This window comes from Hippopotamus amphibius, chromosome 10 (genome assembly GCF_030028045.1).
Source record: "Hippopotamus amphibius kiboko isolate mHipAmp2 chromosome 10, mHipAmp2.hap2, whole genome shotgun sequence".
Classification (NCBI taxonomy): domain Eukaryota; kingdom Metazoa; phylum Chordata; class Mammalia; order Artiodactyla; family Hippopotamidae; genus Hippopotamus; species Hippopotamus amphibius.
In genome coordinates this window covers 78,328,850-78,469,869 of record NC_080195.1, presented here as the reverse complement: position 1 = coordinate 78,469,869, position 141,020 = coordinate 78,328,850, and the positions used below count along the sequence as shown (strand labels likewise).

At 37.2% G+C, this 141,020-nt stretch overlaps 1 protein-coding gene, 1 long non-coding RNA gene and 2 pseudogenes across 6 annotated transcripts; 1 reads left to right on the top strand and 3 right to left on the bottom strand.

Moving 5' to 3' along the window:
- Positions 1-12,748: 12,748 nt before the first annotated feature.
- On the bottom strand, positions 12,749-14,275 carry LOC130830490 (eukaryotic translation initiation factor 3 subunit E-like; annotated as a pseudogene).
- Positions 14,276-65,939: 51,664 nt separating this feature from the next.
- LOC130829859 (uncharacterized) lies at positions 65,940-70,081 on the bottom strand (annotated as a pseudogene).
- On the bottom strand, positions 67,974-115,623 carry VGLL3 (vestigial like family member 3). Of its 5 annotated transcripts, none has more exons than XM_057696553.1 (4): positions 115,099-115,621; positions 103,124-103,409; positions 94,116-94,646; positions 67,974-74,190 (listed from the first exon to the last, which is right to left on the bottom strand). In XM_057696553.1, exons 1-4 carry the CDS (start codon positions 115,222-115,224, stop codon positions 74,147-74,149), a joined length of 987 nt encoding a protein of 328 aa, XP_057552536.1. In that variant the 5' UTR covers positions 115,225-115,621; the 3' UTR covers positions 67,974-74,146. The 5 variants fall into 5 exon arrangements, with proteins under 5 accessions (XP_057552536.1, XP_057552537.1, XP_057552540.1 ...); XM_057696554.1 differs by having other exon boundaries at positions 103,124-103,406; XM_057696557.1 differs by having other exon boundaries at positions 103,124-103,241.
- Positions 115,624-115,961: 338 nt separating this feature from the next.
- Positions 115,962-126,042, top strand: LOC130829936 (uncharacterized). Its single transcript, XR_009047677.1, has 3 exons — positions 115,962-116,050; positions 116,499-116,634; positions 126,021-126,042. It is a non-coding gene; the product is annotated as an uncharacterized LOC130829936 (long non-coding RNA).
- The last annotated feature ends 14,978 nt before the right edge of the window (positions 126,043-141,020 follow it).

The window sequence follows — 141,020 nt, the reverse complement described above, 5'->3', positions numbered from 1 at the left end:
AGATTTTGTATCATTTTTACTATCATTACTCTAAATTCTTTTTCAGGCATTCTTCCTATTTCCTCCTCATTTATTTGGTCTTGTGGGTTTTTTTCCTGCTCCTTTGCCTGCATGGTGTTTCTTTGTTTTCTCATGGTTGTCCAAACTTTTGGGGTTGCTTGTCCTGGTGATAGAGGTGTTTATAGAAGACTGTCCAAGCCTCAGACTAATGTCCAAGTATTGGATTAAACAAATATTAAGTCTAGGAAACACATACATGTATAAGACACACAATTACTGAATCCGTTAGGACATAAGGCTCTAGAAAGACCTAACAGAACCCCAGGGTGCTATCAGATATTCAAAGAGAAACCCAACAGAAATTGACAACTGAAACAGAACAAATCAGAGACAAAAGCAAAAGCAAACAAACAAACAAATAACACCTTACACATACAAACATTAATCCAGGGAGATTTTGTAAGCTAGGATCAAATATAGAAAAGAGCTTGTGTACCACCAGAGAGAATGGAGATTCTCAGAATGTAATTAGACAACTGTACTAAGAACTAAGATAAAGACAAAAACCTAATATTAAATAGCAAGGCGGTGCATCATCTGGAGAATAGAGCAAGGAGTCTGAGCAGATTGATAGTGTTGCTTATAAGTATGTTAAGATAAAATAAACAAAATGACTGGAAGAAAGGGGAACAGAAGAGCGTAGTGTGGTTGGAAATATGCAAATAAAAAGAAAGGAATAGAAATGTATAAAAGATAGGGTTGAAAGGAAAGTATGAGAGATATGTTGTCCATACTACCAAAAACTTAGCTAGATATAGAAGTATATAAAAAGGCAAAAAAAAAAAAAAAAAAGAATAAAAAAAATCATTAAAAAATTATGTTATAAAACTTGTAGATCCCTTAGAGCTAAGATTGTATTTAATAAAGAAAAAAGAAAAGAGAGAAAAAGAAAAAAAAAATCCAGAACTGATCCCAGAATGGACCAGTTCAATAGGAATTGATACTAATAATTCTGTTTCCTTTGAGTCTCAACTGTAAGTGTCCTTCTCCTTGCCTTGGGTTTTTTTGCATTATTCTGTGGCCAGCAGAGGTTCCTTTATTGTTCGTCTGTAAGCGTCGGTGTGTGGGGAGGGAGAGAGTACAATAGTGGCTCCTTCTCCTGGGAGTAGTGAGCAGTGGCACACTATTGTTTCAGTTGGGCTTGGAGGTGCCTGTTGCAGAGGGACGCTGGTGACTCAGGCGTAAAAAAGAAAGTCTTAGAGTTGGGCCTCTCTCGGGGATTTTTTTGTTGTTGCTGTTGTTGTTGTTTTTTTTTTTCTCTCAGCAGCTTCCCTGCTGCTGGCGTTGCAAAGGGTTTTAATCTAGCCCTGCCCAAGTGCCTGAGGGTGCTTGCTATCCCTGAGCACCTTAGGTGGCCCGCAGGGCGCCTCTCCACTGCCTGTTGCAGAGGCACCGAAAGAGAGAGAGAGGCTATGCCTGCGGCTCCTCCCCCCCGCCCGTGAGCCTGCGACCTCCAGCCGCCATCATGGCCGGGCAGCTCTCAGGGGCAGGCAATCCTTGCCACAAACCTCTTCCCTCCTGTCCTCTCGGTCCGTCACCTTACTGGCAACACTGTTTCTCACCCTGAACCAGCTCTCCGGTTCCCACGCTCCTGCTCCCGGACCTTCTGTTCAGCTGTGGATTGACGTCTCGGTCCGGGAACGCTGAGCTGCGGTGCGGACACTCCGTATGTTTCTCACTCCCTCCCATCTGCCACAGCTCCACTGCTTCACCCTCTTTGAGCCCTCGTAGATGCCTCCCTACTGGTTATGCCGGGCTCCTTGCGGTCCTTTCTGGTGTCCGAGGCCATCTGCTGGTGTTCACTGGTTCTCTGTGGGAATTATTGCATCCTTCGGTGCATTCCCAATGCATCTGTGGAGAGGGATGCAATCCACGTCCCTCTACTTCGCTGCCATCTTTTCTCTCCCTGTAATAGTCTTTAATTTTTCTGATATGAGTATTGCTACTCCAGCTTTCTTTTGACTTCCATTTGCATGAAATATCTTTTTCCATCCCTTTACTTTCAGTCTATATGTGTCCCTTGGTCTGAAGTGGGTTTCTTGTAGGCAGCATATAGAAGGGTCTTGTTTTTGTATCCATTCAGCCAGTCTGTGTCTTTTGGTTGGAGCATTTAATCTATTTATGTTTAAGGTGATTATTGACATCTGTGTTCCTATTACCATTTTCTTCATTGTTTTGGGTTTGTTTTTGTAGGTCTTTTTCTTCTCTTGTGTTTCCTACTTAGAATAGTTCCTTTAGCACTTGTTGTAAGGCTGGTTTGGTGGTGCTGAATTCTCTTAATTTTTGCTTGTCTGTAAAGCTTTTGATTTCTCCATCGAATCTGCATGAGATTCTTGCTGGGTAGAGTATTCTTGGCTGTAGGTTTTTCTCTTTCAGGACTTTCAGTATATCCTGCCATTCCCTTCTGGCCTGCAGAGTTTCTGCAGAATGATCAGCTCTTATCCTTATGGGTTTTCCCTTATTTGTTATTTGTTGCTTTTCTCTTGCTGCTTTTAATATTTTTTCTTTGTGTTTAATTTTCATTAGTTTGATTAAGATGTGCCTCGGTGTATTTCTCCTTGGGTTTATTCTGTATAGGGCTCTCTGTGCTTCTCGGAGTTGATTAATTATTTCCATTCCCATGTTGGGGAAATTTTCCACTATAATCTCTTCAAATATTTTCTCAGACCCTTTCTTTTTTTCTTCTTCTTCTGGGATGCCTGTGATTCAAATGTTGGTGTGCTTAATGTTGTCACCAAGGTCTCTGAGGCTGTCTTCCATTCTTTTTATTCTTTTTTCTCTTTCCTGCTCTGTGGCAGTTATTTCCCCCATTCTCTCTTCCAACTCACTTATTTGTTCTTCTGCCTCAGTTATTCTGCTGTTTATACCATCTAGAGTATTTTTAATTTTGGTTATTTTGTTGTCCATTACTGTTTGTTTGCCCTTTAGTTCTTCTGAGTCCTTATTAACTGTTTCTAGTATTTTCTCTATTTTGTTATTGAGATTTCGTATCATCTTTACTATCATTACTCTGAATTCTTTTTCAGGGAATTTTCCTCTTTCCTCTTCATTTTTTTGTTCTTGTGTGTTTTTTTTCCTGCTCCTTTGCCTGCATGGTGTTTCTTTGTTTTCTCATTTTGTCTAATTTATAGGATTTGCTGTCTCCTTTCCCTATGCTGCCTAGTGGTAATTCCTATTGTTTCTTCCCTCTGCCCCCTGTGGTGGTGTTTGTCCAGCGTCTTGAGTAGGCTTCCTGGTGGGGAGGTCTTGTGTCTGCTTTCTGGTGTGTGGCTCTGTGTCTTTTCTCTCTGGTGAGCAGGGCCATGTGAGGTGGTGTGTTTTAGGGTATCTCTGAGGTTAATATGGCTTTAGGTAGTCTGTGTGCTATTGGGTGGCTTTGTGTTCCTGTCTTATTTGTAGTTTGGTGTGAGGTGTCCAGCATTGGCAGTTGCAGACAGTCGGATGAAGCTGAATCTTAGACTCTGATACAGGGCTCTGTGAGAGCTTTCTGCAGTTAATCTTCCCTGTATCTGAGGACTTCCTAGTAGTCTAGCATCCTGGATTCAGTGCTCCCTCTGCAGAACCTCCTACTTGACTTCTGATGGAGTAGTCCAGACTTCAGAGGTTGCTTGTCCTGGCAATAAAGGAGTTTAAAGAAGACTATCCCAGGCGCAGACTAATGGTAGAGTGTTGAGCCAAACAAATACTAAGTCAAGGAAACACATACCTGTATAGGACACACAAATACTGAATCCAATAGAACATAAGGCATTAGAAAGTCTTGACAGAAGAACCCCAGCATGCCATCAGATAATCAAAGATAAAACTAACAGAAATTAAAAATAAAAACAAAAAACACAAAACACACACACAAACACAAATCCAGGGAGATTTTGAAAGCTAGGATTAAATATAGTAAAGAGTGAGAGTACCACCAGACAGACTGAAGATTCTCAGAATGAAATCAGAGAATTATACTTAGAATTGAGATAAAGACAAAACCTAATAATAACAACCAAAGCAGTGTGTCACCTGGAGAATAAAGCAAGGAAACACAGCTGAGCGATAATATTGGTTATAAGTGTATTAAGATAATAGAAACTAAAAAAAGGATAGAAGACAGGGCAACAGAAGAGCATAGTGTGACTGGAATATGAATAGAAAAAGAAAAGAGAGAAAAAAATAGAATGCATAAAAGATAGAAAGGAAAGAGGGTAGAAGAGATAAAGTTAGCACTACAAAAAACTTAGCTAGAAATAGAAATATGCAAAAAGTCTAAAAATAAAAATAGAAGAAATAGAATAAAAGAATAAAAAAATATGTTATAACACATGTAGATCCCTTAGGACTAAGATCATAATTAATTAAAAACACACATACAGACACAAAAACACATATCCAGGGAGATTTTGAAAGCTAAGATCAAATATAATAGAGAGCAAGAGTACACTCAGACAGACTGAAGTTTCCTCAGACAAAATCAGACAATTATTGTTAGAACTAAGATAAAAACCAAACCTAATAATAAAAACCAAAGCAGTGTGTCATCTGGAGAATAAAGCAAGGGAACAGAGCCAAGCAATAATATTGGTTATAAGTATATTAAGATAAAATAAACTAAAAAAGAATAGAAGGCAGGGCAACAGAAGAGCCTAGTGTGACTGGAAATATGAAAAGAAAAAGAGAGAAACAGAAAGATAGAGATGAAAAGAAGGTAGGAGAGGTATAGTCAGCAGTACAGAAAACTTAGCTAGAAATAGAAATATATAAAAAGGCTGAAAATAAAAATAGAATAAAAAATGGAATAAAAAATATGTTATAAAATGTGTAGATCCCTTAGCACTAAGATCGTAATTAATAATAAAAAAAAAACCCGCTAGAACTGACCCCAGAATGGACCAGATCAATAGCATTAATAATAATATTTCTGTTTCCTTGGGGTCTCAGCTGTAAATGTCCTTCTACCCACCTTGGGATTTTTTGTATTACTCTGTAACCAGCAGAGCTTCCTTTATTGTTCATGTGTAAGCCCCTGTGTGTCAGGAGAGAGAGGGTACAATAGTTGCTCCTTCCCCTGGGGGTGATTGAGCAGTGGCGCCCTGCCCGGGTCATGGCAGTTTGGGCAGCTCAGGCCAAGAGAGAGAGACTACAACCATGGCTTCTCCCCCCTGCTATGATTCCCCTGGGTCACCCTGCCTGGGTCACGGCAGCTCAGTTGGCCGTGGAGGTGCCTGCTGCAGAGGGATGCCAGTGGCTCAGTTGTAAACAGAATGTCTCCAGGGCTGGGCCACTCTGCTGGCTTTTGGCTTTCAGCTGCAGGCACTCTAGGCCAGCCCTGCCCAAGGGCCTTTTTATCCCCGAGTGCATTAGCCAGGCCCACAGGGGCCCTACCTTTGTCCTTCATAGGCACTGAGAGAGAGGCTACACCTGTGGCTCCTCCCCCCTGCTTGTGAGTCAGCAGTATCAAGCCACTGCCATGGCCGCCCAGCTTTCTGCAGTAGGCACTCTCCACTGTGGATTTCTTCCCTCCTGTCCCCTCAGTCCATCTCCCTGCTACCAACAATGTTTCTCACCCTGAACCAGTTCTCCGGTTCCCACGTTCCAGCTCCCAGACACCCTGTTCAGCTGTGAAAGGATGTCTCAGTCCAGACACGCTAAGCCATGGTGCAGACCCTTCATGTGATTCTCACTCTTTCCCGTTTGCCACAGCTCAGCTGCTTCACCCTCTTTGAACAGTCCCAAATGCCTCCCTTCTGACCCAGGGAGATTCCCCATTGGAGAAGGGGTTTCCCTGTCAGATAAGAGATGTTTCCCTGAATTTGGCAATCTCCTCTCTGTTTCAGATCCCCCTGCCCCAGGGTGTGGGACCCATCCCTTTCCTTTCTTCTCCACCTCTTTCTTCTTCTTTTTTTTCCCCTCTGTCCTACCCAGTTATGTCGGGACATTTGCAGTCCTTTCTGGTGTCCGAAGTCAGTTGCTGGTGTTCAGCTGGTTCTCTGTCAGAATTGTTGCATCTCTTGGTGTATTCCTGATGCATCTGTGGAGAGGGATGCATTCCATGTCCTTCTATTTCACTGCCATCTTTTGTTCTCTATTATATTTTAAAATATAATTTTCCCTTTAAGTTTAGCTTGTTCTGAGGAGTTTCTAGAGGGAAAAAAAATGAGTTAAATTACGTCCTAGAATTTCTTTTTCCTAAATTAATGTTCTACCCTCAGTGACCTCATGAAGATATTCCAGAAAGGCTGGGGTGGTGGGGGCGGGGTGCATCTTTAAAAGTTAGAAGTATTTCATGTATTTTGGTGTTCAATCACATGGACTTTTAAGTGACAAACATTGTTAAGGAAACATAAAAATCTGACATCAAAACAGTAATTGCTTTTCATATATTTACAACTGATCATAGGACTTAAGTGAATTTTGATCTATGGATATATCAAAGATATAGTATTAGATATATAGCAAAATTTACTTTAGAAAATTTCGAAGATGATTTTATTTGATTGATTGATTGATGTGGACCATTTTTTAAAGCCTTTATTGAATTTGTTACAATATTGCTTCTGGCTTTTTTTTAATACATTTATTTATTTATTTATTTATTTATTTATTTATTTATTTACTGGGTCTTTGTTGCTGTACACGGGCTTTCTCTAGTTGCAGTGTGCAGGGGCTACTCTTCATTTTGGTATGGAGGCTTCTCATTGCAGTGGCTTCTCTTGTTGTGGAGCACAGGCTCCAGGCGTGTTGGCTTCAGTAGCTGTGGCTCACAGGCTGTAGAGCTCAGGCTCAGTAGTTGTGGCACACGGGCTTAGTTGCTCTGAGGCATGTGGGATCTTCCCAGACCAGGGCTCAAACCCATGTCCCCTGCATTGGCAGGTGGATTCTTAACCACTGCACCACCAGGGAAGTATGGAAGACAAAGTTTTAACCACTGGACCACCGGGGAAGTCCTTCCAAGATGATTTTAAAATCATCTTAAAAATTAGCTTTTATAGATCATGGATATATTTCTTAAATATAATGATAGAAATAGCAAGATAACATTTTTCAAATTGTCTGTTCCTTATAACTTGTTAAATGAAGACTTTCTTGTAGAATTAAAAAAATTAACACATCAGCAAAATATGTTAGCTAACTTCTAGTGTGTGTGAAATGACTAGCACATTTTACTTAAATTGCTATTACATAGTGTGATTTTTCTGCTCTGACTACCTAAGGTTTAGACTCACTAAAGTATAAATTCAAGAAGTTTCAATTAAGAAAAATAATAACTAGGCCCCCAAGTAGGTCCTCCTTATGATCTCTTCAATGGTGAACAGTTTTTTTTCCCCCCAGATTGTTTAGCTTTAGCATTTGGTCAGTGAATCAGTAAATATAGAAGTTATAACTTCTATGGATATCATAAAAGATATGATGTTTGGTGTGGATATAAAAGAGCAGGAGTTTTTGAGACATTATCTTAACCAACGTTTTGTAAGAACATCAGAAATTCCCTGAGGCTGGGACCATATGTTTTTCATCTTGAGTCTAACACATTTTCTGACACATAGTAGGCAGTTAAAAATACTTGTTGAATGGAAAAATGACTGGATGGCTGAATGTACTAAACTGTTCCTGCTTAGCATTTAGAGGTTATTTTTAAAACTGTTAGAGTGAGGAATATACACATTGAGAACAGCAGAAAAATATTTTCCTTTCACAAATCTCCAAGGATTTTTGATAGGTATGTTAGTTCCCCAGTGTGCCAGAAGCTTTAGTCACTGTTCTCTTTTTAATACAAGCACCATGGAAGTCTTTGGTTAAATCTCAAAGAACTTAAGTTTTTCTTCCAATTGTTCTTTTTGCAGAAATGTTAATTTACACGTTGAATTTTCCATTTTTTACATATCATTAATAATTTTATGCATGATGCCTGATAGTTATAAGCAATTTTTCTAAAAACAGTTTTGCCTATTAAATATCATTTAACCATTATTTTATTTTACATAACCTTCACAACTCTAAGATGTAAGTATTATAATTATCATTCCTATTAACCTAGGCCTAGAGTTGCTAAGAAATTTGTCCTAGTTTATTCCACTAATAACAGGGCCAGACTTGTCAGATTTGAAATTGTTACTATGGTCTTTGACAAGGCTATTTTTGCTGGCATTGTAGTATGTGTATATACCATTTTCATTGCTTTAATATTTTTTTTAAAATAATTGGTTCCCAAGTTATGTATAATTAATTTAGAGCCCTTGCTTAAGCAAATTCCTTCCTTTAAGCCTAGAATCAAAAGTACACGGCTGGAAATGTTAATTTTTCAGAGTATTTTATACAAATAATATATTTTTACTATTTGAAAATCTATAGTATTTTCTTCTACATTTCCACATTCTTAAGGGTATATACCCAGGGACATAAAAGTTTGAAGAATCAAAACAAATTTTATTTTTAAGCACCAGATTTGTTTTTCATGTGGTAAGTGCTTTGATTTGTTTTGTTTTTCTGCTGCCCCAAAATGCTTACATAGTCCTGCCTGGGTATAGGTCTAGTTGTTTATAATATTCTAGTGTTCTTCAGGTAAAGAAAAGTTTCTTTTTTTTTTAATATTGTTCTTTTACTAACGTAAGTCAATATATCACTAAAAACTCTGCAAGAAAGACTGAATTAAGGAATAAATTGAAACCATTATTGTCTAGAAATGAGTAGAAAACACATGTATTTAAATCACCAAAAAAAGTGCTCATATTACTTCTTCAGTTGGACAATTCAGATATGACTACTGATGGAACAGACTCTCTGAAAGCTGTAATTTTATTCCTATTATGTCATTTGGATGCTCTTAGCTGCTTGTGTATCAGAGAGCCACATCATGACCGTAGAACAGACTGTTTCTTGTCAAAAGAGCAGCACTATAACGTATTCTCCATAAAAAGAGAGGCAAAGTACTGTCATGTTTGCATTTTCATTATTCTTATAGTTGCTTCTGTTTTCCAAGTTGAACATTCATCAGGGTGATTATTATATCCAAAGCAACAAAAATTACTGTACAAATCAAGGTATTTTTATTATTGTAGAAATGTAACAAGTGATTCAGGGGCTTAATACAAAACTCCAATTCTATTATAAAACTCTTAGTATCCATATTTTTGCTTTAGACTGTCTGGATGGACAAATAAATTGACCACTTTAATCAATATGTCACATTTGTAAGTCAATAAACTTCATAAATTTATATGAAAGGATTCCTTGATTGTTTATACAGATAATCAATCCCTTAGTCCATCTACATATTTATGAAGTAAATTAGAAAATAAATGAATGAACTAAGCACACCTGAGCTGTTTGTGAGAAAAGCCAAATCAATGAGGCATTGAGATCATAGTGAGAGACCATGGATGCCCATTTGAATATTATGGGTACTAAGAGAGAAAATCTTTTCCTTATTTTAATTACTGATGTTCATTGGCATAATTTGAAGACTATTGATTTAGGAGTCAGAGGCCTGGATGCTGGTTGGTTCTGCCATGCACTCCTTTGTGACCTGTTGCTATTTATTTAACCACAGTAGATCCCAATTTCCTCATGGAGATGATCACAACTTTCTCCGGCTCATAACTTTGCAGTGACTATCAAAAGATACAAGATACTACACAGAAAATAAAAACATCATAAAAACTGTAAAGAGCCTAATAATAGATTTTTCTTATTAACATAAAATCAAAAATTATCTGCAATTTGCCTCATTTAGATGGAATTCTAACCCCCAGTAGCCTGTTTCTTCTTAAAACCTTCTGAATTTTCCATGTCTACCTCAAGAATAGCAAATGGGAATTTTCCATGATGAGTTTACAGATCATAGAGATGAACAAGGCAAGTGAGCACCTGTCATTAGATCAGATGACTAAACGAAAGCCATTATTTCAGATTGCCTTAGGTCTCATGTACTCAAACCAACGTCAATAGTCTTGTGTATGTGTGTGTTATGTGCAAGAGCTTGTTTGTGCTTGTGTGAATTTTTGTCTTTATAATAAATATATATTACCCTTTCAATAAAATATACAAATTTTCAACTTCTGAATAATTCACTGCATGTTAGAACTATTCTAAGCCAATACTCTATGTCTTAGAGGAAACCTCTCACACAAAGAAAGTGGACTTATGTTTCCCATAAGACAGCAGAGCTGGAAGACATTATACAGAAGAAATGACTAGTTTGTCCAAAAGGGCCCATATTAAAAAGACACACATTTTATATTATCTGCAGAAATGATGAATGCTACTTCTTGTATATGGTATCAGATGACAATAAGATGAAGCATATCTGATAGCTACAATATTGAGTCCAATTAGACAAAATGAGACAGCAGCGCCTCATGGACAGCACACATCTGTTGTTACAATGTGAAGTACTCCGTGGAGTTTGAGAATTACCCAGGAAAGTGTAAGGAAATTTCATACACTCTGACTTTGTCTCCAGTTGATATTTCAGCTGCAGAGGCACCATAAAACTGTTTTGATGCTAGAGTAACAACACTCCACTGAAAAACCTAAATATCATTAAATGAATGTTATCATTTCTAGAAAGAAAGAAAATGTATATTCAAGACAGAAATAACTTTGTTTTCCAAGTAGTTAACTAAAAGAATATATACTATTTCTTTTGTTGAAAAAGTAGATTCAGTTTTAAAATATAGAAATAAAATTCAGCAATACAAATGGCAAGAAACTAATTTACAATCACCTCATAGATATGTACCCTTTTTATTAAGAAACTAAAGAATGACAATGTTTAAGTTGTGCTGGGCTTCAGCAGCTGTGATTGTATTATTATAATCAGCTATCTAATTATGTTGGAATGGTGCAAATTTTTTTCGTGTTTAACAGCTCAGTGGTCAAGATACCCAAAACTAGCACAACTAGAGATTTGAAAATGAAAGTAACTTAGCCTAAAACTTTTTACAACAAAATATATATAGTTTTACAAACCAATGTAAAACTAACTTTAGTATTAATCTGTTGTTCAGTTTCAAATACACCTCTACTTTCCTATTGGAGAGTTGTGACTAAAAATAAATCAATGACCCTTTCTTTAATCAGTACATTTAATCCAAGAAACTGTTCATTTACAGTGTCTAGTTTTAAAATAAATCACAATGCAATGAACAAATGTGATAACTGAGTACTGAAACTATATTCCAAAATCTCTGATATATTTTTTTCTCTGATGTTAGGAATGATGAAATAAAACGTAAATATATGTAAGAAATATACAAAAAGATGTTTTAGTATTTTCTTCTGTAAAATTGGCAAATAATGTTTACTATGAAGCCAACAAGGGTGTTTGGTATGATCTCTATCATATATTGTTTTTCAACATACTTTCAAGTTTCCCTAAGCTACACATGCTGTTTGGGAGAGAAACATATGCAAATTTAGTAGCATAATTGGAAATGAATGGGTCATCATGTGTGGTTGTAATATAGAGTATTTGAGAAGTAAAGCAAGTAAAGCATCATGGCTTAGATCTGTTGCTCTCAAACTTTAGTGCACATCAGAATCACTCAGTAGTGATTCCTGAGTAGGCCCAAGAATTTTTATTTCTAACAAGTGACCAGGTGGTGTTAATACTTATGAATCAGGGAGCATACTCTGAGAACTACTAGTTTAGATGCATTTAAGTTGCTCATTTATTTCTGAATTAAAGTTAATTAGAGAATGTAAAAAATTTAATTGTTTATAATTAGTAGAACAAGATGTTCAATTTTGGCCTAATGTTAAAATCCTATGAGTGAAAGGGTAATTGAATATAAGCTTAAAGGGACTACTGAGAACAGATTTATTACAATGGAGTCTGCAGTTCATATGAGTGTATAACAGAGTGCCTGTTTGGAGCCCTAAAGATGAAAGCACTGTTGATATTGGCATAAGACCAAGACACCCCTAAGAGCAATAATTAAAGCAACAATTAGTGCCTTGGTTGTAGTAACATCAACAATACACCCCAGATGGAGACTAGAGCAGCAAACAACACCATGTGACATAAGTTAAAGGAGATGCTGTATAAGAAGAGTTTTTGAGATCTCTATTTGAAGAGCAACCACAAATGGTCATGAATTGGTACATAGCTCAAGGGTGTGCAGCTGAAGTGGACAGGGGGAGTTAAGTCCACCTCCAATCCTTGCACCCCGATACCTGACATTGAGGCAGGGGTGCAGTTTTATTTGGACAAAATCATTTGTCCAAATGATACATCTTTTTCTTTTTTTTTTTTTATTATTTTTTTTGGGGTACACCAGGTTCAATCATCTGTTTTTATACACATATCCCCGTATTCCCTCCCTTCCTTGACTCCTCCCCCTCGAGTCCCCCCCACCCTCCCCGCCCCAGTCCTCTAAGGCATCTTCCGTCCTCGAGTTGGACTCCCTTTGTTATACAACAACTTCCCACTGACTATTTTACAGTTGGTAGTATATATATGTCTGTGCTACTCTCTCGCTTCGTCTCACCACTTCAGTAGTCTGTTTGATTCTATTTTATTTTATTTTATTTTATTTTATTTTATTTTTTATTTTATTTTTTAATGAAACACAGCCAATTTTATTCAAATTCTCCAAAATTTGTACTCAATATGTTAATTGTTTCTAAAATATTTCACCTTTATATGATGGTTTTATTTCACCTTTCTCTTATTTTTTCATTTTTTTTCCTGTACAGTTCTTCAATAGAAGCCAGAGTCCTGAGTTACACAGTTAGGAGCCTCTGACCTACCATTCTGATTAAGTTTCTTCTCAACATTCATGGCCAACATATGGATTTTAAATGAAAGGATTTTGGTCTTTTCAATCACTTGCTGATAGGGTGAGACTGCATTGTTACCTATAACCACATGACCTAATTTAGAATCAACCTTGGCATCCGGTCTTGTATTTCTAATTAAATTTACAATCCACCTTTCAGCTTCTTCTAGAGTCATGTTCAGTTTACCTGTCAACATGTTAATACTTATACACTGATGGATGTGACAAAAAGTCTCAAATATGAAGAAAGAGGCATTTTCAACAAAATCCTCAAGGCAAGCCACCAAGAAGATATCATTCACTAGCACTGATTCACATTCCCTTACCTTTTTCAGAGCCCCATAGAAGTCAAAGTTAACATAATAGCATTCAACAAACTCTGTAATTGGTTTTTTTTTTTTTTTTTTTTTTTGGCTGCATTGGGTCTTCATTGCTGCACACAGGCTTTCTCTAGTTGTGGCGAGTGGCGGCCACTCTTAGTTGTGATGTGTGGGCTTCTCATCATGGTGGCTTCCCTTGTTGCAGAGCACAGGCTCTAGGCACGCGGGCTTCAGTAGTTGTGGCTCACGGGCTCTAGAGCACAGGTTCAGTAGTTTGGTGCACAAGTTTAGTTGCTCTATGGCATGTGGGATCTTCCCAGACCGGGGATTGAGCCCTTGTCCCCTGCATTGGCAGGCAGATTCTTAACCACTGCACCACCAGGCAAGTCCCTGTAACTGGATCTTTATATGCGTAAGATTTCTGTTGAATATCTTTGACCAGATCTTTTAGCACCTGCCAGCATTTTTGAACATCTTTGTTTGTTATGACTGCTTTGGTCAAACAGTGGAGAATATGTGGACACATAGCCTGAATTACATTGATACTGCGGCTGGTAGAGGAAAAGATCAATAATGTTATTGCGCCATTTGGGGTGATTGAATAAAACAGAGACCAATGAATGAGCCATGTTTGCTGCTGAAGAGACTGAAGTGGAGAACTCACAGAATTATTACCTATGGTCTCTTTTAGCCATGTAAGGTCTTCCATGGCTGCATCCCAATTCCACATTAAGATTTCAGAGGCCAGTTTTCACCAGAGTGAACTCAAACATTTCTATCCGTTGCTGGAAACAACACTGTAAGAAGTAAAGATATTCTGTTGCTCCAGAGTAATTTCCACATTCATACTGGAATTTTGCATACTGAGAGTGTCTCTAAATATTCCTGCCTAAAACCATGCTTGTTTGCTAGGTAGTCAAACCGCATCCAACCATCCCTGGTTGACTACATTTGCCTTGCAGTTTCTGGATCTTCAAATGTCTTCACAATTCCTTCTGCTTCTGCCTGAAACTGTTTCAGTTGTGCAACAATGGTGGTTCTTTTTTCTCTCAAAGCATGAGGGATATGATCAGAATAAAGGTTTTTGTATACATCCATAGCAAAGTGTACCATGTTGGTATCACTAAGATTCAATTTCCCTTGTAATAATTCTTTTTCATTATATATCTCCTTTACAGAGAGAAACTCAAGCAATGGAAAGACTAGATGTCGATCCAAAACGTGTGTAATGAGAGTAGTCAAGTTGTACTCCCCATTTTGCTGAAGAAAAGGAGTGTAGGAGTCTATTTTCTAAGTTTAAACCCAGTAAGCCAAATAATTTAGGCCAATTTGTTAGTTCCTGAAAAATTCAAGGCAAGCAACCACAATTCTACTGGTACTATAGAATTATAGTTGGTCACATGACCTTAAGTAAGTGGTCTAACTTTTCTAGTTCCCTAAAACATGAATTGAAATAGTTGGAATATGTAATCTTAAATGCTCTTTCATCTCTGAAGTCTCATAATCCTATGTTTAAAATAAAGGAAGAGAGTATATGAATAGAAAAAGATCATGAGCATTGACACCAGGCAGATCTGGGTTCAAATCCACATTCAGAATACTTCCTTGCTGAATGGCTTTGGATGAATCACTTAATCTCTCTGAGTTTCAGCTGACTCATTTGCAAAACAGAGAAAATAATTCTTGCTTCATAAGAACAAGTAAAACTGAAGAATAATGAGTTCTGATATATTCAGTATTTTCTTAAAATCATTGAAGAAAAGAATTCTCCCATTATTTTTCTGTCCTTGGTAAGATAAAAAAACCACATAGAATGAAAAATCACATCTACCTCCATATCAAATCTCCCCTCTCCCAATACTGCAAAGTTTCAGTACCATAGTTAAAATTTTTTAAAAAGACTGTAAAGAAGGAAGGAAGAGATAAAAAGACACAGAGAAAACAAAAGAAGAAGGGCTGTGGGGAAAGAAAGAAATATCTTTTAATTCCAGAAGAGAACTCTTTCTCCTTAACCCAAAAATGACTGTTAAATCATGACAGTACAAAGATATACAGAACATATGAAAAATTACATACTAAAAAATTAAATTGTCAATAGCTATACATGAAAGTTATGACTACAAAAGGAATAAAACAGTATAAGAAATATTTAACAGGTAAATACTATTTAAAATAGTTTTGGAAGTCCTAGCCAGAGCAATTAGGCAAGAAAAATAAAGACATCTAAATTGGAAAGGAAGAAGTAAAACTGTCATTCTTTGCAGATGACATAATATTATATGTAGAAAACCCTAAAGTCTTCACCAAAAAACTGTTAAAATTAATAAATGAATTCAGTTAAGTTGTAGGGTACAAAATCAATATAAAAATTTGCTGTGTTTCTATATACTAACAACAAATTATCAGAAAGAGAAATTAAGAAAAGAATTCCAGTTATAATTGCATCAAAAAGAATAAAATACCCAGGAATAAATTTAACCAAGGTGAAAAATCTGTATTCTGAAAACTATAAGACATTGATGAAAGAAATTAAAGAAGTCACAAATAAATGGAAAGATATTCCATGCTTATGGATTGGAAGAATTAATATTATTAAAATGTTCATACTACCCAAAGCAATATACAGATTCAATGCAATTCCTATCAAAATTCCAATGGCATTTTTTCACAGAAAAAAAAAATCCTAAAATTCGTATGGAGCCACAAAAGACCCCAAGCAGAAGGAGAAAGAACAACAAAGCTGGAAGCATCATACTCCCTGATTTCAAACTATACTGTAAAGCTATAGTCATTGAAACAATATGGAATTGGCCTAAAAACAGAGACATACATCAATGGAACAAATAGATGGTCCCCAAATAAACACACATATATGGTCAATTAACTTATGACAAAGGAGCCAAGAATATACAATGGGGAAAGGACAGTCTCCTCAATAAATGGTGTTGGAAAAACTGGACAGCAACATGCAAAATAATGAAACTGGACCACTATCTTACACAATATACAAAAATTAACTCAAGTGGACTAAAGACTTGAATGTGACACCTGAAACCAGAAAAGTCCTAGAAGAAAACATAGGAGGTAAGTTCCTTGGCATAGTCTTTGTTATTTATTTATTTTGTGGGAGGATTTGAAACCAAAAGCAACAACAAAAGTGGGACTATGTTAAATTAAAAAGCTTCTATATCACAAAGGACACCATCAACAAAATGAAAAGTCAACCTACTGAATGGGAGAAAATATTTTCAAATCATATATCTAATGAGGGGTTAATATCCAAAATATATAAAGAACTCATACAACTCATTAAAAAAACAATTCAATTGAAAAATGCGCACAGGGCCTGAATAGACATTTGTCCAAAGAAGACATATAGATGGCCTACAGGTACATTAAAAGTTGCTCAGCCTCATTAATCATCAGGGAAATGCAAATCAAAACCACAACATCACCTCACACGTTAGAATAGTATTATCAAAAAGACAAGAGATAAAAAATGCTGGCAAGCATGTGGAGAAAAAGGAACCCTTATGCACTGTTGGTGGGAATATAAATTGGTGCAGTCACTATAGAGCATGTAAGTTCCTCAAAAAATTAAAAATAGAACTACCGTATGATCTAGCAATTTTGCTTCTGGGTATTTACCCAAAGAAAGCAGAAACACTAACTCAAAAAGATATATGCACCCCCATGTTCATTGCAGCATTATGTACAATATCCAAGATACAGAAACAATCTAATTGTCCATCAATGAATGAATGGATAAAGAAAATGTAGTGTATATTTGTATACATTGGACTATTATTCAGAAAAAAAAGAAAAGAATAAAATCTGTGACAACATAGGTGTACCCTGAGCGCATTATACTAAGTGAAATAAGTCAGACAAAAATGACAAATACTGTATCGTCTCACTTATATGTAGAAACTAAAATGAAAAATAAAAAAGAAGCTCGTAGATACACAGAATAGCAGATTGGTGGTTGCAAATGGATAAAAGGAGTCGAAAGGTACAAACTTCCACTTATGAAATAAGTCATGGAGATGTAACATACAGCATGGTAACTATAGTTAATAATACTGTATTGCATATTTGAAAGCTGCTAAGAGAGTAGATCTTAAAGTTCTTATCACAAGAAAAAAATTCTGAAGCTGTATATGGTAATAGATTTCCTCCAGTTACGGTTGTGATTATTTCTCAGTATACACAAATATCAAATCATCATGCTGTATACCTGAAACTAATATCATGTTGTATGCCAATTATATCTTATAAAATAAATTGTCAACAGATGTATACGAAAAGTATGACCGCAAAAAATGTATCGAAGCGCTATGAGAAATATTTAACAGGTATTTATAAAAGAAAAGATCAGTCATTAATATTGCAAATTCTCAAGAGTGTCTTTAAAGGATGATAAGTAATATACCATTTTATAGAAATCCTGGAAACAGTGTTGCCATAGAGGCTCAGACTAAATTTTCTTTGAATCTTGATTCCAACACTGTGCTCCAATAATGTGATTTTGGTCCACAGCCTTGATACCAACATCTATCAAATGTGGATTACACTACCTACTTCTCTAATGAATCTGTTGCTTACTAGCCTGGTAGTCATATATCAAAATCAATTTAAATACTCCCAGTCAGTTTCTGATCTATCTCTAAATTTTATCTCTTCTGAGCATTAAATGAGATAATGCATTTAAATCACTAGCACATAGTAGTCATTCAATAAATATCAATAAATAAGTAATATAAAGGATTAGCATAGACATTCCAGTAACACACAGTTAAAGATATTTAGATGTAGATATCATCATTTCAATTGTGTTAACACCCTAGGATTTTTAGCTCTGTCAAATTAATCTAAAATATTTATGTTTTCTTCAAAAACTGATAAAGGTTAAATGAAGATGAATTAATTTTCTACAGGTTCTATTAATTTTCATGGGACAAAGGACATGGAATCCTAAGATTCATATTTTCCACAGAAGTCCAGTCGTAGCACTACCATATCTGAATGTTGGTCAATGTATCCAAACATCTGAACATAATAACACAAGCAGTACTTGTCTAAAACACAAATATGTCCACTATCTAAGTGTAGGCCCTGAACATTGTTTTTCAGAAATCCCAAACTCTGATAATGTCTCAACAAATGTCCTTTAATCTTCTTAGTATCTGAAATTCCAAAATTTAATGCTTAAGTTTAAAGCTATCATCCCTTCTATCATATTCAAATGCTCCTGAAAAACATATTTTTTAATGGTAATCATTGGCCCTTCATACTTATTCTCATTTACAATTATGATTTTGACCAACTACTTCCTCTGACACAGCCAGTCTCATAATCCAGGTGACTTTTCCACTCCTCTTTGGCTTTGTACTTAGAATCCAATGTAAGCCCATTTGAGATGATTAAACGGCAGTGATACTGCTCACAGTATGAACTAAATGTCTTTATTCTTGTTTTATTATCATATTTTATAAGTAAATATGCAGCTATATTTTACAGATCTTGAAAAATGCAAGTCAAAGAAAATCAGTATCATCTTTCACTCAGAGATATCCTATGTAAATAGCATCAAAGAACTCATACCCGGCTATTTTCATATATCAGAAGTATTTTCTCTGATGATTAAGTATTTTTATAAGTAACTATTCTAATGAGTGTGTAATATGCATTCACACATTTGTGCTACAGTTGTTTTCAGCAGCCCGGATTGCTGATGCTAATTTTTCCATATGACAATAAATATTTTTATAAGGAAACATGTGAGAATTTATTGCTTTAAAATAGCTTCCTAGGAGGGGAATTCCTGATCCAAAGTTAATAAATCATCTACTTTTGCTAAGTACTTTATTTTGCCTTCCAGGAAGATTGTGGAAGTGAACTTTAAATAAGATCACTGTTTAAAATCCTTCCAGTAACATTTACTTTTAGTTTAATGAAAATATAACTAACTCATGTTCATTGCCGAAATTTTGGGAAATATGAAAAGTTCTACTGAGAAATTTTACCAATCACAATGAATAGTTGTCCTTGCTCTTACCAGAGCTTTTCTGTCTATATTACATATATACTTTTTAAAGGACAATATAGAATGTACAATATTGAGCTCTGCTTTCTTTTTCTCTTTACATTGTATCAAAAACAGTTTCTAATGTTCAATTCTCTTTTTTTCTTCCCTATCCCAATAGTCACCACTGTCTACACTCTTGCCTTAATCAGAAACTCAGAGGAATCGCTGAAGACACAAGTTGCTCTTTTTTGCCATCACGCATGCTCCTCTAGAATAACTCCTGTGAGCTTCAGCTTCCCTCCAGCCATATTTCCACCGTTTCTTTCACTTGTGATACTGTAGGTACCCCCTACCAGATCTTTCTACCTCCAATCCAGACATCTTGCATCCCATACTCCATGATGCTAGAGAATCTTCTTTCTAATATCAAGACAAAACCCTGTCAGCCCAAGGATTACAATGATTCATTTAAGATAAAACCCTGGTTTTTCAGTGTAACATTGTTCCCATTCACTTCTTTAGCTTCTTTTATCTCTTGATGTTGTCCCAGTTATAACTTGCCCTCAGGAAATGCCAATCCACTTGTTCTGCCCTGAGTGTTGCTCTCTGTGAGTATGCAAATTCCCTATTAAAGCCTCCTGTAGGGACTCTGGAGACACTATTCCTATATTTAAGTTCTGATGTGCTGTTGACCTTGGGCAATTCAGTTAATTTTCCACACTTCATACAAGTTTCCTCACTTGTAAAATTAGTTACTAACACTGCTTACTCATGGGATAGTGAGGAGGATGGAATGAGTTCATATTTGTAAGGTGCTTGGAACAGTAACCTACACAAGTAAGTGCTATGTTATGTGTCTGTTAAATTGAGGCTTTCGTGTTGCCTGTTATAATGCTTAGCTTGCACATCCTGCTTATCTTTGAAATTATTCCAAAAGCGTTTCTGAAACTAGATTGAGATGCCTGCCTCTACTTTTTGAGCTTTGTCCTATCACTCTGCATACAGTGTTGAAACTGTCTACATTTGTGACTCCCAAAATGGTCAGTTGTCTGACAAAAGAGGTTGTCTTTCCTCACTTCATTGCCAGAATCTAGCACAAAACCTAAGGAAGGCCCTACTGGTTGTGGGCCATCAGTATCTGTTTTGCGAAAGAACTGGCAATTTTGATTAAGGTCTTGTTCACTACTTGTTCTTTTCATGTGCACTATGTTTTCAAGACTTTAGTTAAATTTTTAAAAAATAGTTTAAGGAGCAAACCTTACAATAGATTACAAGCATGAAATTTAATTTTAAAAAGAGTCAGAATCCACTTTTATCTGGTATTTAACAGTAGTATTTTCATGGAGGAAACAAGTAGTATATGCCACATAATACTTTAAAAATTAACAGCCCACCAGTCTTATCTATTAAGTTTAAAAGCTGTAGCAGCCAGAACTAAGCATGGTAAGAAGACATGAAAGGAAAAAAAAAACATAGACCCTACTTTTAAAGGTGCTTGGAGTGCTCTTGAGTTTCAGAGCATACATCCACAAGATTATTTAAGAATACTTAGAAGATCTGTGACAGGCTATAATTCAGAGAATACGCAAATTAGAACAATGTAGTACCCATAGGTATAGAGAATACACAAATGGAACCAATAAGACAGAATATTTCACCTCAACAATGAAATATTTCAGATGTGATTTTTAAATCAGATTATAAAGTCAGACAATTGTACAAGGATTTGAAGAGAGGTTAAAAATAACTATGAGAGATGAATAGTGCACTTAGTCAAGACAGTAGAAATAAGACAGATGAACTGAAAAGAAGATTTTTGGAGAATGTAAAGCAGTTGGTTAATTCTTTCTGCCTGCCATGTTATCAGAAAATGAAATAGGTGAGTATGCAACAAAGCCTGGAAGTCTCTTTCCACACAAGCCTTTAAGGAAGAGTAAGATAAAACCACTTTATAATGAAGATATTGTAAATGTATAGATATTCTTGTAATACCACTAATGTTATTATGAAGTTTATAACAACAACAATAATAGTAATTACTAACATAGTAACAGTGTTACAAAGGATGATACTGATGAAGATTACCACTATATTAACAGACTAGGGAAAGCAAGATGTAAGGACAAATATATAGATACTCTAGATTATGGTATTTACATACTTGAAAAACTGAATACCTGAGTGTCTACCATGAACTATACCAAAGAACATGCTATGACTTTCCTAATAAAAAGAAAGAGCTTCAAAGGCAAACAAATAATTTCCAAAGTCTTTTGGTCTCCAAGTCACTCTTACACAAGAGGAATTTGATGAGTTAAGCGTAAATGCATAAGAAACATGTGGATTACATTTTCTTTAAAAATACACAAGGGTTTAAAAATTAAGGAGAAAAAGTGTTTGGCACAATGCATTTTTCATGAAGCCAAACCAAAAAACATTCGAGACAGTTTTAGATTGTGGTATGACTTTCAATGTTGTTGTGTTTGTCTATTAACCTAAAAATAAACACTATTCTTTAGCAGGAGAACTGAAGCCATAAAATATACACCAAGGTATGGATGTGAACGAATAATTTCTTAAGGATTTTACTGAGGTTTTTTTTTCACCATCTCCCATCCAGAGAAGTTCAAGCAAATGCCCGCCATATGTGTCATCCTCTGTGTCTATGCCACTATTTCTTCATAATGTTTTTGGTTCATGTATTAGAGGAGATGACATCCGAATATGTGTTAAAAAAAAATGTTAACCTTCCCCTAGTGGTAAGATTGACTTAACCTCAACTTGGACTCTTCAAGTAGTTCAAACTTACTCTCAACTTGAGTCATTTTTTAATACTTTTGCCTGTGCTTTATTCAAATTACTGCCGATATATTTGTTGGAAAAACTTTCTAAGATGATACCTTTTTCCTGTAAATTGGCAAGAATTCTAATGAAACTTGAAGAGCTGGGTTATTATGAGATTTACTGGTGGGTAAGTCAAGACTGTGGAACACTCATTATGACAGGCAATGTCCACCTTGATAGCCTGCAACAAGTGGAGAGAACAATGAAGTGAAAACACCAAAAACATTTGGTATTTTTAATTTTGTTGTTTACTGCTGTCTCACCTAGTGTTTCTATTCAAACATGCATGACATTTCAGTGGTTTGGAATCATTGCTTTCTTGAATTATTGATATTGTGATGATTATTTTGCTATTCCTCCAATTCTCCCAATCACCATGCATTGCCTTCATCAACGTTATCTCCTTTATGCCAAGCACAAAGTTTTGTCAGTTACTTATCTGTACCTTTCCTCAAAGTCATTCTTTCTTTTTTTCTTTCCATTGCCAGCTTGCCAAAGGAAGCCCTCATCTCTCTACCTCTAACCTGCAGTTACAAAAAAGGAAAAAGTCATCAGTTTCTCTTCCCCTTCACGTATTGAACTTATAGCCTGATGACAGCAACTTGGGGTTGAGGCACTAACTCTGCATTTCTGGGCTGCTTTGCTGATACTGTTTATTCTACCACTTTTCTACTTAATAATCTTTGAAAACACCTTATTGCTCAAAAGCTAAAATCCTAGCCCAGAATGCTAGAAAGCAGTATTTACTCAATAAATATTTGTTGAAAGAATGAACGTATTCCTCTCATTTACAGCTGTCTAAAATCTATCTCCAAACCACCTCTACTACTTTTTGAAACACATGAACTCTGTGGTACGCAGAATGGCTCTCCAAAGATATCTATTCCCTAATCATTGGAACCTATGGATATATTATGCTACATAGTAAAAGAAACTGTGCAGATATAAACTAAGTTTCCAGACTTTAAAACAGGGGGTATAATATGGATAATAGAGGTGTGTTCAATATAATCACATGGGTACTTAAAAGTAGAGAATCTTTTCCAAATGGAGGCAGAAAAAATGTGGCAGAAGGGAAAGCAAGATATATGTGGCAGAGGAAAAATTAGAGAGATTGCAAGCATGAGCCAATTTGATGTGCCCTTGTTGACTCTGAGATGCAGGGACCCACAGGGAAGAACCTAAGAGCCACTAGGAGCTAATGATAGCCCCCAGCAGACAGCCAGCAAGGGAATGTGGACCTCAGTCCTACAGTCACAAGGGACTGAATTCTTCCAAAAGCTTGAATGATTTTGGAAGCAGATTCTCCCAGGGCCTTTTGATAAGAGCCCAGTTGAACAACATCTTTATTCCAGCACAGAGAAGAAAAATAGCAGAGTAATTAGCCAAGCCAACAGAACTGTAAGATAATAAATTTGTGCTGTTTTAGGCTAAGTTTTTGTAATTTGTTACAGAAGCAATAGAAAACTAATACACCTTCAAATAAGTTGTCCTTGAGTTATACCCATGTGTGTCATTTCCTCTACCTCTGATTGGCACACTACTTATTTATGACAATAACACTTCTTTTATATCAATTCCCAATGCATTCTAACCCACAGAAACTTCTTTAAAAAAAAATTGCACTGGGTCCCTCACAGCAAAATATTTTAATTAGTTAAGGTTTGTAAAAGAAAATACTTAGGAGAATCTCTTTGTTTTAATTAAAAGAACAATATACATTTTGGATCATTTTGCTATATATGGCTTTCTCATTTGATTTATGACTATGGGCATTTAAGAAAAAAAAATTAAGCCAGTGCTTAGCAAACCTAAAAATGCATATATAGTACCTAGAGATCCTATTAAAATGTAGATTCTAATTCGGTAGGTCTGGAGTAGGATTGGAGATTCTTCATTTTTTGTGAGCTTTAATTATATTCTGTTGCTTACTTTTTTGTATGACCTTGGACAAATTATTTCAGACTCTGAACCTAAATTTTTCATCTTTAAAATAGATAAAGTAAAAATTTGATTACGAATATAAGGGAAATGCTGCTGTTTGTGCCCCATGATACATTCCCTCGGCCCACTGTAATCTAAGCTGCATTTTTCCTTTTTTTTTTTAAGGACTTTTATTAAGATATAATTGATATACAATAAACTGCATATATTTAAAGTGTACAGTTTGATTTTTTTTTCTTATTAGTAATATATATAGAAAATCCTAAAGATGCCACCAGAAAACTACTTGAGCTAATCAATGGATTTGGTAAAGTTGCAGGTTACAAGATTAACACACAGAAATCTCTTGCATACCTATAGGCTAAGAACGAAAGATCAAAAAGAGAAATTAAGGAAACAATCCCATTCACCATCGCAACAAAGAGAATAAAATACCTAGGAATAAACCTAAGGAGGTTTAAGGAGGAAAAAACCTGTACTCAGAAAACTATGACACTGATGAAAGAAATCAAAGACGACACAAACAGATGGACACACATACCATGTTCTTGGATTGGAAGAATCAACATTGTGAAAATTTCTATACTACTCAAAGCAATCTACAGATTCAATACAATCCCTATCAAATTACCAATGGCATTTTTTATAGAACTAATCTATGACAGAGGAGGTAACGATATACAATGGAGAAAAGACAGTCTCTTCAATAAGTGGTGCTGGGAAAACTGGACAGCTACATGTAAAACAATGAAATTAGAACACTCCCTAACACCATACACAAAAATAAGCTCAGAATGGATTAACGACCTAAATGTAAGGGCAGACACTATAAAACTCCTAGAGGAAAACATAGGAAGAATACTCTTTGACATAAATCACAACAAGATCTTTTTTGACCCATCTCCTAGAGTAATGGAAATAAAAACAAAAATAAATAAGTGGGACCTAATGAAACTTCAAAGCTTCTGCCCAACAAAGGACACTACAAGCAAGATGAAAAGACAACCCTCAGAATGGGAGAAAATATTTGCAAACAAATCAACAGACAAACGATTAATCTCCAAAATATATAAACAGTTCATGCAGCTCAATATCAAAAAAACCCCAAACAATCAAAAAATGGGCAGAAGACCTAAATAGGCATTTCTCCAAATAAGACATACAGATGGCAAAGAGGCACATGAAAAGCTGCTCAACATCACTAATTATTAGAGAAATGCAAATCAAAACTACAATGAGGTATCTATCACCTTACACCAGTTAGAATGGGCATCATCAGAAAATCTACAAACAATAAATGCTGGAAAGGGTGTGGAGAAAAGGGAACCCTCTTGCACTGTTGGTGGGAATGTAAATTGATACAGCCACTATGGAGAAGAGTACGGAGGTTCCTTAAAAAACAAAAAATGGAATTACCATATGACCCAGCAATCCCACTACTGGGCATATACCCAGAGAGAACCATAATTCAAAAAGACACATGCACCCCAGTGTTCATTGCAGCACAGTTTACAATAGCCAGGTCATGGAAGCAACCTGATGAATGTCCATCAACAGATGAATGGATAAAGAAGATGTGGTACACATATACAATGGAATATTACTCACCCATAAAAAGGAACAAAATTGGGACATTCGTAGATACATGGATGGACCTAGAGACAGTCATACAGAGTGAAGTAAGTCAGAAAGAGGAAAACAAATATCATTTTGTAATGCATATATGCAGAATCTAGAAAAACGGTACAGATCAACCAGTTTGCAAGGTAGAAATAGAGACACGGATGTAGAGAACAAACATATGGACACGTACATTACTAATAAGAAAAAATATTAAATTGTATACTTCATATGCAGTTTATTTCATGTCAATTATATCTCAATAAAAGTCCTTAGAATTAAAAAAATGGTAACGTATATGTGGCAATCCCAATCTCCCAATTCATCCCACCCCATAAACTGCATTTTTCATAAACAGAGCTCATCATACTTATCATATCCCACATGAAACGCCAGTCATATTTCTCTACATTTCTGTTACAGAAACTCAGACAGTATCAGCAAAACAGCTCAGAAATGCAGGAAGTTAATGCCCTTGGATGAATCCATCAATCAATGGAAATAGGGGTTAGTGCTCAAGGTCCAGACTCTGGTTCTTCATTCAACAAACACATTCAACACAGTTCTTTAGAGAGACTGAAGCTTACAGTGGGATTAAGTGCCAGTTGTTCTCAGTGAGAACAAATAGTTTCCCTTCCTATGTTACTTTCCTCATCTCTTCATTTCTGTTTCTGGGTATCACCTTCCAAATAAGCTACATTTTAATAAGTCCGTGTCTTAAGTTCTGCTTTTGGCACCATGATCACTAATACTTTCACCTGTTTTAGAATGGGATGAGGAGTAGGAGAGAGAGAAAACACTGGCTTATGGAGTAACTCGAATATTGAACTGTATGGGGACAGTGGTAATTTTAAAGGCCATGGATTTAGTTGAATTTTTAATTTGTCTTTGTGTTTGTTTATTTATTTATATTGGAAACCATGAAGAAAGAGAATGACAGCCTGAAGTTATCCACCTATTAACTCAGGGAATGCTGGAAAAGCCAAAAGGTTTTCATGGAAATTTTTCAAAACTTTCATTTCCTACAGCTAGAGGTAAACTTTGCTGAATTTAATAGTAAAGGTAGAAAAAGTGCAAAGGAGACAATGTTTGGCCTCAGTGGGTCTTCTATGCTAAAATTATGGTGAATATACAGAATAAGCACGAGCCTGACGTCTGGAACGGTGATACTTGGTGTACCCAAGAAGAAATGCATTAGTGAGGAGAACATTAGCATCTTGGAGAAGTTCAGCGTGGCTGACAGAATTATCAGGAGGAGATGATGCCATGAGAGGGAGAGGCCCCTCTTGTCAATGAAGATGACAGGGTTCTGGAATAGGAAAGACCAGATGGTAGCACATAGCCATCAGGAGCAAAGTCAATAGAATTACTGTAAAGCACAGCAATACTAATATGATACACAAGGGGTCCTTAACTTACAGGGTTTTATGATGATTATAAGACACTGTGATATGTCTAGGAGTAAAATAAATGAGCAGCCAACAAGGGTGATGCTTGATATGAATAAAAAAACCTTAAGAGATAGTAGACCAAAGTTTCTATTACCATCTGTAATGAAAATCACTCTTCCTTGCCCAGTGTCCAGATCTGAGCTAACCTCATACATAGGGCCTAGTGACCAAAAGGAAGATAAATTTTCTTGAGGAAAGACTCTGTCATGCCACCAAAAGCATGTATAATAAATGTTTCACCAATCTCTCCTTGAAAGAACCTATGACCTTAAAGTAACTGCATATTGAAGAATACCCAAGATCTATCATGAGGTGTTGAAAACTGAGCCTTCCTTGACATTGAAATTGAAGTGCCCCTAATTCCTAATATATTACTGCAAGGCAGTAAGTGGATTTCTGGCCTAAATCTATCTTGCAATGGATCCAATTATTTCACGGACTTACCCTGCGTTATTTTCTAAAACCCTGAGTTTTTAATCAGGTAATAAATATTTAGAAGCTGTTGGAAACCTTACATTACGTTTCTGATCTGGAGAATAAGAGATAATAAGGGTAAAATATCAAGAGCAAACTTGAGGTTATGTTACTCTCCCTACTTCTCCAGTCACAGTAGTGAATTAGATGTAATGCTACATCCAAGGTGGAAGCATGAGATCACGGGATCATAGAAAATCTGACAGAATGTAAGAATAACCTCATAAAAGGTCAGCCAAAATGCCAGCATGGGGAAGACATCTTCTGTGATTAGGACACGACCTTCTCCGATGCAATATTCATATTTAATTGACAGGTATTATATGATGCCTGTACCCAGTACTAGAATACCCAGGTGTGGGAATCAAATGTTGAAAGGAGAATTAACCACTGTCATGACGCCTCTCAATGACCCATTGGGGACTTTGTGCTGCTCTTCCCTGCAACTTTAAATTCTGCAGGATTCAAGATCTTTAACACTGGCAGGGAAGTGTTTCTTCTAAGGGATACTCTAAGGAGTCTGCCAATCTGAAAGCTTCAACTTTTTCCTAGTTATTCTGGGCCCCTCATACCTGTAGATCAGCAGGTAATTAAAGGAGTTAGTAAACTGGCAGCATTGTTAACTGTGATTATCATGAGTTTCTGTGGTCACTGCTACATCATGGAGGCATGGAGGACTATTTGAGGGCCTGAGAGCGATCGCTGTGTTATCTGCTGGCATTTCTATGCTCAATAATAACAGAAAGAGGCATTTTCAGCAATAATGGCTTGAAAAGGGGCAAGGCAAACAAACACTCAGACACTTAAGGGATAAAGATCTGTGTTTCTCTCAGGCAAGCAACTTATATGTCAACTGGAAATCTGGCCGAGTGTGAGAAGACTCTAGAATGGGTGCTAGGGCAGGGAGATGATGAATGCCAGTTAGAGACTTGGGACCCACGCTGTAGCAGGAACTTGCTAATCTAAACCTGTTTTCAATCCTTTTTTCTTAAGAGGTGGTGGCCAGACACACCTTTGAAGTTATTAAAAAGTTGAACATCATGTGAGGCAGTGACATTTCTGAGCAGCAAAAAGACGACTTGGGGGTTCTGTGTTAAGTTACTCTAAGCGAACCTACAATGTTAGCTGCAGTTGCGGAGTGCTCCCTGCCATGCACTCTGGCACCATCTCACCTCATGTGCCTGCGGCTCTGCTCTTCTGCTTGATAGTTTTTGCAGAAGTTACAGGAAGCTTGCTCACCCTGCATACAGGGCAGCTTGGAAGGGTGAGATAACTAATGCCCGTAGGGCACGACCCTCAGCAATGATGGACAGATGTGATGGTGAAGGACCCAGCTCTCTCTCCTTCAGAGAAACAATTCTAAGTGTCCCCAGCAGGACTGAGCCCAAGCTGCCCTCAGTGGTAATCTACTCTTTATTGACATCTAGTCCTGCCATGCCTCATTCAGCTTACTCTATTATACAGTCTGTCTACTTTCATTACTTTACAATAGTTATATGAACAAATGCAGTATGCCTAGGTCCCTTCTTCTCAGGATAGCTGGTTAAAACTCTACGAGAAATGCCTGTCCCTTGCAATATCTCATCATCCTCCCAGCCGCATCTATCTGAATCTAATGTGTTTTTTTTAATGTATGAATCTAGCATAGTCAAACCTGGAGTAAAACTTTTAAGAGGAAGGCAGAGTTTAAACTTTGGGAATTATAAAATTCCAGATTCAAGGTGACTCCTAATGGATTCCATTTAAAACAGAATCACTTATCTGAAGAAAATGAACTTGAATAAAATTATAAGTAGGTGAGAGTATGAGTAGGCATGCTACAGTTAATTGATAGGAAGCATAGTCATTTTATGAGACTAGATATGCCCAGTGAATACATATGAATAGTTAGAACCTTTTATAAAACTTCTGAAGAAATCACATTTTTATATATTATTTCTGCATGTATTAGATTCAAAGACTTCAAGAGAAATCCTAGAATCACAGAATGTTAAACAGGAAGGACCTTGGAAACCTTCCAATTCTGTCCACTGCCTTTCTGTTGTCCTTTTTGCCCAGGAAAATCAATGTAGCATTAAGGTTAAACACAGACTCTGGAGCCAAATAAGCTTGATTCCAGTCCTTGCTGTGACCAAGTTAGTTTCTCACCCCTGTAATAGGGATGATAATAGGAGTAATTACAGGGCTATGGGAGAACTGAGTGACTTGATACATAGGAGATCGTAGAACAATTTGTCACACACTAACGACACAGTAAGATTTATTATTTTTTTGTTTTGTTTTCCTTCCTTCAACAACTGTTTATTGAGCACCTACTATATGCTGTCACTGACCAGGTGCTAGAAGTATAAAGATGACTGTCATGGTCTCTGCTTTCAAGATGCTGAGAAACTGGGAAGAAATGACTACAGGATGGTGCAGGACAGTGCAACAGGATAAATGAACATATTTCCCTGGAGCAGTCTTTTCATATGAGATGATATTTTAACTAGCTATGGAAGGTTAAGTAAGAGCATTCTGGGAAGTTGTTGCTGTTGCTGCTGCTGCTGATAATAAATAGTAGTTAATAACACAATCTTTAATTAGTGGGTAACGTTCACTGGGTCCTCACGATAGGCCAGATAATTTGTAAAATCAATATGTATTATTTTGCTTAATCTTCATGAGTTTGGTTTCTTTCTTTTTGTTTGTTTGTTTCTTTATTGAAGTATAGTTGATTTACAATGTTGTGTTAGTTTCAGGTGTACAGCAATGTGATTCAGTTTATGTGTATATATATAATTTATATATATATATATATGTATATATATATATACACTTTTTCAGATCCTTTTCCGGATCCTTTTCCACTATGCATTATTACAAGATATTGACTATAGTTCCCTGTGCCATGGAGTAAGACCTTGTTGTTTATCTATTTGACATGCTGTAGTGTGTATTTGTTAGTCCCAAGCTCCTCATTTACCCTGCCCCTTCCCCTCTGGTAGCCATAAGTTTGTTTCCTATGTTGGACCTAGAGATTATCATACTAAGTGAAGTAAGTAGGAGAATGACAAATATTATACGATACCATTTATATGTAGAATCTTAAAAAATGAAACAAATGAAATTATATACAAAATAGAAAGAGTTTCATTTTTATCTCTAGCCTTGAATTTAGGAACCTGAATGCCGAGAGACATTCTGACATTTTCCCAAGGTCACTGGGAGAGTTAATGGCAGAGCGGCAGAGCTGCAGAGTGAGCAGGGGCAGAGACAAACAGTGGAGAGCACGCTTAATTATGAAAAACAAAGCTTGATGGTGAAGGAGAAAAAATTCAGAGTGGCTTGAGTTCTGAGTGTTCAAGGTGTTAAAGATGGTGGAAAATGGTGAAGAATATTGAATATTTTGCTAAAAGCTGGAACGTAACACAGAAGGACCCAGTAGGAAAGGAGAAGTCTGTGGAAGTTTATGAGGAGAAGAACAAGAGCAACGCTACCATTTACCAAGATATTTATATCCATGCATCTCACTTAATTCTTTCAACAACCTGTGATTTATGTAATAGTATTCTTGTTTGGGGAAAAAAAAAAAAGGAAGCATATATTTAGAGAGGTCAATTATTTTCCTAAGGATTTAAGGAAGACAACTCTGGAAACAGTATACTTGAGTCACATCTTAATTGGAGGGAGGGTCAGAGGGAGGAAATTGTAAAGTCAAGTGTGTCTGTGGTTTCTGGAGTTAGAAATGTGGCACTGAGTTAGAAATGATACCATTAAATGAGATTTACTGGAGAGTGTGAGGGGTAATAATTTCCCCTGATGACAAGCCTTATTAAAAAGAACAGAGTGGCTTCCTAGGTGGCGCAGTGGTTGAGAATCCGCCTGCCAATGCAGGGGACACGGGTTTGATCCCTGCTCCAGGAAGATCCCACATGCCTTGGAGCAACTAAGCCCGTGAGCCACAACTATTGAGCCCACGTGCTGCAACTACTGAAGCCCACACACCTAGAGCCCATGCTCTGCAACAAGAGAAGCCATGGCAATGAGGAGCCTGCACACCACAACGAAAAGTAGCCCCCACTCACCTCAACTAAAAAAGAAAGCCCTTACGCAGCAAAAAAAAAAAAGACCCAACACAGCCAATAAAATAAATAAGTAAATGAATTAATTAATTAAAAAAAAAGGAACAGAGCAAGTTTGGGATTGACAAGTACATACATATTTAAAATAGATAACTAACAAGGACCTACTGTATAGCACAGGGAACATTGCTTAATATTCTGTAATAACCTAAAAGAGGAAAGAATTTGAAAAACAATAGATAGATGTATATGTATAGCTGAATCGCTTTGCTGTACACCTGAAACTAATACATTATTAATCAACTATATACCAATATGAAACACAAAAACAGAGTATAGGTATCCCCTGCTTTTTGAAAGTTCACTTTACACCACTTCACTTTTATGAAAGACCTACCTTAGTACCTGTTTTCACTAACTGAAAGAAGTCCAAAGAGGATTTTGGCATTTATGGAAAAAGGCAAAAAACAGAATTAGCATGCAGTGTTTGTTCTGCAGCGAGCCGATATAGAGGCAGCGTGCACCCAGAGCAGTGAGGGTGGCCCCACATAGCTCCTTCCCTGAGAACTACATTCAGCATCTTAGCATCAAGCCAACAAGGCTTTGAACTGTGTCTCTGAGCATTTGTGCTTTATCTCGTTTTGTTTTATGCATCCATTGGCAAAATGTATCCTAAGGTAATTGCTGCTTCGCTTTACACCATTTCAGTTTATGAAAGGTTTCACAAACTCCCTACTTTGAAAAAGTGAGGCAAACCTGTACTCTTGGGTATTTCATAATGGTTCCTTTTCCCCCTCCCACTGTGGGAATACTGAGGGGATTTTTCTCAGATATTTACTGTGAGAATCTGATCAAGCTCTTGAAAGTAAATCTCACAATATTGTGGGGGCACCCCTATGAGGGAGTCCCTCTAGAATTTTTTAACTCTCAAATCTGTCCACACGAAGCCTCCAGAAATGTATCAACCACATTTTAGGTTTTTCTACCCAGCACTGATTCCTGCAGCAGTTTCTGCTGGTGAGTCTCTGTTCCTATAAGCCAAGACTCCCTGTATTTGCTTTACTGTCTCTTCAGTCTTGAGGGCAGCAGTTTGCCTTGTGGACATTCAGCTCTCAGGATGAGTTGTTGATTTTTCAGTTGTCCAGCTTTTTACTTGTTGTTGGAACTGAGTGGTGACTTCCAATCTTCTTTCACGCAGAACTGGAAACCAGAAGTCCACCCATGCTCTTTTGCAGTGTGCCAGCAGGCCTCAGAGAGAGAAGATTTACAATATTTGTGCATGCATGCTTGTGGAAGAGAGAACAAACGACATCACAATAGCAAAGCATTATTCAGGCTCTTCAAAATGAGAATGTAATTTGAATATATTACAGCAAGAGAGCCCTCTTGCTGGGAATTGGAATCCCTCCCCTTTCTGCAGGAGATCTCTGGCCATCCATGAGCATAAAGAGAGAGAAACCCCAGGGCAGTAGCTCCAGAGACTTGCAGTAGAGTCAATGCGGCCCTCATTGGCCATTCATAACCTTTCACAGACTCAGCACCAAACTGAAGTGCTGAGGGTAGAGAAAAAGGGATCCCAGGATTTGTTTGGAGAGAAATGTGTATTCGAAATACATACACTAATAACATCTGATAGAAATGTGATTACAAAATATCTGATACGGTTATGACTAGAACCACTTTACATAAACCTTCTATGGAAGAAATACGCTGCAAAAATCTGTATTGGGCATTTCAGATGGAGAAAAATGCCAAAAGAATGTGTATATTTCTTAGGGGGTCAGATAATGGGAGGCAATACGTAGTTAAACAAGAGTAGACTGAAGAATTACTGGTTAGTGGGAATTCAGGTTACTTCGTTTTGTTCTTAAAAATATTTCCAGGAATTGCAAATAGTGTTGAAACCTTTAAACGTCTCCACTGAAAGCCAAGTGTTTATAAAATGTTTGGACCATTTCAACTGCTACAGATTTTGCAACTATGCTGTCAGCCATCCGGGATGTTTTTCAAACTCCCTGGGCAATAAGTAGTAAGAGTAGGTATGAAAAAGAACAAGCTTGTGAAACAATGTAAGATTTTCCTTCCTGTTTCCTAAACAAGCATTTATTTAACTACTATAAGGAAAAGAAATACTCTTACTTGAATGTGTGAAGAATCGTCTCAACAGTGCTTGCTTTTGAAATTTAGACTTTGGCTATAGATAGACACCTAGAAAAGGGGTTACTTCTAAAGAGACTCTAAAGAGAACCTCAACCTTAAATTAAAGTGAGGATGCCCTTATAAATTGTGAGAATCTAAGATCTCATGGAGGATAGTGGACAGTGAAAGAGTTCAAATTTAGGCTTCCAAGGGTGCAATAGAAAGGCAAAACGCATGTAATAGTCATAAATGCCTATATTATGATAGAGGATTTTATACGCTATCTTATTTCAAGTAATTCTTTAACCTATGTATGAAATGAAATTTATCGTCCAGCTTTGAGATGATAAAAACAAAACTCAGTAAGGATTGTGGCAGATTCAATATTCAGTAAAAATCAGAGCCTGGGTTCAAATCCACCTCTGCCTTGCAGAAGATTTTTCAACTATTCTATGCTTCCTGATGTGACCAAACCCATATTTTTTTAATGAATTCTTCAAATATATGAGGCAAAAAGCTCAAGTAACAAAGAAATATTGAAAACTGATATAATTGTGAGGGTATAGTATACTTTTTACAAGATTTTATGTTTTAATAATATTCATTAATCTTGTCTCCAAGACCATCCAGCTTCCTCATTACATTATTGGCCCCACGATGTTCATTTTCTTCTTGAACAAGTTTTTCTCAAAACTCATTGACTTTCTGTTTTAATTCTGTTTCCCTTGGTTTCTACACTGTTACTTATCTGTTACCCAGAAATTTATATTCTTTAGTTTCCTGAATCTAGTGGATTCAGGGTTCTTCAATTCCTTATTTTCATTTTTCTCAGATTCAGGCTTTATTTTGCCAGAGTACACATCTATGCATTTCTTTAAGGAAGGATTTACAGGTAGTAGACTACCTAAGTTTTTACATTGCCAAAATGCCTTTGTTTCTCACCTTGATTAGTAGTTTTCCTGTGGATAGATATCAATTTTTAAAAACCATTTATCCTAGACATCCATTCAAAGGAATGTTCCATCATCTTCTACCCAATTATGCTTGTGAGAAATATGATGCCCTTCTTTTAATTGATCCCTTGTTATGTGGCTGTTTAGTTTAGAATAGCTTTACCTTTTGTTTTAAATCCTCTTACCAACTTTTAAGATCATCTCTTTTCTAAATTTTGTGATATATCTAGCTGTTGGTTTGTTTGTTTTTTCCCACTGAATGTTGTTTTGTACTAGAGGGACTCATTCAATCTTGAATGCACTGTTCTCTTTTTTTGCCCTTAGGAAATTCCACTCTATTTTCCATTTGATTGCTTCATTCTCTCTCTATTAATTTCCCACTGCTTCTGTAACAAATTACCACAAACTTAGTGGCTTAAAACAACACAAAGTTATTACCTGTAGTTCTGGAGATCAGAAGTCCTAAAATTAGGGTGTCAACAGAGCTGCATTTGTTCTAGATGCTCTAAAATGAATCCATTTCCTTCTCTTCTTCAGCTTCCAGAAGCTACACGCCTTCCTTGGCTCATGGCTCCTTCTTCAAATCATTCAAACTTCTGCTACTGTCATTACTTTCTCTGACTCTGACCTTCTGACCTTCCTCTTATAAAGACACTTGTGACTACATTGGGCCCACCTGAATAACTCAGGATATTCCTTCCATTTTAAGATCCTTAATTTAATCACATTTGCAAATTCTCTTTAGCTATGTAAGGTAACAGTTCTGGGAACTGAGTCACAGACATTTTTAGGAACCATTATTTTATCTACCACACCCTCTACTTTCTTCATTCTGCATTTCTGGAATTCCTATCTCATAGATGTTGTTCTTCCCAGGAAAACTATCTATATCTCTAATACTGATTTCTTACTTTTTCATCTCTTCTTCTTCTTGTGTATATTCCAGTAATTTCCTAAATTTTTTTCTTCAAGTCTATTTTTAACATTTTATGTTGGTGATTGTGGTGTTTTTATACATAGCAGTTTATTTTTGTTTTATGGAATTTTCTTCTTTACTGGCTTTAAACGGGCTCCCTTCATCTGATTTATCTTTCAAGTAATTCCATCTGAATTTCATTATTCAGAAATTAACTAAATATTTGTTCTGGTGATAGCTTCACTTTATTCAGCTCTCTTTTTTTTTTTTTTTTGTCATTTGTATTGTCATTTCACTGAATTTTCAGGGAGGAAATGAAGTAAATATGTGTTACAACTTGAACTGGAAGTTCTATAAGCCTGGATTTTAGTTTAGCATTGCTTTACAAATAGTAAAAGATCTTCTGTGATTGATGCAGGAAATAAGAAAACCTAAAGAAAAGCATCTCTAGGAAGAGAAATAGTGGCAACTGGAAAGGCAGATGAGTGGCAATGATGGGCAACAAAATGTAAAAAAAATATTTAAAAAAGTTGTGAGAGAGGCATCCTAGTAGGCAATGGACTGAAATCTGAAATGTTTGAAAGAAAATAATTACACTTCAGATGAAAGTTAAACTGACCTTCTATACGAGGATGGTAGAATGAGAAATAAACACAAGGCAACACATTAAGTGTTGGGCTGCACCCCACAGGCCTACAAGGCCTGTGCTCGCCCAGGTTCAAGACCTAAGAAAGAGTCTGGAGTCATCAAAAGAGACAACAATGGTTTAATGGATGGGGGAGCTTACGCGTCTGAAGCAAGCCCCTGGAGCAACACCCCATTGTGTGCAGCACAAAGCAGGCAGGCTGGGGTGGGGGTGCTGGGGTTAGAGTCCCAGCTATAGGGGAATTGACTGAGGTCAAGTGGGCTCATTAGTTACCAGGAGACCAGCAGAGGGGCCGCCCTTCACTGCCTCTTTGATAAGAACAATCACTAGCTGGGACCTGGGGCAAGGATGCAGCAAGTTGAGTCCTGTGAGTAGGATAAAGGTGAGGCAGGCACTGGTTGGGCAGGGGTCGCACAGAGAGCAAGAAAGCTGCAATCTTTAGTGGCCGGACCATACGTTAAGCAATAGAGACTCTCTGAATCTAACTGTCAAATGAGAAAATAAATTTAGAATGAGATTATATGGGAGTTGCAATGGTCAATATTTAGGCTTTTAATATTTTCAAGTGTTGAAAAATATTTAAAGATATAAATTTTAATCCAAATAAATTGGCTTGAGTTATGCAATAGTTCAAGTGCTGTGGTAAACATTCAACAAAATACCAAAATGTGCTGCATGAATTTAGTGGGTATTTTCACCATCTGATAGGCATGAGACGTGTGGTGTTTCTACAAGCGTTGTGGGTATGAAATTTGTTAGACTGGGGGTGTGACTCGACTTTCCCTCAGCCCTCTGTTCCACTGTGTGAGTCAACCAAGCGGCACTAACTGCACACGAACTCCAGGGCATTGTTACTGACAACACATAGCAACTCCAGCTTGAGGGAACCACTACAGAACGGACCTCCTGTCAGCATCAGAATCACAACAGGGATGTGGAGGAAACTATGACTTCCTGGATTGTTCTTGGGCGAGCAAGAATGCCAGCACCCAGCCTGCTGATGGCCAAGGACCTGACAATAGTACCAAGCAAGGACTCTAAGGATGTATTAAAATGTATTCATGCAGAGGTACCCTCATTCAGGAACAGAAAGAAACCACTGAATTACAAATGTACTAGTTGCCTGCCTTTATCAACTGCTCTCAAAGTCCAGTCTGTTCTATTCAGATTACCAACTATAAACTTAGAATCTGTCCCATCCTTGCCCAATCCTTGTCACAAAACTACTTGAAATATCCAATGACACGTGAGGTGGTTTCGTGGGGTGGTTATGGACCTTCCCCTTGGATCCGTACTCTCTGGGTTTGAATCCCATTTCCTCCACTCCCCAGCCAAGCGTGAGCTTGAACCTGTTGCTTAAATTCTCTATGCTTCTGTTTCTCCTTCCGAACAACCAGAATAATAACAGTACATGCCTCCTAAGGTTATTGTAAGAATGAAGAGAGTCAATATACACAAAACCCTCAAAAGAGCACCAAAACAAATAGGCACTAAAAGAATGCAAATTTGATTATCTGCAGTTTCCTGTTTCCCCTCCTTCCAGGAATAAATGAAGGGCTAATAAATCATTGTATCAATATATTGATATGAATAACTCTCACATTAATAATTACTTTTTAAAAATTTTAGTAGTTATGAGGCTGACTGACCCTCAAAGTACTTCCACAATAGTCTTGGACAGTCAACATCATTGCAAACTCATTCTCAACTCAAATGGCCCCATGGAAAAAGTCCAAACATACTTAGCCCCTGTGCCATAGTTTCATTAGTACAGAAGTTGATCTGGACCATTAGTATATTTGAGGCCAACCACGTATTTTCTTTCCCTAACCTCTTTCCTTCCTCTTTGGGTTCCAATCTTCTTTCTGCCTACATTTCCAGTAGTGACCCTTGTTTTAATTTTCAAAGTTGTAAGGGTTAAACTACTTTCTCATTCTTGCTCTGAGAACAGCATCGTGTTCCACCCTCTTTCTGGAAAAGGGCTCTGCCCTTGAATAAAAGGCAAATGAATACTACTGAGTCATGATAAATGGTGAAACTTAAGCCCACAGGACTTTATCTTTGAATGTATTTTTACCCTGACATCTTGAAAATATTATATGATGCAATTATCTCCACAAGACTTTTTAAAAATATTTCCCCATCCCAAATGTACCATTCGCAATTTACCATCATCACCATCATCCTTTCATGAACTCCTACTGAGTAAGGTGCTTCAAAGATATTGTTAACACTGAGAAGTGTATCACAGCATCTTGGACATGGGGAGGTTAAGAGTCTGTCTGGGGAAATTGTATGAGTGCCAAAAGATTATGAATTCGGGTAAAATTTACTGTGTGGCTTATAATTGCAGCAGGTAATAAAAGCTACATTCAGAATAAAGAATGGGTCTGAAGAATCTTAAAAGAAGAGTAAGATTGAGACAAGAAAAGTGAGTGTATCAGAGCATCTTCAAAAGGAGGTATGTATTGAGCACACATTGTGGAATCTGAAAGGCATGTGGCACATCTGAGAAACAATATAGTAGGATGATATGGCCACTGCAAGAAATTTAATATGGAATCACTCTTCCATCTAGTAAAAACTATAGAGTCCATAAGAGAAAGGAAAAGAGCCCAAACATCAACAAAAACACAGTATGGATGATGGCTATTAGGCAAATATTCCTCTTGCTGTAAACTAGTATTTCTCTTGAATGTTTTTCTCCTTTTCCATTCTTTTTAATGGGGACCTAATGTTCCAAGAATCCATTGGACTTTGGCAAGCTATATGAGACACCAAGCAAGAGCATGTTCAATTTGCTTACATGAAAAAAATAAATAGAAAATAAAAAAACATACACAAGTTAGAATGATTGTCACCTGAAGAATCTAGAAACTGTGAAGAGCCTGGGTGGTGTACCCAACGTGAAATGGGTGTTAGTGTCTCCAGAAGATCCTTGCTTCTGCTGCACAGGCCAACTTTGTTCTCTTTTGTGAAATGGCCAAGCTTTGTGGTATCCTAGGTTCCTTATTCTTTTTCTCTTTCTCTTCAAAGGTTAAAACAAACAGGAGAGATCAGATGATGATCATAACAGGAAGAATGTGGGTGTGGGAGGTGTGAGAAATCAGTGCCTGGGGCCTGAGTTGGTTCTCCCTTGAATAACTGGAAATCATGTTGTGGCCGGATGACCAGAAAGTACACCAAAGACTTTAAGTAAAATCTACAGGCCAGGCCCATAGAAACAGTATCCTGCAAAGATGAATCCAATCATCACTTATTCACGTCTGCCAAAACAATCAGCCAGGAGAAGAACATCCCTCTCCCCCAAGGCCCTGCTTCTTTCTCCCAGGATGTAGTATTGCCTGTTAGGACCATTGGGACAGCCTCAAACACATCCTGACAGCTGCAGATGATTTTGGTAACAACCCTAATTCCACTTTCCCTTCCATCTGTCTGCAGATGGTTTAAATTTGACCCCTCAGGAAAAAAAAAAAAAGTATCCTACCAAGAAGCAATTACTATGCTTGTAGATTTCCCATCCAAGAAAAAAAAAAAAAAATGACAGGATTGTGATTTGCAGGAATCTTGTAATTGTAGATTATGTTGGGAGTTTGACACTCATTCTGGGCATGGAGGTTTTGACACTGTTTGGGGCTGGATTGCTAATATTTCGTGTAGATTTATTCAAACTGTCAATCATAACAACATAGAAAATAATCAGAAATGTCAGCCAGAATGCTGAAGGAAGTCAGTCCTTTCAAAACTATTAGTGTTGCTTTTATTTTTCTTTTTCAAAATATCTTTCAACTACAACAGGATGATAAAACACCAGAATGTTTCTGTTTATTATGTGCCATCTGGATTTCCTTTATTAATTATAGAATTCTCCTTTCTACAATATTTTTCTTCTAAAAATTGCAAAACAATTTAAAGGTATTATTTTATTATTCACTATACTTTTAGGAGATTATCTCAGCGTGAATAACATAACAGAGATAATTTAGGAGAAATAAAAATGTAAATAAAGCCGTAGAATATTTCAAAGAATTATAGAACCTTAGAATCTCCACAGCCTTAAAGTTCTGTGGTCCAAGCCTCTCCTTTGCTAAGTGGGGAACTCAGGTGCAGGAAGGGTTGACATGCCCTGAGCCACTCCTTTTGTTTGCCATCGAGCCAGAAGGAGACGCCAGCTCTCCTGATACCTGATTCCATACTCCTTCCACTAAATTTCTCCTGAGATGTACTTTTGATACATAAGTCATTTTTTAAAAATGTCAATTTTTCAGACAAATGGATAAAGATATAGTACATACATACAATGGAATACTATTCACCATCAAAAAGAATGAAATAATGCCATTTGTAGCAATGTGGATGCAACTAGAGATTATCATACTAAGTGAGGTAAATCAGAAAGATAAATACCATGTGATAGTACTTCAATATGGAATCTAAAAGATGGCACAAATGAACCTATCTACAAAACAGAAGCTGACTCATACACATAGAGATTAGACTTGTGGTTGCCCAGGAGCGGGGAGGGAGAGGAATGAACTGGGAGTTTGGGGTTGGTATATTCAAACTATTACATTTAGAATGGATAAATAACAAGGTCCTAATGTATAGCACAGGGAACTGTATTCTATATCCTGGATAAACCATAACAGAAAAGAATATAAAAAAAAAGTATATATGTGTATAACCGAGTCACTTTGCTATTCAACAGAGATTGGCACATTGTAAATCATCTATACTGCAATAAAATGTCAGTTTTTTGTAATTATTTCATTAATCTGTGAATAAAAATCTCTGAAATAAAAGGAATTTCATTTTTAACATAGTAAAGCAATATTTCAGGGTACTTGGTTTTTGAGCTGTGTTGTAGAGCCTATCAAGAAAAGACATGGTCCCTTATGTCAAGAAGCATATCATTCCTGGGGAATCAAGGTCTAGGCACGTGACACTATAATTAAGACTGCAAGGCTGTATACGAGAGAAAATGAATGCCACGGTAGACACAGGAGAAAATAGGGCTGGTCCCTGGCTTTCAACAGGTGCTCTGTGAGTGCTTGTTGAGTTGCATTGAGTGTTTTCACTTGGAGAGCAGCGTCTCTCTGGAAAGAGGAGGGGATAAGTCAACATTGTCAGTAAAAATTCTGTAGGCTTGGGCTTAATCATGAATATATTAAAAACATTTAAATGTAAAATGAGTCTGGAAAGACACTTGAGTGTTATGCATTTATTCTAAAAACTTTGTGTTAAAAGTACAGATTACATTAATAAGTGAGAAAAAAATTCTTCCTTTAAATAATTTTCTAAGTATTTTATCAGTAGCTTTCTGATCTGATGGTGATTTTATGTGTTGAGTAGGCCATTACGCTCAGATATTTGATCAAACACTAGTCTGGATATTGCTGTGAAGGTAGTTTTTAGGTAAGTTTAACATTCAAATCAGTAGACTTTGAGTAAAGCAGATTAGCCTCTGAATATGGGTGGGTCTCATGAAATCAGCTGAAATAAATTTCTTGCATTAAGCAATTGAGGTTGGATGACTGTAATCACAGCCTAACTCTCCTCTCCTTTCTAAAATAAAAATAGGTCTTTAGAGAAAAAAGAATGACATCCCCAAAAGAAGAGAAAATTCTGCCTGAGGTCTGCAACACTAGCTTTTCCCTGAGGTCTCCCACCTGCCAGCCTACTCTGCTGTTTTTGGACTTGCACAATGAATGAATAAATGAGTGAATGAATGAATGAATAAAGTAAAATACAAACACATACAAATCCTATTGCTGTTTCTCTGGTGAACCATGACTAACAGTTCACCATCAGCTTATAAATCTAATAAAGTATCACAAAAATTGACTGCTCAAAGGAAGATTCATCTCAATGCTTTGACAGAAAGCACAAAAGTGAGATGGAGATCAATAGAGAACTATCACAGCAACCATGTGATTATTGCCTTGAACTGTGGTGGTTGGAATATTCTTTTGCAGAGGGAAAACTGCTAAGCTCTATCATAAAGGCACATAGTCTGGGCTCTAGACTCAGAGATAAATTGTACCTTGCCTCAGTATTTATTGGCTGTATGTGTTGAGTAAGGCATATAAGCTCCCTGAATCACAGGCTTATCATTTTAAAAGTGTAATTGGTTTTAAAACTTACGTATAATAATAATAAATAACTATGTTCCTATCCATAGGAAAAATACAGTATTTTAATTTTTACTGGATATCTTCCAAATGTGAAAGGATATTTGATTTTTGGAAACCTTTGGAGAAATTGTTTCATTTCAATAGGATGACCGTTATTGAAGAAATACTTGCATGGTTGGCTTTATAGACTTCCTGGGGTCAAATGAGAATTAATATCTTAATATATGTTCAGCTTTTTGCTCAGAAATTAACATAAGTAAAGGTAGTCAATGTGTTTGTTATTGTTCATGGCTGCAGCCGAGAAAATGTTCACCAAACATTTCTCTCCCACATTTCTGTGTTCCTGTAGCTTGATAGGATCATGTGAATAGTTTGAGCTAAACATAAACAGAAGAAGGAATATGTTTAATTTCTAAAATGAATCTGTAAAAAGAGAGTAGAAGCTGAAAAGACTTAGTGTTCTAGATGTTGCAACTTCAAGATGTAAAGAAAGACTTCCTTAATCTGGGTTCTAGAGCAACTAAATGGAGTAGAGGTCCCGTGTCAACCTCTACAGTGAGTGTGAAATAAATGTTTCTTGCATGAAGCCTCTGAGCTTTGATAATTGTAAACTCAGCTTCATTTTTTTTTCCTGTTTGAAAAAAAACGATGCACCCTGCTTACCTTCAATAAGAATAATCAGTGACATTACCAAATAATCAGAGGCTCCTGGGACATATTGTAATGCTAGACCTTTGTCAATAAGCTTTATCATATTTAATATCATGAACTGTCAGTCACATATTTTCTCATTGAAAGTATAAATCATTTTTAAACTCCAAAAAGTAAATTTCTCTAAAAGTTTAGAGGAGAGTATATTAGACCTAAGGGAATATTCAGAATTACATTAATTCCTTATACTTTCTAGAAATTATAATATTGATCTATATTTCTAATAACAGTCATTCTAGATTTTAGTTTAAAAATGCATTTCAAGGAATTTGACTTTGGTCTGCCATAATCCAGCTGGTCACAGCTAGTTGTTTTCAACAAAATTTATCTGCATTAATAATAACACTGGGAATGAGGATCTAAAACATTGTTTATAGTCAAAAAATGTTCAATTAAATACCTGAAATGTTCTTTTCATAAAATTTTTCATACAATCTCAACTTTCTCTACAAAGGTACTGGAACAAGTAAAGTAACAAAGAATGATGTGAAAAAAAACTTTTGATACAAATAATACCAAAATTATTTTCAAATAAGACCTATAAAGAGGTTCCATGAATAAAATATGTATGACACATTAGATTCCACATATTGGGGAAAAAAATAGCAAACAGGTTTTAAATACAAAAATCAAAAGCTGGGATGATTTGTGCAGGCAATATATGTGATTAGCTCTAGGTAAAGTGCATTCATTAATTAGGTGACAATTTGGAGATACTACCTGCAGAAATAATAATAACAGTTTGCATGTGCATAGCATTTTAGCATTTCCAAAGTATGAGAAATATATTCCCACTATACCAACTTTAATGACAGTTTTTATCATGAATCGATGTTGAAATTTGCCAAACACTTTTTCTGTGTCTATTGAGATATAATATGATTTTTACCTTCCTCATATTAATACAGTGAATCACATTGATGATCTGCTAACATTGAACCATCCTTACATCCTTGATATAAATTGCACTTCATTATGATATATGATCTTTTTATATATTCCTGAAATTGGTTTGCTAATATTTTGTTGAATATTGTTAGATTTATGTTCATAGACATATTGGCCTATAATTTCTTTCTGATTTTGGTACAGGGTAATCATGGCCTCATAAAATGAATTTTGGAGTGTTTCATCCTCTTAAAATGTTTTGGAACAGTTTGAGAAGGATAGGTTTTAGCTCTTCTTTACATGTTTGGTAGAATTCCTCTGTGAAGTTGTTTATTTCCTGGACTTCATTGTGAGAGTTTTATTGCTGGGAGTTTTAAAATTACAAATTCAATTTCACTATAGTGATCAGTCTGTTCAGACTGTCTATCTCTTCAAGTTTTAGTCTTGGAAGATTATATGTTTCTAGAAATTTGTCCATTTCTTCTGAATTGCCCAATTCATTGGCATATAACTGTGTAATATTCTCATGACTTTTTTGTATCTCTTTGATATCAAATTTTATATCTCCTCTTGCATCTGTTAATTTGTTTATTTGGGTCCTCTCCTTTTTTCCCTTGATGAACCTGGCTAAAGGTTTATCAACTTTGACTATGTTTTCAAAAAACAGCTTCTACAGGTTAGAATGGGCATCATCAGAAAATCTACAAACAATAAATGCTGGAGATGGTGTGGAGAAAAGGGAACCCTCTTGCACTGTTGGTGGGAATGCAAATAGATACAGCCACTATGGAGAACAGTATGGAGGTTCCTTAAAAAACTAAAAATAGAATTACCATAAGACCCAGCAATCACACTACTGGGCATATATCAAGCAACCTAAATATCCGTCAACAGATGAATGGATAAAGAAGATGTGATACACATATACAATGGAATATTACTTGGCCATAAAAAGGAATGAAATTGGGACATTTGTAGAGACATGGATGGACCTAGAGACTGTCATACAGAGTGAAGTAAGTCAGAAAGAGAAAAACAAATATCATATAGTAACGCATATATGTGGAATGTAGAAAAATGGTACAGATCAACTGGTTTCCAAGGCAGAAATAGAGACACAGATGAGGGGAAAAACATATGGACACCAAGGGGGGAAAGCGGGGGGGGGGAGGGAGAGTTGGGGTGGGGTGAATTGGGAGATTGGGATTGCCATATATATATTACTAAGAAAAAATATAAAATTGTACACTTTAAATATATGCAGTTTATTGCATGTCAATTATATTTCAATAAAAGTTCTGAAAAAGAAAAAACAGCACCTGGTTTCATTGATTTTTACTATTGTGTTTTGGTCTCTATTTCATTTATTTTCTCTTTGATCTTTATTATTTCCTTCTGCTGACTTTGGACTTTTTTTTTTCCTTTTTCTAATTCCTTTAGATGGTTGGTTAGTTTGTATATTTAAGATTTTTCTTTTTTCTTGAGGTAGGCCTGTATTGCTATAAAGTTCCCTCTTAGAACTGCTTTTGCTGCATCCTATAGATTTTGGTTTGTTGTGTTTCTATTTTCATTTATGATTTCCTCTTTGATTTCTTCATTGGCTCATTTGTTTCTTAGTAGCATGTTGTTGAGAGATATGTACTTTACTGACATTTTGTTAATTGTGTTCTGGATATTGTTATAATTCTTCTCTCTTTCTTCTCTACATCAGTTACCTTATAGTTTGATGATTTTCTTTAGTGTCAATAGGGGGTTCCTTTATCTTTATTTTTGTATGTCTAGTATAGGTTTTTAGTTAGTTTGTGGTTACCATAATATATTTATATACACTTTAAATATATGCAGTTTATTGTATGTCAATTATATCTCAATAAAAGTTCTAAAAAAAAACCCCAGCTCCTGATTTCATTGATCTTTACTATTGTATTGATCTTTACTATATGTATCAGTTTATTTTAAACTTATAGTCACCTAAGTTAAAAACACTGCAGTTATGGGGCTTCCCTGGTGGCACAGTGGTTAAGAATCTGCCTGCCAATGCAGGGGACATGGGTTTGATCCCTGGTCTGGGAAGATCCCACATGCCACAGAGAAACTAAGCCCATGTGCCACAACTACTGATGCCTGCACTCTAGAGCCTGTGAGCCGCATTATTGAGCCTGCACACCACAACTACTGAAGCCGGCATGTGTAGAGCTCATGCTGCACAACAAGCTACCACAATGAGAAGCCTGCACACTGCAACAAAGTTTAGCCCCTGCTTGCCACAACTACAGAAAGCCAGCATGCAGCAATGAAGACCCAATGCAGTCAATAAATAATAAGTAAATAAATTTTTTAAAACAACAACAAAACACTGCAGTTATACTCCCCAACTCATGTTTTATGTTTGGGGTGTCATATTTTACATCTTTTTATTTTGTGTATCTCAACAACTTATTGTAGTTACAGTTGATTTTATTACCCTTTGTACTAGCTTAAGTGGCTGATCCACTGTGTTTACTGTATATTTGCCTTTACCAGTGAAATTTTTTCTTTCATATATTTTCTTATTTCTAGTAATTTCCTTTTCTTTTCTGCTACATGAAGGCCTTTTAACATTTCTTGTAAAGCAAGTTCAGTGTGATGAGCTCCTTTAGTTTTTGCCTGTCTGGGAAACCCTTTATCTCTCCTTCAATTCTGAATGATAACCTTGCTAGGTACAGTATTGTTGGTTGTTAATATTTTTTTTTTCCTTTAGGACTTTAAATATATCATGCAGCATCTTCTGGCCTGCAACGATTGTGCTGAAAATCAGCTGATAGGTTTATAGGTGTTCCCTTGTATATGACTAGTTGTTTTTTTCTAGCTGTCTTTGAATTCTCTCTTTATCTTGAATTTTGAAATTTTAATTATAATTTGTCTTGGTGTGAATCTTTTGGTTCATTGTGTTTGGGAGACTTTGTGTTTCCTAGACCTGGATATTTGCTTTCCTCTCCAGGTTAGGAAATTTTCAGCTATTATTTCTTTGAATAAATTTTCTGACCCTTTTTTTGTCTTTCTTGTCATTTTGGGATCCATATAATGCAGATGTTGTCCCATAGGTCCCTTAAACTATTCTTATTTTAAAAAATTTTTTTTCTATCCTGATTGGGTAATTTCCACTATTCTCACAGCCAGATCACTGATCCATTCTTCTGTATCATCTAGTCTGCTGTTAAGTCCCTCTGCTGAATTTATTTCAGTGTTTATATTCTTCAGCTCTGACTAGTTCTTCCTCATGTTTTATTTTTGTTGAAGTTCTCACTGTGTTCCCTTGTTCCTCTCTTAAATTCAGTGAGCATCTATTTTAACCATTATCTGCTCTATATCTGGTAAATTTTTTTATCTCCATCACATTAGGTATTTTTCCTGGGGGTTTTATTTTGTTCTTTCACTTGGAATATACTCCTCTGCCTCATCATTTTGTTTGACTTTCTGTGTTTGTTTGCATGAGTTGGACAAAACAAGTCCTCTCTCAATCTTGAAGGCATGTCTTATGTTGGAGTGTCCCCTCTGCAGACTGTGTGTACCAGGCAGTTTTGGTGGGTCAGCTAGAGGTGAAGCAGGCACATGCAGGCCACGGAGTCCCAGGGCACACTGTGATGGGGCTGCCACAGCCGGACAGCTGGTGCTGGAGTGGGCATGAGCAGGGAGCACAGGACATTACAAACTGGTACTGCCTTGGGGGGATGGCTATAGCTTGTGTGGGCGAGGATTCTGGGAGTACACTGGCACTGCTTTAGCTGGTCATTTAGAACACCTGGATTATATCTGAGCTATCAAAGTGGAAGGGGAATGTCAAGAGTGGTGCTTTTTGGTATCTCCTACCTCAGAGAGAGTCCCATCATTTCCCCACCCATTTGGCAGATGCTTTAGGATTAGTAAATGAATATCCTTGATGCATAGACTAGGTGCCCTTTAAACCACTGTTGTTTTGTTGTTATCGTTGTTGTTTTGTTTTTTGTTTTGTTTTGTTTTTGCTATGCTCCAGGTCAGGCAAGTCTGCACATGAGCCCCTCAGTGATAGACCTCCCTACACTGTCACATCATGGGTAGGATTTCCATAGATACTGTGTCTGTGACTCATCTTCCCTTCTTTATATAGTCCCTCTATCACTTAATGTGCAGAAGCTGTTCAACCAACCCTCAGTTCTTCTTCAGGACAAATTGCTTTATGTGTAGGTATAGGTTCAGTGTATCCATAGGAGGAGTTAGTTCAAGGTCTTCTTAATTTGCCATTTTGGACTGGACTAATTCTGTTATTTGCTTCATCTACTTTACCCAACTATGTAGTCAGGAACTGGGAATACAACCAAAGGATGGATTCAATAGGCCCACTTTGAGATAGAGGTTTGGGCAAAGTCTATTTACCAGCCACCTTCCATAAGCTTCAGTGAACCATAGTAGCACTTCAGGTCCACAGGGGTTAAGATCAACTCAGAAATCAGTGTCTTGGATTTTTCCCTTTCTTCAGTGCAGAGTCACAGGCAAAATGACTATATTTACCATATCAGGGGATGGTTAGAGGATAATTTACAGTTTGTACACATAATGGTTGCAAGCCCCTCCTCAAGAGGACCTAATCTCTCCTTCAATCAAGGGGTTCAGGTTTATAGACTAGCTAGCATAGAGAAATTAGGTAAGAGGCTATGACTTCTTATGGCAATGATGCAAGATTTTTCTCCACATATATTTTATGATGATTTTTTCCTAGGACCCTATAATCAATCAGGCATGCCCCAGATCCCTAGACATTAAAACACTTTGAATGGCAGTTGTTCTTATCTCTGATGGTTAAGTACTGTCACCTGGCTTCTGTCACTCTGGGATTTCACAATTCCCATTAATATCATGTAGACTACTTCAAGGGTGGCAGTTACCACCATCATCCCCAATCTATGGATGACAGCTAACACCAAGTTTTTAAGGATTCTCCTACTTTCCTTTTAATGCATTTCTCAATGTCCCAGGCATGGGAGTGTTTTCTGTAAATTTCAGGCAACGTTGTCAAAAGGGGAGAAAGCAAGTTTCATATAATAATTTTATTTTAATATCACCAGATTAAGTCTGTTGGATTCCTTCCTCTAAATAATTACAGGGAAGTTCTGGCATCTTGACCTCTTAAAACATAGCCCTTTGTGGAATCCATGCTTTAGTCAGTCAACCAAGCAAACTGTTAGTCATTTCCAGACAGCTAAGTTACTCCATTAAATCCTGTATCCAATAGATGTAGCCTATCTAACTTTCTATTTCACTTCCTTAGTCTAACATGCTCAGGATCCATTCATGTACATGCTTCTCAGCTTCCAAATGGTAAATATGAGAAGTTCTTTCAATCTCTATGATGTGTAAGCTGTCTTCTCTCAAGATAATTAGTGATTCTCCCCTAGGTCTTATTGGAAACTGACTCTAGTTTTTGAAGTATGATGTGGGTATTTTATGAAAGAAGGTTAGGTTCCTCCAAAAGAGGAAGGGAGTTGTTTCAACTGGCAAATGAATTTTGGGATTCAATTATGGGATTTATTTAATTATGGGGGCCAAGGTTTTCCAGCTTCACCTGAGAACATCCAAATACTTCTGCCCATGTCTAAGGGGATCATTCCTTCCTTACTAAGAAAATTGGTAAAGTTGTCTGTGCAATTTGCTTTAAAATTCTCCAAACTGTACCATAAGGCTTTGATTCTGATCTTCAGCCATGTCTACAACTGAATTTAAAAATCCATTTAATGCTGTTATGAAGCTCTCTGGGTTTCTACCAGAGTTTTGAGCTAAAAGTTCAAAACTTTGAGTTAACCTTTTTTTTTTAAGGCCTTCAATGCTGTTCTGAATGCTTTTCTAATCCTTACAATATTTATAACCATTGTTGCTGCCACAGTGGATAAGTTCAGCAGATTACTTAGTTCTTAGAGCCCTGATTCTTCAAATGGATTTGATGTCACTGCATACCATGGATTACTAAAATTCTCCTTTTTGTCTGCAAGGGGGCAATTCCTACATTCATGCTCTAACATGTGAACAACTCTGTGCCACATCATTTCTTGAGGATTTGTTTCCTAGGATCATTCCTTATTGGCAAAAGTGTGTCTGCCACATTTCAACCGGGTAAATGGAAACCACTCTGAGTGCTCAAAGCAGCAAATTCAATCCAGGATGTTGGTTTAACAGTGAAGGAAGAGCTAAGGGATGTGATCTAAACCAGAGATTAGTAACATCAGGAAGCTGCTTCCGCATATAAGTGAGAATTAATATTAAGGGAGCCTGAGGCCAGGGTATGCAGCATTACCTGGGAGTATAGCAGGAATGGAGGCTACAGAGGAGTCATAGTCATCTCTGGAGACATAGCTGCTGCCAGAGATATTGTTCAAAGTAGAGCAAGAGAAGGAAAAATATCCCAGCTTCTCCCTAACTCCCTCAATCTCCTGCCATTGACGGAAGTCAATCCTCCTGTGATACAAATGAAACACTGGAGGAAATGAGAGAACTGAGAGCAAACAGTCCCTGTATCTATAAAGAACTAAATGTTGTTGCCCTTTCCAGAACATAGCAGTTTACTTAGAAGGAGAAACTATTTCCAGTTCCACCTTGGAGTGAACTGTTCTGATTACATTGAGCAACTACCACTGTGTAATGAGGAGGGCATCGGGTACCATGTGAATAATCTACCTAGAATAAAGCTATTACAATGGGAAAACAAACAAACAAAACGGACCAAATATGCATTAGGACATTTACCAGGAGAAAGAAATTGAGGAGAAGCAAACACTTATTTTTGAAAAATGAAGGAAAGAAGATTTTGCCAAATTGCTGATAGAAGGTAGAAGACAATGTGATAGAGACTCAAACACACAGTACAGCCAGACCAAGGAGGCTGAGGATGTTTTAAGATACAGGAACTGTATCCATTTAACTTGCTTACCCCATATGAGAGATGGCATCATGAGGAGGTGGTAAATGTTTTTAGATTATGGTGATAACTGTTCTTCCTGATGAAATGATGAAAGGCTGTAGGTAATTACATAGAATTTGGAGGCAAGGAAATTAAGTGGTCAACACATGTTAATCGAGACTGGAGTCTGAGGACAAGATGGTGGAGTAGTAGGACCTGAGCTCACCTCCTCTCACAAAAACACAAAATCACAACATAATGATGAACAACCATCAACAAAAAAGATTGGAACCTACCAAAAAAGTTATTCTACTTCAAAAGACAAAGAAAAAGCCACAATGAGACAGTAGGAGGGGCACATCCACAATACAATCAAATCCCATACCCTATGGGTAGGCAACCCACAACCTGGAAAATAATTGTATTGCACAATTTCTCCCACAGGAGTGAGAGTTCTAAGCCTAATGTCGGGATCCCCAGCCTGGGGGTCTGGCATTGGGAGGAGGAGCCCCCTACGCATTTCGCTTTGAAGTCTGGTGGGGCTTGGTCACAAGAACTCCACAAGGCTTGGGGAAACAGAAACACCACTCCTAGAGGGTGCACACAAGGTCTTGTGAACACCGAGACCCAGGGGAAAAAGCAATGACTTCATAGGTGCCTGAGCCAGAACTACCTGCTGGACCTGGAGGGTATCCTAGGGAGGTGGGGGTGGGGGGCGGCTGTGGCTGAGCAGAAAAGGACACTGGTGGCAGAGGTACTAGGGAGTACTCATTGGCGTGAGCTGTCCTGGAGGCTGCCATTTTGATGCCAAGACCTGGCTCCACCCCACAGCCCTCAGGCTCCAGTGCTGGGATGCCACAGGCCAAACAACCTACAGGGGAGGAACATAGCCCCACTCATTAATAGACAGGCAGCTTAAAGTTGTCCTGAGCCCACAGCTGCCTCTAAATACACTCCTTGACATGGCCTTGCCCAGGCCCACCTAACAGTGGGCAGACACCAATCCTTCCCACCAGGAAACCTGCACAACTCTATCAGACCAGCTTCAACCACCAGGGGCAGACAAAATAAGCAACAGGAACTACAATCCTGCAACCTGTGTGACTGCAAACACAGAAAGTTAGACAAAATTAGATGGCAGAGCAACATGCTCCAGACGAAGGAAAAAGATGAAACCCCAGAAGAACAACTAAGTGAAGTGAAGACAAGCAATCAACTGGAAAAAGAATTTAGAGTAAAGATGATTCAAGATCTTGGAAAAAGAATGGAGGTGCAGATCAAGAAGACACAAGAAATGTTTAACAAAGACCTAGAAGAAATAAGGAACCAACAAACATAGATGAATGATACAATAACTGAAATGAAAAATACACTAGAAGGAATCAATAGCAGAATCAATGAGGTAGAAGAACAGATAAGTGACCTGAAGACAGAAAGGTGGAAATGTCTACCGTGGAACAGAATAAAAGAAAAAGAATGAAAAGAAATGAGGACACTTTAAAAGACCTCTGGGACAACATAAAATGCACCCACATCTGCATTATAGGGGTGCCAGAAGGAGAAGAGAGAGAAAGGGCCTGAGAAAAAATTTTAAGAGATAATAGCTGAAAACTTTCCTAATATGGGAAAGGAAACACTTACCCAAGTCTAGGAAGCAAAGACAGTCCCATACAAGGTAAACCCAAAGAAGAATACACCAAGACACATATTAATCAAACTAACAAAAATTAAAGACAAAGAGAAAATATTAAAGGCAACAAAGAAAAACAGAAAATAACATACAAGTGAATCCCCATATGGTTATCAGCTGATTTTTCAGCACAAACTCGGCAGGCCAGAGATATATATATCTCTGCTGTATCAGAACCTCATGGGAACCACAAACCAAAAATCTACCATAGATATACACACAAAAAAGGAAAAGAAAGCCAAAGAATACTAAAGATAGTCATCAAATCATAGGAGAAAAGAACAAAAGAGGAAGGGAAGAAAAAAGACCTACAAAAACAAATCCAAAAAAATGTTAAAATATCAATAAGAACATACATATTGGTAATTACCTTAAGTGTAAATGGATTAATTGTTCCAACCAATTACATAGACTAGCTGAATGGATATAAAAAACAAAACCCATATATATGTGGTCTACAAGAGACCCACTTCAGATCTAGAGACACGTAAAGACTGAAAATGAGGGGATGAAAATGTTATTCTATGAAAATTGAACTCAAAAAAAAAGCGGGAGTAGCAACACTCATATCAGACAAAATAGAGTTCAAAATAAAGATTGTTATAAGAGACAGCAAAGGACACTACATAATGATCAAGGGATCAATCCAAGAAGAACATAAAACAATCATAAATATATATGCACCCAACAGAGGAGCTCCTCAATATATAAGGCAAATGGTAACAGACACAAAAGGAGAGATCAACAGTAACAAAATATTAATGAGGGACTTTAACACCCTACTTACATCAATAGGCAGACTATCCAGACAGAAAAATCAATAAGGAAACACAGACTTTAAATGACACATTAGAGCATATGGACTTAATTGATATTTATAGAGCATTCCTTCCAAAAGCAACAGAATACATATTCTTTTCAAGTGCACATGGAGCTCTCTCCAGGATAGATCACATGACAGGCCATATAGCAAGCCTTGGTAAATTTAAGAAAATTGAAATCAAGCATCTTTTCCAACCACAAGCTATAAGATTAGAAATCAACTACAAGGAAAAAACTAAAAAATACAAGCTCATGGAGGCTAAACAATATGCTACTGAACAACCAATGGATCACTGAAGAAATCAAAGAGGAAACCAAAAAATACCTAGAGATAAAAGAAAATGAAAACAATGATGCGAAACCTATGGTATGCAGCAAAAGCAGTTCTAAAAGAGAAGTTGACAGCAATATAATCTTACCTCAGGAAATATGAAAATAAACAACCTAACCTTATATCTAAGGCAACTAGAGAAAGAAGAACAAACAAACTGAAAGTTACCAGAAGGCAAAAAACCATAAAGTTCAGAGCAGAAATAAATGAAATAGAGATGAAGAAAATAATAGAAAATATCAATGAAACTAAACCTGGTTCTTTGAAAAGATAAATAAAATTGATAAACCTTTAGCCAGACTCATCAAGGAAAAAAAGGGAAAGGGCTCTAATGAATAAAATTAGACATGAAAAAGAAGTTACAATGAACACTGCAGAAATACAAAGCATCATAAGAGACTACTACAAGCAACTATATGCCAATAAAATGGACAACCTAGAGAAACAGACAAGTTCTTAGAAAGTATAATCTCTCAAAATTGAACTAGGAAGAAATAAAAAAATATGCAGACCAATCCCAAGCACTGAAATTGAAACTGTGGTTAAAAACTTTCAACAAACAAAAGTCCAGGACCAGATGACTTCACAGGAGAATTCTATCAAACATTTAGAGAAAAGTTAACACTTATCCTTCTCAAACTATTCCAAAGAACTGCAGAGGAAGAAACATTCCCAAACTCATTCTATGAGGCCACCATCCCCTGATACCAAAATCAGAAAAAGATACCACACACAAAAAAAGAAAATTACAGGCCAATATCACTGATGAACATAGATGCAAAAATCCTCAACAAAACACTAGAAATCTGAATCCAACAACACATTAAAAAGATCACACACCATGATCAAAGGGGATTTATCCCAGGTGCAAGAATTTTTCAATATCTGCAAATGAATCAGTGTGGTACACCTCATCAACAAATTGAAGAATAAAAGCCATATGATCTTCTCAACAGATGCAGAAAAAGCTTTTGACAAGATTCAATACCATTCATGAAAAAAACTCTCCAGAAAGTGGGCATAGAGGGAACCTACCTCAACATAATAAAGGCCGTATATAACAAACCCACAACAAACATCATTCTCAATGATGAAAATCTGAAAGCATTTCCTCTAAGATCAGGAATAAAACAAGGATGCCCACTCTCACCACTTTTATTCAACATAGTTTTGGAAGTCCTAGCCACTACAATTGGAGAAGAAAAAGAAATAAAAGAAATCCAAATTGGAAAAGAATAAAACTGTTACTGTTTGCAGATCACATGATACTCTACATAGAAAATCCTAAAGATGCTACCAGAACACTACTAGAGCTCATCAATGAATTCTGTAAATTTTCATGATACAGAATTAACACAAAAAATCTGTTACATTTCTACACACTAACAACAAAAGATCAGAAAGAGAAATTAAGGAAACAATCCCATTTACCATCACATCAAAAAGAACAAAATACTTAGGAATAAGCCTACCTAAGGAAGGCAAAAGACCTGTACTCTGAAAAGTATAAGACACTACTGAAAGAAATTGAAGATGACACAAGCAGATGGAAAGATATACCATGTTCTTGGGTTGGAAGAATCAATATTGTCAAAATGACTACACTATCCAAGGTAATCTACAGATACAATGCAATCCCTATCAAGTTACCAATGGCATTTTTTGCAGATCTAGAACAAAAAAATCTTGTAATTTGTACAGAAACACAAAAGATCCCGTATAGCCAAAGCAAACTTGAGAAAGAAAAACATAGCTGGAGAAATCAGGCTCCCTGACCACATGATATACTATAAAGCTACAGTAATGAAAGCAGTATGGTACAGGCACAAAGGCAGACTTATAGACTAGTAGAACAGAATAGAAAGCCCAGAAATAAACCCATGCTCCTTTGGTCCATAAATTGATGACAAAGGAGCCAAGAATATACAATGGAAAAAGACAGTCTCTTCAATAAGTGGTGCTGGGAAAACTGAACATCCATATGTAAAAGAATGAAATCAGAACATTCTCTAACACCATATACAAAACTAAATTCAAAATGGATTAAAGACCTAAATGCAAGACCAGATACTATAAAACTCTTAGAGGAAAACATAGGCAGAACACTCTTTGACATAAATTGCAGCAATATCTTTTTGAATCCACCTTCTAGCATAATGAAAATAAAAGCAAAAATAAATAAATGGGACAAACTTAAAACCTTTTGAGCTGCAGAGGAAACCATAAACAAAACAAAAAGACAACCCACAGAATGGGAGAAAATATTTGCAAAGGATGTGACCAACAAAGGATTTATCTCCAAATTTAAAAACAGCACATATGGCTCAATAGCCAAAAACACAAATAACTCAATCAAAAAATGGATAGAAGAACTAAACAGACATTTCTCCAAAGAGGACATACAGATGTCCAAGAGGCACATGAAAATATACTCAACATCACTAATTATTAGAGACATGCAAATCAAAATTACAATGAGATATCACTTCACACCAGTCAGAATGGCCATCATCAAAATGTCTACAAACAATACATGCTGGAGAGGGTGTGGAGAAAAGGGAACCCTCCTACACTATTGGTGGGAATGTAAATTGGTATAGCCACTATGGAGAACAATATGGAGGTTCCTTAAGAAACTAAAAATAGGACTACCATATAATCCAGTTATCCCACTCCTGGGCATATATCTGCAGAAAAACATAGTTTGAAAGGATACATGCACCCCATTATTCACTGCAGCTCTGTTTACAATAGCCAAGACATGGAAGCAAACTAAATACCTATCAACACATGAATGGATAAAGATGTGGAATATATATATATACAATGGAATATTACTCAGCCATTAAAAAGAATGAAATAATGCCATTTGTGGCAACATGGATGGACCTGGAGATTATCATACTAAGTAAAGCAAGACAGAGAGAGACAAATATTATATGTTATCACTTACATATGGAACCTGAAGAAAAATATAGAAATGAACTTATTTACAACACAGAAATAGATCCAAAGACATAGGAAACAAACTTATGGTTACCAAAGGGGAAGGATGGCGAGGGATAAATTAGAAGTTTGGGATATACACAATACTGTATATAAAATAGATAACCAAAAAGGACCTACTATATAGCACAGGGAACTCTACTCATATAAGTAATAACTTATGTGGGAAAAGAACCTGAAAAAGACTGGATATATGTATCTTTATAACTGAATCACTTTGCTATACACCTGAAACTAACTCAACAGTATAAATCAACTATAATCCAATATAAAATAAAAATTTTAAAAAGTGTTACTGAAATTTATTTATTAATTTTCCAGTGGAAGTCATAGAAGCCAACATGGATTGTTAAAATTTGGTTGGACACACCATAAAATATTTTAAGACTAGATAGAACTAAATAAGTAGAGGCAAGGCTGGATAACCTGTTATGTCTTTAGCGTTGTATGCCTGTAACTTTATCTACTGTGTTGGACATAATTATTTATGGGAATGCTGTAATTTTTTTTAATTCTACATTTCTTTTTCCAACAATTGAGTAATTCACTTCACATTGAATGCAGTGAGATGAGAAAAAAATCTAAATTATACACAGGTTTGAACATTGGCTCCTTGAAGGACAAGCTGTGATACAAATATAAATTCCAGGATGTCAAATTCCTAAGGGAATTGTGTCTCTCCTTTTTCCCTCTTTTGTTGCAAACAGATTTGGAATTTTCCTTTGTACTACTGTGTATAACATTGTCATTATTGAATATTTACAGTCCAGTCTTCCATTGACATCTGAAGAAGCTGTCAAACTCTTCCAATTAGATTATTCTTTCCAAAATTCTCTGGCCCCAAGAAAATATTAATGCTGATGTCTATATAGGTTGCAGCATTATATTTAAAAAAATATGTGTAGAGAACTTTTACAGCTAGAAGAAGTCTTAGAGGTCCTCTAGTTTTGTTTACCCTATTTCATACTTGAGGAAATGCAGCAAGTATATTTAGTAATTTCCCCAGAAGCACATAGGTTGTTAGTGACAGAGCCAGGTCAGGAATCCATTCTGTTTTTTGCAGATAATCTAAGAATGCATTCTTTCAGTAATGCTTCATTGTACAGTAAGACTTCATTTTGGGGGGTAGCCTGTCATGTGGTTCTTCTTCGCGATCATGAATAGTTGCAAACATCACATAGACTTTTTTATTCTTGAAGAAGAACAAGGCTAGCTTATCTAGAGGGTAACTCATTCCTCACTGTCCTCAGCTTCAGGTTATTTGCACATAAATTCCTTAGTTCAGAGTCATCTTACAAACTTGTTTTTCCCTTGTTTGTCTATGTTGAATTCCTTCCAAAAATTTTCAGCTTTTTTTTCGCTTCTGCCTTCCTCTCTCAACCTGAAACCTTTTTTAATCTTGGCTATTCAAGATGGAACTTTCTTATCATCTTTGAACTTATAGTTTAATGTACTATAACAGATAGGAATTGGAAGTTAAAAATTCAGAGCCAAGACAGTCCAGAAATAAATCCACATACTTATAATCAATTAATCTATGACAAAGGAGGCATGAAAGAATCCATAATGGAGAAAAGACAGCCTCTTCAATAAGTTGTGCTGGGAAAACTGGGCATCTACATGTAAAAGAGTAAAATTAGAACATTCTCTAACACCATATACAAAAATAAACTCAAAATGGATTAAAGACCTAAATGTAAGACCAGAAACCATAGAACTCCTAGAGGAAAATATAGGCAGAATACCCTTTGACATAAATCGTAGCAATACTTTTTTGGATCTGTCTCCTAATGCAAGGGACATAAAAGCAAAAATAAATAAGTGGGACCTAATTAAACATAAAAGCCTTTGCACAGCAAAGGAAACCATCAACAAAATGAAAAGACAACCTACTGAATGGGAGAAAATATTTGCAAATGATATGACTAATAATGGGTTTATATCTAAAATTCATAAACAACACATAAAATTCAACATCAAATAAACAATCCAATTAAAAAATGGGCAGAAGACTTTAACAGACATTTTTCCAAAGAGGTGTTGCAGATGGCCAACAGGCACATGAAAAGGCTCAATATCACTTATCATCAGGGAAACAAGTCAAAATCACAAGATAGCACATCACACCTGTCAGAATGGCTGTTATCAAATATTAAAGAAAAAATTTTAGCAAGGATGTGAAGAGGGAACCCTTGTACACTGTTGGTGGGAATGTAAATTGGTACAGCCACTATGGAAAATAGTATGGAGGATTTGCAAAAAACTAAAAATAGGACTATCATATGAGCCAGCAATTCCACTCCTGGGTATATATCTGAAAAAAAAATACTAACTTGAAAATACACATGCACTGCAATGTTCATAGCAGCATTATTTACAATTGCCAAGACATGGAAGTAACCTAAGTGTCCATTAGCAGATAAATGGTTAAAGAAGATGTGGTAAATACACAGAATGGAATGCTACTCAGCCACTTAAAAAAAATGAAATTTTGCTACTTGCAACAACAAGGATGGACTTGGAGGGAATTATGCTAAGTAAAATTAGTCAGACATATAAAGAAAAATACTATATGATATCATATGTGGAATCTAAAAAATACAATAAACAGTAAATATAACAAAAAAGAAACTGACTCATAGATATAGAGAACAAACTAGTGGTTACCAGTGGGGAGAAGGAAGGGGGGAGGGGATTAAGAGGTACAAATTATTATGTATAAAATAAGCTACAAGAATATTGTACAATGGGGGAATATAGCCAATATTTTATAATAACCTTATTTTATAATAACCCTTTAGTATAACCTTTAAAAATAGCAAATCACTATATTCTACACATGAAAGTTATATAATACTGTACATCAACTATACTTCAATTAAAATAAAATAAGTAGTTTGGGCTTCTTAGGTGGCGCAGTGGTTAAGAATCTGCCTGCCAATGCAGGGGACACGGGTTCGATCCCTGCTCCAGGAAGATCCAACATGCCACAGAGCAACTAAGCTGGTGAGCCGCAACTACTGAAGCCCACAAGCCTAGAGCCCATGCTTGCAACAGGAGAAGGCACGCCAATGAGAAACCCACGCACCACAACAAAGACGAGCCCCCACTCGCCACAACTAGAGAAAGTCCGCGTGCAGCAATGAAGACCCAACACAACCAATAAATAAATAAATAATTAAAAAAAAAAAGTAGTTGAAAACCACCCTGCTAAGCAGAAACATCAGAAGTAGAGAGTTAAATGTTTGCAGGTTCTCAATCCATGGCATTTCAAGAGGAAAAACAAACACAGCCTCTGACCCAGGACAGGGAATTTATGTGAGAATTTGCCTTTTCCTCCTCTTTCTCCTCCTGCTTTTGATTGTATCCTAAGTCAAGATTATATTGCAGAATCACATCTGCATCTTGAAAACATACCTTCAAAGGCATCAGCACAATGCCTTCACCTGCTCCCACTGCATCCAGAAACAGAAGGACCTTGAAATGCTAAAAATGCCAACCTCCCCAATCTTTTGTCTCTGGAGAAATTCCAGAACAATGAGCTCCTACATGAAGACCAAATTGTTATTTGTTTTCTTTCCTGTCTACGCATGCTCTCCCCTTACACAAACACCCCAAAATTCTGCTACAGTATGAAGTATGTGGGTTGCACTGACCTGCCCCATCCAAAAGCACGTAGAGCAGATACTGTTACCTACCCCTGGAACAAAGCCTGGACGCAACTCTCACAAATATACCCAGTAACCCTCGTGCTTAATCCTGGCCTCAGCTAGAGTCACTTGGAGCAGTTAGTTAAAAGAGCATTGATGCTTACACTCAGATCAATAGACAGACTTTGAGGGGGAGGGCACAGGTGATGTTATTTATCAATCCTCCTCATGTGATCCTAATGGGAACTGCGATAGGAACCACTTAGCTAAGCATTCCTCCTGAAGCTTTAAAGTGTGTGCAAATCCCTTGAGGACCAGGGCCCCACTCTAAGATGTTATAATCCTGCACATTTGCACTGGGGCCCATGAAATGACATCTTTAGCAAGTGTTTTTTTTTGTTGCTGCTGTTGCTCCAGCAGACTCATTTTCAGTAGCACTGAGCTTGAGATGTGACGCACGGCACACCTGAGTCCTCTGCGTCGTGTGAAGATTTGGGGAGGGAACATCCAGAACTTTGGGCTCCCTTGGGCCAATTCCTAGTGTCCAAGCTCATCCGGAATTGGTGTAGCTGTGTTGTCGCCTAGAGCACATGCTGTGGCCGTGGAGAGAGTCACCTGGTGGCTTCAGGGTTGTGTGAAGGGTTCCCCTCAGAATTCTACCCAAAGCTACCCTTTGTCCTTGAGTCCTTTCGCCCCCTGTCTCCTCAGGGCCCACTTGGTTCACAGGATGATCCATGGTGTGAGCACCTGTCTACACGTGAGCAGAGCCTCCATTCCCAGGAGACCCGAGGCATGAAAGTGTTTACATCACAACTTTTGCCTGAAAATAAACCAAAGACAGCAACAGATGATGGATTAACATTTTGTGTTGGGAATGGAGAGAAGCCTTTGCAAAGGATGCCATGAATGTATATTTAACGATGCACAAAGGAAGCTATGACATGTGCTAAGAAATAGAATACTGGATAAAAAATGCAAAGCCACATGCCAATATCCTGTAAGTAGGACTTCCTCCCTGCCATGGGAGACATGTTGAAGCGGCAGGTACACAAACAGATTTGCCCTGGAGCTAATGAAGCTAAAGTTTCAGGGCCCCTTCCAAAGCCCTGGGATGGATCCCAGCATTCATGTTGACATTTGTTTTTGCAAATTTTTCAAAAATAAGCTATTTTAACCATGATGATTTCAGAGCGCTCTCTTTTTTTACTCAGATGTCCATATTAAACTTTCCCTGCAGGGGGTAGTGGGGATTAAGCTAAGGTAAAATTGAGTTGGTAGATATACACAGTTTGGATCTGGATGGCATGAGATATGTTTATAGCATTCTCAAACACTTCCAGGGATAGATAAGTAATCATATCCTAATGTATGAGTGGCTTCTAGGAATACTTCAGCCCCTCACTCTGACGTTTCTTTCTTTTTTTTTTCATCTTTATTGGAGTATAATTGCTTTACAGTGTTGTGTTAGTTTCTGCTGTACAACAAAAGTGATTCAGCTATATATATACATCTATCCCCATATCTTCTTCCTCTTGAGCCTCCCTCCCACCATCCCTATCCCACCCCTCTAGGTCGTCACAAAGCACTGAGCTCATCTCCCTGCATTCTGCAGCAGCTTCCCACTAGCCATTTATGTTACACTTGGTAGTGTGCAGTGCTGTTTCAAAAGGGGCGGAGAGCTTATTACCCTATAAACAGGTCCTGTAAGGGTTCCACTACCAAGTATAAGGAGGGACGGGAAAAGGAATATGTTTGAAATGTGACAATGAAAGCAAGTTGTTTGAAGAGTACTGTGTTATACCATACTTCTGTCTCAAGCAGGTAGTTAATACAAATTTACATGATTTTTCTAAGTTTTGTGTTTATAGTAGTCATTGACCTTTCAAAATCTGTTAGTTGTGATTTCTAATTCTAAATAAATACTTTCATACATAATTTAGCATTTTTGTATTCTTTTTCTTTAAAAGTCCCCTATCCCCCCAACTTTTATGTTTCAGGTCCCCCAAATCATAGATCAGCCCTTGGGTGATTAACTTTCCAGAGAGAATCCTTTCTGGCTTCAGGGCAGCCTGATCCTGGCTCATTCCAGGAGCCAGAACTGAGCAGGGAAAGACCTATTATGAACAACCAAAGAAGTCAAAACAGGTAAAAGCCTCTTCTGAGAAGTGCAATAAAAAGATCAACATCAGAGAAGTTGAATTCTGTTGACAAGTTGAAGGGGATCATCATGGGGCCAGGAAACAGAAGTTCAGAAGCTTCACAGGCCCAGATGTACCGCAGAGAGCAAGCAGCAGTGGTTGCATCAAAGAGCATTTCCATGAAAAAGCTGGCATTTCTAAGACTTGTTTTTATGAATGTGCACTGCCTAATAGGAGGGTAGTTTGGACTATTTCAAATAGTCAGTACAGACACTATGTCCACTGACAATTGTCAAGGGAAAATGATCTAACACACACGAAACTTCAAGACCACAGGCCCTAGGGATTGAAATCACTACTTTGTTTAACTTGTATTAGTATTTTCAGCATATATAGTTGACTCTGTAGAAAAACTAAATGGAGAAGAAAAAAATATATTGTACACACACACACACACACACACACACACACACAAATTCTAGGGTTCTGGGAGAGGGAGATTTCTCTTGCTCCGTTTTTATGGGATTTGGAGGAGGAAGAAAATGGGAATATTTCCCTCTTGCACAAGTTTATGTTAATCTGATTTTCTGATGCAGAAATTTGACTAGACTTTTCAATTACTCATCATGGTGTCTCAGTCATGAAATTAAGCTGCCCAATAATTTAGTTCAGGGAGCACAGCTAGTTTGCGGTATAAGCAGTTTAGAAGCCAGGCATCCCATTACCCATAGTGGGACATTTATATTCTTTCTTACTTATATTTTATATATGAATGTGAGCAAATAGTAGACAATATTAATTTTTCAATAGGTTGAGAAGTAAGCTTGTGCAGTGGAAAAGATATGAGCTTTGAAGTTACACAGACTGAGCATTCAATCCTAATTCTGCTTTGGGCAAGTGATCTAAAATCTCTACAACTCTGCTTTCTCATCTGCAATTTGGGAATTAAAAAACCCACCTTGGAAAGTTGTATGAGGATTCAATGACTGTTGTAAATGTCCTTCTTACAAGTGCTTAGTAAATTGGGGCCATTACTAGTTGATACAGGAAATCATACACTTCCCAGGAAATCTAGTATTTAACAGGCATATATACATTATCTCATTTAATCCACATATCTACTCTGCAATGTAGGGATTACCTTATCTTTTTTACTAATGAGGAAAAATACTTTTCCCACATCAAACAACTGACAATTAGAGAATAAAAAGATCAAAACCAAATCTTGCAGTTTCTTAGCTGACAGAGAAGCTTCAAGTTAAGATATTGTGTGTTTTTAAATGATTTATTCCGTCACCATTAGTCCTGCCCCAACACACACTCAGGGTGTGAGAAATGAGAATACTTCATAAACATTACCTTAATTATAAAAATAAAATCAGGATTAAAATCGAACATTGATTCTTTCAGCAGAGAAAATGAGAGCTCATTCCTAAAGAGCTAGGGAGTTGACATTTTCAGATGAAAAATATGATGTCAACAGAAAGAAGTTATAATTCTTCCAACCCATTATTCACTATTTTAATGAGATTTGAGGTTGACCTGAGTAGAAAAATAATCAGGAGGCTTCAGACCAGAAGAACATGTTGATGCATTGATTCTGTATCCTCAAGTTGCAATTAATGCCCTACAGTTGCAAAATCTTGTCAGAACTCTTCTTGACTCGTGAAAGCCACCTTACTTTCACTTGCTTTTCTGAAGAACCTTCCCTTTTCTGTTCATTTTTAGTTCCTCTTACTGTCTCTTTTATTCCAGTTGGCTAAGAGACTATTAAAATATTTTCACAGCAAATACATTCAGATGTGATGATAGCAAAAACTTTGGGAGCAGTGTGGTGTCTAAGAAGCTATTTGGGGGGTTGAATCCTGGCTTTTACTTGTGGCCAAGTGCCCTAGGGCAAGGGCTTCCCTGATGATTTCCTCAACCACTCAAGTTACTGAAAAATAAGATTAATAAAAAATCACTGTGTTTACCGAGTGTTAAACTATTTATATACTTTATTAATCTTCATAACTTTATGAAGTAGTTATTTTAAATATATTAATCTTATGGGTGAATGCAACGAAATTTCAAAAGGTTAAGGAAATTGTCCAAGGACATACAGCTTCTAAGTAGTATCACTAAAACTCAAATCCCCATCTTTTAAATATTGCTAACAGCCTCCCAATAAAGCTATCCACATGTCATTTGCGAAAATTCTTTGAAATAAATTCACGTAATGTTCATAGTATATAGAGGACTTTTAGTAAATATTACTTCCTGTCTCTTTGTATTTACTTTTTGTTTTCTCAAAGCAGTTTACATCTTTTGTATTTCATTTGATCTTCATTTGACAGAGAAACTTGGGAAATTTGGGACTAAATAATATCAATAAATTTCCTGTGGAACTGGTCCTAGGACCCAGGGTTTCTCCTTTTACATTTGCCACCTTTTCTCCTCTCCAAACCTGTCAAAATCCTGTAAGAAGCGACTTTCATTTTGAACTTCTCGAGTCCTCCCTTCCCTTTTAGGCTTTGGGCAGAAAGGCATATGCTTGTTTTCATAAATGGATGAGTGCCTTGATGTTACAGAACCTGATAACACACTTAAAGTGATTACTCTGATCTTTGGAATCTTCATGGCAGGAAGGCCACTCTCAACAGGACTTTCCCTCCCCTCACAATGACAAGCCTTAATGGAATCTGGCCTGTGGAGTGTCTGGGCTGTGTGCAGGGCTGGTGTCAGAGCAAGTGCAAGCAGGTTCCCCGAAGCTCAGCCTTTACAACACAGTACAATTCAAACATACCTTCAAGGCACCACCCACCTTTTCCAGTGGGAATCTACTGAAATGATTCTCTTGGAAGCAATGTGGAGGGATGCGGGAAGGGTGGTAAGTACATATTTTCAGAGGAGATAGTGGATGGGTGAGTGGGTGGAGACAAAAGGAGGAAATGACAAGTAAAAATGGACAAAAATAACCACTACCGCCCCCCAAATATTTTTCTCCAGGATGAAGGAGTACACCCTACAGCTGTTAGCACTGGTCAGCATATTTTGCATATTTACATATACCAAGTATTTCCAAACAGCCTTTGTGTTTGCTTTAAAATCCCACACGGAGATGTCTGGTAATGCTGTCACTGTAAAAAGCTTATTTTCTTGGCGATGTTTGCAAAACTGCTTTCCAAATTCTGTATATACAACATAAGAGGCAGAAGAGTCACTGTCATTACCCACATTATAGAGAAATCTGGACTAGCCCATTTACCCACCAGACAACATTTAGAGTGAAACACCCACATTCTAAAGCAAAGAAAACACCTGGTTGTTTGACGCCAATTTTTTATTATTATTTTTGGTTCAATACAAAATGAAAGACAAAGCATCACCCAGTGATCCTTGGTTAGTCTTGAAGCCACCAAAGTGTGCTTTTCTTAGTTACTGTTGACTCTTGTCTTTGATTTAGTTGTTGTTCTTCTTAAAAAAAATTCTAAAACTGGAAGGATTTCTCATATAGCCATTTTCTTTTCGAAACATAAAACTCCACAAAACCACACATAGCCCATTTGAAAAAGATTAGGGAACTTCCAGCAGAAGGAATGGGGTAGTTTAAAGCTATATTTTCCTTTTAGCAAGATCCACAAAAAAAGGATAGAGTGTCATGCTTAAAGGGGAACAGATTTTGTATTTTTTGGCAAGATATTAAATCCTCTGTTGCTATATTTGGCTCCCTGCAAATAATCTCTTGTACAAGTGCAAAGCAAAGATCAATGCTGGTGTTCTTCATTCAGCCACAGCCAAACTTGGTATGGAAAGTAAAACAGTTGGGCTTAAATGTTGTTTCTAAGAGATTCTAGCTCATTTATTGATCAACAGCATTCCTGAGTCTAGGTACCTACTTTACACATTAAATGTATCAAAACATGTTTGCTTTCCATAACAGTTTTTCCACTGCTTAACTGATAACAGATGTAAGGAGTCAATCTGGACAGAAATGTAAAAGCTTTACCATGTCAATGTAGTCATATATGGATATTTAGTCAAATGTGTATAAGCAGGTCAAATGAGATGCTTAGAGTTTTAGGACATCGCAGGATGGGCATATATTCCCAAAAAAGGAAACAAAACAATTAAATGGTAGTTGATTGTCCCCAGAGAAAACACACTTCAGCTAGGAAGAATCTGCACCAGATGTCTTGCTCACCACCCCTTGAGTGCCTGTCTGACATAAATACAATATAACCCTTTGGATTCCAAGCCACTATAATAACCACATAAGTGTTTGACACAGCAACAAGAATTTCCTTTATATACAATTATTTAAATGAATGTAGATGACTCCTACACGGATGGCCACTGCAAATGTAACACGTCTTGCTAGTTCCAGTAATATATTAAACCTTCTTAGATTAAAAAGTAACTGAAATCTAATAGTAATTGTGGTAGGTTGAATAATGCCCACTCAAAGTATTCACTTCCTAAGCCCCCGAACCTGTGAATATGTTGCCTTACATTTAAGGACTTTTTTTAAATTAAGAAACTTGAGATGGAGAGATTACCCTGGATTATTCAGCTAGGGTCAACGCAATTACAAAGGTCCTTAAACTTGTAAAAGGAAGGCAAAAGAGACAGTCAGAGTGATCGCATGTGAGATGTAAGGATGCCATTAGCCAAGGACTCTAGAAGCTGGAAACATCAAAGAAACAGATTGTCCCTTAGAGTATCCAGAAAGAATGCAGCTGGTGATTTGATTAGAACCCATCAAGACTGGTGCTGGATATTTGACTTACAGAGCCATGAGATCATAAATTTGTGTTGTTTTAGCCATTATGATTGTGATAACTTTTTACAGCAACCATAGAAAACTCATTACACTTGTGTAGTCTACACATGGCAGACCGTTAAGAAGGCTGTGCCACATGATTTCCCCTGTGATGATAAAGGTCTACTAATTAAAATACTGATTTCCAGGCTTTGTATTTTTACATTACAAATTCATTTAATAAGAAAACAGAGGGCCATGTAGAGAAACTCCAGCTTCCTTTAAAAATATAAGGTCTTGGACTTCTTTCCAGGAGCACTTCTTCAATGACAATGAATTGTTAGGAAATTTTTGTTTGTTCTTCCACACCACTTACAGCAAGTCCCATATTAAGAAATATAAATGCAAAACAACAAAGTACGCCTCCCCCAAAGAGTGAGTTAATAACTTCAGAAGCATTGTATTAAAAAATTCACAAGCCTCCTACTATTATGTAACTGGTACAGCCCATTTCACTTGCTCTTCTATTATACACACTTGCTTTGTAACTGTACAATCTTCACTATAACATACAAATCCCTTGGCTGTAGGAATTAACCTCATTTAAAAAAAATAACTAAGGTGTTTTAATTCCTAAAGATATTCATAAGTTGATTAATTGAATAAGAAGAAAGAGCTTTAGTTAACTGTCAAGAAATGCAGACAAAACCAAATTGTTACATTAAAATATAAACATTAAGTTCACATTGTTATTTATTGAACAAATTGAAGATGACATTTGTTTTTATTACAAAGTCCTCCATCATCTTATATCATCAACACATAGTTATGAGACCTGCATTTGAAGAGTGAATAGAAATATGAAAATGTCTCTTCCTCCAACCCCGGGAAAAACAACAACAAAAAATATATGTATGATTTTATAATTAGCTTGTAAAGCCAAAAGTTTTATGAATTACATATACTTTGTAAATTAAGAATGACAACAGAGCTAAGATTAGTTAATTTCTATTTCTGGGCATGTAAAATGAAGACAGCATAAAATTGCCCGCAAAACTAATAAATTTGGAATTTTTTTGTATTTCGGGGTTGTAAGATGACATTCCTATTAAAAGTTTTCAGTTCACTTAATCAAGTAACAAATAAAAAGCTCACCATATTATGTATTTTTTTATAAAAGATTTCACCTTACCTAGATTTATGTGATGAAAACAAATTGAATCTGTTTTCCCTTTCAATATACGCACTTTAAAATGATACAAAGAATTCACATGAAAATCTTTCCCTATATTGTGAATCCAGAAAAATGTATTTGAATAGCAATTTTAAATCAGATACAATATCCAAGATTGTAGTCTAAGAAATTAAATCAAGTGTGTAATCATTAATTTTTGCCCTCGCCACAGCATAGAAAAAAAATGTACACCTCTATCAGTATAAAGTGATACAATTAGAAAAGTTCACATCTTATGCATATACCAAAAAAACTAATTAAAGAAGCTTGTATTCTAAGAGTTATTCTTAGGTCAAAATTTAGTAGTTCAGAAATTGTTAACAAGGAAGCTAATTGATGATGAACTGACATTTTCTAGAAGGTGTCATGTCTTATTTCACAAAAGAATTGATAAATTACACTCAACTTAATTATTTCTTGAAACTTTAAAAGCAGATTTAGATAATTTTATTGGATCAAATTAATTTGCAATTTCAAGAGAACACTAGTTTGATCAATTATTTGAAACTATAAAAGTATTTTTTAACAAAAAAACACAATGGACAATAAAAGGAATAAGAAAATCATGATATTTTAATTATAATGACTATTTCTATACTTTGGAAAATTGTATACAGGGAAATTCCCAGAGAGCACTAAAAGAATAAAACCTACTGAAAAATTCTGAAAGTCTGTTCTGTGCCTAATCTCCATGACCAAGTTATCTATTAATTAACATTTTGAAGCTCTTAGGACTGAGGTTCCCTTGCAGGCCTTACCTGTTCCCCACTCTCCACAGCCTTCCATTTGTGTGTAGTTTACACATCCTTCTTCAACATACATTATTTTTTTTAATTTTATTGAAGTATAATTGATTTACAATATTGTGTCAATTTCTGCAGCACAGTGGTACAGCAAAGTGACTCAATTATACACATATATATTCTTTTTCATGTTCTTTTCCATTACAGTTTATCACAGGATATTGAATATCCTGCGCTACACAGTTGGACCTTGTTGTTTATCCACCGTATATATACTAGTTTGCATCTGCTAATCCCAAACTCCTAATCCTTCCTTCCCCTACCTCACCTCCCCCTTGGCAACTACAACTCTGTTCTCTATGTCTGTGAGTCTGTTTCTTCAGCATATATCATTAAACTAAATTTTTATCTTGATTTTTCTAAAATGACTTTAATAGTTTTGTTTTAATAATAGATTTAAAGGGCTCTCAGGCCATGTTTTTTACAGGATACATTTTAATTTCTCAAACCACCTTAAATTTTTTGAAAGATATGTCTTTTATCCTGGAGGAGGAAAAAAACAACCACTGAGTCCTTAGCGTCCTGTACATTAAAATTGGCAGGCTGATGTCAGTCTTGGTCTCATAGTTTCAGCTTTTCTGTTATCCTGTCTGCTGTGAAAATGCTCAATCACAGGGATCCTAAGAGGCATCGATACCCCTTTGTAACCGCAATGGCTCAAGTGAACCCCTTCCATCTTCAATAACTGACACAGTGTCAACATCTGCTTCCAATGAAGTTGTTTCTTTTTCTCTCAAGTAGAATAAATCTGCTGACTGAGATCGTAAAGGGTTGGGGATTTTTTTTCCTCCTCTTTTCATGCGGAAAGTTTTTTTTCCACCATATTCTGCAATTTTTCTCCAAGTCAAGTAAAAAAAAATGAGATAACTTCAAAAGAGATGTTTTTATTCTAGGTGCTAAGGAAGCCCAAAATATAATGAAAAAATAAAAAACTTTGGTGATTTCATGAAAACTGTCACTTTAATTTTGGGGACAATAATACACAGGGTCCTGGATGAATAAAAGTTTGGAACATGTAAGAAAACTCAGAGTAGGACCTACATACAACTAAGAGGTTAATTTATTTCCCTTCATAAATGGCACACTAAAATAAAGATAGTTAAGAAATTTACATTTTATCTTCAACATCTAGTAGAAGGCAAAGATTCTCCTGCAACAATTTCTTACAGAAAAGCACAGTCATTATCTATTTCATTGCTACAGAAATGGGTATGGAAAGTAAAGTGAAGGGATGTTTTGGAGCTCAATTTTATGATTTACTTACTCAGCTGAGATGTATTTGTGGTATCTGTCATTTATTGAATGTCTACTGTGAATCAGATGATTGAACATATATATATGATTTCCAAACTTCCCAGCTTGCCAGTTAGGTATTATAATCTCACTTTATTCCTGAGATACATAAACGAGGCCCCAAAACACACATCTAATTGTAATTCAGAAAATGACTTAATGTCCAAGCCAATTTTTTCAATTAATTCATTCTGCTTCTCTATTCATCCCCCAGTCATAACTGTAACATAAATACTCTCCTTTTCTACCTCTTGGTGCCACTAACCCATTGACTTAATTTGGCAAATGTTACGTAACCAAGGGACACTCAGTAAGGGATACAATGCAGTTCCTTAAAATATAGTTTTTGATTGCCATTTGCATAATGCATAACGAGCTCCTCAAGGGTATGGTTCACACCAGTGTCTAGAATTTTTTTTAAAAAAAAGATTGCTACAACATTAAAGAAATTAATTCCTCAATTATTTGCAAACTGTAGAGCAATCCTTAACCATTTTTGCTTAAAATAATAATGTAAATAAGTTTAAGAGGAAAGAGAGGAGAAAAACTAAAGGGGAAAGTTAGGAAGGGATGGTTAACTTTCTTAAGAAGAGCACTGATTTTTAAACGCTTAGAGGTGCTTTTCAAATAAACAGTGAGGAACCAAATAACCTGTCAAGGTCCAACTAGCCCCTATTTTTGTTGTTCTTTAGCTCAGATAGTTTAGTGGTCGAAGCATAGATTAGATGGTAAATCAATGGGATGATTTTCTAGGGTCTAGCTCACAAATCTTTAGAAAGCTTTAATAAAGCTTAATTTGTAAAATAGCCAAAGGTAGAGTGGTTCCAAATGAAATTAGGGAGGGAGATGGTAGCCCTCAATAAAGCAAGCTGGAAGCTTCCAAGATTAACAGTATCATTTTTGGTATAAGAAAACCAACCTAGAGAGTGATAGCACTTTAAACTTAAACTCAGAATCATACTAAATTACACCTCATCCTCTTTGATGACTTCCGGTGGTAATGGTAATTTGATTGTAACAATGGGATGTCAGACAATTACAGAGATATGCACTCATCTTTTTTTGACTTACATTTTGATCCACTCCTTGTATATGCAAGGATCCAATCTTTGCTGTGTGCCAGTGCCTGGGCCTGTTCTCAGTGGGGGATCTTACTCATAAATCTCCCCTGTGTATAGCAGAATTCAGATCCCCAACTCTTCTTGGGTCCTCAGAGCCAAGGAATGTTTTATCAGATAGCTACCAGGAGTGACACATGGCAAGTATCACCCTAAATTCAGCGTGGAGCTATCTAATTGTCAGCTCTCTTGCTTTCAATTCAATTCAATGGAGAGTAAGGAATGGGGCAGAGAGTTAATATGTTTCTTCTCATAACTGGGAACATCCAGCTGAACAATCTGAATGAGCTGGAGTACAACACTGTTCTAAGGGAAACTGCAAAGGAAGTTAACAGGTTCTAAGGGAAGAGGAGGAAAATAAATAATCCCCAGCAAGTCATTCCATGGGAGCTACTGAACACTGGTCTTTGAGAATTCAGGAGGACACAAAATAAACCAATTTTATAAATTCATTCAACCTTGTGCTACATAGATTTAGGCAAATTACAAATAATTGTATCAAATCAAATTGTAGATCAAAATGTAGATAACTTAATCAAGCCACTCCCTAGAAATCTAAGTTCATATCATTACTAAATGGAAGATTCCTTAAGTTTGGACCTCACATTAGGTAAAAATGTATGTACTGTGTTAAAGGGAATCTGGTTAATAAGCGATATAGTGATGAAAATACAGGAGAGCATATAGATTTATAACTCATAAGATACACCAGGAAAGAAGACTACAGCATAAAAATAGAGTTAAGGGAAATATTTGAAAATCATCTGTGAGAACTCTGCCTAGCTAAGCAGAGACTGTTGTTCTTATATCTAAAATGTTCACACATGTGAGATACACTAAGATGGAAAATGGTATTTCATTAAACATATAATTTCACATGGGTGAGGACAGAAATGGGAAAAATTTAAGAAACAGTTTGAACAAACTAAAACTTCTATATAATACTACCTTTTTAATATGACCCATCTCTGGAAGTAACTGAAAGAATGGACTTTATATTGAAATTCCTTAAAATATCAATAACTGCTACTTTTATATTCCTAATCTTTTCTTAATAGCATTTTAATGATAACCCCAACTTATTCTTATTTATATCCTGAGGGCCATGTCAAGTTGAATCCTGAGTCCTCAGTAACAAATTTCAAGTAATAAACTGTCAATTTATTAATCTAATTTCAGTAATTGTAGCATAAATCCCAATTTAAATGTATCTTGCCCCCAATCTTTTTCTTAAAAAGAACTAAATCAACCAAAATAAGAGTTAAGCAAACAAAAATAGACTTGCAAAAATCTGTTTAAAATATTACATATACATTATTTTTCAGTTTACAATGATGGGTAACATTCTCAGAAACAGCCACTGAATTAAAGGCTTTGTGACGTGTTTAGTACCTTCCCAAATATTATCCCTTCAAACTATCTTCAGGAAAAAAAAATTCCCTTAAAATATGACAAAAAACTGCCATGAATGAATAATTATAAACAATAAAAATAGTCACTGGCACTCAAAGTTAGCATGGTTAAATGCTTTTTTTTCCAGTAGTTGGATATAAACTCTGGTTCCATTTATCAAAGTCGGATGGACTAGAAAGATAATTATATACTCAAGGCAAACTCTCCATCTAATTGAAAGTTTATGCCAACTTTCTTCTTAGTCAACCTCCAAGCAGTCTTTGGGAGAAATCAAAGTAATGAAATAGCCTTTCTTTAGTATGATCATTAAAAAACTTCCTTTTCAAGCTATACACATAACTCAGAGCTAAGTGAGCTAGCATGGAATTAAATCTTCATTGAGACTTAATGTAAAACAATACTATATTGGCTTGGCTATGGTGCTGCTTTTGTAAAAAATGAGAAACTATCAAACATTTGAGGTAACCTAGAAAGCACAGAGCATATCACAGACATCTTAAAGACAAGCATTTTAAACATTTTTGCCAGTGCTTCTCTGAGAGCAAGTTCTTTAAACAGAACTTAACAATTTTTACAATATAAAAAAAAATCCCTCAAAAATAGCCCAACAATGCTAAATCAAACTTTCTGTATTTTTACAAAAATAGATGCACATAGAGCTACAAAGTTGTATTCCTGAAAGAATGAGCATTTTCTTTGTGGTTCATCTCTTCCTGACAAGGTGGTTGGTTCAAAAAAATGTCAAACTGAAACAAAAATTAAACCATGTATTGATAAAAAAGCAAGACAAAAATAAAAGAGAATTACACAGTTGGCAAAGGCTCAGATGAGGGAAAAAATAAACAACAATGCTTTTCTTCAATGTCTAGGACCCACTCTGCTTTCTCAAGAAAAGGCTCCAAACCAAAGTCAGCTGGATAACACTTCCTCTTTTCTTCCACACCTACTGTGTCCCACCGCAGAATGACAAACCCTGCTAGCATCTTTTCCCAGTGGGCCCATGGATTCACGCTCCAATCTAACTTGCTAATACTGTGTGTTTCAGTACCATGGTGATTCCTTGCTTTTGTCTTGATGCTGTAGACCTAGAAAAGGAGACAATGAGAAATAGAGAAAGCATCAATACGTGTGGCACTCAAAAATGGGCGTAATCTACAATGCACTAGATATACAAACCAAAAAGACAACTGAGCACACTATCTTCAAAAAGCCAACTAACACAGTAGCTGACAAAAAACCCTCTAGATTAGAGCAGTGCTATTTGCAAGTACACATTCTTTACTGTGGTTTTTATCTTACTAGAGTAGGTGTGAATAATGAATAAAATCATATACGTGAAGCTTTCTTACTTCTAATCTCAAAAGGAACTGATATGGGGGGAAATGATCTAACCGATCTTTGGGGTATTTAGGCAGTGCTTCAGTTAATACTTTTCAGCAACCATCAAATGATACTTTTGGATGAAGGTAATGACTAAATTTACTTATTTTTATTGCCTTTTCCTTCAGAAAATATTTAAGATGGCTTATTAAAATCCATATCTTATAGCAAGAAAATGAAATTTACATTTAAGTTTAAAAATAGTAGTACAGAAGGAAAATATGTGAACATGTATGAATTCCAACTCAAAGCCAGAATGATTAGGAAGAAGTATATCAAAGAGGAAACAGAAAATGTGACTCTGATATGGTTCTAATATATTCAATTGACTAATTTCTGATGTGGGCAATTAGCACAGCACCTTCAGCTTACACTCACTTGAAGTCACTTTATTTTTGTCCTGAGGCATAATCGTTTGGAAGAATAAAGACTTAATGGTTGCTCTTAAGTTGTTTAAAACCAAATATCAAAACATGAAGAGAAAGCTTTTAAACAAGTGGGTAGAAATGCAGTGTGACTGCTGTCGTGTGGGTGCTAAGATCCCAGGCTGTCTTCTTGATTTTTAATCTAAACCTGTTGTAAATCTGGGCTGGATGTCAGAAATTGAATGGTTAAATGAGCCAGTATGGTTTTCAATGGAAATTGTCACTATACAGCTTTAGTGATTTCATTTCTCGTCCTTCAACTTGTTAAAGAATTTTATAAAACAATGGATGTTATTACAAAACAGATACAATTAGTCAGTCATTGATGGGAGACATTAAGACAATCTCCAAAACAGATTACAGAAAGGGAGAAAGGACAAATAAAAGGAGTCAAAGAAGCACCTCACAGAACCAAAAGGCACAATCTCTGGTTTACAGCATTTATATTCTGGGAAAAAGCAACACTTCCTGAATGCCAAAAGATTAGTTCCATCTTAAGTTTTTTTCTCATGTGTACTAGCATTATGTTCAGATAAAGAGTCAATAGTTTTCCTTTCCCATTTCAAAAGAAGAAGAGGAGGAGGAAGAAGAAATAAAAGGATCTGGGACATAACAATTCACTCTGTTTTCTTTACTCATTTTCAAATGATTCTGTGGTCAGAATAATCTGCAACCTGACAAAGTCTCCGTTGGGTGACTTTTATAATCTAAACCACCTTAACTGACAATCTGCTGACTGCATAAATATTTTTTTCATTATTAAAACGTCTCATCTTCTGTATGACTCAGTATTTTCCACACTTGAAGACTCCATCAATCTATAGAATGTCAGCACTGCAAGTCATGAATAGTGTTGGAATCATCAAGTGGTTTGAGTGTCTTTTTTCCTTCTTAAATAAAAGCGATTCCTAGTTTGCCTTGCAAAGACAGATGACTCCGTCAAAATCACATTAGCCTTTTTCTACGGACAGGGATTACATTACTTAACATAGCCCTAAATATTCTAACCAGAATAACTGGTTGGAATAACTCTCATTAAAACTTCATCTCTTCAACTGTTTTATTTCCAAGTCTTTGCATTATGCCAAAGCAAACCTTAAAAAAAATCAATTAGTCTATGACCTGAAACATATTAAATAGCTAATGCTGTCCTTTTGGCTTAGCTTCTTCTTAGTAATGGGACATAAATAAAATTTTTACTTTGATTACCAGGTATCCATACTTGTAAATTTCAAAATATGTATAAGTAAAGCACAAGAAAGTGAACAACCACAGACAAAAGACCCTATTACTAGTAAGTTGTAACAGGAAAGCAGGACTATGATTTTTCTTGTTAAACACTTGCTGAAGGAAGATCAGAATATTTAAGAATCAGCCAGTACACTTAGATTCCCCAGTAAGGGTGAAATGGGACAAAATCAATTCACCCATGATCCTTCTGTGCTCTACATATATCGTTAATCCATGATCCTTGCATGAGCTACAGATACTTGGGGTTTCCCCACATTTCCTTACCAGAACACAAAATCTGCTCTGCTATTATTTTGCTCCTATTCAGGCTTTTTTTGCCTTCTCACTTCCCTAACTCAAACCTATATGAGATTAGTTTATAACACATTCTGAAATCTGCCCACTGGCTAGCTGAAATCACCCCTGTTTATCTCTTGATATTAATAACTCAGTTTTAGTTTTATTGTTTAGTCTGTGAGATTTTCAGTGAAAGGAAAATAAAATCATAACAATAATGTTAGCAAACAGTTCCTTAGCGCTGAATATGCCAGACATTGTGCTGCTTTATGTGAAATATCTCATTTAATGCTTCCAACCACACTGATATATATATATATATATATATATATATATATATATATATATATATATATTCATCTCCATTTTACAAATAAGAAAACAGAGTAAGATAGGTTATGCCAACTATTAAGTGGTAGAGCCAGGATTGAAAATAGGTGGTCTGATGTCAGAGTCAATGGTCTTAACCACAATGTACATGGCTCTCCCTAGGTACACTATATTGTCTGTAGACTGTGACACTAGCCTCTACTCCTACAACTCCCCAAGTCAAAATCCTTTCATTACATCAATTCAAATCAATTCAAAGAAAAGTCAATACATTTTAAATGTTTCTTTTTGCATTGTTTAGAAACACCCTGACTTACAACTGATACCAGTGTTAACAAAATAGCTATTAGTGCTTTTTTATTAAAAACTATGCATTTACAAAGTTTTTCCCAAGACACAGCAAATGATTACACAGTAGTTTGTTATACTTCAGATGAAGACTACTCCAATAGTGTAATAGGACATGTTTTTATTAACTGATGTGTTTTTTAAATATGTATCTTTAATATAACCAATCTTCCTTGCCTCCCACAGATTTCCCCAATGTGAACACTGAAGACACAGGATGGCCATTTGACTCATGAGGCGGTTGTCAGAAATGGGACCAAAGAACAAAGACATCTCAGTGTTGGCTTCAGAGTCTGAGAGTCTGGGATTGAGTTAGGAGAAAAGCCTGAAAGGAAATGCAAGCCCACAGATTCAGTTCCTGACTTCAGTTCCAACACCACCACCACCTGACTACCAAAAGAAAAGGGGAAAAAAAGCCCAGATCCAGGGCTAGAACAAAGGAAGTGAGAACATAAGAAAGAAATAATGAATAACTAGCAGCAGGAGAGAGGTCTTGGTCAAAGAAGATCATAATAGGATCTGCCTTTAAAATTTGAAGAATCTGACTATATAACAAGGTATCATAACTCATTTTCTCATTTTCTAGCTGAGATTTTTGGGAGGCTGCTGCTTCACAGATTCACCTCTTACAAAAGGCTCTGGGAATAAGGAAGTAGAGATGGCAACAGGGTGATCTAAGCATAGAAAGCCTCGAACTTCCCCCTCCCTAGTTTCCTTCAACTCCAAGGTGTCTGATTAAAAGATCTTAAAGTTCCCACAGGCCCCTGCAACAAAGGTACAGAAGTTAGTTTAGAGAGATTTCTGGTGGGCCTGCTATTATGTCCCATAACTGTGATGTGGTTACCACATGGCAGAAAAAATGGCATGAGCCACCCCAGCTGAGCACCTTGGAGGGATCACAAACATTAGGAAGCTGAACTCCAAATACATGGTCATTATCAGAGGAGCACTGCATGGAGAATGCACAGAGAAACACTGGGGAGGGGATATGTTTGCAAACAAAGGCCAAGATAGGAATGAAATGACAAGGCCAAGAGCATACAGAAACCGCTTAACTGACAATGTTCATGATGTGACTAACAATGTGATGTAATGCGAAGCAATCCCTAGGGAGGGAAGCATCTGAGAAGAGGGTTCAACTCTAAGTGGTACAGTGTTTTAAAGGGAGCAATGAAGAAAACATTGGGCTGGACTATGAATACTCAGAATTGATGAAGTTACTGTATAGCACAGGGAACTATATTCAATATCGTGATAAACCATACTTGAAAAGAATATGAAAAAGAATGTATTATTTATATATATATATATGTACACCTGAGTCATTTTGCTATACAACAGAAATTAACACAACACTGTAGATCAACTATACTTAAATAAAATAAATTAAAAAAAAAAGAATTGATGAAGTTAAATTTTCCATTATGGGATAGAAATAAGTAATAAACTGGCTTACTGAAAATATTATACTCCAGCACACCTGAGTGTTAGGGACTGTGATTATCAGAGTCCTATCCACTAGAAAAGTATATCCTACTTCTAAGGAAGCATAATCACTTGACAATACCATTGGTTATTGCTCTTAAGTAAGCTGAATATGCTTCCAATTAATTTTATTGCTGGAGATAAAAGAGGTAATGTGGTAACCATGCACTGGTGAACATGCTGTTGATAAAAAGAGAAGAAAAATAGAAACACAAAATCTGGATGTGCGGGTAGAATATTTTATGACTGAAAAGTAAAAGAAAACACTTAAGTGAACTTTTCATTTCATAGATATTGAGAGTCTAGAAAATCCTTGTGGATCAGAATGCTCGCTACTAGAGTAAAAGAAGCTGGTAGCTTATTTCTACATCAAAAAAATGAATCCCTGCTTCATCCTTGCTTTCCTAAAGAAAAGCCATAATTATTACAAACATAAGTATATACAACATTGTATTGGATGCTATATCAAAACATCCAACCTTCACCAACACCCTGACATCTAACACTGACACAATGTTAAATGATCACAAACTACATGATGTGAGAGACAGTCAAATTATCTTCTTCTACTTTATAAAATTATCACTGCTAATGATCACACAACTGCATTTGTTTGTCTGAGCCCCAGGGCAATGAGTTTAAATGCTAGTTAAGAATTTCTAAATAAGATCTACATGGGGGTAGCACCTTAACACTAACAAAGGAGAAAAAAAAAAAGAGTGAGGGCTGTCCAATTTGGGAATTGTGATTTCATTTCAGGTGAATATCAAGATAGATCACGTTTAACCACCATAGAGACCTCCCTTCATTTTTTTAGATAACGTATATTTTTTTAAAACTTTAAAACATCACAGATTTCTTGTTTAAAAATCAAGTTGCAAAGTATTTAGAAAGTAAAAATTTCTACATAATGTCCCCTGTCATCACACAACTTGCTGAGTACACTTCAGATGTACATACATACACCTCTGTTTATCCTGTGCTACATGCTTATTTTACCAGCAATATCATCTTGGAAAACCATTTCATGTCTGTATATGTAGATCAGCCCTTTTGAAAGGCTTCACAATATTCATTCTTCCTTATACCATAAATTACCCAATACTCTATGGATATGCATTGTTTTGGATACACACACATGTACACACATGTGTGTAAAAACAGATTTGTTACTTGTGTGAATATTTTGGTAAATAATAAAAATTCCTGAAAATATGTTCATGTAATTGCTGAACCCAAGCATGCATTTACGTTTACATATTTCATCATAGTGGTAAATGTTTCAGAAAGTTTGTACCGATATTCATATTTTTACTATTATTATCATTACTATAAGTTAAAAGTATCTAATTGTTTCAGTATTAGTGAGGCTGAACATTATGTGATTATGGTATTTCTTCCTCTGTATTTTATCTTTGGCTGATTTTCTATGCATTTAAGAAAGTAATTTCCTCATTGATATCTAAATGTTTTTTTGTTTTTGTTTTTTTAAAATTTTATTTATTTATTATTTTTTTGGGGGGGCACACCAAGTTCAATCATCTGTTTTTATACACATATCCCCGTATTCCCTCCCTCCCTTGACTCCCCCCCCACCCTCCCTTGAGTCCCCCCCACCCTCCCCGTCCCAGTCCTCTAAGGCATCTTCCATCCTCGAGTTGAACTCCCTTTGTTATACAACAACTTCCCACTGGCTATTTTACAGTTGGTAGTATATATATGTCTGTGCTACTCTCTTGCTTCGTCTCAGCTTCCTCTCTAAATGTTTTTTTGTATATTAAGTACATTGGCATTTCTTCTCATGCACTAAATGTATTTTTGGCCAATTTGATGAGCACCAAGTACCACCATACTTAGTAGTTAAATTTTGGACAATAATTCTTTTAAAAGTCATCACAAGATGTATTCTTGAACCAAAGCCAAGATTAAATTTATTATGACACTTGAATTACAATTATCCACTTATCATTACAACTCTTACCTACTAAAACATTGATAAAAGATACCTATGACAGTATAATAACTGATTAGCAGAAGGAGGGTTTTCAGTATATAGAAATATTTTCTTGGGGGATATTTAGAATTGGCTTAAAATCTCCATGTAATAGTACTGTCAGAAACGATGAGGTGAAAACTGTCTGAACCTGTCAAAATATCTTTAATTACGATTCAAAAGAGTAGAAATTTAAAGCCCACTGAACCTAATGTTACCGGTGAACTATAATTTACTACATTATTGTAAGAAGCACGGCACCCACACACCTGAGGCCAACACTGCAGGTGACTAGCAGTTCAGTGGCCAGGTGTTTCCCACTGCTCCTGGCCCAGGAGAGAAGCCCCTTTAGTCTGTCTCTGTCTGCCCTCTCAGAACCCTCCTCCCTCTAAAACCACAAACTCGTGCACAGACCAGAACTCCAGCCTCTGCCTTTAGCAACATCCAGTTCCTCAGACTTATGCACTTTAAATGCCCAGCTGGAAGGGAAACTGGTAAGTACTTTAAGCATCAGGATATGGAGTTACAAATCTGAACCAGCCACTCTAAAACCGATCTTTTGGACAAACATAAAATATAAATCACAGAGTTAGGTACTTTTTGATCATAGCAGCAATTTACCATGCTCAAAATGTGAATGTCAGTGTGATAACCTCTTGGCTAAGAGAAGCTGGGGACCAGGAGGTGCAGTATAGCATGTCGACATCGCTCACCAAGTCAGTGACCTCAATTTCAAAAGCAGATAAAAAGTAACTTTGAAGACAGAGACAAAGAATAAAGGGAAAAAGGAATGGGGAAGAGTGAAATGAAATACCCTCTGTAATTTCTTCTACAGACTTTCCCCCAGAACTGGAGAGGAGCAAGACCAAAAAAAAAAAAAAAATGCCTGGATCACTTATTGTAACTGAAACCACAAGTTATAATACTCTCAAGAGATTCTAACTATCCAGACATCTGCTGGATAACAAATGCAGCCAAACATGCATCTTTAAAGAGGTTTCTAGGTTATGCAGTGACAGCTTTACAATCCAGAAAATAGATAATCCAACCAGAGGAAGAGCTAATCTGGATCCACTGCTTACCCATAAAACCTTGATTAGGGACACAACACCAACACAGCAAGCGTTCTACCTGCAACTATGAGTTCTTAAAGGACTCTAAAATCTTAAAACTTACTTCAGAACTGCAGAAATACAATGTAATTTTTATGCCCATTTAGTTTAAGTAATCAATCTTCCCATTAAATCAAAACATACTGGAAAATATTCAGTAAGAATGAGATATGTTGTATATAGATCAATTCTACACTGACATCAGTAATTTTTCATCTCACTTCTATGTGACACGAACACAAGCTCACTCTCTGATGTTTTCCAGAAACGTCTGTCCAATCCAAGCAAACATAAATAGGGCTTCAATGCTTGTGAAGATGCTGTCACCTGATACTGCTCAAACAAGGCAGCTATGAAAATAAGCATTATAAAACATGCTTGTGGTCGACAAAAATTAAATCCCCAGTATATCAGGCTGTAGCCAAACAAAAAGAGGCACATTTTGCCTCTCATCGGTCTCTTGTAGGACTTTTTTTGGTCATCTTTTTTGCCAAGGAATTCAGAACATGTTGGCCACAGACAACTGTTTGTGAAACCTTATACTGTTGATAAATAGAACAATAAGAGAAGAGTTAGCCAGAAAGAGAATAAAAAGAATCTGTAAATTCCACAGGCCGTATAGAATTTTTGTATAGGATCTTTGTAGCCTATTTGAAAGTCGACGTGAAATTGCCTGGGGACAAGTTCTGAAACAGATTTCTTCATTCGAGCTGTTTCTTTTAGATGTTCCCCTATATGTGATACAGGAAATAGGAAAGCACTACTGCAAAGATAATTTCCTGATACATAATACACTGATCCCTGGAACAGGTCTTTTAATGCTTTGAGTGGTTCTCCAGTGGAGTCACCTTAGAATTAAGTATGAGTGTTTTCAGCCTCTACAGCTCCCCTCTCAGGCAGCCACGTAAACTTCCCTTGGGAAGACATTGAGTACTTTGAGAACAACCCCAGTCCCAACAAGTAGTTGATGACAACTCCTTCAAGAAAATAATCTAAAGATAACAATGTTGCCCAACTTTGCTTGCAATTTTTAAGAAAATATTCCAGAAAGTAAGAGATGCCACCAATTTATACAGTTACCAATAGCAACTTGTTCACAAAATTAATACTAGAATGGAAAATGAATGTTTTCAGTTTACAACTTTTGAAGATTAGCATGTTTTGATGAAGTTTTGGTGACTCTAATTATATGTATAATCTAACTTCCTTGTTCTGCACATAAAATTTCCTTTCAATCTATATGAGTGACAAGAACAAATATCTCAATCCATAAGCACAATGGGATAGGATATATTTTTTTAGTAACCTCTACCACATGGTAGGTGTTCTAATGTCAAAGATGTGTATTCTAATGATCCTTCAAATCCTTATCTTCTTGATTCTTTATTTTCCTTTCTCTCATCATCTGCACAATCAGTACAAAAGTTTTCATTGTGTGGCCCATACCAGCAAACACCACTCCTGGGAAATTTGGCTCCAACAAATATCACAGCTATTCTTCAAGAACAGAAACAAACTAAATTAGAAATAGTCAGGAAGTGATGGAGTCATTTAAAGTTTACATCTCAATTATGCGTGATACTTCATATCTCCAGTGTGAGTTTCTTTTTCTGTTTGAAATGCACCACATTTATTAAGAATAATGAGAGCTTTAGCTCTGCACCATATGTCACCATCTAGAAAACATGACCACGTGCATTAGTTCATTGGAATCTCCTAGTTGTGTCAGAGTAGGAAGTATAATCTTCATTTTGCATCTAAGGAAGAGGAGCAGAGAGGTTATGAGACTTGCTCAGCGTAATACCGCTCAGTGAGGATATGGGTCCTGGAGTCTATTTTTTGGGCCTCTGCTTTTTCCATAAACATCTCTGTAAAGATTAACATTCCATGTATTTATCATCATTTTATGAGCCCCTGAGTTTGGTGGGAAGAGTAAATTATTAATAAATCAATCTTTCTCCTCTCTTTTTCCTTGTCTCTCTCTCTTACACACATATGCACATACATACATGTTTTTCTCTTATAAACTCCTCCTTCTCTCCTCCTCAAACTCACATTAGTGACCCAATACCTTCAGCCCCCAAAGGAAACACAAATTGATAAATTAGTCTTCTATGCTTTCACTGAATTGTAAGTACATGCACATATATGCAGGGTTTCTTGCCATTCCTTTTTTTCCAAAAAACTCGTATATAGGTGCTTCTTCATCTTTTTTTTTTTTTCCAGTGAGCAATACCACACAAAACATACTTCACTCACAGATTCCTCTCTTGATGGCAGTAACTTGATTCCACTTCTTTGCTACTATGAATATTGTCACAATAAACAACTTTGTACCTCTATCCTCACATGCTGCTGCTTGTATTTGTGTGGCACAGACTCACAAGAGGAAGAATGCGGGGCCAAAGTTTACGAGAATTTTTAACTGTAATACATTTGCCAGTTAACTTTTGTAAAAAGCTTGCAATTCTTTAATTTTCTACCAGCAATGTGTGAAAAGAGGATCTGTGAGAAGAAATCCCTAGGATGGGGCATTGTGACGATAGGGCACCATTCTAAGGATGAAGGGGCGGGAGAAAACATGGGCAAGATCTACATGGCTCTGGGAGAGCAGGGGAGTTTCATTAAGGTCCTGCAGAATCCAGCCCTGGATACTTGAAACTGACAGCAGTGCTCTGGAATGCATTTCTCCCTCTGATTCACCATCCTGCTACTTTTCATGCAGATCTCACTCTCTGGCTGGGATCTCCTGGCGTTTTGCATGCATCTCAAAGATGGTTTCCATTACCCTTCTGGTCACGAAACTGTCATTCTGGACATGTGCCTTATACAACTAACACCATTCAAGAGTGTGTAAATATTGTAACATACCTTTGATGTTTTGGGGGGTTTTTTCCCTCTCAGTGGAAAATAGGCTTATGTCTTGGGACAAAGAAAAAGAAAAAGGCTTGCAGAAAGTGTGAAGCAATCAGTTGTTAATTAGAGTTTTTACTGTAAGCAAATCATAATAAAATGTAAAAAAAAAAAAAGTCCACAGGAAGTATTAGTTTACAAGCATTCTTCAGAACTATTTCTTTGTGACATTTTAACTATTCTAATTGAGATAATGCCTCCAAGGTAAGTATCCAGAAATCTATAAATCTCTACCGGCCAGTGCAACTGTCATTGAAAAATCGCATAGTCCTAGAGCTGGCTTCTATATTAAAATGCCATTTACTGTGTCTCTCTGCTGAAATCAAATGATTAGAAGTAAGCTTCTCTGTCTATTCTATTTTATGACACTATTAAATAAAATTCCCCAATTTCCTCATTTATAGAAATCATTAATAACGTTAGGAAAGACTTCAATGAATCACCAACTGCATAACCTTCATATATATTAAATGACCAATATACATGTTCCAAAGAAGTGGTGAAGTGGAAAGGAGAGAAACTGCTTGTAGTTGAGCCCCTATCATATCTGTTGCTCTGATGCCTTCTCTTCTCTACACTGAAAAAGATCTTGATGCTTCAATATTTTCTAAAGCTCACACTATCTTGCTAGTCATTACTGTGGCTCTCAATGATTTCTCTCCTAATTTAGCATATTTCTCTTTCATTATAAAGCCTGGAATTGGAGCAGTAGGCTATCAGGTAAATAGTCAAATATCTTAGGTTGGTAACTCTTGGTTTCCTTTGGTCTTTTATTGTAAATGTTATGTTTAGAGAGAGAAATGATTTCCAAGAAGTTATTGTATGTAAAACTCCATGATTTTGACACCCTTAATATTCCAAATAAAATTTCAAAATTCATGACATTTTAAAAAGAGATGTTGGGTTTCCTAGGTAGGCAGTGGTTAAGAATCCGCCTGCCAGTGCAGGGGACACGGGTTCGATCCCTGCTCCAGGAAGATCCCACGTGCCATGGAGCAACTAAGCCCATGCGCCATAACTATTGAGCCTGCGCTTTAGAGCCTGTGAGCCACAACTATTGAGCCCATGTGCTGCAACTACTGAAGCCCATGTGCCTAGAGGCTGTGCTCCACAGCAAGATAAGCCATGGCAATGAGGAGCCCGTGCACCACAACGAAGAGTAGCCCCCACTCACCGCAACTAAAGCCCGTGCACAGCAAAAAAGACCCAACACAGTCAATAAAATAAAATAAAATAAAATAAAATAAAATAAAATAAAATAATAAAATAAAATAAAATGAGATGTTAAATAGTTTAGCAAGGTTACTCTGAGACCTTTCATGCCTAAGTTTAGCCCAGGCTTGTCAGCACCAGACCACCTACAAGAAAGCATAGGTCTTGAGAGGTATCTAGAGAGATGGTAACTTACAGCCTGGATGGAAAAGCAAGTGGTAACTTGATATCCATTTCTCTTTCATGGAGAGAAATTGCTTCTCCATTTGCTGCTCTAGTATGTGAGCTATTTTTACCCCGCTCTTTTATTTCTTTTATGTGATAAAACAAAGATATTTATATTTCTAATGGATTTCAATGTAAAGCATCCACATAGTATTAGGCAAGACTGACCACTATGATCTTAACCAATGAAGTAGTTTAATTAGCCTATTTCAAAGGGAACACTATATAATAATTTTGAGCAATAACAATTACAACCTAGATTTCATTAAAATGAATTTTTGGTCATTTATGAAAGATGTCCCTTTCACAAAATATTCAGATTAGAAGATTTAGATTAAACTAGATTTTTATATATATATATATAAAACAATATATATATATAACTATAAAAACATATTTATACATATATGCACAAATGTATATTTATACATGTATATAGTTTACAGGCCTTATATCATAAAAAATTCAGACAACCATCTAAAGTGATTCTACTTTTATATTATCAGACACACAGTGTCTATAAAGAAAAAAAGAAAAGGACATTTGTGAACTCCTAACTTCCCTATTATTGCCTAGTGCTCCCTATCCACTATCAAAATTAAAGAGTTCAAAAATATTTTTTTCAGGTTTCTTAACAGAGTATTTCTATCTGCAGGTTAATCAAGTGCATTTGCATAAATTCTCTTCAGAAATAATTTGTTATATGCCTCAACATTTGAGAGAATACTAGAAACATAACTTCCTGTACTTATGGAAAATTTCACAACCTTCATTTAGCAAGTAATATTTAGATACATTAACTATTGTAGTCATAGTTTTTCTCTGTTTAGTAGGAACCGATATAATATTTAATCTGGATTGCACTCATCATCTGAAGGTATGTTCATTAATGAGGGATGAATGTTGGATATCTGGCTATAATTACACTTTGGGGCAGAATCATATAATGATTCACTCATTGAATCTACTACTTATGCAAATGTATGGTTAATGCTTATATGATAAAATGTTTAAGCAACCAGAAGTTACATCAATATATGTCAGTTCTCTTTTAGCTCCAGATTTCTTGAAGCTGTGATATAGTACAGGATATTGTTGAATACAATTTTATTTTTTTAATTTTAGGCTACCTAAATGTATCTTAGCAAAAAGAACATGTATACCTCAACTCTAAGCTGTTTCTGTACATTTTACATTGAGTTATTGTGACATTCCTCAAAGTAAAAAAAAGAATAAGTTTATAACAAAATTGGAGCTAAAATAACATGAGGAAGCCTAAGAAAAATAAATCTGTGAATCTAGAGATGAAAACAATCTCAAGCCATGAGCAGCTTGTGTTTATAGAAAAAAAGTCACACCACAAAGCACGACTCTTTTTCCTTTCTGTAAATTTAAATACAGTGGATGAAGTGGAATTTATAAATAAAGTCAACTTTGTATTTCAGTAAAAAGACCTCATTAATAAATCTTTACTTGAAAAATTAATTCAAACTGGTTGGAATATACAATATCATATGTCCTACATTAGGCAAATTATTCATAATAAGAGGAAATAAGAATGACAGCATTTCCATAAGAAGCAGTTTTTTGGTTATGGTCACTGAAAGATGAATTGTAGGTCAGAATTTATTTAATGTCATCATGAAAAAATCTGAGCATGATAAGAGGAGACATACTCTTGCATTCATATACGCATAGCTAATAATATATTGTATCACAATCACAAATATTTCCACATTTAACTGTCTTCTTCCTGACACACAAAAAAGCCCCATACAGTACTCTGAGATTACTGAAGTTAACCCTCCATATTCTGGGTATTCCCTTCTTCAGTTTACCCTTCTAGGTATTATCTTCAGCCCCACCAACCCTTCCTAAACTATACCTCTTTACAGTAGGCAAGCGTTAGGTGAAAGTTACTGATAGAAGTTGAAAATTACATGGCTTTTGGGATGAAAATACAAAGGGAATAGCACCTCCCAAAGAGCATTCCATGAGAAGTTAATATGTATGCTAAAAACGAAATGTGCCCAAGAGAAAATCAGATTGGAAAATCTCCTATTAAGCAAAATTTAAGATGTTTCTTTACTAAAGAATGCATAATAGCCTTTCATATGCTAAAGTGAATTCTGATCTCAAAGAGATGTACGTAGCAGGCAATGTTAACAAATTCATTTCACCATAGACCTTTCTGTTTTTCAATTAAGCCCCTCTTATCACATTCAGGCACTATTGTTCCCACAGAAGCAACAGAACCCAGTTTTGAGACTGCTAAAGGAGAGGGGAAAGTGTTATGTGAGATTCTGATAACAGCCTTTTGGTAAAGATGGGTATTTAGCACAAGGAGGGCAGATACAGACGTTCTATGATCATATCAATACACTGATTGTTCCAAGAGATCTGTATGTAATATCCATTCATCAGAGGAAGCAAGTGACAGAAAATCAGACATGGCAGGAAAGTAGTGCCAGGGCAGGCTGAGGCAAAATTTAAGAAGATATGTACTTGCACACCTCGGAAAGTGAGTCTCTCTTTAAATTTTATGTTGCAGCACCTCACTCTCCTCACCCTCGCTTAGGCCCTTCAGAAAAGATGGACCATCTCTCCTCATTCTTATAGAAGAATTTTGTCTACCAAACCCAAGAACTTTATTCTATTATTATATTACTATATTCTGTAATTAAATTAAAAAATTAATTACAGCTATAGTAAATGTTCTTTGAAATATCTTCAAGAAATAGAGAGGTATATAAAATAAAAAGAAGGTACTCTCAACCCCGTAGTTCTACTAGGTACATACAGAAGAGAACTGAAAACATATGTTCACCCCCAATGTGTATATGAGTGTTCATTACAGCATTATGCTTATTAGCCAAAAAGTAGAAACAAACCAGATAATGAATGAACGAATAAGCAAAATGTGGGGTATTCATACGATGGAATAGTATCCACCCTAAAAAGGAATGAAGTTCCTATACATCCTACGTGGATGAATCTTGAAAACACAGGCCAAGGAAAAGAAGGCAGACTCTATTTATATGAAATGTCCATGGGAGGAAAATCTACAGAGGCAATAAGTAGATTAGTGGTTTCCAGGGCAGAGTGGAAGGAGGAAATATGGAATTTCTTGTGGAGGTGACAGGAATGTTCTATAATTAAACAATGGAGATGGTTGTAGAACATTGTCAATATATTAAAACCCACTGATGGTATGCTTTAAAATGCTGAAGTGTATGATATGTGAAATATTGCTCAATAATTTTTTTAAAGCTAAAATGAGTGAGGCTCTGATCACCTTCCCTATGTCACCAGAATTTATAGTGTACCTATTACAGGGCACATCTCTAAATGTTATACTTCATTAACTCATTTAATCCTCAAAACCACTCAATGAGACATCTTTTAAAGATAAGGAAGTCGAGGTACCAAGCAGGTTAAATAATTTGCCCAAAGTCCTGTAGCTAGTAAGGGACAGAGTTGGGCTTATAAAACTAGGCAGTTTAGCTTCAAAGCTCATGTTGCACGCTAATTACTAGGAGCAATGACCATTGATACTTGGGGTATATATTTCTAGGCATACACATGCACATGTACGTGTGTAGATAGACAACAAGTATTCACGTGGGACTATATATACTAGAGGTCAGCAAACTATAGCCCATAGATGCAATCAGGCTCACCATCTGTTTGTACATAATCCATGAGCTAAGAATGGAAGAATGGATTTTATATTTTTTAAATGGTTGAGAAAGAAGGAATGAAAAAAGAAGAGTATCATTTCATGACACACAAAAAGCATATAAAATTCAAATTTCAGTGTTCATCTAAGTTTCATTGGGGACACTGCCACCTAATCTATTTTTTAATCTATGGTGTCTTCTACACTACAAGAGCAGAGTTGAGAGGTGGCAACAGAGACAGTGTGACCCCCGAAAAGCATTAAATATTCCTATCACGACATTTAGAGAAAAATTTTGACCCTGGGATTATACCATGCATGATGCTCTAAAACTTTCTTAGGTCACTAAACATTACATCATGTTCAACCTCCCAGACTCCCTAATTTCATTAAATGGCTGCAAAATTAAAATGCACCTAAAATTATTAAACCTTTCCCATATTGATGAAAAGGGCATATTCTTTACCAAATTTCTCTCAGAATGGTTGGATTAATTGATTTACCTCCTAATGTGAAAATGACCTACATTTTGGTGGCCTAAGTACCTGGATTTTGGGAGGTTTCATGCCTGTCTCACCTGAGTGAAGGTTCTTTTCTCAGCTGCTCAATAGCCACCTAACAAAGATGTTGAATTCTGAGCTGTTTGGGGCTGCATGGTAAGGTCAACTTTGCATAGATTATATAGAGGGACTCATCTCTCATTCTTCTCAACAATCCTACCTTCCCTGGTTGGGCCTATTATACAGAAACTTCTGTTCTTTTACAAGTAGTTAGAAAAGTGGAAGAGTGGCTATCGCTCTTCCATTGTCCCTCTGTAGTGGATACTGTGGTGGGCTTTCAGGTCCCTCCTATTCTGTGTTGAGATATTCATTCTCCTGCTATTGGCAGCTCCTGACCTTCAGTTGTTTCTCTTTGGGAATTGCTTTCAGCTGAACAAGGCTACCTTGTCTAATGTCATGACCCTTTTGCCAGGAGCAAATCCATCCAATAACTGGTCAATGCAGGAGTATAAAAGCCCATCCACCTTGACTTAAGGTGAGACAATTATAAAAGGCCATCCTAGCTCCAGAGCTCCCTGTAGAATCCATCACAGTTCAGTTGAACTTACTCATTGTGAGACTTCTCCTGTTCAATTTTTCTCTCATTGCACAAAGACGTTGCCCTGAGAACACTACTGCATACATTTTTTACAACCAAAACTGCATCTTAGAGTCTGTTTCTTGTGGAGCCTGACCTAAAACACTCCTAACTCTTCCTAAAGGAAGAGAGTTGTGATATTTGATATGATGCCTGGGTTTAGGAGAGGAAAATGAGTCCATATGGCTTAGCCCCTCCAACCCTCTTTTTGGGGCCAGGCCCCATGCAGGGAAGTGCATGCTACTCCTGGTAGCTTTGTAAGGTAAGTCATGCCTCAGATTATGCTCTTCTGAGGAAAATCTGACCAACCATCATCTCTTTTGCACAGTAATGAGGCTCTAAACTGTATGACAAGGAACATACATGGGAATCTCCTCTGGGAATCTTCTCTGAAGACTACATTTTCCCTAGGATTGGATCTCCCAGGATCTAAATTTAGCTGAAGATTCAGGAAGTTCAATTGTGGCAGTAAGCCTAATTTAAGATTTCCAATTTGGCCTGATCAATAATTATGCTAATGATTTGATCTTTATCTGCTTGATTCCTTTGTCTTTGTTTGTTCAATTGGGTTAAAACTATGGGACAGGAAAGAATCACGATCACCATCCTAAACCCACACTGACAAAGAGGAGCACTACACACCTCCAAAAGGTAAACCTTCATTCCTCAAAATTAACAATTTATAGTCTAATTGAACAGTTTGAATTAACAGTCTTATTTACCTATATATACAGGGAGATGCTACCCCAGCAACTCCTTAGATTGGGGCAGGTCTTACTTCAAATCCAGCTTGGGCATTTGTGATTTAGGAAGCAGATTTCAAATAGGAAAACTGAGCTGTGTCCTTTTCAGTAACCGAATCAGAGAAGATCCATCTCAGATTTAGTTTAAGGATTAAAAGCAATAATGTATATAAAGTATGTCTGGCAATACCTTATATAGTGGGTATTCAATACATATGAATTCATTGCTCAGTAAGTATTAAGAACTATTATATAATATACCCATATGGGTCCTCTCTAGATTCTTCAGAGAGACCAAAAATCCACTGCTTCCAAAAGGTAGGAGGATGACTTTTCACTCCAAGGAGATTATTTCAAGCCAAAATTCTGATCAATGTGCCAGTGAATCAGGCTCACAACAAAATTAACAAGTATGAAACTAGGTAATACGTGACAGAGAGGAGCAGAGAACAAAGGCAATCACATCCACTTCCCCCTTTACATTATAAAACGCAAAGGGTGGGTGCTATAGACTGAATGTTTATGTCCCCACAAAGTTAATGTTAAATACTAATCCCCATTGTAATGGTATTAAGAGGTGAGGCCTTTGGGAGGTGACTAAGTTATGGGGTGGAGCCTTCATGAATGGGATTAGTGCCCTTATAAATGAGATCCCAGAGAGCTTCCTTGTTCCTTCCACTAAGTGAGGACACATTAAAAAGACAGTGTCTATGAGCCAGGAAGCAGGCCCTCACCAGACATTGAATGTGTCCACACCTTGGTCTTGGATTTCCCAGGCTCCAGAACTGTGAGGACTAAATGTTTGTTGTTTAGCCCACCTAGTGTATGGTATTCTGATGAAGCAGCCCAAACTAAGAAAAAAGGGACTATTCCCTTTGCCTGCTAAGAGCACCATTTACTCTGGCCACACAGGTACCCGGCAAGTGAGAGCCTGCAGAGATGGGCTGCCAATGATGGCAGCTACCAAACTGGGGGTCTAATTAGATTGGGCCCCAGGCATCAAACAATTCAAGAGTTGCCCTCATACTAGTATGTGGCTAGTATGTGGCAAAGGAAGGAGGGAAGCCTGTGGTGGCTACGCTATCACATTCTCTTCTCATAGAGAGGGAGAATCAAGTCCCCTGAGAGTTTAGAAAAGCAGCTAGGACCCAGAGACTAAATAGGAAGCTGAAATGGGTAAGGTTAGGCAATGACCAACACTGGAAAGCTCAGCAGAGAACCAATTAACTAAGAAAAGAATATTCCATTTCTGTCAGGGTGAATGAAACTTGATGCTCAACATTTATTACTCTGGGAAGTTCTCGCCTGTGACCAGCATTCAGATTAAAGACCCTGCACACTGAGAATAAAACTAAGAAAAACTATGAAAAGAGTGAGTTTTCTCATTACAAGGAAAAAAATAAAGAAAATAAATGAAATTTATAGAAAAGAAAAGAGTGAGTTTCCTTAAACATCTGGAAAGAAAGTTCTAATTTGTCACAAAGTGTTCCAGGAAAAGAACCTAGGATTGGAGATGGAGGTGGCTGATTTTGGAACGTAGGTTCTGGGGATATAATCACTGACCTGATTTGTCTTTTTAGCCTCTGATGTTTGTGATTTTGTGAACTCAGAGCTATTAACGCTATTAATATGAGTAATCTGGTCCAAAAACCAGGCTCAAACATTTAACACCATGACCTTTGGAACTAGTGAATTCCAGAGAGGAGCTGAATGCTCTGTGAAGAAATATTTCCCTTATGATTTTTTTTCTAAATCTGTTGAATATAAACTTTAGAGTAGTCTCAAATCTGATGCCATAAAGCAAGAGAGAGAGGGGGAGAGAAACAGAAAGGAAGGAGAATGAGAAGGAGGAGGAGAGAGAGGAAGGAAGAAAGGAATGAAGGAAAGAAGGAAGGAAAGGAGGGAGGGAGGGAGAGAGGGAGGGAGTAAAGGAGGAAGGGAAGAAGGGAAGAAAGAGGAAAACAACAAAAGGCAAGGAAGGGAAGGGGAAAGAAGGGAAAAGAAATTCATTCCTTTAAAATGTGTTATTCTTTTCAAAGACCATAATTACATTACATGGATTATATTCCAGAAAGCAGTTTGGTTTATAAATCATAAATAAGATGACAAAAAAAGGAGAAGGAAAAATTACTGAAACATACTATTGCTGAATTCTGTTAGGCATTACACATCACTGGTAGAGAGCACAGAGACGTAGGAGATTTAAAGAATGTGCTTAAATCTCTGTAAATATAAGGTGCCAGAGATTTCAGTTCAAAGAAATAGATTACTAGCTTAAGAAATGGGAGAAAAGTTCTGAGACCTCTCTCAGGTAGTCCTACCAGTTTCTGCAGGAATGCAGGAATTCTTGCAAAATGGTTAGCTCTACAAACATATGGGCAAAGCTTAACTTTTCATGTAAGAAAAAAAAAATTTCCAGGTATTTAAAAATCCTCCATTTTTCTTTATTTATTTCCTCAATGTTTCTTCTTTTATGGAAAGTTGGAAATCGCCAGGCTCACCTGTATCAAACCCCACACTTGGCACTAAGTCCACGGTTCCGTGAAAGGCTCCGGCCCACGCTGAGGTAGCAGTGGTGACTGTCGTCGGATCTGTCTTTGTGATGTCACACGGGGGAGCAGGAATCCTGGCTGCACGCACGGGTGGCATCAGCAGGGGCCCGTAGGGTGGATCCAGGGCAGAGCCAGCAGAAGGGTGGTGGTGATGGTGGTGGTGGTGGTGGTGGCGGTGGTGCATGTGGGGGTGGTGATGCCGCATATATACGTCATGCATGTGGCTGTAGGACGGGCTCACCTGAGATGCCAAAGGGTAGTGCCAGGACTCGGACACGGGAGGGGGAGGGGCAGGGCCAGTCTGATGCAGGCCGTGTCCAGGCCAGGGGCTGGGGTCGGCGGCAGTAAAGGTGCCAGGAGGTGCAGTGACCTGGAAGTCAGGATGAACTCCCCCCAAACAGGGTGCAGGTGGGGGCTGGTAAGAGCTGGTCCAAAAGGAAGTTGGGAAACTACTCCGCTGGCTTGAGAGAGCTGAGCTGTCTGAGAAGACAGAAAAATACATTATTTACATAAGATTCAGTTCTGGGATAGACTTGCCTCTACTTGTGCAATATTTTACAAGCAGGCTAATTAGTATGCACTCTTTTTCTCCCCCCACAGAGGTGAATCGATACCACGTAAGCCTCTGAGCTTTCCTGCCAAGTCAACGCTCAGGGGTCCAGGCGCTGAACGAGTCCCTGCTTTGTTTGCAGCTTAGGCTGTCACAGTTTAGGCTGAGGTCGGAAATCTGGGACTGGAAAGCTTTGTTTCCTCCTGCATTTCTTGCTGCCATCAGGTCTGAGCAGAGGTCACAGGTACATAAGGCACAGGTAAAAAAAGCGTATGCCATAGATGTGATTCAGGTAGGTTGGAAATGCTGATGTTTACCAACTTCTTTCAAAGGCAAATACAATTTTCACACAAACTAACCATTTTAATGCTGAAAGTAACAAATGGAAGATCACAATGATGCTCGCCAACACTCATTTTCCATCAAGAAGAGTGTATTCCAAGCTTTTTTTCTGGAAGTTTCTGGTCTGAAACAGGTCTAGGAGTTTCTAAACTGAAAATAATAAATAGTTCACATTTAATGTCAGAGACCAAGTGCCCAATACTAGGCCAGGAGCTTTTCATGGATTGATCTCATTGGATCCTCTCTCCAAGTCTATGAGGTAGTTCTTGCTATTACCCCATTTTAAAGATGTGGAAATCGAGGCAGGGAGGAAGCCCAGGAGTCACAGCTGGCAAGTAGGAGACTGGGCTTTGAAGAAGGTAGCCTGCCTGCATGGCTGGCACTCATCATAACGGCACCACAAGACGGCACACTTGTAACTGTAACCTGAACATCCAGAATTTCGTGAAGATTCTGTGGAAGTCATGAGCGGAGGAGATTCAACTGGGCTAATGGACTTGAGGAGATGTTTAGGGAAGGAGAAATGATACCAAAGAACAGCACTTGGAGATAAATAAGCAAGAGGGAGGACCGTCCTCGACTTTGCTTCCATTCAATCTCTCCACTCAATGCTTGACATATATAGTTGACCTACTATGTGTGAAACATGGGGTGACGAGGGATGACTGGACAGATATCGCCTTTAATGACAATCTGGCAGGAGACAGATAAGTAAATAGACATGAGCGATGTAATTTGGTTGGTGCTCTCATAAGGGGAAATACAGGGAGGGGGCACGAAAGCAGCCTAAGAAAGTAACAGGTAAATCGAAAGGGTCAAGAGGGCTAGCCTTGTGCAGAGGCAGGGAAGAGTGTTTTAGGCTAATGAAAAAGTATGTGAAAAAAATGCCCCAAATGACACATACACACACAAAGTCGTGTCTGAGGGAACAAAAAGTTGAGTGGGCAGATGGTGGCAAACAGATTATGGTCTAAGAAGGATCCACATGGATACGGCCTCATGAGCCGTGCGCTAAATGTGGGCGCTGTCCTGAGGAGATCCAGTGAGCTCAAAAGGGTTTTAATCTAGGGAGCGTTAGAGTCAGAACTGTGCTTAGAAAGATCGATGCCTCCAGCGATAGCCTGTTGCCTCCAGTGCAGAGTAATTAAGCAAGCACTGGCCCGGGAGTCTGGAGAGATCAGCCAGAGAGCTGGCAGCCAGCAATTACCCCATCTCACTGTAGAACCCCAAATGATCTGTTGGCCTCTCTGTGGCTCAGTGTCTTCCAATCAAATATGAGACCTTTGAGCTCATTTAATTCCAAATATCTTCTGGCCCCATACTTCTAACCATTCTGTGGCATGTCCTATGGATTACTTCTATCTATAGATAAAGATAAGGTTGCTTAGTACATTAGTCATGCATGTACAGTAAAATGGTATTTTTATACTGGGTTCCACATAAAAGAACCTTGCTAGGTCTTTCCATGAAATGAAGGGTATCGTAAGAAGTACTATGAAATAAAAGCATTCAGAAGTCTGACATGTCCACGTTCTCATGTCATAAATGTCCAGGACATAGTTTTCTTGCCTCAGGGAAAGCTTATATAACTTGACTCAATCCCCACATATGTAATTTGACAAACATAATTAGGATTACCACCGGGTTATCTAGCTTCCCTGAAGGCTGTGGCACTAGCACTGTGAGCTCTTCCTCTCTCTCTCCATCAGCCCTACAGCAGAGCTACCATCCATCTCATCCACAGACAGACGGCTATTCAGTGTCTCAGTTTAAGTCTCTCCCACCCCCTGCCCAGAATCTCCATGCATCTCAAAACCCTTGAGGAAATCTAATCAGTGAGGTTCTTCAAGAGGCAAAGGATGAAAGGACAAACTATTCTTCAAACCTTCCAATGGTCCCAGCAAACTTTTACTTGAATAACTTTTAGTTTTGTCACAATCACAATCTATCAGAAAATAGCACTTAAAGTCACTTACTGGCATTGAGGCAAAATTCTATTTAAGAATTGTCTTCCTTTGACATATGAAATGTGGCTGCTAATGACAAGAAGGAAAATTGTGTAAGCTGTAGGGAGAAAATTCAATTTGCCTTAAATGATGCTATTTATAGAATATTTCTATCATACCCGCAGTGAAAGCTGTCAATGTTTAAAGTTTAAAGCTCATACAAAGAGTTTATAGAGGCTCCTTATATTACATAGTGCAGCTTTGCCACCACCAATCTGCTCCTTTGCTCTCACAGATCCAATCTTTGGTACCAAACCCTTCATTCTGCTCATAAATTTCATCTCTTGTGGGGCTAAAATCCCATTACAGAAACAGCTGAACTCAACCCACAGGTGTGTGCCAGAGATACAGAGTTCTCTTTATTAATATCCCCCATTAAAATGTCAAAAGTACAAAGAGTATATGTCATTTCCCTGGATGCTTTCCTTTTGTTTCTTTTCATTTGTATGCCCATGGACCTAATTTTATTTTACAGATGCTTACACATTTGGGATATGCATGCAGAAATATTAATAATGAAAACATTCCTTACCAAAAATATTATCCTTTATGACATATTGTATTGTGATTAGCGAACACATTATCATTGAAAGTAGAAATCTATTCTAAAAAATGCACCCCACAGAGGCTGAATAAAGCTTTAAAATGCCCCAGGGAAAAAATCAAATTAGAAGCAACTTAACATTTTCCCAGTCAGTATGTCTCCTGAGATTAATATAAAGTTTGCAGAGATCTATGCAGACCTTTTCAAAAATAATGTTGAATTCTACATGTAGATGAAAAGATATTGAATAGAAAATATGTTTATGGGCAAGTCTACATTTCAAAACCACTATCTGGTATCTTGATTGTTAAAGAAGAAATTCTTGATACGAAGAAACAGATGATATTCTTTGTTTCATGCCTGGGAATCAGTGTGCTTATTTCATATGTATGTAAATTTTTTCATTACATGACTCTTTGCTTACAAGTATTTAATCACGGCCACATTTTTTGGATGAAAAAGCTTATGAAAAACTGCACACGCTATTTCCATGAAGTATTACTTTTCAACAGTTCAGAACTATGTGATATTAACACTCCATGGTGACTTTGGGCTCAATGATATTGGATATTTGGATAACATTAACACTGAGTCTAATGTATAAAGAGTCTAAATATACTCTGGTTCAGTTTGCTTTCAGGATTAAAAAACATTACACATACATCCACAACCTATTTCTAAACAACAAAGAAAAAAGAAAAAAAGAAATTATCCAACACAACCCATTCAAAGCATACCCAGTAATCTCACTGATGTGATTTTTAGCAGAAATATGTCTTAGAGACAAGAGTTTAACATGCAACATCAAGCAGTTCTTTCAGTTTCACAGTAGCTGGAATACTTTTTACATTAATCTTCAAAGTCTCTGAAAAAAAAATCTAAGGGTAAATATTTTATGCATGAGAAAATTCAACATTTAATTTTTTAAAATAAATATTTTGTTATCTAATTTTGAAAAAAAAAAGAAAACTATATTAAAAGGAAAAATGGGACCATAAAATGTTGTAGAAACTCTATCTTAAGTCATCTTAAAAATCTCCAGAAAACATATTCTTAGAATAAATACTGATTGAGAACATCCATGTTAAAATATAATATTTAACTTTTTGTTAACCTCAGTGAAAAAAAATGCTTTTCCATTCTCAACCTAGAGGGCCCTTGCTCTAATTTTAATTCCCGTCCTCTTGTTCTGCTTCTCATAGAAACAAATAGTTGGGTCAGAGGTGAAATGATACGTGTTCCAGTGTTTTCTGTCACTCAGGAATTAAGCATTACCATTACGTCCAAAGATCGCCCTCCAGTTACTTTGTTCTAGAGTTGCTCAAAATGGGCCTTCCGACTCTAAAATGAGAGTTTCACAGGGTGCTGTCAGATGCCCATACTCCTTAGAGGCAGGACAGTAAGATAAACCAGGCCTAAATTTCCTCCCAAGTGTTTGTTGTAAACTTCCCAGCAGGGATTACTTCCAGTGCCTCCTGTGGATACTTCCCAACTCTCTCCTTCCCCATCTCAGCCTCCCCAAGAGACAGGCCCTCCTTCCCCTTCCTCGTCTTTGCTAAGTTTAATGCTCATTTTAAGAGGTCTTTCTTATAAGAATGTTGCTCTAAGAAGATACCATGTAGATCAATGCAGAAAATATTTACTTTGCAACTACAACAAGAGAGAAAATATCAAGTTTACCATTCTGCATAGTTTTAAAGCCAGTGACATATTTGGCTCTGTCTTGACTTAACTACTGCATTTTCCTACAAACACACACACACACACACACATACTTTCTGTAGTAACACTTAAGCACTGAGATCAATGAATAGACATATTTGAAGCCAATGCTTCTATTTGGATGGCATAAGGAGACAATCAGATTCATTAGGTTTTCTTAACTGAGAAGCCCTATTCAATCCATTAGAAGATATAGTGGGAGAAGAGGTAGTTGATGTGATGTTGTGCCAAACAAAGTACAAATATTTCCTGTCAATTGTTTGCCTAAAAGCTGCAAAACATCTAAAGAGGACTTTCCTAACTCCATCAAGATACAAACTCAAAGTATGACCACTGTCCCATCATTAACTGACATTCTATCATTTGCCTAAAGATTTACTGTGGAAATATATTCTGCCATCAGACATAACTCAGTTTTAAATTCCTTTGAAGCGCTGTAGCACTTGTGTAGCACTGTAAAAACCTCATGCTATAGACTCTTTAATACAGCTGGTCAGCAGCTCCTCATAAACTATTATTGCCACAGCCATCAACACTGTCAATGGCCCTGAGTAACCAGTATGTCCAAGACACCGTGTTTCTGCCACGAATACAAACTTCCAGAAAACAACGTTTCTGAACAAAGATCCCAAGTTGGTTTTCTATGTGCCAAAGGAGCGGAAACCTACTTAAGGAGGAGAGAAAAGGCACCTGACCTTCAATTAGTGCCTTGTATAAAGCCCTACGCCAAATTATTCACACATATTATCAAAAAATCTTTACAACAACCCTAGGAGATGGGTATTAATAAACAAATATTATAGTTGAAGTTAATCTCAGAGAAACTTTGAGAATTAATCGATCACATTGCAACCAGGCAGTAATAAGGTCCAAACCTGAACCCCCAAACAAACATAATCCAACCGAAGACTGCATTATGCAAACCTGTGTTGCTTTGGTAATTAATACAGTATTTCCAGCAACTCTCTTCACTAGACATGGGAATCTCAATTTATAATACTTCTCTTTAACATAGTTGCTAAATCCTTAATTACCTTTTGTGGATTTCCTATGAATCTTATTCAATTTATGCATACTTAACTAAAAACACTACTTTGCAACTAGAAACAACTACGGTAAAGTTTTAGTCACAAGTAGAAAGTAAATAACAACAATAATAAAACGAAAGTAAATAATACATTTGAAATCACAGAACTTCACAGAGAAAAGATTTCAAGATCACTTAATTCAACTCCTTTATTTTATAAATAAGAAAACTGTACCCAAAGATATCATATAGCTTATTACCAGTAAATTCTCTATTAAGGACTTTTTGTTTTCTAATCCTAGTACATGGTATGAACTTGGCTCATCTAATTTAATCACCTGATCATTCAATTCATATTTCATATTTCTCATATAGAAATGCATTATCCTGAGTATTGGGGAAAATGATGTGAGATAACTAGACAGGATATATCTAGTCTTAGTGGGAGAGGGAGAGATGGAAATTGAAGAGCATGCTGTATTTTCCTGGGCTACTCTGATACACTAACATACAAAGCTCTAAAAATTCTAGTCTCTATCTACGCCTCTTCTTTTCACTCACACCAGCATTTTGGCTTCTCATTGAATATTCCAGTTCAATCCTTCCTCAGGGCCTTTGCACTGGCTGTTCCCTCTGCCTTGAATAATTTCCTCCTAGATATTTGTGTGATGAGAAGCACTCTCATTTCCTTCAAGTCTGTACTCAAATGTAAAAGTCTTGGAGAGACCACCTATTGTTACCCTAAGCAGTACCTTGCCCCTCATTATATATGTGCCTGTCTCTTCCACTAGAAAGCTCCATGAGTGTTGAAGCTTAGACTCTCCTGTCCACAGATATATTCCCACTACTTATAACATAGTAGGACCTTAATAAATATTTGCTGTGTAAGTCAATGAATGAAACGAGATAGATTTGAAAGCCAAATTTAAGATAATGCCAAGAAAATTCTAATAATACTTTCTAAAACATTACCATTATCCACCCTTTCAGTGTGGAAATTTGACGTCTTTCCAAAGGTCCTCTCCATTCATTCATGCAGATTATGGGGAAAAACACTGAACTGTAGAGTTTTTACATTTATACAACACTTCTCTTAAAACTATTCTGGTTATTTTACTTTAGACAATCACTCTTATATCTAGTTATAATTTGGGTTTTTGTTCCTATATTCCAAGTTTAATGATCACTGAGTTGCATATGCCAGTATGCTAAAAGAATTAGGCATTGCTTTTATTACTGTCCCGGGACTGATTGTCATGATAGGATTTATTACTGATATATCAAACTATTTATTAAAGCCAGCTAATTCTCCAAAGTTTTCCTATTTTCACAGTCCACAAGTTATTAAAAGTATTCACAATGTACTATCAAATAGGACACCATTGGTTCTATTAGTATCTTAGGGTTCCAAGGACTAAGTTCTCAGTTCTTGTGGGAGGCCCATAATTAGTAATCAAATAAGCAGTATGCTTCCCAATTCACCTCTATCAAGGTATAGGTCACCTGAATATGGATTCCACCTTTAAAGTCACCGTGTATTCCAATGTTGTTCACATTTATTATCAGAAAGGAGAAAAGAAGGGAGGGATGGTGAAAAGAGAAAAGGGGAGGGGAGGAGAGAAAAGGGAAAGAAAGGCATGCAGACAGGCAGGCAGGTAAGAAAGAACCATTCTCATGATGCTGAGAGGGGCCTGACTACTCATCACATCTCACCTGCCCCCCACCACAGGTGACCTACCACAGGTGGCCTACCCCTAGCAAGGCGGCTGCAATCTGTGATTTTAGCAGCCCTAGATCAACACTTATCAAACTTGAGCCTACATCTGAATCCCTGGGAGGGCTGATTAAAACACAGGTTACTCTACCCCTGAGTTTCTGATTCAGTCAGTCTGGGGCTCAGCCCAAGAATTTGCATTTCTAACAACTCCCATGTGATGCCAATGTTCCTGGTCCTGGAAACCACACTTTGAGAACCATTTTACTAGATTCTTCTTAGAATCAGGTGAGTTCAGAAGAAACATTCATAACACATTTCTCTAAAACTACCATTGGAATGATGGATTGTTTTTTCTCTAATGCTGTAATTATCCCAATTAAGCTGTCACTCGACCATTTTCTGTGAGTCAGAAATCAGATTCAAACACACCTCTCTGTGACCTCTATATAGAGGGAAATAAAGGAGAGGAAGCCCAACCTACTGCTTTGCTTTACTGAGGTTAAAAAAAAAATAGCCTAAACCAGGCAGATACAGTCAATAATATCTGGGTTGTACACCACAAAGAGTTAACATCACAACAAAGCAGGACAGAGAAAGCCATCAAGAGAACACAGAAGGCTTTCAAATCTGTATTCCTGGGTCAGACTCAGATCTCTGCTATGTCACCACGTAGCACCTAGTGGAATGAGCAAGAGCTAATTTTTAAACACTGATGCAGGCACGCCTATTATTTAGAGATCCAAATTGGGCCATCGGGGCTTAAGGAATGGTGCTTCGCAGATCAATCCTGCCACTATAAACTCAGGCCGGTTGCATCACTACTTTCCATGAGGAATTTAAGGGGTGTGACTGCATCCTTTCCAACGCTGCATTCCACATGTGACAAAACTGATCCAGCTGTTTGTCTGAAAGAAATTCCTTGCTGTCCTTAAAAATTAAAAAACGAGTGGATATCCGTCCTCCAGGGGCAAGTCTCCAGCTGGAACCTGGTACAGACAGTTGCGAAACAGAGCCAGTGCCCTGGAGAGCATCTGCTTTAGAATTCTTACCTCGCCATAAGGGGGTTAGCCCCATCTTGCTTTTTGAAATGGCAGATTCTGGATGGAGGGTGCTGGCTTGGCCCAAAGCTCTTGAGAAGTGTTCATCCACTACTGACCCAATGTCTCCCTGGAAATAAGTGAAAAGGACACAGCGAGAGTTAAGGTACTCCATCTCGGCAGGCTGGTCTTTCTCCTCCTCCTCCTCATCCTCCTCCTCCTCCTCCTCCTCCTCTTGTTTGCTGGGAAGGGTGACTTCCAGAGAGTCCTGCATCTTGCTGTATACCGCTAACTTCTTCTGGGATGGAATAAACAAAACACAGTATCAAAGACAGTTTGTAAAAAAGCATTAACTAGTTAACTTTTCACTTAAAAAAAATCTAAATATTAACATATGTTCACAAACTGATTCTTCATTTGCTTTACTCCATCTTCCCCCTCCCCAAACCAGCCTTCTGTTTCCCACCCTGAAAAAAAGACTTTGTTATTTCAAATTTGGTGGAAGAAAAATGTCCCTTATCCAATGGTATATTCTCAGACTGTGAAAGGCAAGTTTGTTTCTTTCTTAATCTAGATATACCAAAAGGAGAATGACTTTTAAAAACAGAAAGTGACAGATCCCTTCCATTTTTGTTCCCATTTTCTATTTTAAAGATTTAATGTACAGCAACATTATAGTTTGGGACGGGGAGGAATGGAGATGGGAGGCCTAACTGTCTGGGGGAGGGGTGGAGAAGAAAAGAACTTTTCATAAATGAAATACACTAAAATAAAAACAGGAACGTAGCATCTTATAAAAGGATTTGGCAGATGTGCTGAACTCATTTCTCAAAAATCAAACTAAAATGACAAAATAAGTCTGTGTGAAGATCCATTTTGCTTGGAACATATTTTTCAGATGTTCCACTTCCCACCATTATCATAAAAGGGAAAAAAAAGGTACTATGATGACTTCCTGAAAATACAAGGTACTAGCAATGGCTAGGATGCTTTCAAATCAAACTGAAAAACATTTGGTAATTTTAAAATATTTTCAAAACATGCAATCATAGCTATAGTGATAGTTTATATGATGACTGATACTCATATTTATTACTCCATTTAATCTTCACAATTCTATAACGAGGTTATTATTACTCTTCATATTTTAAAGATGAAAAAAACTGAGGCATAGAGAAGTGAAATAACTTGCCAAAGGTCACAGAGTGTGTAAGTGGTGGACCCAGAATGCATAACAACAATACACAGATGTGCAAATGTGTGAGCATGCTTGTGTCGGAGGAGGGCCAGGGAGGGATATCTAGTGCGGGGAAAAAAATCACCAAAATGTCATGTTCTGTATTCTTTTTCTGGGAGGTAAGCTTGTAGTTAATTGTTATTTTCTTATTCCTACTTTTCAATATTTCCAAATATTTTTCCTTGAGCACATATCACTTTTATAATCAACAACTTTAGTGTAAATTGCATATAAAGACACTGCTAAAGTTATAAAACTTATTATGACAAAATGAACATACTATCATCCGTATACCTACAAAACCTGACCCTTTGTTATACCATCTTTCTTATTTCAGAATAAAATGCATGCTGGAAAGTGCATGTGAGTAGAAAAAAATAAATCCTTCTAGAATATTCAGTAAGCACATAGTTTGGCAAATGTTATCAAAACACATAACCCAGACTCTTAATGTTTGTAATGGTAATTACTAGCTTCAAACTCTACAGCCGCAAATTATAAATGCATCATTCAAAAAACTGAACCCCAGCAATGAATATGTTGTTCTTGTGTGAGGTAGGCTCTGAAATGTTAAGGCATATTATGAGCGGCTGGTTATTATTTAGGGCTGTTATATATATATATATATATATATTTCCCTTTTTATTTAAAATTTGTGTTAATATGGTTATCGCTTCTTGATGAATAGATATTTCATTCCCTCTGAGTGAATATGCCTTGCTGATGAATAGGTGATTGTAATGACTGAGTGGTTATAAAATTCTTACAATCTGTTTTGCACAGATTTGAACATGTTTATATTTAACCTCAATAGTAAAAACACCATAGGTGGTAGTAACATAGGTTATGTATAAAGTGAGATTGAACTAACTGACCTCTACAGTTATTCCTGGCTTTAAATTTCATTATAAAGTTAAATGAATATTACGGTTTATTCGTCAAATCACAGCACTGTTTCTTCTGCACATGTGCATTTACCAAAGTTACACCATTTTAAGCAAATACACACACTCTGCCGAATACTCAGGCATATTAGAAAGAAGCACTGTTTCTATTTGGGAAGAAAATTAAAAGTGATCTACAGAGTGGCTTCACTGCCGCAAGTGTTCAGTATTATCTATTAAACCGATTTCTTTTTTCTCGTTAATGTTCAGCACAGCATCAGTTTGTGAGAGTCAGGCTTTGCATCTACTTGTTTCATTTATTTAATTTTAACATTTATTCCTTAAATGAAAGAGCCCTGGATATGTTAATTATCCAAAGAAAGGCAATATTTTATTTCATCCCAATTAGCACTTGATTCTTAGATAAAATAAAATTAAAGTTATATGTATGTGAAAGATTTGAGAAATGCAAATGAAATACAAATATAGCCTCCATTTGTATGCAAATGTAGCATAGTATTATGATCATTAATGGTAATAATAAAATTTCTTAATTTTTACATTGACATCAGTTGAATTTAAACTATGGATTTTCAATCTATTTAAGATTACACAATTTTCTAAATGCTATATAATTTCATATTATTCTTTTTTGACCAATTGTTGAGTGGTTGGATACAAACAAATTATTCTAAGTTACACATTTTTCACTATGAAATGGGGAAAATTAAGCAAAATCTTCCATGGTATCAAGATGCCTTTTATTAGTCTATTTTCTAAATGTCGGTTCTCCTATCAATGGATGCATAGATTCTCTATAATCTCTATATTTCCGATACATGTAATATATATCTACATGTACACATATGCATTTATATAGGTATATATTAAAATATTCCTTTCAAATACCCACAGTACTATAAAAATATACTGACTCCTCTATTTAAATACATTTTGGGGAATGATTATAAAATACACTTTTTTTTTCTCTGCCGCAGCTCTTTGAGGCAGGTCTTCTACTAATTAAATAAATTTGCTGGAGACTATCACAAAAATAAAATAAAAAAGAAGCCTATGATATATCTACCAATGGGCAGAACATAAGGCATATTTATCATCCCCTCTTGTGTTTTTTTCTGATGAAGTTGTGTCAATTTTCACAAATTTTAGTGAATCCATTTAAATATTTACATTTATAACACACAGGCGCATTTATGACCTCACCATCAACATCACTGGTTAAAATAAGAATTCTAAAGTATCCAAGCAGCCTGATAGCTTTCTAAAATGCCAACACTGAATTCACACACATTTTTTAAACATCAAATGTGAGTATGAAGAAAACGGGAACACACAATTTAAACAGCAAATCGATTCATATGCTGACATTCACACCATCCTAGTCTTCTTTCCCACTGATTCCTAAGCCTCAACTACTTCGTTACCTGTGCTTTTGTGACTGTAAATCAATCCTTTGCTCTTTGTTTTTACACTAAGTGTTTTACTTATGTACACTGGTGCCATATTCTGTATTTACTTGGTGTTTGCTCCTTGGAATGAAACTTCCCTAGTGTTATCTTCGTTCTTGACAGTAACATATAAAATTCAAAACTTGAAAATAATTATCAAATCATTAGAACCTAGATTTCCTGAATCAAGGGAATGTGGTTCATATTTTTTCTCAAAATGTGCTATCACTCCCTAAAAATAGCCCAATCTGTCAGAAGTATTCATACTTTTCTTATTAGACACTTAAGAACTGTTAACAAAAATAAGTCATCAGAAGGAACCTCAAAGACTACAAGTTGGTTTATTGAATGCACCTTAACCGGCTCATCCCCCATTGCAGAGTAATGACAAATTTTCTTCAGGTAAAAGAACCCTGGAGTTAGATGAAACAATGACCAAGTTAGCACAGAGTTAAAATTAACTCAGAAGGATCTGAAAGCAGCAGTGTGAAGGAGTCTGCCTAGGCAGTGCGAACTATACCCAACCACCTCCCAGCCTGCCATCAGGCACAGCAGAAACAAACTCACACAGGAATGTGCCGGGGAAAGGATTTGTCTGACAAGAGAAAGACTTCCACGTCAGGAGCCAAATACCACTAACTCCCCAAGGCTTAAGCCTACAAAATGCCAAATGATTACTGTGCATATGTGGAAACTTTTTTCTAAGGAAACAAAAGTATTTTAATGAATCATTGGATATTTGGAAACAGCCTTTTTTTTTTTTTAAATTTCTACTGGCTATTGTCTCTAAATGCAGTGATTCTCTGAGAGACATGGTTAGAGCCTGTAAAAAAGGACCGCTGGCCCATTGTCAATGTTTCAGAACTATAAAGCCCAAAAAGCAGTGTGTTGCTCCTTGATCATATTTTTCTGAATTTACTTGAGTAGCAGATTTTTAAGTCTATCTCAGAGAGACTTGAAGTTTTGGTCCTTAGCCTGTTCGGAGGAGGAGAAATCAGGTGAAGGGAGGGTGGGTCAGGATAAGGAAGGTATTTCACAGACCTTTGATATATTTTATTTCACTGTCACATATACACATATATTTTGTCCAAATAATTATTCTCAATGTACATATGCAAAAGCTGACTTATTTGGCCAGGATCATCTAACTAGTAAATGGCAGGGATGGGATTAGAACCTATTTCTGTTTGACAACAAAGCATCTGCCAAGAAAACAGACTAAAGAAAATGAGTCTATAATATTTAGTTTAACTGAATAAACAAATAGAAGCCCACAGGCATCATGGCATCATATGCTAACTAAGGAAAGTCTAAAGTTACAACACTTAAAAATTAGGGATGTAAACATATCAAAGATATAGCTATTAAATAATGCAGGGCTCTTTAAAATATGTATCTAGATGAACCTGCCCTTCTATATCTAGAAATGCGTTGTCCCCTTGGCAAGTCAGATACAAAATACAATTTTTCTGGAAATCCTATTTTGGAAATGTGAGCAGAACCAATTTATGAGACACACTCACACCTCGAGATTCTGTGTTTGTTTGCTTTTTTTCTGTTTTTATTTTTCTCAACAGTAGGAGGAGCAAACCAAAAAAAATATTAGCTACTTCTGAGCACATTTGCCACTCAATGATTCTGGTCATTAGCAAAAAATCAAACCCATCCCCTTAAAGGATGAACATTTTCCAGTTTTGAGGATGTTCAAAAAAAATTTGCCACAGGCTGAGAATTTCAAAATTTGCATTCCCAAAATATTTTAAGCAATGATCACATCATGAGGGTATGTTTTCTTTCTCAAATTGACTGCTTTGAGTGAAACAACAGTTTCTGATGTATAAAGTTCTGGTATGTTCATATAATCCTATTACTAGATTTAGGGTATGACTTCACGTTTAAAATTTATCTGTTATTCATCGAATTGTCAGTTAATTCTTATTTTGTGTCAGTCATTGTGCAAAGACTTGGAGCCACAAAAATGAAAGTCATAGCAACTGAAAGAGGGTTGTAAGGAAAATAGTATAGAAAGAGAACCTCAGGGTTTATCCACGTGGCTAATTGTCTAATTTCTCCAAGTAGCTGATATTCAAAAATTCAAAAATGAGAAAAGTAAGAGGGTAACACTAGGTGAATTACTAATTGCTTTTCTTGCTTCTAAAGAAGCCCAGATGGGAAGGGAACACAGTAGAAAGAGAACTGGAATGGTTAAGGGGATTAGAACAAAACTAGTCCATGAATCTGGGTTAGGCACTGAAACCTTTGGCCCTCAGTTTCCTTTTCTGCAAATGAGGAATTTTGACTTGATTATCTCAGAGTTCTCATCCAACTCTGTATCCTAATAAGCAATATGCTGGAGCTCTAGACAAATTCACACTTAATTTTGTTTCTTACATTGGCTGCTTCTTCTGATTTTGCAGGAAACTGGCCAAAAAAACCCTACAGACAATTAAAGACTAATTCATTTGCGGACATAGGTCATCTAGCCCAATTTCTAGGAATTAGTTTGGGTACTTCCTTTAGCTATCTTCATAGTAACCAGAAAGGAAGCATCCTTTGAATCCCCCCTGCCCCATCCCCCAAGGACAAGTGTTTTATCACATTAAAACAATATAGTTTAAGAGGAACGGACACCTGTTCACTTCAGTCCCTTCTTCCTTTCTTTCCTTTCCTTTATTTTTTCCCTACTAAAGTATAAGACAAGTGAAAAATAGTTCAGTTACCCCAGTTCAGACCACCCTTGTAAATTACTGGCATAAATCAGTATCCACTGAAATATCTATAAATATGGCATTTATGACTTGCTTCTAGCAGCAGATGTTTGGGTCTAATGGTTCAAGTCAGTCTTAGGGTCTTCCTAAATGAATAGTTAAAGCAGAAAACCAGCTGCTGAAAGAGGTGCTTTTTAAAAGATTCAGTGCAAAGTTTTGACCAAAATTATTTCCCTCACTGTCTCTGCCAGAGTCTGAAATTCAAGTATTAGAGAGTTTTTGTGTCTTCAATGAAAATGTTTTTTCTAGAGATAATCCCTAAAATTGTTATCTATTACTAGATGCATCTGTTTTGAGATTTCTTTTCAAAGCCAGCTAGAAATAGGGCCTATGGGAATGGGATTCACGTTAAGTGGCCAGGTTTTAGAATGGCAGTCCCTTAACTCTCAAGTTCGCTTTAGAATCTGCCTTAGGCATCCTGAACATAATATTTTTAGTCTCATTGAAAATCCCCTTTGCACAGACAGATATAAGACAGAAACGTACATACTGCCCAACCGGGTCAACACAGTATCTCTTCTGTAGTCGCCCAAGGAGGCACCATGCAGGATCCTTCTCCCCTCCAACCACCCTCATTTCCTTTCCAACTTGTAAGTCACGTCCCAGTCATCTATGACTCTGTGAGATGTGACTTTACCAAGCGCTAAGTGAAGTGGGACTTCCTTGCATTGAATGAAAATAGCCTTCACTTAAATCTCCACAGAATGCGTCCTTGCTGTGGCATTTGGTTTCCTGGAGAATGTAGCCTCACTGCACGTGATTTTATGGATTTTAAGCCTGCCCTTACTATCGGTATTGTAATCTCCATTCTGGTTGACTGCCAGAGACAACAGTTCAGTTCAGTTATTTTAAAGTTTAATTTTCCTTCTAGCTTTGAATTTTCTGCCTGGAAAGTTATTGGGAGCAGAAAGCTCTGGAGCAGTAGAAGCCTCTAAGTCGCTACAGTCAAGTTACTTTGTGTAGTATGGAATCAGAGGGGCTGTTCTTTCTCAAAGAAGTCCTGTATGAATTCTTATAAATCCACTTAAGTCCTTGCTTACAGTTGCAAGAAAATTAGATCCTCCAATTTAAATAAGTGGACTGTGTATTCAAAGTATTTAGGGGAGGGTGGGGGGGAGTCGAGGGAGGGAGGGAATACGGGGATATGTGCATAAATACAGATGATTGACCTTGGTGTACCTCAAAAACTGGTATAAGAGTGTAAAGCAATTATATTCCAATTAAAAAAAAAGTATTTAGAATGTAACTGTAAGCTTTCCTCTTAATGAATCTAAACTTATGTTGGAACAGCAATAATATATAAAGCACTTAAAGCTGACGGTTAATACCGCTTCCTGCATATTGTTTTCAAAGAAATACATGTTCATTTGCTAAGTGGATATTCTGCTTCATCAACGAAGGATGCGACACAGATAGCAAAAGTCATTAGCATAATACAAATGCTTGCAAAAGGACTTTGGAATGCCTAAACTAAAAACGTATACTACCAAGGACTTGGAAAGAATTTCAAGCTCCAAGGCCAAAGAATCTACTGCATATTAATCTTCTTTATCAAAAAGTTGATTTGGAGCACTAAAGACAAAAATAAGCCTATTGTGCAATAGCAAAAAAAAAAAAAATATCTTGGGAGACTGCACAGTATGGTGGAAAGATGCTATGCTGGGGAGCGGGGGATCTGGTGGTCCTAATTTTGCCACCAGTTAGCTTCGAAATCTTTAGTCAGGCATTTCAGCCCGATAAACATGCATTTCCCCATCTGTAAAAGGAGGGGTTGAAGTATGTTTTTCCAGGATTTTTTCCTAACAAACAGAATCTCAGAGAGATTTTACAACCTAACCAAGGTGGCAGAGTCCAGATAAAGAGTTTGAAAAACTCCTTACAAACTTATAACTGGAGTTCCGCCTCCCAAGACACTTAATTCTCTTAAGCGAAAGCATGCATGCATATTCACCCAGCTGTCACCCTTGAAGAGGGCAGAGTAAATATGCTCTAACTTATATGAAGCCTAAAGTATGATTGTTAAAAATCCCTATGCACAAGTAGAGAACGGGGGATTGTTGTCCTCTGCTTTCACTGCCACATCTATGAACTACCCAGTTCTGAAAGCTTTGCTTTAAGTATCTCCCTAATGTTAACATTATGAAAATATGGGGCGGTGAGGGAGATTTTAGACAACAACAGATTGTCTGCATTTAAGATAAGGAATCCACGGGGTATGAAGGAAATTTACGATTTCACATTATTTCCCTTAATTTTTCCCAACACATATTTTGAAATATTTTTCTCTTTTTTCCTACTGTCACTGTTAGGATACAAGTGTATTCCTTTCTGCACACGTTCTGCAGCGTCATCATGCCTTTGGAGCATGTGCTGAGAGACTGAGTTGAGAGTTCTCCTGAGGAGATGGTAGGGACTGATGCATTCAGGCTATGAAGAGATGGTGGGCACGGGGACCAGAGAGCTTAGCATCCCTCAGCAAATCCTGGCTTTATAAAGCACACTGTAAGATTTACGCACAGCCACGCATTTCTAGGAATTAATATCAGGGACTATAAAATTGACTTGTCAGGTATGTTTACATTTTAGTTTGATTCACTTAGCCTACTGTATACCTAAGTAACACATTGCAATACAGCCTGATATATATGCAGTTCACTGTTTTTAAGGCACTAACCTATTACCCATCTACAATTTAAAAAAGTTCAATTAAAAGATGAAACAAAATTTCAAGTACACATTGCGCTTTTAGGGGGAAAACTGTGAGTACATGTGCCTGGAGCATGAAGTTCTACTCTTTCAAAAATAATTTTCTGCTATATAATCATACATTAAGAGGAAAATCTACCTATGTTTAAAATCCATCATCACAAACTATTATGAGATGATAATTTACAAGGCCTTCAGAGCTACAAGGACTTGACGGGAAAAATCAGTTCAGAGATACACTAAGGTAATTGAAAATACAGAAGTGATACAAAACTTTAATGCTCTCTTTTCTAACTTCTAAATGACCATTAAACTTTGTAACTCTCACTTTTTCTGCTTCTTGTCCTCAACAAGTCAATTTTTCAAATGCAGTAGGACTTGTAGCCCTTATTTTTGTCTCCCAGGCAAGATGCTATTAGGGGTCACTTCCCATGTACGGAGAAAACAATCTTCATGGATAATAATGATAAAACCTTATGGAATGCAAAAACAACCAAAATATGTATTCTCAGATGACTACGTTGGGGCCAAGTCAATATTAGTCCCACTTCACCCACGCATCGCATAGTCTAAAAATGCTGTCAGCCTGATAAGAATTTCCTGATTTACTTTTTTCCAATAGAAAATATAGGTCATCAAAATAAACTCCTGACAGTAAAAGAACAGTAGTTACACTACTGTCTTTTTACTTTGCTAGCCAGTCACAGTCAAATAGTTGCTTTACTTGACAAGAAAAGTAATTTCGAACAAGCCAGTGTAGTAAAAGCAAGATGAAAATTTCAAGCACACTTCTCAACTAAGTTCTTAAGTTCAACCCAGCCTAACATCTACTTAAACACTGTCTACAGAAGCCCAAAGAATAGCAGAAATTGATCGCTATATACTAATATGTACCACTCATCAAGGTGCACAATTCAGGTGAAAAAGATGGCTCTTTTTTTTTTGGTTTGTTGATTAGCAAAAGAATGCAATTTGGGAACTGAGTTTCCGGGGCTATTGCAAAAGTTAGATAAGGTACTGGAGTTATTTTTTTATTGAAAATGAAATTTCATGATTAGTCATTTATAATTTTTCTGATACTGAATTTTTTCTAGCTCAAAAAAGTATTTCAATTCTAACCCCCACTAGAGATTTATGTTTTAATGGAACTATCTTCACAGCTCTAGAAAATAAACCCTTATTCACAACTATTTTGCTAAAGTTATTTTGGAAGGGGAAAAAATACCTTTCTGAATGTTTAGTAAAGTTTGAGGCTGTTGCTCATCCACATTCCAATTGATAATTGAAGGCCTCTACAGTCTCTGAGATGGAAGAAAGGAAAGAAGAAAAGGGTGGTTCATCTGGGACAGAGTGTTCATAAAACACAGAAAACGGATATCCAGCGTCTTTTGCATTACTTCGCCTGACTTGGACTTAAATGGTTTTCTCTATTACTTATATCTTTTATATTAAAGCCAAAGAAAAACAAAGAACATAACCAAAATGTTTTAACCTGTCAACCTTGATCACAAATTACAAAATGCTTTCCCATTCCCCTCCTTAAAAGTAATCTTGCTTTGAAAGGCTGAAGGTGATGAATAAGAAAGAGAAAAAAAGATAGCTAGAATGTGGGGCTCCTTCCTCTGTTGCTCTAGTTGTCCCGGTTAAGCTCAGATTGTTTAGCAGCTAAATCTAGAGTATGTACCCTTCCAAAATCAGCTGAATTTCAGTCCCTAAATTCTAAACGGAAGTTTTAATTTCTTTCTAAAGAGTAGCACAATAAATCTAGTAAAGAGACAAAGGTAGAGGAAATAAATTAAATGGCCAGATTAATTAAAGAACCAAGCACTGAAGACCACAATAAAACATACGGTTTTTAAGAAACAAACAAAAAAATCAATCAATTCTGTGGGTGTTAGTTTCGGAACCATAATCGCCACCTTAGAGTATATAATAGTTTTTTAAGCGTCGCCAAATCAACCCACCCTAATTTGCAGAGTCTGAGGACCCCATTTTGGTACAGTCCCTGGCCACATGCTTACATCTGTGTTTTATGTAGCCCTAACTAAGCCTTGACACACACTCCGCGTCCAGAGAGGAACGTCCAGGGGTACCTAACGCTAAATTCCCCAGAGCCCTATTCTCCCTTTTTAAGGAGCTTAATCATCTCCGTAGTTCCTGAACTCTTTTTCTCCAACAGCATTCAGTCACTCTTAGTATGGTGGAGACCCAGCATCCAGTAATCCAAGGTTACCTCTTGGCTGGGAAAGGAAAAGGTTCTGTCCAACAGACTAAACCATAACACCTCAGGGCTTTGATGGAATTAAAAATGAATGAGGGATTTTAGGAACAATTCCTGTTGCCTAAGTCACAGTATGGAAGAAGACAGACTTTACAGAGAACTTCTAGTAACATTTGACAGATATTACACTAGACCCACGTTCCACCATAAAAGTCCCATAGGAATCATTCCATGGGCTCTCTGTCCAGGTGGCCTCCCCTATGTCAGTAACACATTTCATCCTCTTAATCAAGAAAACCCTGAAACACTCCACCTTTTCAAAGGAAACAAAATATTTGGTTTAAAGGAAGTTTACTCACATACTCCTAAGACAGATGCCCTTGGTGAGCTTCAGAGAACTGAGCCCTAAGAGCTAGGGTGGCTATGAGGAAAAAATAACCTCTGAGCCAGGGACAACAGCTCACTGAAGCCCCTAGCCAGGTAATGCCTCACTTGGAATCCCCACCCGTCCACCTGGCTGCTCGTCCCTTCCCGGAAGACGCGTCTCGTCTCTTCTGATGGCTTTCTGTTCAAGGGCGCTCCCGCAAGTCTCTGAGCATCTTCCGCGCCGCCCGTCCCAGAGGGACGTCGCGGGAGCCCCAGACCGATACTCTCGGTGCCCCTCGCCCCCGCCCCCGGCAGGCTGCCCGGTCGGTGACTCACCTGCTGGCCAGGTTGGGGCGCCGGGTGGTAATAGGCTGTGGGGCAGGTTGCAGCTGCCACGGGGTTGGGCAGATACTGGGGCGCTCCATACGGCTGGGGGTGATACATCACCTCCGCACAACTCATGGCAGCCGGGGCAGCGGCGGCCCCCGAGCTGCGGCCGCCGCTCTGCACGCTCGCGCGAGGGGCGCCGCCGCCGCAGCTGCCGCCTCTGTCGCAGCTCCAGCTGCTACTGCGGCGAAGGCGGGTCCTCGGCGGCCGCGGGCTCCGCGCGGGACGCGGGCTCGGGAGGGGTTGGCAATCAGCGGGGGCCCATGCGCGGGCACCCTCATCTTCAGCCCCTCCGGGTGTCCCCTGGCCCGCGTTTAGATAGCGACTCGGGAACGCATTGGCCCGCCACGCGGCGGGGGCAGGACGGTGCGGGGCTCGGACGAGGGCAGCGGCGCCCACGGCAGCGCCAGCCGCAGCCGCAGCCCCGGCCCGGATCGGGCAGACCTGGGCGGCGGGGCGCCGGTTTGCATATACACAATGCACGCCCGGGGCTCGTCCTATCACCGGCGCTCCCGGCTGGGCGAGGACCGGGAGGCGGGGGCAGAGGGAGGGGGCCGGCAGGGGAGGAGGGGGAGCACCTCGCCTCCCCCGGGCTCTGACGCGGAGCGCGGCGAAGTTCCTCCGACTCGGTCGGTGGCGGGCCAGTCGCCCAGCAGGGGGACCCCGGGGAGGGCCGGCCGCGGATTGGAGCGAAGTTGGAAGCCCTCCCCGCCTCTCGGCACTGGGGTGGTGGTGGTAGGGAATGGTATGCTAGAAGCTCCACGCCCTTAAAGCTCCGCGGGTTCCCACCCCATCTCCTGTCACCTGGGCGCCGGGGCGAGGGCTTCCCAGCCCCAAAGAGCTTTTACAGGGAACACCAAAGTAGAGGCCAAGGCTAAAGGAAGGCCAAGTGCAGTGAGAGGTAAAACAGAGCAGGCGCAAAATGAACTGGGATTAGCTCCTACATTAAATATAACCGTAAGTGAAAGTTAACTTCATTGCAAGCGCGCACATGCCAAGAATGCAACATGGTTTTCTACAAGCAATCTCCACTTTGAGTTTACACCTTGATGGTATGACCTCCTTGCGAGACGTCAGCCTCTTCTGGCTTTTTCATCCCGGTTTCCATAGAACAACAGACAGTAACAATCTATTAAATCCATCCAGCTATTATTTAAAGGTTTCTTTGGAAGTGGTTTACAATCCTCTCCAAAATGAAAAGCAAAATTTGTTCCCAGGAATATAACTGTATTTCAATATAATCAGGCAAAATAGAAAAGAATTATATTTATTTTGTAAATAAGCAAACTCTGACCAAGTTTATCTCTCCCCCTGTATATGACACAGAACAATCTCTTTTGTTTTCACAGAGACTGTCCTTTGAGAAGTTAATCTGGATGTCAAATGTGCTGATGTTGTTATGGACAGACTTGTGTCCCCCTAAAACTCATGTGTTGAAACCCAACCCCCAGTGAAAGGATGTTTGGAGACAAAGCCTATTCTGAGGTAATTAAGGTTAAATTAGATCATAAAGATGGGGCCCTAATCTAGGACTGGTGTGTTTATAAGAAGAGGAAGAGATACCAGAGATCTGTCTGCTTTGGCACAGGAGAAAGCCCTTGTGACACCCAGTGAGAAGCCTCAATCTACAAGCCAGGAAGAGAGGCCTCACCAGAAACTAACTCTGAGGGTACTTTAATCTTGGATTTTTAGCCTCCAAAACTGTGACAAAATAATTTCTGTGTTTAAGCCACTCAGCCTGTGGTATTTTGTTATTGCAGCCCTAGCAGACTAATACAGATGTACAGTACCAGTATATTGTTTTTATTGTTAACCTTTATATAAATGTGCATGTGGGTATGTATAACTACACAGACACACAATTATTGGTATATAAATGCATATACACTCACACAAACTATAGTAATTGGATAGGAACTCTTGGCTACTCATAGCAGATCCTACTCACTAACTCATTCTTTCATCCACTGAATATTAAAAATATACTTATTAAGGGCTTTCACAGTTTAGATTTTGTGCTCTTTGTAATGGAGGAGTATTCCTATCAGTAAGAGATATACAAATTTATTTAAAATGTTTATTCCTGCCTTTTCTCAAATTGACAACCACTGGTCATACCCATCTTCTATGTTCCAAATTCATCTATTCAGCTTCCGCCTGGCCACACAGATGTTCCATAGGAACCTCAGTCGTAATAGCACCAATATTTTCCCCATAGCCCCAACCTGAAACTAACTCTGAGGGTACTTTAGTCTTGGATTTTTAGCCTCCAAAACTATGACAAAATAATTTCTGTGTTTAGTTAGTTATCCTCCTTTTTTAATCTCCTTTTCAGGTATTGAAACTCCCAACCTAGTTGCTGAGCTGGAAATCTGGGAATCATCCAACATTACAGTCCCAACATCTGGTCTTGGAGTCCATTTCATCCATGCTTTTGCCTTTCTACTGACTCTCTCCACTCATCTCTTTATCTCTGCTGCTATGATCTTTAGTTCACTCAGCATCTCTCACACAGAATCCTGCAAGAGGCACCTACCTGATTTCCAGACCCCAAGTTCAACCCTCTTTTGATCCATTTTCCACGACTGTATTCTCCTTTTCCATCCCAGCCATTGCAAAGCCAACAAAGTAATGGTTCTTGACTCACTTGAAAAAAAAAAATTTCCCAGCAGCTCCCCAGAGTCTGCAGTCCCAACTCTTTAATATTCAAATTTTGGCCCCTACCTATATCATAATCTCCTGCAACTGTCCATTCAGCCATCTGAATTGAGACCTCCTTTCTAGAAAGGAGCATGGTCACTTAACATGTCAAACTTTATTTTCAAATAATTTAATATATGTATAACTGATTTTTTTTTGTACAATCATGTGCTCAATATGTCTCCTCTGCTAGACTATTGCCGAGACCATTTATATCTTGTATATCTAACATTTAGAGGGTGTTCAGGATATATTTGTTGACTTAGAAAGTTAAAGGAGAAATAGATCTAGCATGTTCATAGCCCAATTTCTGCATCTTCCTTATGCCCCATAGAGCCTCACTATGTTGCAAATATTTACCGTATGACAAAGATGTAGTTCCTGGATACTGATAAGTCATAGACTCAAAATTCTGGAGGTATTTGGCAAAATCTTTCCATACTGCAGTATCTTTGTTTTGATACCTCCCTTCATTTCCATATTGCACTGATGGAAGAAAATGAGAAAATCAAGCTAAATTCTGCCCAGACAGAATTAGAATCCAAAAGAAGCATAGACAGACTAGAAGGAGAAAATAACCTATCAGAGGCTGGAGTCTTTGTTTGCTCATTAATAAAAGTAGGATAAATCCTGTTAAGGAGAACTAAGTTAGAGTTCTGGTAGGAGAGCTGATGTGCCTGACTTCCCCCAGGTAGATGTTTTGGGTTTTAGAATAGAAAAGAATCAAAAAGATCACCAAGTCTAAAACATCTTCTTTCAAAGGTAAGCAAACAAATAGTCTGATTAAAATCTCCTAGGGAAATGGAAGCAGAACTAAAACCAAAGTCTCCAGGTCTCTGGACTCAGTTCAGTTCTCTATCACCCACAATAATATATATACACACACACACACCCATATATATTTACATGCATGCATACATTATACGTGGGTGTGCATATATGTAACTACTCATGCATATCCATTTATGCACGCAGGAAGAGGTTTTAGATGAGATCATCCTTCGGTGAACCTAGAGTCGTGGAAAAGGAGTAGGGGGAAATGTAGGCCAATTGCATTTGGCAAATGTAGGCCAATTGCATTTGGCAATAGTGAGTCACCCAGACCGGAGGATTCAACCTGACCACTCGTGTACTCATTTTCATATCTATCATGCGTGGTGTCACAATTACTTGGAATAACATAGTAATGGGATGGAACTTGATGATTTACACTTCTGAGCTCAAGTTCCTCAAAAATTACTCATTTACTTTTTTTTTCTTCTCTCAGTCTGCTCCACCGCTCTTCTTGTTGAGTGATATGGAAGTCAAGCCTACCCATCTGGTATTTATCCTCCTACTCTTTTTCTATCCCAGCCACTGTCAGAGGTTTACAGTCACTACATTTTGTCCCCACCCACCAACTCTCCCAGAATATTTCCAAAATTTCCGGCTGGAATTTAGTGAGGTGAACTCCCCAGACCAGTTTCATTTGGAGGGGTAACTTGAAGTGTATTTTCCCAATATCTCTTGGGATAAGATAGGCAAAGAGGGGGGCAGGTTTTCATTTTTGAGGGATGACAACCAGGCTTGTCTTTAACTTAGGGTCTTAGTGTAAGATAACACACGGGACCTGCAGTGCCTGTGTTGGACATCTCAGCATATATATACAAACTCTTCTCCCAGGGTACCAAACAGATGATTCTTGGCCAGCCCTCTGGCCTCAGCTGAGCCCACTGATAATGCAGCCTGCTCTAGGAATTACAGCTATGAGGTTCATCTGCTCAGGAAATTCCCAGGTCTTGAGTACGAAAACATTGTTGTTCTAGGCAGAATAATGCCTGTGAATATGTTGATCTTGTATAGCAAAAGAGAGTTAAGATTGCAAATGGAATTAAGGCTACTAATGGGTAGATTTTAAGATAGAAAAATGATCCCTGATTATCTGGATGAGCCAGTGTAAGTAATCACAAGGGTTCTTTTAAGAGGGAGGCAGAAGGCAGAAGAGTCAGTGTCATATTCCTGTGAAGTGAGAAAGACTCTCCAGGCCATCGCTGACTTGGAAGATGGAAAGGAACCATCACCCAAGAAGTACAGGCAGCCTCTAGAAGCTAGAAAAGGCATGAAGTGGGCTCCTCTAGAGCCTCCAGAAGGAATGCAGCCCTGCCAACAACACCATTTTGGACTTCAGACCTCCAGAACGATAAGATAATAAATTTGCATTGCTTTAAGTCACTGAGTTGGTAGTGATTTGTTATAGCAGCAATAGGAAACGAATCAAGAGTTTAACGGGGGAGGGGGTGCTAGAAGGGAGGACTTGGGTGAGCATGTCCCCTTTGCCCTACAGATTACTCTGAGGAGAGGCACAATAGGAGGAGAACCAGTGAGAGGTTCTCTAAAGCTCAGGGGCCAGGGAGGGACTCTGGTTGCCTGGATCTAAGAGTGGTGCTAATAATACTAATGGGATAGATGTGAAAACAGAAGGTCAAAACTCACATTTAAAGCAATGAAGCCACTTTTTGCAGTTGTCACTGAGGATCACCTGCCTTCGGTGGGCCTTCTTCAATGCCCAGCAACTTGACTGTATTCGTCTGGTGTGCTTACCCACATCCTCTTGTGACTACTGTCTCCTGTCTTCTCCACCTTCTCAAATCCTGCAAATCCACTTTCTCCACTTTCTCCTTTTCTGTTCACTCTTCCACCCCTGTGCAATCAGATTTCTGCCTCATCACCCCACCAAAATTTATTAAGGTCACCAGTAATGGTCATGTTGACAAGCTCAAAGTTTGTCTTTAACTTCATTGCAATTGATGCTTTGTAAATTCTGACACTTCGTAGATTAATCCCTCCTTAAAATTAGCTCTTCTCTTGACATCCTACCATGACATCCTTCTTTGCTAATCTGTCTCCTTACACTTTGGCTATTCTTTCTCAGTTTCCTTTACCAAGTACCCCTCTACTTAAACTTTAAATATCGATTTTCTTAGTCTTTTCCTGGGCCTTTTTCTCATCTTATTCTACCTTCTCATCCTAAGAGATATCATCCATCTTCATTTCTATATGCAACTAACTTACAAAATTTAGCATCCATCCCAGAGCCCAAGACTCTGGAGTGGGGCTATATCTTACATGGGTTCTAAAGTCAATAAATAAAGCAAGTGAAACCATGCATGGTCCAAATTAATATTGAAAGTTTCATCAAACCCCCACAATGAACCGGATCACAAATACTGTGTCTCAATAAGTTCAATACAGACAATTTAACCTCCAGCATGAAAAAGACTGCCTTTTCTTGGGTTGACCACCAGGTGAAAAATTGGTCCATGTTTAAGAGCCACATCTTTTTTTAAAATACACTAATATTCAAATGCTAAAATCATACTCAAATTGGCAAGATATACGCATAAGCTAAGAGAGCCATGTGGGGATTTAGACTCAAGGAATAATAAATTCATGTCTCCCATCTTACTCTTACTCTGGGCTAGTTCTACTAAGTTTTAATTCACTGGTGGATATAATGTTTCTTTATTCTCTCTTCCCCTCTCTTTCACTTCCTCTCTGTCTGTCTGTTTCTCTTCTCTCTCTGCCTCTGCCAGCTTACCTCCACAGCCTCCTACCCATTTCCTCCTGTCCACTGGGCATCTTTGTTCTAGCACATGTCATCCATCCACTTGCTTCAGTCCAATGAACCGTCTCCCTCAGTCTTTGCATGCACTATTGACTTGGGAAATTCTTCCCCCTCCTTGGCCTACTTAGCAGCTAGGGCTTAGCTTAAACATGCTTCCTCAAAGACACCTTGAAATTTAAAGTACACCCCCACTCTGCCCCCACTATTCTCTCAGTAACATCCTGCTCACACCCCCCTCCTAGTATTTATCCTATTTTGAAATACAGGCTTTTTCTTAACCTTTTTTTCCTGGCTCCTCCTTATGATCCATGAAGGGATAAAGTATGTATGTCTTCTTCATACACACTACTACATAATACTTATTCAATGAAGTAATGATTGTATGCTTTATTAAAGGATAATTTCTTTTGGGGTTCAACATGGTCACAGTTGTAGGGATAGGCTTTTTTTAAAGGTAGCTATTTCACCACCCAAAATGTTGGTTATAGTCTTGTGAGGTGACTTGAAGCATGTGCTTTATGAGAAGATGAAGAAGAATGAAGGAGGTTTATATGGATCGGGTGTTTATGATTTTTGTGTTTTCATGGGCAAGAAGATGATAAAGGGAACTCACATTTTATGAGCATCTGCAATGGACCAGGCATTTATGCTAAGATTCCTTTTCTCTTTAATTTTCACAGTAATCCCATGAAGTAGTTGGTATTACCATTTTAGATATGAAAAAGCTAAAGGTCAGAGAAATTAAAGATCACCTACCTGTGCTCCTCAACAAGAGAAGCCACTGCAGTGAGAAGCCCACGCACTGCCTCACTGCAACTAGAGAAAGCCCACACGCAGCAACGAAGACCCCATGCAGCCAATAAATAAATAAAATTTTTTTAAAAATTAAAAAAAAAATAAAGATCAGCTAGCTGGTGAGTGGCTGAGCCAGGATTTCACCCCAGATCTGATTCTAAAACACTTGTGTTTTTTAAAAATTATTATTACACCATATATTATATAATAATTAATGATCACTAAGTCTAATGAAATGGTCTATGTATATATTTAATTTCATGTGTTTGTGTGAAAGAGGTAAAAATTCACCAAGGAATTGGTAAGCCTCACAAAAATTTCTTAGATCAATTATTGGTCTAATGGGTCAATTTAATTAAAATTTCCTGCTGAGCCTGAGTTTCTGGCTTTAAGAACTGATTTAGAAAGAAGTGGATAGGGAGCTCCTGAAAGTTCTCAAGTTCAGTGGAAAAATTAATTGCTAGGGATTACAGAAGTAGCTTCAAAATCTTCTCTTTGAGTAGAATTGAGAAGTTTTTTTCCTCAAAAGTACTTTTATGGTTTTTTCTCTTCTATTTGGTTCCTTTCCTAATCAACTTAAAGTTGAATAGCATCAGATTTGTGGTTACCAGAGGCAGGGGTTGGGGTAGGTGGGATTAGATGAAGGTGGTCAAAAGCCACAAACTTTCAGTTATAAGATAATTAAGTATTAGCAATGTAACGCACAACATTATAAAGATAATTAATACTGCTGTACGTTATCTATGAAAGTTGCTAAGAGAGTAAATCCTAAGAGTTCTCATCACAAGCAAAGCATTTTTTTCAATTTCTTTAATGTTGTATCTGTATGAGATGATGAATGTTCACTAAACCTACCGTGGTAATCATTTCATGATATACATGTCATAACATTACGTTGTACATTTTAAACTTATACAGTTTCGTAATCATTTTTTAATTGAAGTATAGTTCATTTACAATGCTGTGTTAGTTTCAGGTGTACAGCAAAGTGATTCAGTTTTATATATATATATATACATATGCATATATTCTTTTTTTACATTCATTACAAGATATTGAGTATAGTTCCCTGTGCTATACCATAGGTCCTTATTGGTTATCTAATTTTATATATGGTAGTGTGTATATTTTAATCCCAAACTCCTAATTTATCCCTCTCTGCTCCCCTTTGGTAGCGGTAAGTTTGTTTTCTATGTGTGTGAGTCTATTTTTCACGTATGAGTGATATCATACAGTATTTGTCTTTCTCTGTCTGACCTACTTCACTTAATATGATTATCTCTAGGTCTGCCCACGTTGCTGCAAATGGCATTATTTCATTCTTTTTTAATGGCTGAGTAATTTTCCATAGTATATATATATACCACATCTTTTTTATCTATTCATCTGTCGAGAGACTTATATTTCTTCCATATCTTGGCTGTTGCAAATAGTGATGCTATGAACATTGGGGTGCATATATCTTTTCAAAGTAGAGTTTTATCTGGATATATGCTAAAGAGTAGAATTGCAGAATCCGTTTTTATTTTTTTAAGGAACCTCCATACTATTCTCCATAGTGGCTGCATTAATTTACATTCCCCCAAACAGTGTAGGAGGGTTCCTTTTTCTCAAAACGTATACAGTCTTATGTCAATTATATTTCAATAAAACTGGAAAAAAAAACTGAATAGCATTTGATATTACCAGAAATGTGACCTTAGTTTCAGAAAACAAAGATTGTGAGTGGAATACAGCAGAATGGCCAGAGTTCGCAGGTAGCTAAGACAGCAAGCCATGCAGGGGACAGTGAGTAGGGAAGTTACCAGGTGGCTGAGCTCCTCACCAAGCGGGCAGGGTCTGGCTGCACTGTGAGGTGACTAGTAAAATCAGAGTCACAGGGGCCTTCAGATACTCGCATGAAGAATGAAAAGAGCACAAACCTTCGCTCCAGACGAAACTCTGAACTTCAGTGTTCTCATGTCTAAGTGGAGATAGTTATATTTATAGGGCTTCTGTGAGAATTAATAAGTAATATACGTAAAGCTCATAGGGGAGAAACTGACCCAAGCTGAACTTCAAAATGCTAATTTATTTCCCTGTCACAAACCTCCCTCAGAGAGTTGTGAAACAGGGGCTTCCTAGGTGGCGCAGTGGTTAAGAATCCGCCTGCCAATGCAGAGGACACGGGTTTGATCCCTGCTCCAGGAAGATCTCACATGCTGCGGAGCAACTAAGCCTGTGCGCCCAAAAAAAAAAAGAGAGAGAGTTGTGAAACAGACAGACTTCATACTTTGTGTGGAACAAGACCTATCATAGGATAACTAAATATAGGATAACTAAATACTTGAAAAAAAATATAACTTGGGGGTCTTTTTAAGAGTTCTCATCTAAAAATGCACAAGCCAGTCATCCAGTCCTGTGAATTCAAGGATGCTCCAGGGCATAGGACACGTGCAAGCTGCACATGGAACATGCCTGTTGCGTTTTGCATTATCCTGTTCTCTTCAGCCTGGTGAGATTTAATGGGTAAGCTTCTAAGAGTCAGCATGTTCTCTCTGCAGAGTGTTTTAAAAACATCCATGCAAGAATTTCTTAGGCAGGGTTTCTTACAGAGATATTATTTGTACTCTGATTCAAGACAGTATTTTTTTCCTGATGATTTTCAACATCTGGTAAAGTGCCACTTCTCTGTCTTATTTACTTCTCTTATGATGTGTTTAGGTCGGAGCACACGGTGCTCATTACAAGTTGAAGATCTCATATAAAGACTCTGAGGATGAAGTTTCATCTATTTACAATTTAATACTGAGGCCATTCTTAATCCTCCTAGTTTGGTTGGTTTAATAAAAAGTGAGACTTTGGGCTTCCTAGGTGGCGCAGTGGTTAAGAATCCGCCTGCCAATGCAGAGGTCACGGGTTCGATCCCAGCTCCAAGAAGACCCCACATGCCGCAGAGCAACTAAGCCCGTGTGCCAAAAAAAAAAAAAAAAAAAAAAAAAAAAAGTGAGACTTTAAGTATCGCCAGAGGACTCAGCAGACACATACAGCAAATGGCATCACCTGCTTCAGCAATTTCTCTTTCAATGGAGGTGTGTCGCAACTCTTAGTACCTCTGTTTACTACCAGAACGTATTCCTGAAACAGCCAGTGTGCTCCCTCTGTAGAGTTTGTTGAGTTTTTTTGTTTTGTTGTTGTTGTTTGTTTGTTTTCTACTCTAGTAATTTTGGCTGGAATTGTAGGGCTTTATAGTACTCCTTATTTATATTTTCATAGAGCTTTAATAATAAAGAAATCCAGGTTGGGAACAGTGAGATGAGATGAAGACATACCAAGACACTTCTTAGCCTGCATTAATAAATCCGCACAGAGTATGTACTTCACCATGAAATAGGATCATTTGTCCTCGTGGAAGGTAAAGACAGACCATTAGTTCACTGTGTACCTTGAGTTGGTTGCTTGTTGCTTTGCTAGTGTTTCTGGTAGTAATGGCTGATCTACGCTACTCTGACTACACTCTGTCTGTCAGCCTCTGACAAGCAGAATATATTCACATGAAGTCTGGCCTGGTGTGGGTGCAGTCCTGTCCTTGGAATGGAGCAAAGCTAAATAGGCCAGGAGGGACTAAAGCCTTGATCTTGGCGTCATTAGCACTGTGTTCTAACGCACCAGGCTAACAAGCCACAGACAAAGACCAATTGGACTAATAAGTCACAGCAGCCAGCGTAATCTGGTTTGAATTTATTTCTCATTTCTCATACATTAGTTTTATAATTTGATTTAAATATTTTAGGATAAATGAAGCCAAAGTCCCATGTTGCTGTCATTCAGAAGAGAGAAGGCGGAGAGGAAACGCTGTGCCCCATAACTCCCCACAACCACTCGGCACAAAGGGACACTACAGGCTGCACCCTCACTTGGACAAGAGGTGTCAACCCGGAACACCGAGGGCAAATCATGATTTTTATAGGTAATTTACGTTTAATAGGAACAAAAGAGGCTTTGTATTTAAGGAAAACTTTTTGGACCACATTGAAGGCTTTTACGAAACAAAAAAATGACTCCTCTGTTTTGTTGCTTGTTTTTTTGCCAGATTTTCATGCATTACGTTTGTTCAATGCATCCAAATGTATGCACATGTCTTCAAGTCCTAAAAGTAATTTAGTTGCATCCCAGCTGCCCACTTCATTCTTATTGTATAAATAGGTCACTGGAGAGGATGTCTTAACATGATTGCCCCTGTGGCTGTAGATGCCTGGAATATATTCAAAATCCCACCTACTTCCAAGGTGCACTATAAGCTACAAGTAGCCCTTCTCTTAGGAAGTATGTCTTAACATTTGAAAATTAACTTCCTTTATACTACTATGATTTGTGTTGCTTGCACCTTATATTTGGTGAATTGATTATATGCAATTATAATTATTATTGTTGTTCTTTATTTTGCACTGATCATTTCAATTATCGTAATTGCCTCCCTCGTGAAAAGAATCAAAAGATAAATTCCATGAGGGAAGAGGCAGAGTTAGATATTTCTTTGGTGGCTCTCACAGCACCAAAAGTGGGTACAGTGTAACCCTGCTTAGGTTAATTTGAATTGAATGACTCTCTCTGTGACCAGTGAATGTTATGGATTGTGGATATATAAATAGTCTTGCTTTGGTCTCTTTAAACACCATATAGGAAGAACACGAATGCTAAGGGTTTTTTATGTGACAGAACATATATCATTCATTATTTTTAGCCAAATTTTCATATTTTCTTTAGAATAATGTCAAAATGTCTGAGGATTTTAACATAAGCCGTCTCTTTAGTATAGCACAACTGTAGTACAACTGAAAAATACAAAATCCACTGAGATTTCAGAGATATACATCATCTCCAGTAACTATAAACGATCGCAGTTCATCCTTCATATGTTAGGGTCCAGAGAGGTTGCAAAATCAAGTCCATCCTGGAGGTATAGTTAGGGGTAGACTTCCTGAAATTATCTAATTATAGCAGAAACCAAGATAAGGAAATTAAGTAACAGTAATAATAGCAATAATAATAATAACACCAATAATAATCATAGTTAACCTTTATATAGTGCCTGCTATGTGTCTGGCAGGTCTTGAGCACTTTTTATATAATAATTCATTATTCCTCACAACAGATTAGGAAATCAAAGCCTCACATGGTTAAGTGATCACCCAGGCAATCTGTCTCAAAGGGGTGTTGAAGAAAGTTGATGTGTACTTTTGGCAGTTCTGAATAATTTTACCCATTCTATCATAGCAAGCCACAGTAACTTGTCTACAACTTTTTCTTATAACTGAACAGACAACATTCATCTCTAATGTCTACAATGATATTCTGTGCTCTAGACAGCAGTGGTCTTCACCAGAGGGACAGAAGCATGAGTGATAACCCATCTTCTGTATATATCAGCTTCCTGGAATCTTGAGGAGATAAAGATGTACACAAACCAGCTAAAATAAAACAGTACCTCTGCTGCCTTAATACTTGTCCAGTTTTCTTACTTATAGTATCCAAACATAAATTTTATTCTTTCTTAAAAGTGAAAAACTGAAATATTGGCATATCTGCTGCCAACTTTGTAGGATTAAATCCCATAAATTCTCAAGAACTGAACTGTTTGTTTATACTTTCCCTGGAAGCACACTATGTTCTTTATGGATAATAACAAATATTTTTTAAAAAATCCGAAAGTTATTTCAGAGCGTTTGATAATCAGGTCATGACATAATCAACTTCAGATATGCTACAAATATGAGGAACTTAATAGGAACAGATGGGAGAGATAAAGCTATTCTTGGGCAATGCGAGATGCAATATTGAATATTAATTGTTACTTCCAGCTCAGGAAACGTGCAAAACCTAGTCATTAACTACAGCATTGCTCCTCAAAATGTGGTCTGTGGTCCAGCAGGATCATTATCTGGGTGTCTGTTAGAAGTAGAAAACCTCAGGCCTCAGTCCAAACATGCTGAATCTGAAACTGCTCTGTGATAAGATCACCCGGGTGATTTCTGTGCATGTTAAATTTGAGAAGCATCGAACTGGAGTATCTCTCTACACCCAATATCAAAATGTAACATCAAGCCACACTTATTAAATTTAGCCCAATTTTAAAACCACAGTAGAAATAGAATAATGGTGATATAACATATTTATGGTAGTTTATAAATTACAAAATCACGTTCCAGGCATTTACTTCATTCCATATCCTCATTCTGCCTTTGAGAAAGTCAGAATACGTACGTGTTTATTCATGTTAAAACTGTTGCTAAGAGAAAAATTCTCCTGGGGTCAAATACATAGAGAAGTTGACTTAAACCTAGATCTTCTAAATCCAAATCCAGTACCTTGTCCATTCACGACAAACCCTCCATAGTTGTCAAAACATTCTTACGTTGTGTCCTTCGAAATGCAAAAGTGTTGCCCATATTTTGTTAACACAGAATATTTCCTATCATAATGCTCAGTCCTCCTAAAAGTAGAAAAGGTCATTGATGTCAGATATCAGTAAACTCAGTCACTTCAGGATTTTTTTCAGCTTTTTCTGGATACAGTCAATGATTTCCACTTAAACTGGACATTTCAGATTTTCCCCTTCGACTCCCCCCTGAAATGATATTAGGCTGTTGGGGTGGGGCTTGGGGAGGGGCAGGTGAGCCGTGCATCTGCAGCACTGTGCCATGCAGGGGAGCCCATGGTAGCCTGGGGTTCTCCTTCCTGACACCCCCTAGCTGGCTCTACTTGTTTCCCCTGCTGTGGAGGCATTCCTGGAAGGCTGCTGCCTCTCTCAGCGTGCCAGAGAGAGGGCAGCGGCCTGGGTATTCTATCTTTTCCAATTCTACTTATGCCTGACTTCCGTTGCTCCTTCTCCCTTTTCTGGAACTTTAAAGGTGAGGGTGGGAGGGGAGTGGACAGGGCACCCGAAACCCGCTCTCCCATGCCTTCACCAGTGTCTAATGCTGTAGCTTCTTCTACAACATTTCCCTCTTTCTTCTAGCCCAGAGAGTTTTTATCAAAGTCAGGAAAAACTTGATCTTCTAGTATTCCGGCATGGCTTTTTTCAAACCTTAGAAGTCAAGAATTTGATATCTTTGTTGTCTAGTTTCCATAGCTGCCACTCCCCCTTGAGGCAATGCCTGCCTGAAGTCTAGTGACCTAAAGGAGGAGAGGTGACTAGGTAAAATGGAATGAAGTAGGCCAGCATCCACTAATACTGAAAAGTATTATCCTCCCTGGTGTTCCATAATTCTCATGAGATAATGTGAAAGACTAGAGGCACTGGCCTTTCTAGAGTTTAAATCATGGGAAATTAGGCTCTCTCTAATCTGTTTACCTGACAGTATCTGAATATATTCAGATGTATTCAGTACTCAATGCTACTCTTTAAATGTTATTGACAAACTAAGCGATGTCCATAGGAAAACAGTCAAAATGGTAAGGTAGCTGAGAATGATGTCATGTGAGACCTGATTACAGGAACCATGATAATTTAGGCTAGAAAAAGTAGAGACCAAGGGGAAATAAATAGTTGAATGTCTATCATATCATGTGGAAAAGAACAAACTTTTGTTGCTGTTGTCGTTGTTGTATTTTGCTCCAATTCGTTGAATTTGAATCAATGAATTAAATTTAAGAAATCAAATTTTAGTTCAAATTAAGAGACAGCACTGCCATTTTCATAATACCCCTGGATAGAACAACATCACAGAAGAGCCCCAATCCTTGACACATTATTTGAGCGAGAAAGCCACTAGGAAGGTGAGCTTCCTAATCCACATTGAATGACGGTATGCAAAGAGAAATAAACTTTTTATTACATAATACCATTCACTAATATTTTGTGATTTTTAGATTATACAGTAAGGGAACTTGACTAATACAGTAAGGAAGAACTTCCAAAGAAAGATATTCAGCAATGGACTGGATTTCCCGTGTAGAAGTATCTACCCTATTATGGAAATTGGCAAGCAATAAAAAGAACACATGCATTAGTAAATATATTCATAAGTTACCTACTCATTTATTAAATAATGTATCCAATGAGCACACACTATGTGCCAGTTATTCTATTATGCACTGGAGAAAAAAGTAGTTGGCAAGATTAGCATAACCTCTCTGCATTAGCTAGTAGTTTTGATTAGGTGATTCTCATGTTTGCTTCTAATTCTAAGGTTTTTAGTGTCAATTCAATAAATTAATAGAAGATTACTACCAACCCCATCCCACTGTACAATGTTCCTATAACATTTAGCCGTCCTTAATTTTTCTACATACACGAGAATATAGGTACATGTGCATTTTGTGTTTATACAGATATGTTTATGCTTCTGATAATTCACCTAATGATTGTCAGGAATTGTGAAGAATCTGAGATTTTATCCAAACTGCAAGTTAACAAGTTAACTTGGATGCTAGTAGAAGGCAAAAAAGTCCTGGATCAGAAACAAAAGAGATTTATTATTCACAGCAATGGCTGTATCTAAAATATCAGCACTTGCACTGATTGCTTGAGTTCCCAGTTCCTACAAGGAGGAATGACAAGATCTAGGTGACACATGCACATGCAATGAGTGGCGGAAAAGAAATCTCAAATTTAGGATATGTCAGTCTTTCAGAATTGGCTGCAGGTAAGCCTGCTCATACTTTGTCCCAAAGAGAGGCATTAATTTTTTTTTATTTTTTTTATGTTGGATAACAAACAGCTCTCTGCTTTGAGGGGAAAGACACTCTATCTTCCAAGGTTGTTCTCCATATAAAAACCATCCCTGAAAAGATAATCAGGACAAATGGCTGTCAGTACTTCTGCTCACAAGCCATGCAGAAACTCTAGAGGTCCATAGAAAATTGTCTTGCAATAAAGATACCCACTAGATTACAAGCTGCCATGAACAAGAACTAAGCCATTCTTTTCATCACCATACCTTCAATTCCTAGCAGAAGGCCTGGGGCACAGTACAAGGAGCTAACACTTGTTGAGGTCTTATCACATGCCAGGACTTTGTAAACACGGCATGTGTTAACCCAATCCCAGCAACTATAAGACAGTGGCAAATATTACCTGCACTTTACATATGAGGAAACTGAAGCCAAAAAGAGTTTAGCCACTCATCTAAGATCATACGGCTAGCAAATGCATTTCTTGAAGAAATAAACTGAGTGAATGGATGGAAAAATAACTTTGAAACAGAAAAGGAACATCTGCAGTGATGTGCATCAAGCCATGTACGAAGGCTGCAATTCTGAGTTTGAATACAGTGCAGTTTGTCCCAGGCTTCATGCGCTATTAAACTCAACTAAAATCAGAGGCGAAGGCACATTGTTCTGTATTTGTTGATTTCTGTAACTGCAGTCTGCTCAGAGACTCTACACATAAGTCTGTGCTATAACATGTCTAATTGAAGCTTTATTGTCTAGGTTTAATTTGCCTGAGTTGGCCAAACTTCATGGTGAAAGACGAATTCTCTCTGAAAAAATATGAGAATTTATTTCATACTTATTGTTCTGAGCAGTATGTTCATTGGCAGAACATTAAAAACAAGTAGAATTGCTCTGTTTTATTAACTGTGGAATAAATGTATAATGGAAAAACTAGCTCATGACTGAAACAGAGAGAAGTCATTTCTGTGCTATGTCCTGTCCCTGGGTGTAGACGGGACTGCAGTTACACAACGTACATACCACATTATGTCTTGATTTTTGTTTTTCAAAAAACTGCAATCTGTCTTTTGTTAAATTTCTAATTTCCTTCTTCATAAAATTATCTCTTTTTCCTGGATTGCAAACATAAATTGACACATGCTGAGGTAGAGGGAGACTGAAAAACATGTATTACTACATGTCAATAGAATATATAGGGAGAGCAAGGTGGGAGAAAGGAGGGAAAAGTCCGGAAAATCAGGAAAAAATATATAGCCATAATTCCACACCCCAATATAGACCCATTGTTGCATTAATTTGTGTATTATCTTCCAATATTTACTTTAAAAGATTCATCCATAAAGTCACACAGCACATATTTATTGAGCACCTATTATGTGCCAGACACTTTAAGAAGCCTGGGATACAAGGGTGCCCAAAATGAAACAGACAAATATCCTGCTGTACCATTCTAGAGACGGCTCTGCAGGTAGTATATAACAAATCTGGAAAACTGCTTTTTAAATATACAAACATTTTCTCATGTTGCTCTTTGGTTTTTATAACCATCATTTTTAAGGACTGAATTCTCTTACCTGAATAGCTAATGATTTAAACGACTTTTCTGTGGTTGCTGTATTTGTTGTTTTCATGTTTTGGCTGATTAGCAAATAACACCATAATGAACATCTCGACAGACTGATTTTTCCTCCATGTTTCACACAATTATATTCTTTCAGTTTATATTTCCCCTGGGCTTGTGCCACCTTAGGGGACCATTCTGTTCTTGTTTTGTCCTTAAGTCTCATTCGACACATTGAATTTTCTGCCGGCAGAATCATCACGGAATGATTTCAGAGGTGCCAAAGACTGATACTCCTGCAATCTCCTTCATCCATAACTGATAGTTGAAATATCGAGGTTAGAATTTCATCTTTGTTCTCTTTTAAAATGTACATACCACTGCAATACTAATATCTTGCATATCTACAATCATCCACATCTCGATAAGAACAATAAGAAAAGAGCAGACTTGATAGGGGAAAAAGAAGAAAGCGGGAGGCCAGTGGCGATCACTGTTCACTATGCATGAATGAAGGCAAGTACATTTCTCTCTATATAAATGTTAGTCCTTATTTTATCATTACTGTGAAATACCTGGTATGGGATTATCTGACACTAAAGAACTCTGTCCAAGTGTAGTTGGCTGGGTAAAGGGAGCAGGTTTGAGTCTCATTAGTACAACATTTTAGTTGTCTGGAGTCAATAAGTAGGAGTGATTTTTATATATCATCAAACTGTTATAACGCTTAAGGGCAAGAAAAACTGAGGATGGGGTAGGTTCATAGATTGCTATAATTGTAAAATCTAGTAGAGTTATTTCATTTTCAGATAAAGAAACTGAGGCCTAAAAAAAAAAAATAGAAAAATTTGACCAAGTCATTAAAATATTTCCATTAAGGTATTCTTTCAGCTATAGTTTATTGCCTTCGTGCCTTGGTGAGTATTTGGACATTTTATAGCAGCCTTTGAAAAACTCTAAAAGTCTTTCATCTTTCTGGAGGAAAGAAGATATCAGTAGGTGCTTTTCTTTAATTTCATTTTCTTTCCTTTTGATCTGAGATCTTAATAATTTTTCTGAACTGCTTTACAGAACATACTTCATGTAAATGTGGAAGAGGAGGGGAAAAGAAGAAAAAAAGGAAAATAGAATGAAATAACAATATAAAAGGAAATTGAGTGAATTAAGATGTTCTTTAATTTGTAATAATATATAAAGCTTAAACTTGTGTCTCTGTTATGAAAATTCAAGTTTCCTTTGAAGAGCCATTCAATCTCTTCTTTGGTGGGGCTTGCTTCCCAGGACAAAATTAAGCATCCCCATTCCCTGCTGGGAGCTGAGCCAGGCATGAACACTAGGTTTCTTAAGACAAAGTTCCCTCTATTCTTAAGGAAGGCTAAATAATTTTTTTTTACTTGCTAATGGATTTAAGGGTCTGTTCTAACAGATGACTATGCCCCTCTCTAAAAGTCTGATAGTCCTATTATGAGAGAAGAAGAGGTAGAAAAACAATTTGTGCATTTATTTATGAGAGAGCAAAAGAGTGTGGGTGAAAACTCTTGGGGAAATTGGGAAGCTGGTAAATGTTAGAGCCCTGTAGAAAACCAAAGCCCAAATTCCTCTAAGCATGGTGTTATTGTGCATCTGCTTTTAGAAACTCCAAGTCAAGGAGGTGGGAACAAAGATCTTATAAGAAGCACATTTCTAATGCCCAGGAGTTGTGCTGGAGAAGAAATCCAACTTCAGCCAACTGGCCAGTCACTACATGATGGAAACATCCCCCTTGCCGGCTACCAACTTAGGCTTGGGGTGACTGAGAGCAGTGACCCACACACATCATTCCAGTCTTCCCAGGGAACATTATTTGGTGGCTCTGTGAGGTTGATTGCTCAAATTCCCAGGATATTTGTATGCTGATGGATTACAAATCACTTATTGTTGGGAAGAAATGTGAGTCTATATTTGGGGGCAGAATGAAACACATATATACAAAATATGCCAAACAGGACTAGAGATGCTTAAATATACATCATTGCTCACTTTTTATTAAAAGTGATCTTTTTTACATGCACCCCAGTGTTCATTGCAGCATTATTTACAGCAGCCAAGACATAGAAGCAACTAAGTGTCTATCGACAGATAAATGGATAAAGAAGATGTGGTATAAATTTATATGGTGGAATATTACTCAGCCATAAAAATGTATGAAATAATACCATTTGCAGAACATGGATGGACCTAGAGATTATCGTTCTAAGTGAAGTAAGTCAAACAGAGAAAGATAAATATCCTATGATATCACTTATACATAGAATTTAAAAATGATAGAAATGAACTCATTTATAAAACAGAAACAGACTCACAGATATAAAAAACACTTATGGTTACCAAAGCGGATAGCGGAATGGGTAAGAGTTTGGGATCAACATAAACACACTACTGTATATAAAATAGGTAAACAACAAGGACCTACAGTATAGCACAGGGAACTATATTCAATATCTTGCAATAACCTATAATGGAAAAGAATCTGAAAAAATAATATAAAAATTGATTATTGACTTTTTTTTTTGCTGTCAATCTTTCTGAGAGGATAGCTGAGTACCTGGAGGAAAGTAGATTTTTGATTACTCTAAATATATTTCTTATCAATGTCTTTGATTCTCAAAGCGTTTGTGATTAAAGAAGTGAAAGTGAAGGGAACAAAGGCCTTTGTAATGCACACACTATTAGGCATGAAATAGTTGGCAATGCTCCTTATTAAGGATGCCTATGGAGTGTTGAATTTTTAGACAGGAAGGGTCATGATACTACATCAATAAAGAATCTCATTTCAATATAGATTTCAAACAGAATAAGACTCTTCCCACAAAAATTCTACACAGGATTACAGAATCAACATGGAGAAGACACGCCTCCAGTCCTTAGCAATCAGAAGATGCAGAATTATAGCATTACTCTGCTATCTTGGGGTTCATAAAAGGAGATCAAGAATTGTGATTAGCAACAAGCTTTTTATGTAAAAAGCTCCTTTGTAGATCAGACCACATGGGAGTTATCCAATACATTGTAGTACAAGTGTCTTAACCTCCTTCTCGTCCCAGAAAACATCCATAAGCAGTCAATGTGATTTGGTTTTGCTTTGTTTTAAAATACTTAGTTAAAAATTAATCTGGATATTTATTTTAATTCACCAGTTCTTCAACTGAATTATTTAAATCATGTAAGACTATTTTGGAAAGAAACAAAGATTTAAACTATTTTCCCCCAGTACTATTATAGCTTATTTTTTTACTGTTTACTGGATCATTAGTGGAAAAAATACAGTAATCCTTTCCCTCTTTTTCTTTACTTACTATGCTATCATGAAATGAGAAGGAGAGAGAGAGATTATATTTCATTCTGTTTTCTCTGCTCTTCTTTCTGGACAATTTTTCATTCTTGAAAAATGCATGTCAGTTGAATTTGCACATGTTCATATAATTTATAAACTGCCAGAACAGTTTTGTGTAACTAACAAATTAAAATATTATGTCCATTAAAATGCAGCATTCCTTATTTAGATTATGCAGTATTTCCTAGGGAATGGAAATGACTCAAAAGCATTTTATAATTATTTACTGAGGCCCACTTCTCTTGTAAAACCGACAGGCTGTAAACTCCATGATATACATTACATGGTGCAGGTTATTTCCTTAAAAGGAAAATAAAAATTATAGTTCTTAATTGTAAAGGCTAATATTTAAGTTGCAGTTATCAGAAACTATATTTAAATTAATGACTTACTGTCCCCCTCCAAAAAAACTGTAGGTAAGTGAATACTTTGTTTGCTTCGTCTCTGTCAATTTGATTATGTATTTTTAGGTATCTATTAGTTTTTAAATTATGTATTAAGTAATTTAAGTATGAAGTAACCCAAGGAAGTAAATATGATTTCCTATTAACTAACTTATATTGAGGCATAATTTGCATACAATAACATTTCTCCCTTTAGGAGTATAGTTTTATGAGTTTTGACAAACATACAGTTGTGTAACCACCATCACTGTTAAAATATAGAATATTCCCTTCATCCTTCCAAAACTTTCCTTGTTCCCACTTATAGTCAATGCCCTCCCCCACCATCAGTCTCCGCCAGCATTGATCTGTTTTCTTTTTCCATAGTTTTGTCTTTCCAGAATGTCATATACATGAACTAATATGGTATGTAACCATTTAAATCTGGCTTCTTTCACTTAGCATAATGCTTTTGATTCATCCATGTTCTTACATATATCATTAGTAGTTTGCTGATTTTTTATTGCTTAATAATACTGTGTTGTATGGATGTACCATTGTGTTTCTCCATTCACTAGTTGATACCTATTTGGATTGTTTCCATTCTTCGTGATCAAGAATTCAGCTGCTATACACATTAGCATACAGATTTCTGTGGCTTTCTGTCTGCATTTCTCTTGGGTAAGTAATTAGGAGCGGGATTGCTGAGTCATAATGCTAATGAATGTTTAATTTCATTTAAACATTTCTTTACTGCCCTCCTTATAAATAGACTGTACTCTTTGCCCTTTGATATCAGGGTTCTTCATGTGAATTCTTTAGTCAATAAAATGTTAGCAAAAACACCTGTGCAGCTTCCGACTAGAAGCTTTAAGGAACAATGCATGATTCTTCCTCATTCTTTTCCCTCTACCAGGAGAACCACATGTCCTCAATAGGGCTGCTCCTAGGATCTAGGGAAGAAGATGCCTGGCACAGAGCCACAGTCACCCCACAGCCTGGATATAACTTGAGTGAGAAAATAATATTCGCTGCTGCATGAAATAAGAGGCTTTGAGTTTGTGACCTCAGCATAAACTAGCAAAACTGACTGATAAACCTTGGAAACTACTTAACTTCAGGTTACATTTGAAATTCACTTCCTTGAACTTCTTTCTTTACTCCCTTGGGCTTCATATATGACTACTTTTCATTCCCAACGTCTTCTTTGCTCCTTCATCATTATTTTCATTGGATTATCTACCTGTTGCCATTCTCGCCAAAACTAAGTCCTTAAATCACATTTTTCCCTCTTCACAGTGATTGTACTACAGTAGATGTTTAACTAGTCTCACAGTTTCCAATTTATATCCCCTAGCCTAAATTAGGTATTCTTTTTTTTTAAGCTCTTTATTGGAATATAATTGCTTTACATCGTTGTGCCAGTTCTTGCTGTACACCAAAGTGAATCAGTTGTATTTATACATATATCCCCATATCCCCTCCCTCATGTGACTCCCTCCCAGCCTCCATATCCCAGTCCTCTAAGTCATTACCCATCATTGAGTTGATCTCCCTATGTTATGCAGCAGCTTCCCACTAGTTATCTATTTTACATTTGGTAGTGTATATATGTCAATGCTACTCTCTCACTTCATCCCAACTTCCCTTTGCCCCCCCACCCCATGTCCTCAAGTGCATTCTCTACATTTGCATCTTTATTCTTGCCCTGTCACTGGGTTCATCAGTACCATTTTTTTAGACTCCATATATATGAGTTGGCATACGGTATTTGTTTTTCTCTTTCTGGCTTACTTTGCTCTGTATGACAGTCTCTAGGTTCATCTACCTCACTACAAATAACTCAGTTTCATTCTTTTTTATGGCTGAGTAATATTCCATTGTATATATATGCCACATCCTCTTTATCCATTCATCTGTTGATGGGCATTTAGGTTGCTTCCGTGTCCTGGCTATTATAAATTCTTGGTACTGTATGAAATAAAAAAATATACACTCCTCATATTATGTTTCTGCTAAAAACCTTCAGTAACTACTCATTACTTACAGGATTAATCTAACCAATCCAACTCCGTTCACAAGGTGCTCCCGCTGGCTCTTAAATTCCCTCCTCAGCCTCCTCCACCATTACAAACATCTTCCACACTCCATTGAATGGACACCCTCTTCCAGTCACGTGGGTATACTCCTTGATCCAGAATTTACAGCGGATACTTCTTTCTCCCTTGCACCCTATTTTTCTCATTTTAAATCCTCAGAGACATAGCTTAAATTCTATTATTTTAGGAAAAAAGTTTTACTGATTCCACTCACAGTTCCCATTGGCTCCTCCAAGTCATTTTCCACAAAGTGGCCCGAATGACCTTTAAAAACACATCCATCCTCCCTTCTCTCTACTTAAGCTGTTTCACTGGCACTTAGGATAAATACAGACACCTTGAAGCCGATGGATTAGCCCCTATCTATCCGTTCAGCCTCTTCCCTTCCCCCTCTAGCACTCTGGCCACTGTGGTCCTCTTTTTTGTTTCACTGAACATCATGCTCCCTCTCACCATGGGATCTTTGTGCTTGCTAATCTCTCTGACTAAAATGTTATTCTTTCATCTCTCTTTTCTTACTTAACTCCTTTTTATCCTGTAGATCTCAATTGTATTATTGGTTCCTCAGAGAAGACTTCCCTAACTTTTCTGAGCACATCCAATCAACAGTAGTAATTTTACATTTATCTGTGTGATTATCACATCATCTGCCTGTTTGGGCTTCAGTATTGTGGACCCATCCCACCCATGGAACAATAATATCTGCCACATTATTTGCTGGATGTTTCTCAAAGACTTGTAGCCCATGATACATGGACCCTTCTCTCTGTATCTGTTCGATGCTGCTTTGTAGTTTTGTGTTGATTTGTAATTTAGATCTCTATCACTCTGTACTGTCATTTCTTCTTGTTTGCACATCTCATCACTTTACCAACAAATACAGGTAACTAGTAGCTCTATACTCTTAGTTAAATAAATGATTTCTAGTTATTCTTGAATGAGAATACATTTAGATTGAAGATTAGTCTATGTAGCAAAATTAACATATTTAAACGCATCAATATTTTGCTACTGCAAAAAATTTCAGTCCATAGTTTTATTTACATATTCAAACAAGCTGTTTAAATAAAACCATTGAATGCCTACTATCACCTATCATCAGCATTAGGGTTAGATAAAATTTCAACCATAAATAATACTTCAGTGTATATTTTCAATATTGCATAGGGCAGAATTATACTAAAATTTATCTGTAGTTTATTTGAAATTCAAGCTTACCTGGGAATCCTTTATTTTTATTTGTTTTAGTCTGGTAACACTATCTATGATACTCCTTGAAATGATAATAGTTGCTCTCCTTTGAGTGCTGTCAGTTACACACAGCACCAAATGCTGCTTTTGATTATTTTAAATTTCATCTTTACAACCAAATGCGTATGTCCTATAATTGTTCACTTTGAATATATGGAGAAACTAAGGCATAGAATAAAGAACTTGTTCAGAGTCACATAACTAACAAGTAATGTCTTATAAATGAGTCAAGGTATATAAGAACTCAGAGTCTGCACTTCCAACCACCATAACATACCACCACTTCATCTAAGACTGTCTAAGCTATTGAACATACACCAGACAACCACAGAGACACCACAGATACTTTTGTAATTGAGTGCTCTGAATATTCTGCAACTATGGTAATCCAGAGATCCCAATGTAAAACCCATCATTGGATTTGTGAAACAGCAAATGAATTTCTGATACCCCCTAAGGAATTTCAGATCTTTTAGCCACTATACGGATTCTGAATTTACATAAATATGCTACAGTATCACCATCTTTTTTAGTTATAAATTTGGGTCTACTATTACATATGAGTTAACTGTTTGAGAACTTTCTATGACAGAGAGAAAAATCTAGATATAGTTTTCATGTCCTTAGATCAATGTAATGGATACCTGCCCTGGTGAAAAAACATCTCCAAGACCAAGTTTTCTTTAAAAATTTATAAAGATTTGCACTAAATTTATCATTTTACTTCAATGGTAACTTTAAATACTAAGAAACTACCCAGGGCTTTCCACTGTATTCATGTGAATACAATGTAAATTGTATATTTTGGAGGGTATGTTATTGCTTTTGAATCTCCTTTGTAAGTATTAATTTTAATTTCCCTCTCTTTAAATTGAATTGTTAGGTGAATTAAAATAATTTCTGAGTTCCATTCAAAAGGTAGCTCGGATACAGTGATGGATTAAGTGATTCTTGTTCAGAGTTTAAATACCAGCTTCAAAGATGTTAAGAAATCAATTTTAAGGTATATCATATGTCAAACATATTGGGTCTTCGAGGGATGGTGCATTCAATCATCCCTTTACAAGCTTCTTTTTAGGAAAATAAGAATCCTCATGTTTCATGCAAAGTAAACCTCTGCTCCTTCATTATTAGATAACTTTCACCAAGTAGAGGGTTTAAGACATCGATTTAAAATGGTTAGATCCCACACTGAGCCCACACATGCTCTCTCCCTGGTTTGTTTCTCTTAGCTCCCTCACTCTTTCTCACCCTCTTCACACCACTGCCCTGAGAGAATGTCACACTCAGCACACCCAGGGAGAAGCTGCCCTTCTTCTCTGATGTGCTGGCAATAACAGAGCCAACAGTGCAGGCTCTTGAGTCTGTCGACTGTTTATCAGCTGTGTGACCAGAGGCTGAGTATTTAACCATTCTCTCCCTTGGTGTTTTCACTCAAAAAACTCTC

Excerpts from the sequence above, each read along its gene's own strand:
- VGLL3 (XM_057696552.1), bottom strand. The coding sequence starts at position 115,224 with ATGAGTTGTGCGGAGGTGATGTATCACCCCCAGCCGTATGGAGCGCCC. Across the intron at positions 103,410-115,098 it reads CGCCCCAACCTGGCCAGCAG|AAGAAGTTAGCGGTATACAG; the intron begins GTGAGTCACCGA and ends ATTCCATCCCAG. Across the intron at positions 94,647-103,123 it reads GCTAACCCCCTTATGGCGAG|ACAGCTCAGCTCTCTCAAGC; the intron begins GTAAGAATTCTA and ends CTGTCTTCTCAG.